General features: G+C 40.1%; 1 protein-coding gene and 1 long non-coding RNA gene across 4 annotated transcripts; one reads left to right on the forward strand and one right to left on the reverse strand.

The window, feature by feature from the left end:
• The first annotated feature begins 25070 nt into the window (after positions 1 to 25070).
• Positions 25071 to 65488, forward strand: LOC129515901 (phosphatidylcholine transfer protein-like). Of its 3 annotated transcripts, XM_055335099.1 has the most exons (7): positions 25071 to 27543; positions 28096 to 28563; positions 55264 to 55381; positions 58855 to 58934; positions 62020 to 62191; positions 63071 to 63138; positions 64248 to 65488. In XM_055335099.1, the coding sequence occupies exons 2-7, from the start codon at positions 28546 to 28548 to the stop codon at positions 64311 to 64313; spliced, it is 522 nt and encodes a 173-aa protein (XP_055191074.1). In that variant the 5' UTR covers positions 25071 to 27543; positions 28096 to 28545; the 3' UTR covers positions 64314 to 65488. The 3 variants fall into 3 exon arrangements, with proteins under 3 accessions (XP_055191074.1, XP_055191081.1, XP_055191065.1); XM_055335106.1 differs by lacking the exons at positions 25071 to 27543; positions 28096 to 28563 and adding an exon at positions 37300 to 37319; XM_055335090.1 differs by lacking the exons at positions 25071 to 27543; positions 28096 to 28563 and adding an exon at positions 40184 to 40327.
• Positions 65489 to 74884: 9396 nt separating this feature from the next.
• Positions 74885 to 80671, reverse strand: LOC129503863 (uncharacterized). The gene is made up of 2 exons (XR_008663253.1): positions 80307 to 80671; positions 74885 to 75795 (listed from the first exon to the last, which is right to left on the reverse strand). It is a non-coding gene; the product is annotated as an uncharacterized LOC129503863 (long non-coding RNA).
• Between the last annotated feature and the right edge of the window lie 63508 nt (positions 80672 to 144179).

Raw genomic sequence — 144179 nt, forward strand, 5'->3', positions numbered from 1 at the left:
TCTTCCCATCCTATTCTGTTCCCCTAATTTACAGAACAGCCAGAGACCCGCTTGAGGACTAGCGGATCGACCAGATGTTTCCTGAGCACAGACAGAGTCCATTTCCCCTTGCACATCATCTTGTGAGAGGGGAGGGCCAGCAGGGCGCTCACCCCTGCTGACATCATTGGGTGAGGTGGCCTGGGGGAGAATTTCAAAGCAGGGCAGCTTGGCCAGGGAAGAGCTCAGCTGGTGGCCCTGGGCTGGGATTAACTGACCCAGATGCCTAGGGAGAAGGAGTTAGCAATTTAAGTGTGTTGGTTCTCTGGGAGGAAGTAGCCCCTCCATTCCCTGCACATCCCTGGGCTATGGATGAACTTCCCTGGTGGCTCCACATACACAGTCAGGATCACCTTCACTTCCAACCAAATCCCTGTGGTTCCCTGACTTTTGCTTGAGGTTGTGATGAGACAAGCTCAATTGATTGCAGTGAATGATGACAAAATCATAATAAATGATAATGATAATAATAAATAAGTGAGCCTTCTTCCCCAAATGCTAACAGATCTATCATTTTGCATCACTTCCTTTAGATCACTAGCTTGTCAGATTCAGGGTGGTAGAAACCAATAAAACTTTTTAATATAGAGAATAACTGACATGGATTTAATTGCCAGCTTCCCCTTAGGAAGTTCATTAAAAGTAGATCAAACCAAGTAAATGAATAGACTGCCATTTACTATCATTCCAGTATTATAAAAGAAAGGTTAGTTTAACCTCTTCTGCTCAAATCCTTCCAAGGAATTGTCTTCACTGCTCCTAATCAAATCCAAACTATCAGGACCTGGGGATCCCTGGGTGGCCCAGTGGTTTGGCGCCTGCCTTTGGCCCAGGGCGCGATCCTGGAGTCCCAGGATCGAGTCCCACATCAGGCTCCCTGCATGGAGCCTGCTTCTCCCTCCTCCTGTGTCTCTGCCTCTCTCTCTCTCTCTCTCTCTCTTTCTCTCTCTCTCTGTCTATCATAAATAAATGAATAAATCTTAAAAAAAAAAAACAAAAAACCTGAACAGTTCCATGTGACCCAGGATCGGGCCCCTGCCTACTTTTCAAGCTCCACTTCCTATTCCTGATTTCTCCCCAGCCTCGTTTCTGTACCTCAAAATTGCTAGGGTCTTTGCATTGCTATTCCCAACATCTGGAATGCTGTACACCCCGCCCCAGATTTGTATACAGTGCTCTGCCAATGGTAGGCAGCTTTCTGACATGGCTCTCAGTGGCCCCCAACTCCTGATAGTAACAACTTTATGTAGTCCTCCCCCCTCCCCATATGTGAGCTGGACCTAATGACTAGCTTCTAAAGAATGGACTAGAAAGAAGAGGCTTTCTCTGAAGAGTAACAGCAGTGATGGGATGTCATATAGACATTAGGTTATAAAAGACTGTGACCTCATCCTTACTTAATTCTCTCTGGCGCTCCTGGCGTACTTGTTCCAATGAAGCAAGTTGCCATGTGTGAGCTGGCCTATGGTGAGACTGGTGTGACAAAGAACTGAAGGTGGACTCTTGGCCAACAGCCAGTCTGAACTGAGATAGTCATTCCAACAACCGAGGAGAAACTGAGTCCTGCCAACAACCATCTGAGTGAGACTGGAAGCCGATCCTTCCCTGTTGGGCTTTGCAATGACTGCAGTCCCAGAGGACATCCTGTTTGCAGCCTGGCAGGAGATGCTGAGCCAGGGACACTGGAACCAGCTGAACCCATGCACCGGTGCAGGCATCTGAAACATCGAGATAGCAAAGGTTTCATTTTAAGGCAGTTAGTTCTGGGGTAATTTGTTACATGCAACAGATAACTAATGCACTGCTTCACTTTATGTAGGCCTCTGCTCAAATGTCTCCTTAAAGTAGTCTCTCAGATGCAAAACAAAACAAGTGAAACAATATTAATCACACTTAATTCTTTGTCCCCTCATGCATTTGTATGTTTATTCATGGAAGTTATGACCACTTAACATTTATATTATGTATTTATTTGTTGGCTTTTCTGGTAGAATGAAAATTCAGACAATACCTGCCTTGTTCCTGTTTGAAGAAGATGGACATGTATTTGTCTTGATAGTGCTTACATTTATTCAACAAATATTTATTGTAGGCGACTATTTGCCAGGCCCAGTGATTATAGGTTATTTATTCCTATTCTCTGGAACAGGGCCAGTTAATTTTAGTCTGTTGGCTAACCATTTTTTTAAGCTAAGTTGCTCTGTTTTCATAAGGCATTTTTCTATGCCTTTAAGCATGTGAGAAAGATGCAATATATGACGGAGTCAAGATGAGAGCAGTGTGTGCTTTATTGAAGTTCATTGTTGGATTAACATACTTTTTTGAGAAGTTCTTATTTCACACTCTGCTGAAGTCCAACTTCCTGGTAGTTTCATCTACTGGCCTTAGCTTTCCTCCTGGAAATAATGAAGAGCTTATCTAGTCTTTCTCCATAAGCCAGTTCTAATTGCCCCATTAACTGTTTCTTGAGGTGTAAGTTTTATTTTTCATTTCATTTTATTTTTTTAAGATTTTATTTATTTATTCATGAGAGACACACAGAGGCAGAGACATAGACAGAGGGAGAGGCAGACTCCTCTCAGGGAGCTGGATGGGGGAGTCGATCCCCAGACCCAGGATCATGCCTTGAGCCGAAGGTTGACTCTCAACCACTGAGCCACCCAACCTTCCCATCAGGTGTTAAGTTTTATTTTATGAATTTATTGTCTCCTTTTATGCTCTAAACTTTTCGTGGATATTTAGTGTTTATTTTATGTTCCTCTTTGTAGTTGGGATTGCAAGTTCAGCTTTTGGCTTGCTGGAGAGGCAGTGTGTGATCCGTAACTATTGGCCCTCTCTCTACCCAGTTTCCAATGGGAGTAGCAAGACTTGTGGTGACATCACATGGTCTCCTGCAGCAGCAGTACCTGGGAGCTACATTATGTGTCTGTCTCAAGGTCCCACCATTGAATCTGGAGGCAGATTCCTCCGTTTCTAGGATGTGTATGTATACAGCGTGGGCGGGTAGATGGTGGTTAATCCGCCTGACTGCTCTCCTGCTGTCGTGAGAAATGTCAGAGGTAGATTACCTCTGAATGTGGGATATCCTGTTGTGTCCCTATCCTTGACATGCTTTCTTCCTGTGAGTCCTGATCTCCAGCTTTCTTTGCATTTTATCTCTTCTGTTTTCTCTTTGTTTTTGGACCATAACACATAATAATCCTTATGTTTGAATCCTTGTATTTTGATTCTGATGTTTGTATTTCTGCATGTATATTTTATGTATTTAAAAAGATAGGGGATCCCTGGGTGGCTCAGCGGTTTAGCACCTGCCTTCGGTCCAGGGTGTGATCCTGGAGTCCTGAGGTCGAGTCCCACATCCGGCTCCCTGCATGGAGCCTGCTTCTCCCTCTGTCTGTGTCTCTGCCTCTCTTTCTCTCCCTCTTGCTCTCTGTGTGTGTGTGTCTCTCGTGAATAAATGGGTGAAATCTTAAATAAAATAAAAATATAAGCTACGACTATGTATATTTTATATCCATAAATGTGTGAATATATGTAGTCAGTCAGCTTAGCTACCAGCTGAGACCATTAGCTCTACTTTTCTGTTGGCTCTGCTTGAAAATCATGATCATATTCTCCCTTATTCTGTCCTCCTTAGTCTAAACATCCCAAGTTCTTTTTTCCCTCAGCTTTTTGGGGAAACAACGGATATACATCTCCATACAAGTTAAGGTATACAGTGTGATGGCTCGATTTACATAGACTTCCAAATGACCACCACGACAGGCTCAGCCAACATCCATCATCTACGTAGGCACAATAAAAAGAAAAGAAAAGCATTTGTCCTTGGGATGGGAACTCCCAGGATCCACTCCTTTAACAACCCGCTATATGACATTACAGCGGTGTTAACTATGGATACCATGCTGTACTTTATATCCCCGATTCCTTTACTGATTCCATAATAATTTTCTGACCCCCTTCTCACCAAAACCACCGCCTCTGTTCCTGTAGACCTGTTGATTGAATGCACTCCTGTGGCTCCCAGTGTTGCGTAGAATATTCAGAGTAAAGTGAAACTATTACTTCTTGTATTCTGTGTTTCCTCCCATGCTGTCTAAGTCTGGGAGACCATTTTTTCTTGTACCACATATTTACACTATTGGCTCATAATAATCAGTTCCCTTTCCACCCTCCTTTCAAATTGTAATATATCAACTGTATCAAGCAGCAGTTGCCCCAGCCTCTACTTGTGTAATTGATCCTCCGCCAAAATGAAAGGCTTCACACTTCTCTCTCATGAGTTTTACCATTTTTAAGCTCCACATCCTGTTGCTCTGTGTGTTGGGAGACAGAAAACTAGCTTCAACTTATTCTTGCCTTTACCAAATGATACTCCTTTGACATATATATTGAAGCCCAGTGAATAGTGACTCCTTCCATCTATAGAACATTTTCTCCTCCATTATTCATTTATCCGAAAGCATTCTAAACTAGCTTCTTTAAATAAATAAACAAACAAACAAACAAACAAACAAGCTTCTTTAACTGAAGCCCGTTTTTTACTCACTGGGATTATGATATCCCTTTATTCAGTAAAGATTTATCAAGGGCCGGCTCTGTGGCAAGAGCCATGCTTTTTTATTCTGAGTTCAGTGAAGAAACATGGTTCTTGACCATGGTTTTATAATCATTTGTGCACTTATTATTATAATTGCCAGTTTATTATAATATTATAATAATATATTATTAATTGCCAGTATTATAATTCAAAGCCAGACTTTGACTTCTTTAAAAAAACGAATCTTGATAAAGCAAAAATGGTGTAGTGTTATTTGCAGAATCTAGGTGGTGGTCTGATAAGTGTTCACTTAGAACTTTTCTGTATGTTTGAAAATTTTCATGATAAATTGTTGAAGGAAAACTTGCCTATCCTTCACAAGCTCTATTTCTTTTATTGTCTTCAGCCATGGAATTGTACACAGCCCTTGTTAAAATTCTTTACATTGCTTTACTTTTTACATAATTCAGGACACCACAGCCCTTTCCCCCCAGGGCTCTTGGGAGAAGTTATCATGTAATAGAAAGAACACTTGCATTGTTGACGGACTAGGTAGGACTCAAACCGAATGCAGCACCTATTGACTTTGGGCCCCCAGCAAGTCTCTTAATGTCTCTGAGCCTTGATTTTTCTCATCCCTAAAATGGAGTTAATCATGTTCACACCCCCCCTTGCTGTTGTGAAAACGAACTAAAATTATGTCCATAAACACTCAGCATATTTAAGATGCATCCTGCCCCATTTCTACCACGTCTTTCACTTATCTACCTTGCACATTACCATAATTTCCTTCCTTACAATCTGAATTAAGTAGTTCATACACATCCATGCTTTTTTTCTTCCTTTGCCCTTTGGAAAATAAAATTTCTCATAACTCAAATCCATAATGCACTACTGGATGCTTTGGGTTAGCAAATATGGGATCAGAAGATTTGAATGTATGCATCACCTTCACTTTCCTTCTTGTTCAGGTGTGGGATTGATGTTAAGGAAGTGCCATTCATATCCTGACCAGGTGGCCTGAAATTGCTGCTGTTTTGTAAATGCTTTGTTGTCAATTCCTGTCTTGACTTAGTATGTTTATGTTACTGTCTGTGTGTCCTGATTGCTCTGTCTGCAGTATCTTCCCATTCAAACCTGTGAAAACCCTATACTTCCTTTAAGAACAAGTTCAGTACTGTGTCCTTTACTCTTGATGTTTCTATTGTATCATGTCATTTCTCAAACTATCTTAAAGAGCTTACTATTAATGGTTATGTAGCCAGAGAAACACAGCTCTTCCATCTTTCAGTTCCCTGCCTGTAAGACTGGGTGCACTCTTCAGGCGCATGTGAGAGATCATTCATGGGTGCCTACGTGGATGAATGACTAGAATTCATCATCCCTGGGTCTCAGTTTATTTCTATGCAATAAGAGAGATAGCCAGGTCACTTCAGAAGCCTGTTTGAGCCCTGAAATCCTATGATTCTTTGTCTTCATACGGTATACTTTCTTATTTCAGGTATTTGTCTTAATGCCAGTGCTTTCTGTATAGTCAGAAGCTTCTTAATTTTTAAGCACCTAGGATTTGGAGTCTTATACATCCCCTCTCTATGACACTTTACCCTTAATTGCACCAAGGGTATGCTGAATTGATATATCTAACCAGTCCCTGATTATCTCCCACCCCAAATAAACAAATATGCATCTCCCCATCCCTTTCACCCTTCCATCCCCTGCATCTCCCAGATTGCCCAGTTTAGACTATTCCTTCAGTCCTGTGATGTAGCTCTGAATAAGGTTGAGTAGACACATATTTCCTCAAGGAGTCTGCTGGATTTCTATGTAAATACTAAGATAATAGTGTTTCTTCGAGTCTCAGGTCTTTTATCCTCTAGCAGCTGCTGAGTTAGTTGCTTGGAAGATATATAAGTTCTAAATTCTAAGATATTGTGAGGCCCTTCTGATTATTCTAGAGTAATAATGCACCTATTGGCTTTGTGCCCCCACAAAGCCTGAGTATTCTGAGTAGCACTCTGGAAAGACAAGGAGGCATGTTAGGTATTCGGGAGACCACCACTCCAATGTATCCTCTTTCCTCACCCTTTAAATGCAGCACACTGGACATAGTTCATATTCTTACTTCTCCTCTCTCTCTACTGGACACACTCTTCAAATCCTTTCCATGCTCTCGACTGCTAAGCTTATTCATCCTCCACATCTCAGTGGACAGTACTACTTCCCACAGAAAGTGTTTCTTGAGTTGCCTATTACAACACTTGTCGCACTGTTTGGTGATTGTCTGATTATTTGTGTAATTTCTTTTTTTTTTATTTATGATAGTCACACACACACACACACACAGAGAGAGAGAGAGAGAGAGAGAGAGAGGCAGAGACACAGGGAGAGGGAGAAGCAGGCTCCATGCACCGGGAGCCCGACGTGGGATTCAATCCCAGGTCTCCAGGATCGTGCCCTGGGCCAAAGGCAGGCGCTAAACCGCTGCGCTACCCAGGGATCCCTATTTGTGTAATTTCTTAACTACATTTCATGTGGAAGGAAATACCATCTATCTTGTTCACTGTTGTATCCCTAGAGCTTATCACATTACTTGATGTAGAATAATTTTTTATTCTGTATCTATGAAGTAAGTTATGAACATAATAGTCCCTGTTCATGTATTTGAACTTAAATTTTAGTTATTTAATGTACAGTGCAATATTGGTTTCTGAAGTATAATTCAATCATTCATCACTTACATACAACACCAGTGCTCATCACAAATGCCCTTTTTAATACCCACCGCCCATCTAGCCCATCCTCTACCCATCTCCCTCCTTCAACCCTCAGTTTTTTCTCTATCATTAAGAGTCCCTTTTGACTTGTTTCCCTCTCCCCTTTTTTTCTTTAACCTCCTTCCCATATGTTTATCTGTTTTCTTAAGTTCCACATATGAGTGAGGCCATATGGTATTTATCTTTCTCTGACTGACTTGTTTCACTTAGCATAATACACTCTGTCTCCATCCATGGCATTACAAATGGCATGATTTCGTTCTTTTTGATGGCTGATAATATTCCATTCTGTATATATCCAACATCTTTTTTTTATCCATTCATCAGTCAGTGGTAATTTGGGCTTTCAGCATAGTTTGGCTATTGTTGATAATGCTGCTATAGACATTGCAGTGCAGGTACTCCTTCAAATTTGCATTTTTGTATTCTTTGAGTGAATACCTGGTAGTGCAATTGCTGGATCTTAGGGTGTATTTTTAGCTTTATGAGGAACCTCCAAACTGTTCTCCAGAGTGGCTGCAGCAGTTTGTATTCCCACCAACAGTGCAAGGAGGTTCCTCTTTATCCACATCCTTGTCAACACCTGTTGTTGCTTGTGTTGTTAATATTAGCCATTGTTACAAGTGATAGGTGGTATCACATTGTGGTTTTGGCTTCTATTTCCCTGGTGATTAGTGATATTGAACGTCTTTTCGTGTGTATGTAAGTCATTTGTATGTCTTCTTTGGAAAAGTGTCCACTCACGTTTTCTGCCATTTCTTAACTGGATTATTTTTTTGGCGGGGGAGGAGGGTGGCAGGGCAGTTGAGTTTGATAAGTTCTTTACAGATTTTGAATACTAACCCTTTTTCAGATATGTCATTTGCAGATGTCTTCACCCATTCCATAGGCTGCCTTTTAGTTTCGTTGATTGTTTCCTTTTCTGTGCAGAAGCTTTTTATCTTGATGAAATCCCAATAGTTCATTTTTGCTTTTGTTTCCCTTGTCTCTGAATGTATCTAATAAGAAGTTGCTAAGGCCAAGGACAAAGAGGTTTCTGCCTGTCCTCCTCTATGATTTTGATGGTTTCCTGTTTTACATTTAGGTCTTTCATTCATTTTGAATTTATTTTTGTGTATGGTATAACAGAGTGGTCTAGTTTTATTCTTCTGCATGTTGCTGTCTAGTTTTCCCAACACCATTTGTTGAAGAGACTGTATTTTTCCCATTGGATATTCCTTAGTGTTTGTCAAAGACGTGTGTGTGTGTGTGTGTGTACCATATCTTTATCCATTCATCTGTCAATGGACATCTCAGCTCTTTCCACAGTTTGGCTATTGTGGACATTGCTGCTATAAACATTGGGGTGCAGGTGCCTCTTTAGATCAATACATTTATATCTTTGGAGTAAATACCTAGTAGTGCAATTGCTGGATTATAGGGTAGCTCTATTTTTAACATCTTGAGGAACCTCCAACTGTTTTCCAGAGTGGCTGCACCAGTTTGCATTCCCACCAACAGTGTAAGAGGATTCACCTTTCTCTGCATCCTTGCCAACATTTGTTGTTTCCTGTTTTGTTAATTTTAGCCATTCTGACTGGTGTAAGGTGGTGTCTCATTGTGGCTTAGATTTGTATTTTCCTGATGACAAGTGCTGTGGAGCATTTTTTCATGTGTCTGTTGGAGTATGTCTTTTTTGGAGAAATGTCTGTTCATGTCTTCTGCCCATTTCTTGGCTGGATTCTTTGATCTTTGGGTGTTGAGTTTGATAAGTTCTTTATAGATTTTGGATACTATCCCTTTATCTGATGTGTTATTTGCAAATATCTTCTCTCATTTTTAGGTTGCCTTTTAGTTTTGTTGACTCTTTCCTTTGCTGTTCAGAAGCTTTTTATCTTGATAAAATCCCAAGATTTTTGCTTTTGTTTCCCTTGCCTTTGGAGACATGTCTAACAAGAAGTTGCTGTGGCCAAGGTGTTATCTTCTAGGATTTTGATGGATTTCTGTCTCACATCAAGGTTTTTCATCCATTTTGAATTTATTTTTGTATATGGTGTAAGAACATGGTCCAGTTTCATTCTTCTACACATGGCTGTCCCATTTTACCAGCACCATTTATTGAAGAGATCGTCTTTTTTCCATTGGCTATCCTTTCCTTTTTTGTCAAAAAGGAGTTTACCATAGAGCTGAGGGCCCATTTCTGGGTTCTCCATTCTGTTCCATTGATCTATGTGTCTGTTTTTGTGCCAGTACCATTCTGTCTTGAGGATTACAGCTTCGTAATATAGCTTGAAGTCTGGCTTTGTGATGCTACCAGCTTTGGTTTTCTTTTTCAATATTTCTCTGGCTATTTGAGGTCTTTTCTGGTTCCATAAAATTTTTAGGATTATTTGTTTCGGCTCTGTGAAAAATGTTGATGGTATTTTGATTGGATTGAATGTGTAGATTGCTTTAGGTAGCATAGACATTTTAACAGTATTTGTTCTTACAATCCATGAGCATGGAATAGCTTTCCATTTCTTTGTGTCTTCAATTTCCTTCATAAATATTCTGTAGTTTTTAGATTAGATTATTATTTAGATCCTTTATCCCTTTGATTATTAAGTTTATTCCTAGGTATCTTATGGTTTTGGTGCAATTGTAAATGGGATTGATCCCTAATTTCTCTATCTTCAGGCTCATTGTTAGTGTAAAGAAATGCAACTGATTTCTGTCCATTGATTTTGTATCCTGCCACACTGCTGAATTGCTGTATGAGTTCTAGCAATCTTGGGGTGGAGTCTTTTGGGTTTTCTATGTACAGTATCATGTCATTTGCAAAGAGGGAGAGTTTGACTTCTTCTTTGCCAATTTGAATGCCTTTTATTTTATTTATTTATTTATTTATTTATTTATTTATTTATTTATTTATTTATTTATTTATTTTTTGTTGCCTGATTGCTGAGTCTAGGACTTCTAGTACTATGTTGAATAGCAGTGGTGAGAATGGACATCCCTGTCATGTTCCTGATCTTAGGAGAAAATCCGTCAGTTTTTCCCCATTGAGAATGATATTCATTGTGGGCTTTTCATATATAGCTTTTATGACATTGAGGTATGTTCCCTCTATCACTACACCATGAAGAGTTTTAATCAAGAAAGGATGAAATATTTTGTCAAATGCTTTCTCTACCTCAATTGAAAGGATCATATGGTTCTTGTCCTTTCTTTTATTAATGTAATGTGTCGTGCTGATTGATTTGTGAATGTTGAACCACCTTGCAGCCCAGGAATAAATACCACTTGGTCATGGTGAATAATCCTTTTAATATAATGTTGGATCCTATTGGCTAGTGTCTTGGTAAGAATTTTTGCATCTATGTTCATCAGGGATATTGGTCTATAATTTTCCCTTTTGATGGGACTTTGGTTTTGGTATCAAGGTAATGCTGGCCTCATAGTGTTTGGAAGTTTTCCTTCCATTTTTTGAAAAAGCTTCGGAAGAATAGGTATTCATTCTTTAAATGTTTGGTAGAATTCCCCTGGGAAGCCATCTGGCCCTGGACTCTTATTTTTTGGGAAGTTTTTTATTACTGATTTAATTTCCTTCTTGGTTGTGGGTCTGTTCAGATTTTTTATTTCTTGTTTCAGTTTGGTAGTTTATAAGTTTCTAGGAATGCACCCATTTTTTTCCAGATTGCCTAATTTCTTGGCATATAGTTGCTCATAATATGTTCTTAAAATTGTTCAGATTTCCTTGGTGTTGGTTGTGGTCTCTTCTCTTTTATTCATGATTTTATCAATTTGGGCCTTTCTCTTTTATTTTTGATAAGTCTGACTAGGGATTTATCCATCTTTTTAATTCTTTTGAAGAACCAGCTTCTGGTTTTGTTGATCTGTTCTACTGGTTTCTGTTACATTGATTTCTGCTCTAGTCTTTATTATTTCTCTTCTCCTGCTTGGTTTAGGTTTTATCTGCTGTTTTTTCTCCAGCTCCTTTAGGTGTAGGGTTAGCTTGTGTATTTGAAATTTTTCTAAGTTTTTGAAAGAGGGCTGTTATGCAATGCACTCCCCCCTTAGGACCACCTTTGCCTTCTCACAAAGGTTTTGAATACTTGTATTTTCATTTTCATTAATTTCCATGAATATTCAAATTTATTCTTTGAATTCGTGGTTGACCCATTCATTCTTTAGTAGGATTTTCTTTAACCTCCAGGTATTTGAGTTCTTTCTAAATTTCCTCTTGTGATTGAGGTCCTGTTTCAAAGCACTGTGGTAGAAAATATGCAGGGAGTGATCCCAATCTTATGATACTGGTTGAGACCTGATTTGTGACCCAGCATGTGATTTATTCTGAAGAATGTTCCATGTGCGCTTGAGAAGAATGCATATTCTGTTGCTTTAATATGGAATGCTCTGTATATATCTGTGAAGTCCATCTGGTCCAATATATCATTCAAAGCCCTGTTTCCTTGTTGATCTTCTGCTTAGATGATTTGTCCATTGCAGTGAGTGGGGGTGTTAAAGTCCCTTATTATTATATTATTATCGATGTGTTTCTTTAATTTGGTTAGTACTTGATTGATATAATTGGCTGCTCCAAAGATAGGGGAATAAATATTTATAGAAGTTGGATAGACCCTTTATTTTTTATTTTTTTTTTTTTTTAGAATTTATTTTTTTTTAATTTTTAATTTTATTTATGATAGTCACAGAGAGAAAGAGAAGCAGAGACACAGGCAGAGGGAGAAGCAGGCTTCATGCACCGGAAGCCTGATGTGGGATTCGATCCCGGGTCTCCAGGATCGCGCCCTGGGCCAAAGGCAGGCGCCAAACCGCTGCGCCACCCAGGGATCCCTGGATAGACCCTTTGAATAAGATATAGCATCCCTCTTCATCTCTCTCTTTTTTTTTTCTCTTCATCTCTTACTACAGTCTATGGTCTAAAATCAATTTGTCTGATATGAATATTACTATGCTAGCTTTCTTTTGAGGTCAATTAGCATGATAAATGTTTTCCACTCCCTCACTTTCAGTCTGGAGATATCTTTGTGTCTAAAATGAGTCTCTTGTAGACAACATATGGATGGGTCTTGCTTTTTTATCCAATCTGATACCCTGTGTCTTTTGATCAGAGCATTTTAGCTCATTTACATTCATAGTAAGTACTGAACAATATGAACTTAGTGCCGTTGTATATCTGTAAAGTCGCTGTTTCTTTCTGGTTTATGTTGCTCTTGGGTTCTCTCTTTGCTTACAGGATTGCCTTTAATATTTCTTGCAGGGCTGGTTTGGGGGTCACATATTCTTTCGGTTTCTTTCTGTCCTGGAAGTTCTTTATCTCTCCTTCCATTCTGAATGACAGCCCTGCTGGATAAAGTATTCTTGCCTGCTTGTTTTTCTCATTTAGTACCCTGTGTATATCATGACAGCCCTTTCTGGCTTGCCAACTCTCTATGGGTAGGTCTGATGCCAGTCTAATGTTCCTACCCCTGCATATTAGAAATCTCTTGTCTCTAGCTGTTTCATGATTTTTTCTTTCTCTCTGAAATTTGCAAACTTCACTATTATATGTCTGGGTGTTGATCTATTTTTATTGATCTTGGGAGGGGTTCTATCTCTTGTACATGAATACCTGTTTCCTTCCCCAGATTAGGGAAATTCTTAGTTATGATTTCCTGAAATATACCTTCTGACCCCCCCTTTCTTTCTCCTCAAGTACTCCAATAATTTTGATATTGTTGTGGGTTTTATGGCATCACTGATTTCTCAAAACTTCCCGTCATGGTCCATTTGTTGTTTTTCTCTCTTTTCCTCAGCTTCCTTCCTTTCCATTAACTTGTCTTTTATGTCAGTTACTCACTCTTCTGCCTCATTTACCCTAACTGTTAGAGCATACAATTTAGACTGTATCTCAGAGCATTTTTAATTTCGGCCTGATTAGATCTCATTTCTGCACTAAAGAGATTCTCTAGTGTCTTTTATGCTTTTTTCAAGCCCAACTAGTAACTTTATAATTGTTATCCTGAATGCCATCTCTAACATTTTACTTATATCCATATTGATCATATCTGTGACAGAAAGTATTACTTCTGGTTCTTCTTTGTTGTAAATTCTTCCTTTTAGTTATTTTGCCCAGAGAAGAATGAATGAGCCAGTGAGCACTATCAAAAGTATCAACCACAACCCAAGCAAAATACACACTAGACAAATCCAAAGAGGTCAGAAACCAGAAAAAAGAGAGAGAGAGAGAGAGAGAGAGAGAGAAAGAGAATGAAAAAGAAGAAAACAAAATGGGGAAAGAGGAAAAAGAGTGGGGAGGAAGAGAGAATATAATCTCATAGGATGGACAAAACAGTGTGATCCACTTGATCCTGAGTGTATTTTGATCTCTGTGTTAGAAGACACTAAATCTCAAAATTGTAGAGAAAGCAAATTTATATATATGCAAAAATAAAATTGAATAGAGTGAAAGGAAGCCAAAAATGTAGAATATATCTATAAAATGTAAATGTAAAAAATGAATTTTTTTTAAAAAAAGAAAGAGTTGATAAAGTAAGAAACTAGTTGAAAAAGGAAAAAAGAAAAAAAATGGAAAATTTTAAACTAAAAGATAAACTGTGAGAAAAAAAACCCCTCAAATACTATATACTATTTTCCCCTAGCACTGGAGTTTTACAGTTCTGTGTGGTCTGTAAACTTGCTGTTCAACTGTTCTTCCTGTTTGTCTTTTGGGGGAGGCGTCTGCTGCTCAGATTCTCAGGAGTTTTTGCCTGGGCAGAGTTGCACCACCCCTTGCCATGGGCCAGGCTCAGAGTAAGCTGTTTTTGGTTGCTCTGTGTGGCTTTTATTCCCTGAAGGCTTTTTACACCTCTTTAGAGAGTCAAAATAAAAAAGGCTGCACCTGATCTCCAGCCCCAGAGCTGAAGTACTGTGATCCCCTCTCTTCAGTAAACCCTCAGGGATAAGCAGTCTTCACTTTTGTGTGTGCCAAACTCTGTAGACTCTTGCAGTGCGTGCCTGCACTGATCTTCCCTGGGGGAAGGCAGAGGGTCCCCTGTTTCTGCACTTTGCAGGGCCCCAGCAGGAGAGTGGTCGCTGGATTGTGCGCACACCTGCTCTGCCCCTCCCAGGGGAAGGTGGAGGGTCCCCACCTGGAGAACGGTCACCCAATCAGGCCGTGGCCTGAGGTTTATGGTGAACCAAGCTGAGAACCCCCTCCTGGGCTCGCTGAAAGTAACCAGTTTCCCTGCTCCAATGCTTGGGAACTCTTAGCAGCTCAGGCAACCACATTCTTTCTGTGACTCCAGGTATCCTGAGACCACACTGTCCTAACTCATATTTACCCGATTATATTGGGTAATTTTATCCATATAAGAATATAATATATAAAATCCTATATATTAGGTATATTTACCCTAACTCATATTGCCCCGATTTACAACCTGAGCATCTTTCAGGCAAGACTGCCTTTCACTGGCACAGATTCTATGGGTTATGATTTTGCGCTCTGGGGCTATATCACTTTCTGGTGCCAGCTTTTGGAGGCTCCCTCCCCTTTACTGTTTATATTCTAATGTATCACTTTAGATTCACTTCACCGCACCTCCTACCTTGCAGAATGTGTGTGGTTGCTTTTCTAACTTGAAGAGTTCCAGCAATTCTTTTCTTACACCTCAGGTTGAATTAAAGAGCATTCAAATGATTTGATAGTTATCTAGCTAAATTCAAGGGATCAGATAGCAAGAGGTACCCTACTTTTCTGCCATCTTGGCCCTTCCCCCTTCTGTCATTATGGTTCTTATCCCTCCTTTTATTAATGTGGTATATCATGTTGATTGATTTGTGAATGTTGAACCATTGCTGCAGCCCAGGAATAAATTCTACTTGACTGTGGTGAATAATTATTTTATTGTACTGTTTAATTCAATTGGCTAGCATTTTATTGAGAAGTTTTGTGTCCATGTTCATCAGGGATATTGGCCTGTAATTCTTTTTAGAGGGGTCTTTGGTTTTGGAATCAAGTTAATGCTGGCTTTGTAGAATAAGTTCAGAAGTTTTCCTTGCATTTCTATTTTTTGGAACAGTTTGAGGAGAATAGAATAATTAACTCTTTGAATGTCTGGTAGAGTTCTCCTGGGAATCCATCCAATCCTGGACTTTGGTTTGTTAGGAGATTTTTGATTACTGATTCAATTTCTTTGGTGGTTATAGATCTGTTCCAATTTTCTCTTTCTTCCTCTTTTAGTTTTGGTAGTTTATATGTCTGTAGGAATGCATCTATTTCTTCCAGATTGCCTAATTTGTTGGCATATATTTTTTCATAGTATTTTCTTATAGTTGTATTTCTGTTGTGTTGGTTGTGATCTATGCTCTTTATGGTTTTATCTATTTGGGGCATTTTTCTTTTGTTTTTGATAAGTCTGGCTAGGAGTTTATCAGTTTTATTAATTTTTTCAAAGAATCAGCTCTTAGTTTGATTAATCCATTCTATTGGGGTTTTTTGTTTCTGTATCATTTATTTCTACCCTAATCTTTATTGTTTCCCTTTTGCTGGCTTTAGGTTTTATTTGGTGTTCCTTTTCTAGTCCCTTTAGGTATAAGGTTAGGTTGTGTATTTGAGACTTTTCTTGCTTTTGAGGTAGGCCTGTATTGCTCTTATGACTGCCTTTACTGCATTACAAAGGTTTTAGACAGTCAAATTTTCATTTCCATTTGCTTCCATGTATTTTTAAAATTTCTTTTTTAATTTCCTGGTTAATCCATTCATTATTTAGTGGGATATTCTTTAACCTCCATGTATTTGTGGTTTTTCCAAAAATTTTCTAGTGCTTGACTTAAAGTTTCATAGCATTGTGATCTGAAAATATGAATGGTATGATCTCAATCTTTTTGTACTGGGTGAGGCCTGAATTGTACCCAGTATGTGATCTATTCTGGATAGTATTCCATGTGTGCATTCTGCTGCTTTAGGATGAAATGCTCTGAATATGTGTATTAAGTTCATCTGATCCAATGTATCATTCAAAGCCACTGTTTCCTTGTTGATTTTCTGCTTAGCTGATCTGTCCATTGTCAAAGTGGTGTGATAAAGTCCTCTACTACTACTGTATTATTATCAGTGAGTTTCCTTATGTTTATTATTATTAGTTGATTTACATGTTTGAGTGCTCCCAAATTGGGTGCATAAATATTTACAATTGTTAGATCTTCTTGATGGATAGACCCCTTAATTATGATATAATGCCTTTCTTCATCTCTTGTTACAGTCTTTGTTTTAAAATCTAGTTTGTCTGATATAAGTATGGCTATTCCAGCTTTCTTTAGATGTCCATTAGCATGATAGATGTTTCTCCCTCTCTTCACTTTCAATTTGTAGGTGTCTTGAGATAAAAAATGAGTCTCTTGTAACAACATATCAATGAGTCTTCTTTTTTTTTTTTTTTTTTCCATTCTGGTACCCTGCCCTGTGTCTTTTGATTGGAGCATTTAGTTAATTTACATTCAGAGTGGTTATTGAAAGATCTGAATTTAGTGCCATTGTGTTACCTGCAGAGTAGTGTTTCTGGTGATATTATCTGATCCTTTCCAGTCTTTGTTGCTTTTAGTCTTTTTTTTTTTTTTCCACTCAAAGAGTCCACCTTAAAATTTCTTGCAGGGCTGCTTTAGTAGTCACAAACTCCCTTAGTTTTTGTTTGTCTGGGAAACATTTTATCTTTCCTTCCATTTCTAATGACAGCCTTAATGGATAAAGAATTCTTGGCTGCATATTTTTCCCATTCAGCACGTTGAATATTTCCTTCTACTTCTTCTTAGCCTGCCAAGTTTCTGTGGACAGATCTATGAACCTGATCTGTCTTCCCTTGTAGGTTAAGGACATTTTTCCCTTCCTAGTTTCAATATTCTTTCATTATCTTGTGTTTTTTGAATTTGACTGTGATATGCTTTACCAATGGTTGGCTTTTGTTGAAATTAAAGGGAATTCTCCAGGCTTCTTGGATTTTGATATCTGTATCCTTCCCCAGATTAAGGAATTTTTCAGTTATAATTTGTTCAAATAAACCTTCCACCCCTTTTTCTCTGAGTTCATCTTCTGGGACTCCTATAATAGGAATGTCATTACATTTTAATAAGTGACTAGTTCCCTAAGAATAGACATTATTTAAACAGTATTATAACTAGGATGAAAGAAATTGACATTCTATTTTAGTTTTTATACTTCTTGCTAATCTTACCCCATATAGCTACCATTTTTATTTGACTGTAATGGTAGAAGAGAGTGTTTCTCCATGTTGTCCCATATTTCTTAAAAACAGTTATCAGAAGCTAACTCAGTGTGTGCAGGACAAAAGCCTATTTTCCTGTCTTCTTTTCATTGATATCCTGGTATTTTAATCTCCATTCCAGAGTATGAGTGGATTCACAACTTTTCTAGGGGGTGAAGGCCTGAAAATCGAGGGAAATGTTAAGTTGTTTGCCCTGCCATGTAGTTATGGGTCCCATTAATAGTAAAACAGCTGTTAGGTAGGAGAAGAGGGGAGAAGGGGAAAAGGGTCAAAACCATTCATTAAAGTGAGTTTTTATTCTAGTTATTTTCAAGTTAGGAAATCTGAAAGCAAAGAAATGCACTAATGAGCTGACAAACAGCTCTGTGGAAGCTTGGCGGTGGCCCAGCAACTGCTCACGGGGGAGGACAGCTCTGGCGATGCCAGCAGCCATGCCAAGGCTGGGTGAGGCCAGGGGGAGAGAAATGCCTTGCATACCTTTGGACCTGTTCAGTCCATTGACTCAGGAAATAGGCCTGTGTCACTCGGCTGGTAGCATCATTACTTTGGGGTGGGAGGCCAAGGGTTCAAGTCCCACATGAGAAACTTGGCAACTTCCCAAAGCCAATGCTTGTGTTGTCATGGAAGGAGGCTGGTGGCCTGCACTGGAAAAGAGAGCTCTCTCTCCTTGGTTCTTCCAGAGAAATGGGGACCCGAAGAGCAAGGGTGGCAACACACCACGCAGCTGAGTTTGCCCCACAAGCTTTGAAGAACTCCAGCACGGAACTGACTGGACCATTACCCAGTTGCAGGCCCTTCCCAGAGGAGAGGAAAGAATGAGTTCTCTGCCCGTGGTGTACCATCTCTTGAACTCCACCCTCAGCCCAGTCTTTGTTCCAGCTACAAGAAAGGTAGAGACCAAGAACAGCAAGAAATGGTGACAGGTTTTTATTGTCAGAGTGAGGAAGCAGCGGTCCCTGGTTAGTGAGGAACCCAAATGTGGAATGCACTTCCACACCCCTGTAGAAAAATCTCTTGATGAACGTTTCTTTAAAGTACTCACATGCCATGTTGCTTGGCAGTTTAATGTGACCTATGAAAGCAATTTGTCATTTAGAATATTTCAATTAGTTTAAAAAGGATCACCTTTAAAAATGCTTGGAATTATGTATGTCAAATATATCTGACCGATTTGCTTTTTAGTAAATATTGAAAATCAGGGGAATAAACAAACAAAGAAAAAATGGTGGCAGAGAGGGGCCAGCCACTTCAGTGAAGGTGAAGGTGGTGATGGCTCTTTTTCAATACAGTAAGCTTATTCCAATAAAAGGTAAATCATGTAGCGTGAAATATACTTTCTTCTTCTGTCTGAAGAACTTCCATGATCGCTTGCATGGCCTAGAAAATAGGTTTGTTCATCTGTTCACGGAGCAATATTTTAGCTTACAAGTCACTACAGGACTAGTTCTGGTTGATCTACTTTGTGCACAGCCCTGATGCCAGAGCCCTTTGCCCCAGGAACATGGGAAGCTAAATGGGGTTGGGGATAGTGCTCTTCTGGAGGTTGTCTTTAGAATGGAGAGGCCTCAAGTAACAGGAGCTACCTCTCAGCCTGACATAAAATCACCCTTCTCTCTTTTCCCCTTTAAATAAAATATCTTGCTTGTGATCAGCTGTGAGGGAGGTAGTGAGTTGCATAGGGACTCCACTGAGAGGCCCAAGACTGATATTTCTGTGGCCAGGACATCTTTTGCTGTGCTCTCATGGGTTTCATTTCTTTTTTTTTCTTAATATATTTTTTAATTTATTCATGAGAGACAGAGAGAGAGAGAGAGACAGAGAGGCAGAGACACAGGCAGAGGGAGAAGCAGACTTCCATGCAGGGAGCCCAACGTGGGAAGTGGGACTCGATTCCAGGTCTCCAGGATCACACCCTGGGCTTAAGGTGGCGCTAAACCACTGAGCCACCCGAACTGCCCCATGGGTTTCATTTCTGTTCAGTTATCAGAAGCTCTCTTCTCCTCTAAAGCCTTCTCTCCTGAACCTAAACATGCACCAAGAGAGATTGTGATGGTCCCTGGAAAAGGAAAATCCTCCAAAGGTGGAAGAAAGTAAGCAGTTGTGGATCTTCCCTAGCATTCTGTGGCACCTGTCTTTATTTTCTAACTGGTATTAATGTCTGTCTTCTTTTTGTGAGGGCAAGTGTTGTTTGTTTGTTTTATTGTAACAGCTTTAAAGGTATCATTCAAATAATTTGCCCATTTAAAGTGTACAGTTCACAGGTTTTTAGTATATTCCCAGATATGGGCAAGCCTAGCCACAATTAACTTTTTCAGTACCTCTAGAAAGAAACCCCACATCCTTTAAGCCAGCTTTCCCCAAGGCTCCTTCCTTCCAGCTCTAGGAAACCAGGAGTATACTTTTTCCCTCTCTTGAGTTTGCCTATCCAGGACATTACATATAAATGGAATCAAAGATCTAGTTAAGCATCCTGCTGTTCTTCCACAGAGGCTGGCAAAGACCTTCTACCTAGTAGGACTTTGAGTAAGGATAAATTGTTACTTATATTAGGTATATTAGATTACCTGGTCCTAGGACCAGTATAACCCATGAAGTAAGAAACTGGATAGTCCTGGATGAAAAGCCTCAAATGTCATTACCCAGAGTGTGCTGATGGTCTGGATATTATCAGAACAGAAGGACAACCTATGATTCATAGCTTCCCCTAGGTCAGATTGCACAGACATGGTCTCCTGTACTCCCAGTCTGTTCAACGATATGACTCGGACACCATAAACTCAACAATTCAGAAATCGATTCCTTAGAAGACTGGAGTTCTCTCATGAGTTGGCACACCACACTGTGTGTTAACAGGCAATAACACTAAAATGCAGTAAAGACCATGTAATTTTTTCCCAATATACTGTTATCTGTTATTCTTTTTAACTCATTAGCTTTGAGGAAAGAATATTTGCTAAATGTTGTCTTATTTCCAAAGCTTGGGGTAAAGATCATATACACCCAATGGCAGAGAGATAATTGGCCACTTTACAGTTTCAACCTCAAATTAACTCCCCTGTCTGAGTAAATTTCCTGGTAGAAGATCCCATTTTAATAGAATGTGAAAGCTGCAAGAAGGATGGAGCTTACAGATCGCAGTATGATCTGTTAGATAAATGACCAGGGGTAATCTATCTTAAAACCATGTTTTCTTTAACATTTAACAGAAAGCCCTCCTGAAAATACCCAGTACTTCAGAATTCTTGTCTAAATGAAAATAATGTGTATCTTCAACCCATGATGTGCCAGGGTTTGAGGGGAAATTGTTAAATATTAAGACCAAGAACGTGTTGGGAGCTGTTTGGCATTGTCATCTTGGGCCTGACCTCACAGCTTTCTCTTAGAGAAGAAAGCAAAAGGTGACACATTAAAGCTTTGCTCTCAGAGTTGCCACAGAGAGCCCTCCAAAACACCTTGTAGCTGGCATCTTTTCCCTGAGCTGACTTGAGTCAGAAATAAAATTCTCATTTTTATTTAGAAGCTAAAGAAATGGATGGCTTGTACCATTTAATCTCAAAGTCATCTCTGGCTCTGACAGTGGATCCCTACGTGTTAAGAACATGAGGGTGATCTTTTTTGTATTTAAAGTGAGAATCTTCATTTCCTCCTCTATTATCCTCTTTCCTGAGGTCTGTCTCTTGGTGATCCGGTGACTGTGAGTTGTATTTTGCAGAGTGCGAAGGTGGTTTTACTGTTTTAGGTTCAAATTTCATAGGCCTGAACCTCTTGTTTTAAGAATCAGATTCTCCATAATAGAAGAGAACAAAAAGTCCCAAATATTCATTTATTTGGGTTGGTTTACTGAGAGATGCTTTAAACCTTCTACAAGAGATGGCATCTGTTTATAGGGGCTCATCCTTAAGATTCAGTTAGTTATTTGAAAAAACATAGGGCCAGGAACTCTCCTGGGAGACAGAAGAGAACTAACCATGGCCCCACCTTGAAGGTGCTCATGGTTTACTGGTAATTTGTTGAGGGGGAGAGAGCAAAAGGTGGTGAGTCTATAGCAAAGGTATGTATGGAATATAACAAAACACAGTCTGGTGTGGATCAGAAGGAGTTCCCAGGGAAAGTGATTCTTGTATTAGGTCTTGAAATAGGAATAGAAATTAGTCAGGCATCTAAAAGTTGGCAGTTGAGTAGAAGAGAGTGTTTTTGAGGCAGAGATAAAAGCATATGGAAGGTACAGCAGTAGAGATAGCATGATGTGGTTCAGCATGTCTTGGATGAGTGGGCATATGTTTTTGCAAGATACTGGACAAGTTGGCACACAGGAGCAACAGAAGCCTTGTATTTGGAATGAGGTGTACCACTTTCCTAGTTCCTAGCTATTCCAAAATGGCAACTAATGCCCTGAGTTTTGTCTTAGCCATTACAACTAGATGCATGTTCCTCTCTTTTGCTCCACCCAGACAGAAATGTCATCAAATTCTGGCTCTGCCACTTACTATGTATGTAACCTCAGACAAATTGGCCGGCCACATGGAGCCTCAGCTTTCTGTTCTGTAAAATGGGACTAAAGTAAAAACAACATGATGGAGTTATTATTAATATTAGGATCAAACGAGCTCAATACTTGGCATTAAAAAGTTCTCATGATATATTCATGGAATCAAACTGGTATGGAGTAAAAAGGAAATTCTACTGCCTGGAAAATAGCCTTTAGCTTTCCAAATACCATTGGCTGTCAAAGTAGTCTAGGACACCTGTAATGAGGCAGACAGGGATCTGAACCCTGAAGAAGAGTGACAGGAAGCCAGTCCCCTAGAATCAGAACGCAGTGGGCCAGCAAAGCAGGCCAAAGTGGAAGGGAAGCAACTTGTGCCAGAACAACAAGGGCACCAATCTAGGTCAGGAGTGCAGACAGGAGGGAGAAGGTGGCAGATGCTTGCTCATAGAGCACTTCGGGGAATGGATGCACAGCAGCCCATGGTTTCCGCTTCCCTGATGTCATCCTGGTGTCCTACCAGGCTCTGGAAAGAAATCATAAAAGGGAAAGAAGAGAGGAAAAAAGGGAAAGGAGAGAACAGCTGCATTTTTGTGTAATAACAATAACAACTTTTATGATAAAAACATTCAAGAAACTAGAATAGGAGACTTCCTCAACCTGAAAGAGAGTATCCGTGAACAACCCACAGTGAACATTATTCTTAATGATGAAGGGCTAAAAGCTTTTCCTCTAAGATCCAGCCTAAGACAAGGTTGTCTGCTCTTGCTGCCTCCATTGAGAAATTGTACTGGAGGTTCTGGTCAGGGCAGTTAGGTAAGAAAAAGAAATAGAGGGCATCCAGTTTGGAAAGGAAGACATAAAACTCTCTTTATTTGCAGGTGATGTGATCTTATTTATGGAAAAACAATCTTGAAACAGAAGGAAAAGTTTGGAAGATTCATAGTTTCTGATTTCAAAACTTACTACAAATCAACATTGATCAAGACAGTGTGTTACTGGCATGAGGATAAACATGTAGATCAGTGGATTAGTATCAATAATCAGAAATGAAAAAACAAAAAATAAAAATAATAACAATTAAAAAAAAAGAATCAGAAATGAAAGTTCTCATTTATAATCAACTTATTTTCCACAGGCAGTACCAAAAATTCAGTGCGGAAGCTAACCTCATCAACAAATGGTGCTGGGAAAACTGGCTATCCACATACAAAAGAATGAAGTTGGACTATTCCAGTGTCACAACATATATAAAAATTATTTCAAAATAGATCTAAGACTAAATGTAGGAGTTAAAACTATAAAATGCTTAGAAGACTTTATATGGAAAATCTTCATAATGTTGGATATGACATGAGAAGCATAAGCAACAAAAGGAAAAATAGATAAACTAGACTTCATCAAAACAATAAATTTTCTGCTACAAAGGATACCATCAAGAAAGTGAAAAGATGACCATAAAGTTCAGGGTCCATTTCTGGATTCTCTATTCTGTTCCATTGGTCTATGTGTCTGTTTTTGTGCCAGTACCACACTGTCTTGATGACCACAGCTTTGTAGTACAACCTGAAATCTGGCATTGTGATGCCCCCAGCTATGGTTTTCTTTTTTAAAATTCCCCTGGCTATTCGGGGTCTTTTCTGATTCCACACAAATCTTAAAATAATTTGTTCTAAGTCTCTGAAAAAAGTCCAGAACTTTATGGTCAACTAATATTCGACAAAGGAGGAAAGACGATCCACTGGAAGAAAGACAGTCTCTTCAATAAATGGTGCTGGGAAAATTGGTCATCCACATGCAGAAGAATGAAACTAGACCACTCTCTTGCACCATACACAAAGATAAACTCAAAATGGATGAAAGATTTAAATGTGAGACAAGACTCCATCAAAATCCTAGAGGAGAACACAGGCAACACCCTTTTTGAACTTGGCCACAGTAACTTCTTGCAAGATACATCCACGAAAACAAAAGAAACAAAAGCAAAAATGAACTATTGGGACTTCATCAAGATAAGAAGCTTTTGCACAGCAAAGGATACAGTCAACAAAACTCAAAGACAACCTACAGAATGGGAGAAGATATTTGCAAATAACATATCAGATAAAGGGCTAGTTTCCAAAATCTATAAAGAACTTCTTAAACTCAACACCAAAGAAACAAACAATCCAATCATGAAATGGGCAAAAGACATGAAGAGAAATCTCACAGAGGAAGACATAGACATGGCCAACATGCACATGAGAAAATGCTCTGCATCACTTGCCATCAGGGAAATACAAGTCAAAACCACAATGAGATACCACCTCACACCAGTGAGAATGGGGAAAATTAACAAGGCAGGAAACAACAAATGTTGGAGAGGATGTGGAGAAAAGGGAACCCTCTTACACTGTTGGTGGGAATGTGAACTGGTGCAGCCACTCTGGAAAACTGTGTGGAGGTTCCTCAAAGAATTAAAAATAGACCTGCCCTACGACCCAGCAATTGCACTGTTAGGGATTTACCCCGAAGATTCAGATGCAATGAAACGCCGGGGCACCTGCACCCCGATGTTTCTAGCAGCCATGTCCACAATAGCCAAACTGTGGAAGGAGCCTCGGTGCCCATCGAAAGATGAATGGATAAAGAAGATGTGGTTTATGTATACAATGGAATATTACTCAGCCATTAGAAACAACAAATACCCACCATTTGCTTCAACGTGGATGGAACTGGAGGGTATTATGCTGAGTGAAGTAAGTCAATCGGAGAAGGACAAACAGTGTATGTTCTCACTCATTTGGGGAATATGAATAATAGTGAAGGGGAATATAAGGGAAGGGAGAAGAAATGTGTGGGAGATATCAGAAAGGGACACAGAACATAAAGACTTCTAACTCTGGGAAATGAACTAGGGGTGGTGGAAGGGGAGGAGGGCGGGGGGTGGGGGTGAATGGGTGACGGGCACGGAGGGGGACACTTGACGGGATGAGCACTGGGTGTTATTCTGTATGTTGGTAAATTGAACACCAATAAAAATTAATTTATAAAAAAAAAAAGAAAGTGAAAAGATACCCACAGAATGGGGAGGACTGTTTACAAATCATATATCTGATAAGAGGCTTATATCTGAAATATATAAATATTGCCAACTCAGTAATAAAGAGACAAAAAAGCAATTAAAATAAAAATGGATCTGAATAGACGTTTACCCAAAGAAGACATACAAATGTCCAATAAGCACATAAAAGAAGCTGAACATCATTAGCCATTGCGAAAATAAAAATCGAACCCACAGTGAAATACCACTTCATGCCCACTAGAATGGCTATAATGAAAAAGACAAACATAAGTATTGGTAGATTGGAAAGAAATCAGATCCTCATTTGCTATCAAACGAACTTTAAAATGGTGCATTCGCTTTGGAGACATCTGCAGTTCCTTAAGAGGTTAAACATGGAGGTAACGTCACCATAAGATCTCCCCAAGAGGTATGAAGTTTCACACATAACTTGTACATGAATGTTGATAGCAGCATTATTCATAATAACCAAATAAAGGAAATAATCCACATTTTTGATAAGTGATGAATGAATGAATAATTAAAATGTGGTATATCGACACAATGGAATAATAATATTAAACAATAAAAAGAGATGAAGAGATCCACACAGTGGCATCATAGCATATATTCAACAATAAAGTGAAATGAACTATAGGTGCTACAGCATGGACGAACCTGGAAAACATTATGTTAAGTAACAGAAGTCAGTCACAAAGGATAATGTATTATATCATTCCATTTGTATGAAAGGTCCAGAACAGGAAAATCCACAGGGAAAAGAAGAGATGAGGGGTTGCCTAGGTTTAGGGGGAACTGTGAATGACTTCTAATGGAATGGAGTTTACTTTTGTGGTGATAAAACGTTCTAACGTTGACTTTGGTGATGTCATGTAACTTTGTGAATATATGAAAAGTTATTGAAGTGTATACTTTCAATGCATAAATTGTGTAGTATGTGAATTCTATCTCAAAAAATTATTATAAAAATAAAAAATGACAAAACAAATAGCTGTCACTGAGTACTTTCCAATGCCAGGCACTGTGCTAATAAGCTTTATAATCTTACCTGTTATAACAAATATGCAAGGGAAGTTTCATAATCTTAATTTACAGCAGGAAAACACGAGTTCAGAGATATTAGGGAACTTGCCCAAGGACACAAAAGTAGTAAGTGTTTTATTAGGAGTTAGGACTTTGACCCATTTTGACTTTGTCTTACTTTGAGATTCAGGGCCATATGAAAAGGTCTTAGGTGGATCTTGCAGGCTTTCTTGTGTTCCAAGTCCAGTGTTCGCCATATGACCACCACCAAACAGCAGGAGTTAGTGAAATCTCTGCTTCTGCGTTTCTCTCCGTGAACTGTGGTAAGACGTTGGCCCCGGGTGCTACTGAATATGGGTTGGAGAGAATCTATCCTTAGTTGTGTTCTCTGTCCTTCCAAGGGTACATTTGTCCTAGAGACTCCCTTAGTTCCCCCTCAGAGGTGTCACAGCTGTAATTCTGGGAGTGAGACTCTTGACCCTCCACCGCCAGCACCTGATTTTATAGATTGTGTCTTGTGTTTGAAATGGAGCCCCGTTGCCCTTGGCTCTGTCTGCTTCCTAGTTCCAAGAAATAAAACGTGAGAAGGAAGGTGTTAGGCCCACGAAGACAAAGACATCTAATAGGCTTACTAAGGAAAATTTGGATGAGTTTTGGGAAAATGACTCTGAAGTAGATGGATTACATTTTCTGTTTGGGCTCAGTAATTAAGGGAGAAGGGGGACCAAAGCCAGATGTCCTTGGGAATCTTGTCAAATTCCAAATGTTGGAACACATTTCAGGATATTTGACTGAGTTTGGCAGACTCTACACCTCGACTGTGCCCTTTCTTCTTGGACAAAAGTGACTGAAAAACTTGCAAGGATCCAAGTCCAAAAGAAGCCACGGGCATGATTACCCTTTTATGGGAAGTAGCACAATGGCACCCCTTGTCAATGGAAATATTTCCTGAGGGTATTAACCATGAGCATGGCTATGCTAGCAGGTTTTTTAGAAAGAGAGTGAAAATCACTGAGGTAACAACTCGGGTCCTAAAGGGAAACAGCATATCCTCTCATTCTGCTGTTTGTGATCAAGAGCAGAAGCTGGAAGGGGAAATGTGCCCTGTGACCGTTCACAGCCCCTAGTCCTGTGCATTCTGAAGTATTCCCAGGAATATTGTGGCCTCACTCTCACCTTTTGACTTTTCCACTGGATTCTTTAGAGTCAGAGGAGAGCCATGTGGAATGAGCACAATCAGAGAGCACTTCTTTGGTTGTTGGTAAACCCAACCTGATAGGTTGGAAGGAAGAGGAAGGTGCAGATGAAGTCCTGGGAACAGCTGAGCCCTTGTTGAAACACCGAAATGGGGATAAGGCTGTGGATAAGCAAATGTAATGTTTCCATAGTAGTTTTTCTCATAGTCCCTGAAATAATTTGTTGATTCACAATATTTACTACTTACTCTATGCACTAGAAAGACAGTAGTAAATAAAGCAGATGAAATTCCCTGCTCTCCTGGATTTCACATCCTAATGGATAAGATACCATAGTATTTGTGAAATATAATGTTAAATTACCAAAGTTTAAAAGTCAGTTGCAGAGTTGGACAGAGAGGGATAGAATTTAATTTTCCTTCCCATAAATAGCTATGATACCCCACTGGATATTTTACCCTAGTACTACAAATATTTATTCCGTTTTCATCATAAATTTTAACATTGATTTTCAGTATTATCTCAGATAGAAAATGTTGTCTTTACATTAACGTGATGAATTATGCCCAATGTTAAATTTTGTAAAAGGAAGAAGTAACAAAACTCATCCTTTAAAATGCCCCTCCCCACCAAGTGACTAAAACATAGAGACTGGGAAATTTGTACAATATGGAGCTAAGGCTTTCTGCATTAATCCTGCTTTTTTTCTGCTTGCCTTCTAATCACCAGATATTTTTTATTCACTGAGGAAGCAAAATTTGAAAGTAAAAATATAAATGAGCTCATGAGAGAAGTCACCGGTAGCCTTGGATTTTTGCTTCAAGACAAAAGGATGGTTTCCAGTCTCCCCTTCCTTCCATTTCTGCACTTCACTGTCATATTTTAATTCGTTGTGGTAAGAATTGCTATTTTTTTAGTGGATTCCAATCCTGGCAGTTATCAAGGGAGCTCCTGTATGGTAGCCGTTGTGGACCTGTTGATCCAGCTGGTCACAGCTGGTTCTGCTGATGCTCCCCAACCTCAAGCTCAGCTCCCTGATGGAAATGGATAATACAGCATGACTCCCCTCCCAGGCTGGTATTATGTTATGCTCAGACTGAAGATTCAATGACTCCAGGTGACCGAGGGGCTCCCACACTGCTCTTTACTAATTACATCTGAGATCTACTGGCAATATTAATGGCCACAAGGAATCAGGTAAGTCTGGAGTATAGTCCCCTTCACTAACTTATTTCTCTATATTCATTCACTCAGTCCACATACTAGAACTACAGTTCTGATGCCCTTTCCTTAGTCCAGTTGGTTTAGTTGTGTAGTTCACGAGTCCAGATTCTGGAGACCCTAGCTCTAGTGACCCCATTATTTAGATCTGCTTCTCTTGCTTTGAATAAGACCCTAGAGAGTGTGCCCACTGACATTTAGACCTGTCAGTATCCACCAGTCTACTTCTGGCCTTTGCTGACTAGATGCAACTTGCTGGTACAGCCATTTTGAAAATGAAGATGGAGGCAAGTATAGCCCCATGGACACTGGGCATGATGTGACCTCCAGTAGCTCTGGAGCTATCCCTTGTCTCATCTCAGTGTGCATGTCTCAGGCTAGCTCCTGCTCCATTCCCAGCTCACCTGACAGTCCTATAAAGCATCAGTACAAGTTCCTAAGGTCCAAGTTTCAAGCTGCAATAATCTATACTTCATGGTAGAGAGGGAAGCTTTTGGTGTCAACATTTATGAGCTGTTAGACATTCTCAATGTCATTTGGTCCCTGATTGTAGAGATAGGCAGATCTGAATTTTGTCTTTATGCCAGTTCCCTGAAGAAAGTCAAGGTGTTGGAGCTAGGAATGCTGTGAAAATTCTCAGACTAACTCAAGGCCCCATTAAATTCCCTCTGGGGTTCATCCTGACATCTGCTGCTCCAGATTCCTTGTTGTACTGAAAGTAATACTTGATTTCCTATTATTGCCAGCTCATTATCAGTATTTCTACATTTTCTTTTATTCCTCTCTAATGCTTCCTTGGGAAAAAAAAAAATCTCACTTTGGGTGTACAATTGAATTTAGAAGTGGGAGGGCAGGGCGGCATTCACAGTGAAAGTGAAAAATAATTGAACAAGAATTTGTTTAGAGAACCAGATGGTGGTTACCTTAAGAAAGTGGTCTACAATCTCACAAGTGCGTACAGTTTTTTAGTGTCCCCCCTTTTTATATTGGTTTAAGAAAAAGATAAAAAAGGTCCATGTTGATGACTCTTAGTCAAGTACAGAGAGTATTAGATACTTACCTTTTTATCCATTCCGAGGGCAGGGTTAAATGTGAGCTCTCAGAGCCCAGCATGAAGCCTGTTGTTTGTAAGTTGAAGAATGGCCATTCCTTTCTTTGACAAATTGTGCAATTCTCCAAGTCAGTGCAAATAAGAGTGAGTCAAACTTAAGGCTGCTTTTATTTTGTGTTGAGTAAATGTGTGCTTGATACAGAGAAGCAAAAGGAAGACTCATAGGTGAATGGTTTGCTAAGGTCATAAAAGTGAATGTTAGATATTATTTTCATCTAGTGATGATTTAACACCTGGCTGCCAAGGGAAGGCAAAGACTCATATTTGTGCTGCAAAGACAGTGTCATTGCCTTATAGCCTAACATAACCTGGCAGTCTCTGGGATGGAGGTAACATCTGGGTAAGTTACTGAATTACCACATGAAGGTAAAAAAAATATTTAAATCTACTCTTTAAATACTCGTATTGAATCCTAAACCTCTGTGCCTACAGTATTTCTGCTTTTGTTTATGAAACTTCCTTGGAACAATGTAATTGGGCTTTAAAAAATATATGACACCACCTTCCCTAACACATATTCACACAATCTCAGAGACCACATTTTATTCCACCTCTCCCTGTGTTTGTCCACAAGCCTTGTCTCTTCACAGAGCATCACTTAAAATTGCTGGCCTAGTTCTTATCTCTTTGCTGCACTCATAGGGTACCAGGACGGGGGTGAGGAAGGAAGAAGAGAAATACCATAATTGATTCCCTACCTTGTACGAGGTGTTTTACCGTCGTGGTGGCCCTCACTATAACCCCGTAAGGTGGGATCATGGCAGTGTGAAAGAGGAGGAAACTGAGCTTCAGAAAGGTGAGGCAACTGGCCAGAGATCACACAGTTGGCCGCGCACAGCAGAGGTGGAATTTGAACCCAGTGTGTCTGGTCTCATAGTCTGAGGAGCTTTTTGTGGCTTGGTAAGCACAGAGAGAACAGTGTCAATGGGGTCACTGGATGTGGAGTAGGTGGAAGGTGCCCTCTCTGCTCAAGAGGGGAATGAGTCCAAGGATAGCTTCACAAGGCCTCCTGTGGCACATGGACAGATGCCAAGAAAGACAGATGTACGTGAGTGTAAAGGGTTGGCAGTTGTTGATGCATAAATAAGCCCATACCTAGAGCAGATCTTCCAGAAACAGTGACTCTGGGAGACTTATTTCATTTCCTTCCACTCCCCCATCTTAAAAAGTTGAATGTCTCATGAAGATGAAGGTAACCAACCATCTACAGAGGATTAAAATGGCAAGAAAAACAAAGGTGATCTAAGCATAGCATTAGCCATCTGTTTGGCATATAGAGGGCGAACACTGATTTTGCTGGACAGGATATAGCATAGGACTTAAGTGACACTAGGTAGATGTTTGTTAAACTGCAGATCTTATAGGACCACTCTGATGCTATCTAGAGAGCTAAGCACAATGGGGTCGTTCTTCATAGAGGCTGACTTTTATGCCAGGAAATTTGAGGATGGAAGTGAGTATGCACTCTTTTATTTACTTCTCACTTGGAAATTTTGAAGGCAGGAGACCTTTTGGAGCAGGCTGTGATAGTAGGCGGTCACAGAAAATTAGTGTATTATACAATTGGTGTATTAGATTTTTTATACAACTGATCAGGGAGACAGACAGGTAGGAGTTTCCTATGGAAGAAAGGAACTGGTAGCTGGACTTGGACCATTTTGCTAGTACAGAATCTGTGTTAGAGTCCTAGAGCTGCTGTAACAATTTACCACAAACTAGATGGCCTAAAACAATAGAAATTTATTGTGTCATACTTCTGGATCTAGCCATCCAAAACCGAGATGTCAGAAAAGCAGCTATGCTCCCCGTGAAATTTCTAGGGAAGGATCCTTCCTTGCCCGTCCCAGCTTTTGGTAGCCCAACATGTTCTTTAGCTTGTGGCAGCATGTCTCCCAGCTCGGATTCTCATCTTCACATGGCCATCTTCCTTCTGTGTCTTCATATGGTGGTCTCTCTTAGTGTCTGTTTCCAAATTCCCCTTCTAAGGTCACCAGTCATTGGATTAGGACCCACTCTAATGACTTCCTTGTGACTTGATTACATTTGCAAACACTTTATTTCCAAATAAGGTTACATTCTTGATCAGGGCTTAGGACTTTGGGGTGGGGGGTACACAATTCAGCCCCAAACAATATTTAAAAGGGTTGGCAGCTGGGCGGGGGAACCCAGTGTAAGAACTGATTTATGCCAAGTGTAGGGGCTGACATAGGGAGTGGGAAAGGGTCACACTGCAGGTCAGAGCCTCTTAAAGCATGCACAAATGCACTGTAATGAAACCAGCATGTGGACTTTTACTTCACAATGGGCATAACTGCCCACAGTGGGGAGCACATGGCCCCAGTCAAGTAAAAGACTCCTTACCACCTTCCCTGAATCTTTCTCCCCAGTCCCTGTATATTGGAGTATAAGAGACACAGGAAGAGGAGGATGTATCCCCAGAATGAAGGAGCAGGCCACAGCCCAACTCTCCGCTAAGGAAACTAGAGCCATTGGAAAGAGCTATACTGGAGGGAAGGGAGGAGAAAGGCAGGGCCAAATTTACTCGAAGTTTCACTGCATCAGACTGAACCAGGCTTTGTGAACCTGAGTGGACATAGGGGTCTGAGATTTGCCCACGATATGATCAAGGGGTGGGGAAAGGGGCTTTAATGGCCAATAAGTGAGGGAAAGTATTATATGCTTATATTTTTCCTGCTAAGTCAGTTCAGCATAGGAGACGTAAGAATTCAAGTCTAAACTGTGTGACCTGGAGCAAATCTTATACCACCTCTGAGTTTCGGATGCCCCATCTATATATATTGGTTCATAATTTAACACACACACACACACACACACACACACACACACACACACACAGCCTCTGCAAGACTACAGAAGAACTCTCTACGTTTTAGGGTACGGTTGTTATAGAGGCCCGAAACCACATTTGGCATTCAGTTTTCCATGTCTTGATTGTATCGTATCAGACAGAGCACTCAGCTTTTCTGAGCTTCAGCTTTTTCTACAAAACAGGGTCGTGAGTCATGGGGTAAATGAGCAGATGAAATGAGTTGTAAAATTACTTTTTATTTTGTAAAGTGGATTATACTTGTAAAGTATTTCAGGCATGTCTCCTACTGTCTCTGTGTTTATAATACCAAATAGATGTAATGTGTTGGATTAGGTGCAAGTATTGACATCACTTGAACTGTTATGATGATAATTTGTGATCAGCAACTTGCCCTGGACATTGGATACTTCTGGAAAGCTTTAAAAATACTTATTTTTAAGTCCCTCCCCCCAGAGGTCCTGATTTAATTGACATGGTCTTCAGCCTGGGCATCAGGGGTTTTCAAAGCTCCCAGTGTTTCGTTGGTGTGGTGCTGTGGATGTTGGATTGCAAGCCATAGGGTGAAGAACAACTGCAGAGTTAGGCTATTAAAATTCAGAGTGGATATATGTATGTATGTATAATATGTAATATATACATATGTATATTTTAAAGATTTTATTTATTTATTTATGAGAGACACAGAGAGAGAGCGAGGCAGAGACACAGGCAGAGGGTGAAGCAGGTTCCATGCAGGGAGCCCGACGTGGGACTCAATCCTAGGACTCAAGGATCACGCCCTGGGCTGAAGGCAGGCGCTCAACCACTGAGCCACCCAGGCATCCTTATATATATATATATTTTTTTTTTTTGTAGTCTAGCAGTATGTATTTTTTTTCTTTACCATTTTCTGTTATTGAAGTATAGTTGACACACAACGTTAAATTAGTTTTAAGTTGTACAGCATAGTGATTTTCCAAGGCATTATTACATTATGGTCTATTCAGCACGGGTGTAGCTACTGACCACCTGTCACCATATAGCACCTCCAATACTATTTTTAAAAGATTGATATATTTATTTCAAGGGAGAGAGTGCAGGAAGAGAGTGAGCAGGGAGAGGGGCAGAGGGAGAGACTCTTGAAGCAGACCCTCCACTGAGAGGGGAGCCTCAATCTGGGCTAGATCCCAAGGCCTATGAATTCATGACCTAAGTGGAAACCAAGAGGCAGACATTTAAGTGGGCTGAGTCACCCAGGTGCCTTTCCAATACTGTTTTTTAAACTGTCTGTTATTTTTCACATGCTAAGTTTCAGTATGCATATGGATTTGATTCTACAGGGAAAATTGCTTCATCATTTATTTATTGTTCCTAGATCTGAGTCAGTATCACAATATTTTCTTTATTTCTTTTTAAATATTTATTTCTTTTGAGAGAGAGAGAGAGAGCTCATGACCAAGGCAGGTGGAGAAGGGCAGAGGGAGAGGGAGAGAAAGAGAGAGTATATCAAGCAGACTCCCCACTGAAAGTAGAACCATTCATAGGGCTCAATCTCAGGACCCTGAGATCATGGCTTGAGCTGAAAGCAAGAGTCAGATGCCCAACTGACTGAGTCACCCAGGCACTCCACAGTATTTTTTTTTTAATTTTGGATCCTAATATCTAATAAGGCACAACTTAAAAATTTGCCTTCCTGCTTTTTCGAATTGCTTGATTCCTAAACCTTTCCTGTGAAGTTTAGAATTGGTATGTTCAACCCTTGAACACTCAATGGATTTTTGTTTAAATTTCATTGATTATAGTTTGAATCGATAGAAATGGTTCTTTAAAATATAAAATATCCTAATCTGTGAATAAGATCTCACATAAGAGTATGGACAGAAAACAGGAATCCTTCTCCAGGTGTTTTAAGCAGAAAGTAATTTGATGCAGGGCCTTAATTGCTGGCTAGGTTCCTAAAATAGGTATGTATTTGTTTTGTTTGTTTAGTTTTCAAATATATGGGGGCAGGGACTGGCTATGTTTTCTTTTTTTCTTCCTTTAGATTTTGCAGTGTCAACAGAGAATGATATATATTTTGGGTTTTTTGTGTTTTTTTTTTTTTTTTTTTTTTTTTAAAGAGACTACCCGTCCTGGCATGATGAGAGGGGGGAGGGGCAGAAGAGAAACTCAAGCCCACTCTGTGCTGGGTGATTCTGGGACCTGATCTCATGACCCTAAGATCATGACTTGAGCCAAAACCAAGAGTCAGATACTTAACTAAGTGAGCCACTGAGGCACCCCAAGAATGATACATATTCTTAAGTGTTTGTTGAAATATCCTCTATTCTTTGCAGGTCATCAATTTTGGCGAATAGTTAATAAGAGTTTCACAAATAATATGTGTGTTCTGTTTATTGGGTATGGGGTTCTATAAATGTCATTTAGATCAAGCATATGAGTTGTATGCCAGTCTTCCATCTCTTTGCCAGTTTTTTGTCTGCTTCATTAATCAATTACCTAGAAAAGAACCTTAAAATATTCTACTGTGATTGTGAATTTCATTTCTTCTTGTACTAATGCCACTTTTTGCTTTACATGTTTGAGATTGTGTTATGAAATGAATATAAATTTAAGCACTCAGAATTCCTGAAGAGTTCTGTCCTTTATCATTAATTCATGAACTCCTATTAATTTTTTTCTTGCCTTAAACTCAATTTTGTCTGATATTTTAGGGCCCCACAAGCTCCCTTTTGTTTAGGTTTACTACTGTATGTTTTCCATACTTTTACCTCTACCTTTTCTGTGTAATTATATTGTAGTTATTTCTCCTATAAACATATGTAGCTGGGTTTTCTCAGAATTTCCATTTTGAATAATTTTAAATGTGCAGAAAAGTTGAGGGAATAAAACAAAAAAAAATGCTTCCCTTTCCCCTAAATTCATCATTGTTTATACTTTGTCACTTTGGCTTCTCTATCAATTACACAATTTTATAATATTATGAATATTACACAATTATTTTTACTGAACTCTTTATATGTAAATTGTATGTATCATGTTACTATACTCTTAAATATTTATGGTAAATTGCATGCATTCTGTTTTATATATATAATATGTATGTATATGCATACAACTCATATACACATTTTAATAATTTAACATTTTATTGCTGAGTGATTCATTGATGGATATGTCAGAAGGTATTTTTCAATTCACTCATATAGGACATCGAGTTTTTTCCAGTTTTTGGCTATTACATATTAAAATGCAATGAACATTTGTGTGTGAGGCTATCTATGAATAGCTTTTTCTTTCAGTACACCTAGGAATGGAATGGCAGATTGTATGGTAGATGTATGTTTAACTTTTATTTATTTATTTTTAAAGATTTATTTATTTATTTATTTTAGAGAGAGAGAAAGAGAGGATTGGAGGGAGGGAGGAGCAGAGGGAGAGGGAGTGAGGGAATCTCAGGCAGACTCCCTACCCACTTTGGCGCCCATTGAAGGACTCAGTCTCACAATCCTGAGATCATGACATGAGCCTAAAATAAGAGTCAGGTACTTAACTGACTGTGCCACCCAGGTGCCCTGTAACTTTTAAAGAAACTCAGTTTTCGAAATTGCTTGTATAATTTCTATTCCTCCAGCAATGTATGAGAGTTCTATTTCTCCCACATTCTTGCCAATGCTTGCTTTGATCCATCTCTTGCATTTTAGTCATTCTGATAGGTGCATACTAGTACCTCATTGTGATTTAATTAAATTAATTAATTTATTTAAAGTTTTAATTTAAGTAATCTCTATATCCAACTTGGGGATCGAACTCACAAACCAGAGATCAGGAGTCATATGCTACTTGGACTGAGCCAACCAGGTGCCCCCACGTTTTCCGTTTCTTTCTATCTCCATGTTGCTTTCTAGAGCATTATGTCATAGTCACCTTCTTATCCTTTTATTTCTCTTGAACAATTTTACCTCTCTTTTAATATTCTAATTTTAGCGACTATTGTATTTTTCATTTGCAGAAGGTTCTTTTTAAAATTCGTTTTTTTCTTAGTGTTCCATCTCTAGACATTCTTTGCTTTCATTAAATGTCAGAAATGCATATTGAAAATTACTCATATTGGCCTGTTGTTAACTGTAGTTCCTTGGTTCTGATAGTCCTGTTTGCACATCTGCTAAGTCTCTCACGTGGAGGGTTGTTTGCTCAGATCTTCGTAACTCACTTATTGTATATGCATCTTCTGTGGGTGTTATCTCCTAGGTAATTCCATGTGTCCTAGTTGTGAAAGTGTCCCTAACTCTGATTCCAGCAGGATCTCAGAGGTTTCAATGGTCCTGAATCAGATTTGGCGTTAATTGATCTCTTTGTGGCTCCCATACAGTAACAGGTAACATGAATTTAGGTCCCATCTCTGGCATATGTTTGGGATTTTGTTTCTCCCAGTTGTCTTTTTATTTCTTTTTACTTAAGACTTCAGGGAGCATGAGCTTCCTTGAGGGCTCTGTGGTGTACAGGCTGGGGACTTTCTGGTTTCCTGGGAATGGAAGGAGCAGATCTTCAGGGATACAAGCTTTATTTTTCATTTTCTTTAGAGGAAGCGAGGGAGAAGGGGAGAGACAGAAGGAGAGGGAGTGAGAGAATCTCAAGGAGACTCCACACCCTGAGCCTGTGGAGCCCGACTCAGAGCCTGATCTCAGGACCCTGACATCATGACCTGAACAGAAACAAAGAATTGGACACTTAACCGACTGAGCTGCTCAGCCGCCCCAGGCTTTAGGAGGGTTCCCACCTGTGGCTGAGTGCCACATCTTCAGTCCCTGTGTGAGTATCAGAACCCCAGATCCTGCCGCTGGAGCCTCTGTCTGTTTGGAACTTAGGAAGCTCCAAATATATTAGTCCTCTCTTCCCCACCTGTGTTCTGAGTCCATTTAGACAGATGTGGAAGTCTGACCACAGAAATGAGTATTTCACCTTTATTGTAATGAAGCAGTTTATAGAAACAGAGGCAACAGAAGAATTAAAACACTCTGCCTGTAACCAAACTTGCTCTCCAGACACAGCATGGGAAAGTCTCATTTCTAGGAGCACAGCCTTCACTCTACAGTACAATATAACCTAGGGCAGTTGAGAATACACATTTTCTACAATAGAGAGGTGCTAGAACGGAGAGGCCAGAAGGGGTTGATCCAGACATGCCTAGTAGTTCCTTTTCTCAAACTGATCAGCCATTTAAATCACCCCTCTTCTCATGAGAAGGAGGGAGTCCATGATTGAGGCCAAGAGTATTACTCTAAAGGAAGGAAGTTTCCCCATAAGAAACAAGGCTTCAGGGAGGCAGGTGGAGGGTATTCAATCCCTTCTAAAGATATCCAGTGTGCTTGGGTCTCTGGCTTTCATTCTCTCTCCTTTCTGAAATCTGGTATCTACTCTTTATTTTCAGCTGAACTATATATTTAAGACTATTTTTGGTATATTTTGCCCAGGCTTTCCATGTTTGAGGCCAGGAGCATCAGCTGTCATGTTTGTTGAAGTTCCTCTAGAGAGCGTTTTCACAAAGGCAGTGGGATGGTCTATTAAAATAGACAAGTGCTAAAGGAGAACAGGCCGATCTAGCCCTCTCTCCGAGTCTTTTCTAGTCTCTGAGGTTGCACAAAATAAAAGCTATTTGCTGGCAGCATTCTTTCCTTCATTAACTATAATAAAGTAAACATGGGTATAGATCTCAACCTACCCAAATATATGTGTATTGACTTTCTGAGTTTAGTAGGTAAACACACTTACAAACATATATATTTCATGTGCAATTTGAATTTCTGGCCTATATCTCATATATTGCACAGTGTCATTTACACTCTCCTGTTGTTTTCATTAATCTATTGTTATGTAGTGATACAGGTTCAGCTTCATCAAAGCACACCTTTATAATGGGATTCCTTAAAGCTATTTGAAAATAGTTTTTAACCAGTGAAATTGCTTTTTTAAAGAAATTGAATTTTATTTATTTTTTTAAAGATTTTATTTATTCATGAGAGAGAGAGAGAGAGAGAGAGAGAGAGAGAGAGAGAGAGAGAGAGGCAGAGACACAGGCAGAGGGAGATGCAGATTCCATGCAGGGAGCCTGACATGGGACTCTCTAGATGCCAGGTCTCCAGGATCAGGCCCTGGGCTGAAGGCGGAGCTATACCACTGAGCCACCCAGGCTGCCCCCAAGCAATTGAATTTGAAACATAATACAGTTTGTATAAAGAAGAGAGGACTTAAAGGGCATTATAAAAACAGTAGTAAAGTATGTCTCTGATCTCTTGTGCATTAGACTAGGAAAATACCACATCCCTCTTCCCGTCCTCATAAAACAGAACAGAACCAGCATTGAATTGAATTAAACAGTAACTTATCTGTACTGCCATATCTGATCTTATTTGTCTTCTTGGAAACTGGCATGAACCTAGAGTTTGCCATCCATTTCAAGTCTCTAAGTTTAGAAGGAGAAACATTTCAATATAGTAATGTAAAATAAGTGGAAATTTCTTATTGAACATTTATTTACTTTGATAGGCATTGCCTAAACATGTGCAAACATGTTCTGTTTATTTTATGTAGTCACTTCCTCAATTCCAGCTGGTTGCACGATGTTTAGCCCATTTTACAGACTAGGAAATACAAGATTTCGTAATTTATTGGCACCCATGTAGTGTAGCATTGTTTAAACTACCTACTTTATTCAAAACCAAAGATAGTGTGCTGGTAGGACAGAAAGTAATACCCAAAGGACCTGCGGGAACAAGATGATCTTCGAGTTGCTCAGAGATCTAAATTATGCAAAATGCAGAAATCCTGGGTAGAAATCGTGACCCATTCAGTTCATCCTTCACCCTCCAGTTACCTTATAGATGCATCATGGATTAGGTTATTTAATCCTTTTTGTGCCATGGACCCCTTCTTGCAATAATTTTTTTAAAAGATCTTATTTATTCATTCATGAGAGACACACACAAAGAGGCAAAGACAAAGGCAGAGGGAAAAGCTCCCTGCAGGGAACCTGACGTGGGACTATCCCAGGACCCTGGGATCACAACCTAAGCTGAATGCAGATGTTCAACCACTGAACCACCCAGGGACCTCTTGGAACAATATTTTTAAACTCATAAGAGAATAGAAATGGCACTGGAATAGCTTTCACTTCTAGTATCTGACTCCTGAGATTATGAAGCTTACCTGTGCTGTCCATCTCTCCTCCCAAGAGGACCCCTGGCCTCAGAGTTTTCTCCATCATTCTGTAGAGATGGTAAAGGAGGGACACCCAAGCAGATTTGGAAGATATGGGGGTGGGGAGGAGTATGAGATGGGCTACAGAGAGGTTTCTGAGATGACATTGGTTTATTCCATTTTCCTTCTGTGTATAGAAGCCTCCTCACTTTCCCAGCCCCTCCATCTTCCCCCAGATCAAGTCCAGTTTTTTTTCTGGTTTTATTTATTTCTATCCCTGCCTTCTCTTGCTCAGCCCCGCCTATGTCTCTGGGCCCGCCCACCCCCCCACCCCCCGTAGCCACGCCTTCCATTAGTCCTTCAGGGCCCTATCACTCCTCAGTTCCCTGCCAATCACGCTGGACACCCTCTAGGCCCGCCCCCAAACCCAAGGAGCGGGCTGCCTCCTCCCCAGGCAGAAGTGTGGTGGCTGTGGAAGGATGGAGGGTGCGGCTGGTGGTAGCTTCTCCGATGACCAGTTCTGGGAGGTCTGCATGGAGCTGCAGCGGTTCCAGCTGGTCGGGGCCAACTGGGAGCTGATGGTGGAGACCCAAGGCATCTGCGTCTACAGGCGCCTGGATGAGGTAGCAGCTGTATGGCTGGAAGACCTGGGGCTGTTACTCAACAGGGCCAAACTCCCTAGGGGAGTGCTGGGCTGTGGCCTTGGTAGTTGGGTCAGAGTTGGCCTTGTGGAGCTGGGAGAAGCAAGACAGGAGCAGTGCCTGACTTAGCTGACTTAGCCCATGCTTTGAGAAGCAATTGGAATTCAGCTTCAGGTCTGGGGCCCCTAGTGGCAGTGGTTTGTTGGCAGTTAAGAATAGGGTTAAAACTTGGGTAGGCTGTCTTGGCCCTATGCACTTGCCTGCAAGGGAGGTGGATCCCCCTCCCGGTGGGTGCCACTTGTATGTGTGTGTGTGTTGGTGGGGTGGGAAGAACCTTAGGATTTGCATACAAGTGGAAAGGAGACTGGACTTTTCAGAGACTGGGGGTGCAGGATGATAGCGTGAGTGTGGAGTGGTGAGCCTGAGGAGGGAGCTACTATCATCTCAGGCTCGGGCTTCTTTTCCAGGATGCCCCCTTTGTAAGGTGCACTTACTAATTTAGTCCAAAGCTTTAGGCAGAAAGATAACCAACTCCATTCCTCCTCCCCCTTTCTAAGTTATTACCAAGTCTCCAGGTGCTCCTGGAACCAGGTAGCTACCCAAGTGGACAGATAGCGTTGCCCCTGAGGTCTGTCACTGTGTGATAGCAGCTGCATGGCACACAGGTTAAAAGGTCACCGTTAGGCACAGTAAGTGAAATCAGGGTTTCCTGTCAGAGGACCAGAGTATTATACAGTAGGGTAGGGAGGCACTCAGAACCTGTGTGTAGCAGGGCCCTTGGGTGTGACAAGATGAACAGGAAGCTCACAGCCCAGAAGAGGCAGAAATAATTTCTGAGTGAGGTTTCAAATGTTGTCTCCGTGAAAGAATGGACATTATTTCAGACAAAATCCTTTATTCTTCTCTCTGACCATTCCATTTTTCCTTACCAGCCACATGCAGGCATTTGCCAAGTTTTGTTAGTTGGTTGTTACTTTGGGTGGCACCTCTCACCTAGAATTGCAGTGACATCTTTAACTGGCCTCCTGGCCTTCCACCTCTCTGAGCCCTTCCTTACTACATATTACAGTCTGATCAAACACCTGAACGGGAGGCTCTGGTCTTATCCCTCTCCTTTCAGTGGCACTGTCGGTTGCAGATTAATGTTAAAAATAACTAGTGTCATAGCGCACACACTGCATGCCTTATATGCCAGGCACTGTTCAAGTGCTTCACAGGCGCTGATTTACTCAACCCTCATGCCAGTCTTGTTTTTTATATTTTATTTTATTTAAATTCAAGAATGAATGAATGAATAAGTAAATAAATAAATTCAAGTTGGTACACATAGCGTAGTATTGGTTTCAGGAGTAGTGATTCATCACTCATACAGCACCCAGTATACACACACACACACACACACACATACACCACATCTTTTTTGTCCATTCATCAGTCAATGGACATTTGGACTCTTTCCATATTTTGGCTATTGTGGATAATGCTGCTAGGAATATGGGGCTGCATGTGCCCCTTCCACTCAGCACTTTTTTATCCTTGCGCTCAGAATGGTTTCATCAGCCGACAGTTGGGCAAAATCATCTAACACTAAGTGCGTTTAATACTAACGTGTTGAACATCATGTAATTTATTGGGTGGTGTACTAAAAATGAAAAAGAGAATGATCATTTGGGTGCAGAATAGTAATAAGTGTATCAGTTATTTGCCCTGTGGCTCCCTGCCCTGCCCAGCATCAGGGGAATGTACTGTACCATGTATCACTAGCCTAGGGAAAGATCAAAATTCAAAGTACAGTTTCTACTGAATGCCTGTTGATTTTGTGCCTTTGTAAAGTTGAAAAATTATAAGTTGTATTGTCATAAGTTGTTTATCCTGTGTGCTGAACTGGTTTGGTCCCAACTTCCAATTCTAGCTTTATCTCCCACGACTCCTCTGCATACCCCCTGTCCTGTCCTCTAGCCAAGCCCGACCACTCTACCCTGTACCTCTCCAGTGGGCCTGTGCTTTTGTGCTCTATGCCTGTGAGCTGAGACAGTGACTGGCTTTGTACTGAGTATTGTTTCCATCGTGTAGTGTTATGTAGCAGGCCCATTTCCCTCTGCTGGGGAGGACATGAGTGGTCTTCAGAATAGTTTCCACCCGTACTAACCACACTATTGTCTTATCTCAACCTGTCATAGGGAGGAAGGCAGTCATGGTACACTGATGTAAATTACAGGTGCTCCCAGATAACCTCTCTAAGTTTAAAGGGCCATGGGATTCCAGTAGGTGTACGCTTGAGCCTCAGCAGCTAGGATGCAGGACCATCCAAGCCCCTTTGATGTTCATCTGTATTAAAATGTCAAGAGGCCCTATTGGGTCAGGGTCTGAGCCCTTTCCTAGGAACTCTTACTGGGTTTTAGCTTTTCCCAGTATTATTTCCAGCATTATTTGTTGAAGCCTCATTTTCTTTCCAGGTTGACTCCCATGTTTTACCTTCCTCCTGGAAGGGAAGTCCCTCGAATTTCTAGTTAGTAAATCTTTTCATCTGAATACCACACCTTATCAAAAGTGAACTCATCTTGTCCCACTCTCTGTGTAGACCTGCACCTATCTGCCCCAAAGCCCTTGATCTGTTTTGTGGGCCAGTGGTGTTCAATTCACCCTGCATGTGACCGTTATGTATCTTTTCTTCCACCCACCCAAACCCTTTACCCATGAGTGCATATGGCCTTGGGTCCCCAGGTCCCCAACTGAGGGTCAGACCAGAAGACAATGGCCCCTCTGAAAATGTTCATCTTGATAATCCACCTGACCATTGCTGCAGGTGAGTGTAGGTGAGGTGTCTTTTTGCAGTCTTTGCTTTCTGGCTTTTGAAACTCCAACAACTGGTGTAATCAGAGTGGACCCTTTCCTGTTGAAGGGCCACTGGGAGGTCCCATTGATCCACGTAACTTTCAAAGGTGCTGCATTAAGGCTTTTGCCTTAAGCCTATCAACATCTGCTTCATTCATCCTATTTCTTAATACCATGTAAAGATTTCCTCTCTATTGAGATGAGTCCCCACCTCTGTCTGATTTTTCTTGGCATCTGTAAGACCCACAAGGGAAACTGAGACAGGTTATTTGGTAAGTCTTCTTGGATTGCTTGAACTTTGCAGCAGTAAGTTTACATGTGGTGCCCCTGTGAAAGGGACCCTCTTTTTTTTTTTTTTTGAAAAGATTTTATTTATTTATTCATGACAGACACAGAGAGGCAGAGACATAGGTAGAAGGAGAAGGAGGCTCCCTGCGGGGAGCCCAATGCAGGACTCAATCTCAGGACCCCCGGGATCATGACCTGAGCCAAAGGCAAATGCTCAGCCACTGAGCCACTCAGGTATCCTGAAAGGGAACCTCTATCAGAGTGTTTACCATGACTTGGGTAAGGAGCATATTTTCTAGGTGAATATCCCTATCATGATAAAGCCAGTCCAAGATCAGGATTGATTGATTGATTGATTTAAAAGATTTTATTTATTTTTTCATGAGAGACATAGAGAGAGAGAGAGAGAGAGAGAGAGAGAGAGAGAGAGAGACAGAGACACAGGCAGAGGGAGAGGCAGTTCCACGGAGCCCGACATGGGACTCAATCCCGGGTGCCTGGGCTGAAGGTGGTGTTAAACCACTGAGCCACCGGGGCTGCCCCAACAACTGGATTTATATAGTCATTTATGTTGGTCCATCATGAGCTCTGATGATGATCTATTATTGCATGTTTTGAATAGGTTGAAGTAAGTATAGAGGCATTTGAGTTCTCCACTGTAACAAATTACATTTTAAAATTTGAAAAATATTGTCAACATTTTTTTTAGTAGATAAATAATCCTGAATCATGTTTTTGGACAGATTGCCACTTTTAATATACAGTATTTTGATACTTTTTAATTTCCTTTTTCCTATTAAATCACAGAATTTTTGGCCTTTGAAAGTGTCTCTGAAACCATTCTGGCCAATACCATCATCTTTTCTGTTCACTTCTTTTTACTCCCTTTGCCTGCTCTGTTTCCATTCTTTCTTCTCTTTTTCCTCTGAAGGTAGTAATGTTAATAACTTACCTTTACATGGTGATTTAACTTACAAAATGCTGTCCAATATCAGTTTCTTTTATGCCTGTAAACCAGTTCTGGAAGATGGGTAGGGACAAGATTATTTTCCTATTTTTCAGATGAAAATATGACCCAGACTTGTGCAGTGAGCCACACAAAACCTCATAACTAGTAACTAGACATGAACCAGCTTTGATAAGCTCAGCACCAAATATACAGCTTGCTTCAAGGCAAGAACTACTTTCTCTTTCTGGAGAGTAAGGAAAACTAGCCCAGAGCTGCCACTGGTATTATGGCAAGAACTTGGGTTTTGGAGGCACATAGTCCTGGGTTAAAATCTCCATTCTGTCCACTGTCATTCATTTTTTCATCCAGGGAATATTCATCAAATGCCTCCCATGTGCTGTCGCCCTCACAGGCACTCAGGATAAGCCGTGAACAGGAAGATGCACCCACTGTTTCAAAAGTGAATGAGTTCTTGAAGAATGAATGACATTCCCTGATGAGAATAAATCCATAGTATATAATGAGATGTTGGGTGAAAAATGCTCTGAAGAAAGTAAAGTGGGATGAAGGGATAGAGAAAGGGTATGGCAGTGGTGGCCAGGGGTGATGTGGTATGTTTTAGATAAGGGAAGCTGGAGAGCCCCTCTGCAGAGGTAACATTTGAGCAGGGATAGAAATGAAGTGCGAGGTGGCATCGTGCAAGTTTCTGGAGGAGGAATGTACCAGAGAGGGTTTTCAAAGCCCAAGTTCATTAGGGTCATTGGGGAACTATCCTCATTTAGACTAGGTAAATAGTAGTCTGAGATGATCTGGTTTGCCTTGACTCATAACATTTTAAAATGAATGTCTGGCACTGTGAGAAAGGACTGCCTGTATTGTGCCTTTGTCTTGTAATAGGGTCTTGTAATCATTGAGCTTGGTGAGGAGCAGGCAGTTCTTCTTAGGGACTGTTCTTTTCAATGCTGTGCACCTACTGAAATACAAAAGTCTCGCACTTGTGAGAAATTGCACTTTTGCCAGGTTGAGGAAAGAGGAAGTTTTGTTTTAGGAGGGAGACAGAGATTTAACTCACACAAAAACAGATGTACCTCAGTGGATGAATAGTTCCAGTAGCAATCCCACAGGTGAGATCATAATCCGATTTGCATCATCAGTGTCTTCACTTCAGATACAGGACTGTTCTGCCCCCTTCTCTCATCCTTCTGCCTCTCTGCTGAGGGAGGGGTACTTACCAACATGAGTGATAGAACAATTATTGAACCTGGGGCACTTATCAAGCCATGTTTTACTAGTGGTCAGGGCCACTATATCTGAATCCTGAGCACCCATGTATGGCACTCTTCTACCTACTACAGACGGAGGCCAGCTCTTATGCTGTCTAGCTCATGCTCTCTGTTGCTCCTTTTCCATCTTCCTGAGCACACAACTGGATGGATACATTAGAGCCTCAGGTCTTCTCCTCCTCTCTTCTCTCTCAGGATATGCATGTGTTGTGAGGCTGGATGGAATGTTGGTTCCAAGAATTAAGTTGGGGGGAATGAGGAGAGAGGGGTGAGTAGGAGTCTCCACTTCTGTCTCTAGGTATAAGCCATGCTTGCTTCATGCCTTCACTCTGTCTCTACTAAATTCCTACATGGGGATCACGGGAGGTGACTATTAATAAAGCAAAACCCCAATTTTCATTGGGCTAGGGGGCCCTTTGAGAGGCTAAATGACTTGTCAGCAAGGATTGGGCATTTGAGATTCTTGGATACAATACCATAACAGTACCAGGGTGAGCCAGGGGCTGCACTTGGAACAATGCTGAGTGGAATATGGGTCCTGCGTGGCATTCCAACCTGCTGTTGACATCAGTGCCTACCACCTTTGTGTGGAAAGAGAATTCTAGTGGGCCCTCCAATGGGAATAGTGTGTTACTTCCCAAGCTCACTGTCTCCTGACATTATTTTGTGAGGCTGTTTCATCCTTCAAATGAATATATTCTTGTAAGAAAAGGAGAATCTGTGCAACTATGAATCTTTGAATGTTAGCCCGTGGCTTTTAATGTGCGTTTAAGACCCAGAAAAGCTTAGAGATAGACCTAACAACCTCATCTTGCCATTTACTTTAGGAAAGACACCTTTCTATAGCTACCTTTGGGTTAATGGAAAGAAAACTGCAAAATATTTGTTCATGTACTCATTCAAGCAGTCTGTAGGACTTATTGTGTGCCTGTCACTACATAAGCCCTGGTGATACCTAATGAATAAGACAGAGTTCATACCTTTGAGAAGCTTTAAGACAATAAAACAGCCCTTTTAATGTTATGTAGATCTGGGTTCCTGACCTATATCATTTTTTTCTCTGTTTGAACATCTTTTAACATTTCTTCCAGAGCTTAGGTCTCTGCTGATGAATTTCTTCAGTTTTTATTTGCCTGAAAAACTATTATTTCTCCTTCCCTTTTGAAGGATAGTTTCACTGGATATGGAATTCCTGGTTGGTGGCTTTTTTCTTTCAACATATTATATATTTTACTCCACTCTCTCTTCATATGAATTGTTTCTAATGAGATGCCTGGTGTAATCCACATTTATGTTACTCTAGAGGTCGATTTTCTCTTTTTCTTTTCTGAGTTTGAATAGGATATATTTAAGGCTTTTGATATTTATCTGGTATGGTGTGCTTCAGATTGGCAGATTTACTTTGAAGGGTGGTCTGAAGGGCCCCTGGATGGCTTAGTGATTGAGTGTCTGCCTTTTGCTCAGGTCGTGATCCCAGGGCTTTGGGATCAAGTCCCGCATCAGGCTTCCTGCAGGAACCTGCTTCTCCCTCTGCCTATGTTTCTGTTTCTCTCTCTGTGTGTCTCTCATAAATAAATAAATAAAATCTTTAAAAACAAAATGAAGGGTGAGCTGAGCCTATATGGTAAACACCATGTGACTGAAGAAGGGATATAAATATGAATCCCATTATACAAAGCTTCCTCTCTCATGTGTCATTGCAATAAGTCTCTGTAGCAATTCAGAATTGCCCTAACTGGTATGTTTTGGAAGTCGTGGTGGCAGTGGTCTCAAGCAGGAATCACCAGACTGTTTCTCTAAAGGGTCAATAGTAAATATTTGACGCTTTGTGGGCCAAGTTTCAAAATGGAAGATACTATGTGGTGCTTCTAAAACCACTTAGAAAAGTAAAAGCAATCCTTAGCCTATGGACTGTTCAATGATAACCAGCATGACAAATTTGGCGACTCCCAGTCTAAAGTGTCTTTTTGATGCCTAGCTGCTCTGTGATTTTAGGACTTTTGAGCCTGAGACCCCAGCTGGGTTTTCTATTTCCTCATCTACAAACTGGAGATAATTCCTGTCCTGACAAATTTGCACAAGGATCCAATGAGAGGATACATTTTGAAGCACTCAGTAAAGAAAATGGTTTTTGTTGTGAGCCATAGTTGAGTATATATATCCCATCCAGTATACCCATGAGGGGCCTGGTTTCTACCTGTTGTCCTGGTGAAAATTCTTATCACATCCCTTTCACTCTCAAAAGTATTCTGGCTGGAATGATAAATTATATGCTTACCCTCACTATAACTATATGCACTTCAACAGGTTTTTATTTATCTAATGATGTTTGGAGAGGTCAGTGACATTTTGGAGGCAGGCCACAGATTACTGGCTTCAAGGCCAGGTTCTGTGATCATGAGCTACATGACTTTAGGTGAGTTTCACAGCTTATTTTTTTATTTTAACTGCTTTATTGAGGTAGCATTTGTATAGCATAATATTTGCATATCATAAGTGTACCGTTCATAAATTTTATAAATTTATGGAGTTATGCAGTCTAGTTTTGGAACATTGGTGATACACTCAGAAGAAACTTCTTGGCTATTTACAGTTTTTCCCTTTTTCTACTCTCAGTCCCAAACATCCACAAATCTTCTTCGTGTCTCAGTTGACTTGCCTTTTCCAGAAATTCCTCAGAACTCCTTTGTCTGTTTCCTTGTCTGAAAAATGGGTTCACTGATGCTCTATATGTCTTATTATCATTGTGTGGATTATGTGGTGTAATCTAATATTAGCCCAGTGTCTGGTATTCAGTAAGCACTCAGCAAGTATTAACTATCGTCATTATTTTATCTAACTATCTGTAATCATTAGGCATTAAACCTGCTATTTTCTGAGAGTGATATAAAATATTATTCAACTGCCTTTTGTCATACCATCTTGGTAACCATTCCCAGTGGCAGCTGTAGCTTTGATTCCTGTCATTAGAGTTGATGCCTTTGGGTTAAAGATGCTTACATTTCATACCATTGGAGTCTGTCACTTGCCATAGAAAGGCTGGAGTTGGTCAGCTTCCACAGTCATAGATTCAGGAGGCTTCCTGTCCCCACTGAGGAATAGGAATAAGCTGTTATGTGAGAGGCTGAGAAAATTCAGCACACACTCAAAGGTGCATTGCAGGAGTAGACAAATATGATTCATCAAGGCTGTTATAGTTAGTGATGTCAGTGCAGATGACATCATCAATTGCAGAGACTGAGTGATGCCTTTCTTCAAATCCTGCCAGGGACAGTTATAGGATGTCTCCCAGGGACAGGTAAAGGATTAGTCTTCTGGGGGTGCTGCAACTGTCAAATGCAAACATGATGACATGTTGACATTTCTTATATATAAACACATGAGCTCTTACAGAATTTATCTTATATAGGACCAGTAGGTGTTCTATTGGCAGTAGTGTTTCTCAAAATATGTTAGCCCTGTGAGTGCAATTGAAAATACCATGTCTTTTGTACATTTGAAACAACTTTGCTGAGAAATATAACAATCTGATGTTTAGACAAGTGAGCCAGTACAATAGAACATCTTGAAAATTAGTGGTATCAGTAGGAAATTGCCCAATCATGCCTCCACCCTCCATTTCTTCATTTATAAAAAAGTAGAGATAATGATATGCTAACTTCACAGGATTATTGCAAGTTATTAATCACTAAGCATAGTCCCCCGTTTACGTCAGGTACTCCATAGATGTTAGTTTCTCTTAAAAAATGTATGTTATGTTACAGTTCTGATCCTCAGTTTTTTATCTGGAAAAAGGGGATCATCATACCTACCTTATTAATGAAAGTGATATCTAATATCTGATTGGCACCATGGTGGATGATCTCATTTATTCCTCACAATCATCCCCTTAAGTACACACTCTTATTCAACCCACTTCGCAGCTGTGGAAAGCAAGGCTAGCAGGTAGAAGAGCTTAGACCCTACTGGGTTGTGACTTTGAGCCCATGCTGTAACCTCCAGGGGGTATTTTCTGGTTTGTGAGATGATTCTTTGGAATACTGTATGGAAAGACAGCAAAGCACTAATCATTGGAAGTTGTATTATTCATCCTTTTCCATTTCTGCCTTTCCTCTGGTCTGGATCTGAATCCCTATAGAAGTGGCCTCTAAAACATACCTCCTCTGGTTAGTTGGAGGCCTGTTGGACAAACACACCATGCTTAAGACCTCAGAGGAGCATCTGAGTGGAAGGTCCATCCTGATGATGCAGGATAGGGGCACTGGCTTGGGGACCAGAAGAAACAGGTTCCTATCCAGGCTTTGCCACCAACAGTGTCATCAGTGGGGCTCTTGGCAAGTCACTGATATCTTTTACATAAAGGTCTAAGGCCCCTTCTGGCCCTAGGATCCTATGTGTTGGGTCTTCTTACCTTAGTCATTTGATTATGGTTTAGAACAGTGGTGTGGGGAAAATCTGCAAAGGTAGAGCTAAAAGGAGACATTGTGGGAAGTAGAAGGGCCCATGTCACCCTCTTTCTGGCTATGGGACTCAGGCAAGTAATTTAGCCTGTGTGAGCATCATTTCTTCCCATAAAGATGGAGGTAAAACTAACATCCCCATCTCTAACACAGGGCTGTGTTAACAAGATTACGTGAGGTAATGAATATAAAACTGGAAGCTTAACAATTACTAGTATTAATAAAATAATTTATAGCAGGTCAAAGTGATTGGAAAATTTCAAGTACCAAATACACAGCTGTGCAGCGACCACTGCCAGATCACCAAGGGAAGCCTGTTTTAAGCTCAAAAGTCAAGAATATGTCTACACCCGATTTCTTCTGAAAGCCAAGGATACAGTGGGTCCTAGCAAGTTTATAAGTTTTTGTAATACAATTTATGATAATTTTTGGTAATTATAATTTTTTTTCTGACTTGGGGAAGGAGGTAGCACTTTCTGTAATAGAATACATGGAGTTGTATTGCAAAATTAAAATTTAATTGCAAAATTAAATATACTTCTATTTAATGTGGCTATTATCTCTTACCTCTCTTCCCGGACAGTGCATTTTAGCAATGCTTCTGTACTTCTCTACTGGTTTAATGCATTTACTTGCTCCGAAGTCTTACCAGCACTCTTCTGGCAGTCTGCTATTCTACTTTTGAGTAAGATTGCCAAATAAAAACAAGTCTGGACTTAGTAAGGAGAGACTTTTATTCAAAAGGAATATTGCAGAGTGAGGGGGGAGATTATTGTGATAAGGAGAACACTTGGACCATAAGATCTGTGAGTGTCTCAGGAATTAGGCAAAAAAGAGTTTTTCTTTTTTAGAGACAAGTAAACAAGGTGAGAGACAGTATGGGCAATTGAGATGAAAGGTGGCATGACTGGATAGTAGGTCAGAGAATATTTTACCCTGAGGCCAGTCTGTTTTCAGGAGGGGCTGGATGGTGGCTCAGGCCAACGGTGGGCCAACTTTTAGGGGCCTGGAAGTAGGAGAGAATCTTAACCAGTTTGGTTTACAAGCATTTTGTTCCAATTGATCTGTGGGACAAGTCGTTCAGCTGATCATTTATGAGGCACTGAAAGGGAAATTCGGAGGGTCTGTGTCTTTGTCGCAGGTAAACAAGGGCAGCATTTGTGAGTCTTAACTCTAAGTCACGTGGGGAATGGTGGTTCTTTGCAAGAATCTCTTTTCTAGAGCACAAAGGAGAAGGGAGTTTTTGAATTTTCACTGTTTTTCCAGATCATAGGACTCAAGTAAAATCACTGTTGGGAATGATTAAGTATCAATTAAGATTGCTTTTAGGGGCAAGTAATAGGAAACTGTAATAACAGTGACTCAAAGACAAGTTTATTTTTCTCACTTAACAAGTAGGGCAGAGGTCAGTAGTTGCTGGCAGAGGTATAGCAGATAATGAATGATGCCGGTAAAAGGCTTGGGTCCTTTTACTCTTTCTCCTCATGTTTGTCACAAAATAGCTGCTGCAGCTCCAAACATCCCTATTCAAACTGCCTAGGAGACCAGCAAAGTTCGCTGTGTACATTGCTACAGAGGTTCTCTTAGCAAGAAAAAAGGTACTGTATGCTATACCAAATCCTTGTTTCTACTGGTCATTGTATTCTATACAAGATATTTACTCATTCTCTACTACTGATAATTTTTTACTTTATTTTCAAGTGGAGCTTTAGAAAAGTACACACCATGTTTTACAGCATATAAAGAAATGAAGACATTGTTAGAAATAGTTTTCTGGAGGAGCTTTAGGGAGCCAATCCCCTCTTGAGCCAGTCACCACCTATTTAGAATCATCTATTGAAGTACTAGTAATTTTAGAAACATATATACAGAGAGTTTATATTTCTGATTTTAAAGAGATCTTACACATCAGTAATAAAAAATTCTCCCCAATCAAGTTAAGTTTCATGCTTTTTCCTATCAAATAGTTTCTAGAAACAATGATACCTAATATTGATTAGCTGCTCCTGTGCTACTGGCAAGAGTATAAATTTGTGTTAACTTCTTAAAGTCTTATAAAAAAGCATAAAGAATCTTAAAATGGTAATACCCTGTACCCTAAAATTTATCTCTAAGGAAGCTTTCATAATGAAAGAATGAGAATTATGGACCAACTTGGTCCATATGAAATAATAGATTATTCCAGCAATATTTATATTTTTAAAATATTGGAAATGTGTAACTTATGATAAGAATTAAACTAGGTGTGACCTCTTTATATCTTGTTAAAAATAAGAATACAAGTTGTTTAAGCCATCCTATTCCCATTTTGTAACATATAGAAGTATTTATGTACTTAAATATATCAAATATTAAAATAGGTCCTTGTGGATTATGGAGTTTTGTGCCATTTTTATTTATCTTAATCTTTTTTTGACATTTTCCATTTGTCCTATTATGAATATTGTTTCTACAATTATAAATAAATTAACTTTATTTTTAAAAAGACTAAAATATGTTTGTTGAGATTCTTTTTAGAGAGAAATAATGCAAAGAAATAATGGGTATAAAAGTGCCTTGATCCCCAGAATTTGGGCAGGCTGTTGATTACTTGAACATTTTATTGATAGAAGAGGGATATGTTACCAAGCATTTTGTTCCCCTGGAGTCTTGGCATTTCTCAGTTCTGCTATGAAGGGAGTGTTTGAAGGAAGTTGTAACAATAGTTCATTCTTCTGTATTCACGTAAATCACATCATTCTATTTTTCTCTTCCTAAGGGGGCTTTCTGTTTTTCTTTTCTGTGATATGTATAGGCCTGAGGTCATTAAGGGCAGTAACTGAATTCAGAAGGGAAAGGGAACCAGTTTAAGGAAACAGTTTGTCTTAATTTATCCAGATAACCAAAGTTACATCATGTAAGCTGAATCATTATCTCAGTGCATAATTATCCCTCTTGCTCAGTCAGTGTTTACAGAAAATGGGGCCCCAATATGTTTGAATAAGGAACTAACAGTCTCTCTTCCACAGTTGATTAGTAAATAAATGGGTATGTATAAACCCTCACTATCTTCCCATATGCGTGAGGGGAGGGAATACAAGGTAGATGTTTCTCCTGACAGTCTGCCCTTCCTTTGGGGTATCCACGGCACAGCTCGAGACGGGTTCAGATCTACTAGTTTGTCATTTGCTAGTTGGAAACTCTTGGTATAAAGTCACATACTTTTTAGCCCTGGAAGAACTTTATGAATTCAGTTTCAGTTCATCTTCCATTTCTTACCAGGTGCTTTAACATACATATGAGATTCTTAAACTAAGATGCGTTTTTCTCTGGGTTATGCTCTCTGAACCAGGAATCTAGGTCTTGCAGCCTCAAGGTCTCTAGAAAGTATCACCATGTTTACTTCTTGACTTCACATAAGTCCTTGGCATGGGGTTTAAAAGGATGACTTTGTTCATGTTCGATTAGCCAGTAACATTGCTTTAGCACATGGAATAATGTGTCAATCTGAAGGCATTGTTTTGTTTTGTTTGTTCACTCTTGCAGGAAATTAAGCTAAAAGCCTTTGGTTTAAATTTTTTTATTTAAAAACTATTTTTTTAGAGATTTTATTTATTTATTTGTGAGAAAGAGAGCGCATGCACAAGTGAGGAAGGGAGAGGAAGAAGCAGGTTCCCTATTGAGCAGGGAGCCTGACCTGGGACAGGATCCTAGAACCTAGTGATCATGACCAGAACCTAAGGCAGATGCCCAATTGCCAGAGAACCCAGGTGACCCACGTTTGGTTTAATCTTAATAGTAGAGCCTTTAGTAAGGGAAGGGAATTTTTAGTTGCCATTATACAGAAAATAAAATGTGTAGCATCGCCAACTCCAACCCAGAACCCTCACAAAAACAAGGATATGGACTCATGTGGGGAAAAGGAAAAAAGAGGGAAATCTCTTGTTCTTCGGAATCTGGAAATGGTCTTTTTTTATGAATAATGGGGACTAATGTGATTTGAAGGTGTTGTTTCTTCCCTTACATACTGGATCTTAAGTTAAAAGAAGTAGTTGTTGAAAAATTCTGTCTTGGAATTGATAAAACAGTGTGTTGGATTTCATTATCCCCTGTGGGTATCTAAAATAGCAACCTGTCCCCTGAATTCTCCCACTTGGATGTGTATAAGCATCTCAAACTCAAAAGGAGAACTCCTAACTTTCCTACAACCCACAAATCACCTCTCCCCAACATTCCTCTGTCTTAAAGTATGAAGCTCTCATTTACCTAGTTGTTCAAGCAGAGGTTCTAAGAGGCAATTCTTTGGTTTCTCTTTACCCACAGGCAATCTGTCAGCACTTCCTGTTGACATTACTGCTAAATATATCCTTAAATCACTGGACTTCTCTCCATCACTACTGTCACCTCCTTGTTCAAATTTCTGTCATCTCTTATCTGGACTACTGCATTGGTTTTCAAGTCCATCTCCTTGTTCCCTTATGAACTACTCTCTATCAAGCAGCAAGAATCATCATTTTATTTATTATTTCCTTATTTAAAGTCACTCTTGGGTTTTCCATAGTAGTCAAAATTCTTATCCCTTTCCCTGGTTTATAAAGCCCTTTGGAATTTGGCCCCCACTACCTCTCTGATTTCAGCCCATACCACTCTCCCCAACCACAGTTCTCTGGACCCATGACAATCTGTTCTTTGAGCATGCCAGTTCATCACCCTGAGGGTCTTTCCTTTACCAGGAATGAGTTTTCCTTATCTTCTCATGATCAGCTCATTCTGATCTTTAGAATAGGATGTTCTGATAAAGGTTATCCCTCATACAGGCCTTTTCTGACCACCTGATTATATAGGAACCCCTCTCCTTCAAACTAGGCACTACTAATTATAAAACTTTCCTTATATATATTATTCAGATTACCTAGGTAGCATTTATAGCCATTATCACCACCAATGTCTATAAGTGAATATAAGACTCATGAGAGCAAGGGCCTCATCTGTTTTTTCATCATTGTGTTAATATGGTAGTGAATAATGGTGTTGCATGAATAGCTGTTTTTCATAAGCTGTGTGATCCAGCTGTCCCTCAATTTGACAATCAATAGGTTGTTTCTGCCTGTTCTGTTTTTATAGCAAACTGGACTTTATGAGTATAAGGTCTATGGTGTTCTGGGCAATTGTCTGCCGGATGTACTTGCAGATGTCTATATGGACGTAGACTACAGAAAACAATGGGATGAATATATTGAAGGTGAGTGACAGATATTATTAATCACCTTTTAATCATCTCTAGAAAATAATACATATTCTTATTTATCTAATGCATAGAAAACAGGTTTAATCTCTACTATATTATGTTTTATTTTTAATTTTGTTTGGAAGTCATAAGTGCTGGGCTGAAACATGCCCTTGTGGTTCTCTGCATGCTTTTAGATTCCACTCTCCAATTTGCTCCAGGGGCTACTTTGTTCTCACTGTAAGTTTGTCATCATCCCATATATCTATCATAGAGGGTTTCCTGGAGGACATATCTGACCTGGAACCAGCACTGGCTTCAGAGCAGAATTAAACGGAGGCCTTACCTGTACCAGAAATCCCAGCATTATGAAATCTGTCTGGGAACTGGCTGTCTTATAACTGGAGGGACCTCGGATTTCTTTGAGTTCCTTTACCCTCTGTCTTCTCGTGGAATCAGAGTTGAAGAGTGCCCATGGGGTATTCTCATCAAAAGTTCAATCACTTATGTGCCAACAAATTTAAATATCACTGGTTACCTTCCAATACCCTGCTACATTCAAAAAAATTTGTATTCACCTTTGTGCAAAAAGGGATAAAAAATAAAAGTAGTACAGTTGGGGCAACAGCCCAAGAGCCAGTGGGGCAGAAAAAGTCAACATCTCCTCAAATGGAAAATGTGGGCACTCATCCACAAGTGTCTTTGGGGCAGGAATTAACCTATAAATTCTGGATAGTGAGGCAACCTTGTTGGTCCTTGGCATGGTGGCTGTCTGAGGATTGCGATGCATGGTAGAAGCTGGACAGGTGCCCATGGACATCATCTTTTAACAGTTCATAAACTTTTAAATCTTGTTCTGATCCAAATTGTGTCTTGGAAGTTGAATCAAGTTTTATAAACAACAAGATTGGAAAACACAAAAATACATAAGAATGCATATGGGTGAGAGAGTGGGAGGGTGAGGGGGTGAGTTGTTTGAGGCCATCTGAGGCCCAGGAAACAGCATGAGTAAAGCAAGGAAGGCATGAAACAGCATGGCATGTTCAAAAACTGAGTGATTTCGTTTTATTGGCTTGTCAGTGTAGCAGAATCTAGAGCTAGGGAGGGGGGTATGTCCAGATCCCTACAGCCCAGCCTAGCCACCAGGCTACAGTGCTTAGATTTTACCCTAAAAACAGCGGACAGCTATGAAAGGCATGAAATAGGTGATCCTCCTGTCACTTAGAACTGGGAGTGGCCTCTGCCACTCAGTCACAATGCACTAGAACTGCAGAGCTAGCCAAGGCGCATGTAAACTCTGAAAGACTTTTGCTAGAGTCGGGACTCTTGGCTGCATACAGTAAGAAGTTAACAAACGCCAGTGTGAAGAAAAGGAAAAAGAGTTCATTGGTTCATGGCATTGAAAAGTCCAGGGGTTTCTGACTTCCAGGACAGCTGCATCTAATGCTTACTTTGTCCATCCTGACTCAGTTTTCTTCTGAGTTGACCTAAATCTGAGGCAGAATCTTATGTCATGACAAAGACGGCCACGAGAAGATCCAGGCTTCTAGTCTAGCCATGTAAATAACCCCACAGGAACAGGAATGAGCATTCTACTTTCCTAGTCATGGCAGCAGGAGTCCCACAGTTTGCTGTCATGGCACCCTATGGATGTTTGTCATGGTTTGGTCTCTCAGTGTTTTTCTTTCTTTTTTTTTTTTTTATGTATGCTAGTCACACACACACACAGAGAGAGAGAGGCAGAGACACAGCCAGAGGGAGAAGCAGGCTCCGTGCACCGGGAGCCCGACGTGGGACTCGATCCCGGGTCTCCAGGATCGCGCCCTGGGCCAAAGGCAGGCGCTAAACCGCTGCGCCACCCAGGGATCCCTCTCAGTGTTTTTAAATGCCCTTCCTATCTAGGGTGAATTATGATGCTCACCCATGCAAGGGAGAAGGTTCTCTGCCTCAGTCTCTTTAGCAGCCATAGTTCAGTGATGCAATATAGACATTGCCAGTAAGACAACGTACAGCTTCACTTTGAGAGAGAACACCATGAGCAAGCAGGCAGCATGCACAATAGGTTTTCTGGTGATGATAGGGCTAAGGTATCTGACTATGGGAGAGACAGTTGCAGAACCTCTGATGTTTGGCACGTGGCATCAGCCATTCGCACTATAGTGTCTAGTCCAGTAGCAGCAATAGTTTGGCTTCTCTGGAACAATTCTGAGGTTCTAAGTCTAAATCTGGTGTTTCTAGATACTCTTTTTTTTTAGGATTTTAATTTAATTTTAGTGAGAGAGCGAGAGTGTGCACAATTGGGAGAGGATTAGGGAGGGAGGGAAAAGGAAGGGGAGAGAATGTCAAGCAGGTTCTGCACTGAGTGTGGATCCTAACATGGGGCTTGGTCCCCGACTCCAAGATCAAGATGAAATCAAGAATCAGATGCCCAAATGAGCTACACAGGTGCCCTGGTCCTTCTAGATATTCTGTGATATATCTGATATACCTGAGAGTCTTTACTCCACCATTTTTGGCCTGAATGTGTTAGAGTGACAGGTAAGACCCTGTCCAGATGAATCATCCCTGAAAAAATCACTAAGGCCATGTCTTGCTCATTTTTGCCAGCTCTGAAATCAATGCGGAGTCAGTCGTGCTTAAACCACATAGTCAAGGAGCAGGGGAAGGATGATACCCTGAAGGAGAATTGAGATTGTTGGTCCAGGAAGGGGGAGGTGATGTTGGACATGAAAAGGTAACATGTCCACTTCTTCCCTTACTTTCAAGGGCTATCTTTAGCCTCTCATGGCACCATGTGTTGGCAAGCACTTTAATCCATAGTCTGCTTTTAATAGATTTTGTTTCCAAAGCTGAATTAAATAATACATTTTCCCCATAAGCATCTCCTCAAGGGGCTCTCGTGGTTACATCAGCAGCCTTGGCATGGCTCCTTCTCTAAATGGTTAGTACGGAGGGTACTGCGTAGCTCAGTGTCACAAGGTGTACATGTCATTGAATTCCTTTGCTTTATCCAGCCAGAGTATATGAATATTAAGAATGATGGAATAGAATTCATTTCCCAGTTGAACACACTAGACTGGGTGATTGAGTCCCGGGCAAGCTGTAATAGGTCAAGAAATCCAGAGAGGTCTCAAAACATTTGATACTCTAGTGACATCTGGTGGTTGCCCTGATTTAAAAACCTGAACATTTATTTTTGGAACCTGATTTTGTTTCATTGTGTTCTACTTGAGAATCTTGTTTGTGCTACACAATCCACATGTTTTGTTGAGTTAGTTTATATTTCACCATGTTTTTATGTCTACCAGAGTGTGTCCTGGGGAACAAGCTTTCAACATTAATAAATCTGTATGATTTTTTTTTTTTTTTGAATCTTTGCCTTATGAGCTAGTGGTTTATCATGTCCTTAGAGGTCATCAGACTGAGGCTGCTTGTCAATTGGTGGCCAGGAAGCTTCCAGATACTTTAACTTCTTTTGTTCTCTCTAGAACTCTACGAATTGGAATACAATGGAGATACCGTGGTCTACTGGCAAGTGAAGTACCCTTTTCCCATGTACAACCGAGACGTATCCTTTCTACTTGGTTTTCTTAGCGTTTCTGTGCCCCTTGGCCATCACCCAATGGTGGTATGCCCAGCCTGTGTGGACAGTTGTCCTTGATTCTTGTGGAAGAATTTGCTAAAACTGTTGCTTCTTTTTTTTTTTTTAAGATTATTTATTCATGAGAGACAGAGAGAGAGAGAGAGAAAGAGAGGCAGTGACCCAGGCAGAAGGAGAAGCAGGCTCCATGCAGGGAGCCCAATGTGGGACTCGATCCTGGGTCTCCAGGATCAAGAAGCCTGGTGCTTCTTGTGTGGCTTTTGGAGACCTCAGAGTGTGATGTCTGCACCTGACCATGTGGAGCCTTGTGATTGTGGTCATTGGAGGGCAGCTCAGTTTCCTGAGAAGTTTTCTAAGGCTTGAAATTATTGGGCCATAGGATAGGGAACTTGGAAAGAACTTTTTATAAAGAGTGTTTGATACTTTCCCTCAGTCTAGAATGGAAGTGGGCTCTAAGAGGTAAAATGATGAAGCAGATGATTAGAGGCAGACTGGGGACTGGAATTCAGGCCCCCACTTTCCTCCTCTCCCCATATCCCTTCCCATTTTATTGACCCCATAGTGATCCCTCCTTGACTGTTGTCTGTGAATGTGGGTGCATGTTTCTTCACCTCATTTGCCTCCTTTATCATTAAAGCAGTTGAATGGGATGTGGGGCAGGGGGAGTTAGCTGTGCCTCAAAGGTTCTAAGAAGCCCTGTTAGGACTATCCTAGGAAGGGGCATAGAAATTTGAGGACAGGCAGGATGGGGGCAGGATGATTGACAGGTGAGATTTCCACCTCTTCACTGTCCTCTTCAATCACAGTACCTGAGTGTGTTACACACCGAATTTCCATAGAAGATACTGTCAACCAATGGTCTTGTCAATTTAAAAAAATTTTTTGGGGAACCACTGAATTGAATGGTCACCGGGATCTTTCCTATCTTTAGCATTGTATAAATCTGTATGTTCCTAAATAATTATTCTCTAGAAAATGAAGGACATGTGGCTGTATTTTATGTATATTGTTTGTGTGTGTTTTTGTGTCTATGTGCTTTCTTTGGCCTCAGATAATTGTAAACTCCATAAGGGTTTATTTCTTGCTCACATACTGCTAGGTAGTTTGTACACATATGGTATGTGCTTCAACAAATTGTGGATTACATAATCGCTTAGATTTTATATGGTTTTTCCCGATCCTTCCAGCAGCTGTGCAACGTAAGTACCATCATCCTCATTTCACAGTCAAGGAAACTGAGGCAAAGAGGAGTCCAGAACTTTGTTCTGGTTCACACACTAGTGGCTGGTAGGGGCATTTTCAGGACCCAGGTCCATCTGTTTCCAGAGATGTTGACCTTGACCAGGGCATGATTCCATCTCTCTGACCTCACTGTGACATTGTGGGATAGGTCCTAGGAATAGACACTTGGGGTACTTGAAGTTCTATTTAATTGGTTTTCCAAAACCATGCAATCCCATAATGAGTTCCTTAATCTTTCTATATGCATGTCGCTCCACTAGGGGTTAAATTTTAGAGAACAGAGAATAGTGTAGTGGAAAAGACCATTCATTTGGAGCCAGAGATCCCAGATTGAATGTGAGCTCATACTCTCATTTATTGTGTGTCTTTGGAAAAGTCCCTTCACTTCTCTGGGCCTCAGTGAACTAGTGGTTCTCTGATCATAGGCTCTATGGCACACTGGACCTTCCAACCCTTTGAAGACCTCTGCCAAGTTTTAATCAACGTATCAGGTTGATTTTTCCTCAATGGAATGTCAGGTGATATCTATCACATGAGATGAGCAAGTTTTAGGAGACAGTGGGACAATTTCTGCTGTGAGGAAGAAGTAAAAGGCTTGGGGGAGGAAAGCCGAGCCAAAGCAACATCATTTCTCCACCAAAACATTTAAGAACTTTACTTGTCGTTCCATAGAGCATGGGACAATAGCCCATCCTGCCTGAATGATGTCTGGGACCCTTGTGGGTGCTGCAGAAATTCTGAGGTGGCATGGGGCTATGGTTGTTGCTGTTACAATGAGTATATTACCTTATACTTAGAGATTTTTTTGTTTGTTTAGGCTTTGAATTACTTCAGTGTGAAACCTAAAATTCTGTTGATGCCTGAGCAGCTATGAAAGTCTAATTAGGTTTTGGAGGCAGATCTGGGTTTGCAGTCAGGTTCCAGTTGAGCTATGGGATCTTTGGCAAGTTCCTTTACTTCTGAATCTCAAAATTGTCATCTGTAGGCTGGGGATAATGACACCAAACTCACAGGGACCTTTTCAGGATCAAAAGTGATGCTATATGTAAGGCTCATGGGAAGGGCTTAAAAATTGGTAACTTTCACTGTTTATTAGGATTACATTATCTTCCCTAGAATAGTACCTTAGACATAGTGAGTGTTCTGTGAGTGTTTACAGAGATGAAATGGCTTTGTTATTCTTGGTGGTTAACTAGTGTTAACCCAGAGTGAGGACATCCGGGTACTAAATATTCAGGTATTCATTACTCTTCCTCTGACCACTAGGTATAAGTAACATTGCTTGAAGATCCTACGTGCATAGGCGTCACTAACTAGCGCTTTGGGGGAGGACAGGACAGAGTGGAATGACCCCAGTGTTTATGGAGTACTTATTCTGCCCCAGTCTCTCTCCAGTGCTCTGAGCAAACCTGCCTGCTGGGCAACGTGATTCCCTTTTCCTACAGAGGGAAACCTAGCTTCAGAAAGTTTGAGTAACTAATGCAGAATCACACCGCTGATGAGCGATCCAAGCTCTATCTCATTGTGCCTTCTCAGAGAAGGGAAGAGTCCTTTCTTTGTATAATTGAAAACATCAGGGAATCATTCATAAGTAGGTAATGCGTGCTGTCAAATGAGAATGTCAAGTAGTATCAGGCACAATCTTGGTATGCACCCAGGGAGACAGGACAGGGAAGTGAAGGAACAGTATAAGGGGGCAAATGCCAGGGGGTGAGAAATAGAATCATCTCACATTGCTTCTGGCTTGCGAGGTTTCATTCCACCCATCTGAAATGCTGGCGTTGATATCATGCCTTGACTGGCCGTATAGTACGTGTATATCCGACAGCGGCGAGACCTGGACTTGGACGGGTGGAAGATCCACGTGATCCTGGCCCAGAGCACCTCTGTGCCTCAGATTGCTGAGAGGTCTGGTGTGATCCGGGTGAATCAGTACAAGCAGAGCCTGGCAATCGAGAGTGATGGCAAGAAGGGGAGCAAAGGTAAAGGCAGGGTCCATGATGGCATACTGGGCAAGGCCACTCTGTGAAGGCCATGCTGATTGTGTGGCTTGTAAAATACATGATGCTTATTACCTGAGGTCAGATAATGGGCATGGGTATAAAACAAACAAGAGAGCAAAACCTGAGGAGAGACTCAGTTAACCCCCCAAACCTTACTTGAATGCATGATGGGTATTGAAATCTGACTCAACCCATTCTTGGCTCTTGCATTGTCCAGAGGAAATCAAACCAGAAGGTTTAGAAATCCAGTACAGGCTAGTACTTGAGATACATACATAGGGCCTTGGGCATAGGGGTGGGCAAGAGGGCTGGCAGGACTGACTCTGAGGATGAAGTTCCTGCCTGCCTTGAGTTCCAGCCCGCACAGAGAAAAGCTGTGGCCAGAGTGGTGGCACACAGCCACTTGCTGTACTGGAATCAGTGTGGCCTTAACTTGCATGTGAGGCAAAATCTGAACCATAATTCTGATGCTTTTCATATCTGTCACCTTGGACATGCCACCTAACTGCTCTGAGTCTCCATGTTGTCATTTATAAGTGGGGCTTTAATTTTACCAAATCCTTTGGACTGTTAAGATAATTAATGAAAAATAATTAAATGAGAATTTATATCCAATGTCTAGCACTTGCCGGGCATTGAATAAGTAGTAGCAAAATGTGCCTGTGGCTATGTTTTCATAAATATTTATATATAAACATTTATATTCTGGAAGGGAAGACACAAGAATCCTCTGGAATCCTGTGTTTCCTCCCTCCTTGCTTTCGGCCTGACGAAGGAGGGGCCGGGACGTTTGCAGAGTTTGTAGTTGTTTTTCTAACATTTTTCCTTCTCTTGAATTGTCCTTTCTTTCCCCTCTAGTTTTCATGTATTACTTCGATAACCCGGGTGGCCTAATTCCGTCCTGGCTCATTAACTGGGTCGCCAAGGTGAGATCCCAGGAGGCAGATGGGGGTAGTGTGTTTGACAAATGTTGACTTAGCCCACAGGGCTGTCAGGCTGAGGAGATGCCATGTCTCAGGCCTAATGAGGCTCTTTTATGAAGCAGCTTGGTTGAGTGACTACAGTTAGGACTGAAGTTGCCAACACCCAGGATGTGGGGGCTGGGACAAAAGAAGAATCCTTAGCTGGAATGTCAGACACTGCTTGGTAGTGAGACCCTGACAGGATCAGTCTCTGGATCCTCCAGACAATAGCCTGATCCTTGTAGGAAAAATGGTGCCTTTGAGCCCTGGGTCTGCTTATAGAGTAGGACGGGCCAGCCTGGCTCGAGAGACCACCAGACATGTCCAAGCCTGAAGCCTCTAGTTTTGTTACTGTTGTTTCTCTGTAAGGAGAGAGAACTACAGAGGTTGCCTGATGGTTAGAGACTGTCCTGCCGGAGAACCTGGCTCTATGAGAATCATTCAGTGCTTTGTAGGAGTCCCGTATACTGGTGGGAGGTCTCGGCACATTCCCTGGGAGAGTGCAGGGCACACAGGCTTTGAGTCAAACACATGTGACTTTGAATCCTGGCCTTGCGTCTGTCTGTATATTTTAGGGAAGCCGTTGATTTCTTCCTTTCTCTAAATGAGAGTATTACTGACCCTGTAGAGTAGTGGTAAATAATGCAGTGTCTGGGGAAAGCCTTGCACAGTGCTCAGCACTAAGGAATAACTAGTCTGTTCTTTGCTCCACATCCTCACTGTTTCCTAATTCTGTAAAAGAAGTCCTTTCTCTGATATCTGGGTTAGAATCCCACAACCCAACCCAATCCCATTTCCTGTGTTTTTTCTTTTAAAAAAATAATGTCTCAGAAGCATCTTTGGTTTTTTACTAGCAAAGCCAAGATATACAACAGCATCCACTGCTATCTAGTCTCACCTGTGCCTTCGACCTTTTGACATTGTCTGTGGCCATTTCTGTAGAAATTGGACAGGGGCCCTATTGTCATATTTATAATTCTCAAAACCTTCTTTGTTTACCTCTGCCCTATCCCAAGGAATCAAGAGTAATGTCTATGAGGACATAGAAGTAACAGTTCTCCTTTGCTTTGCAGGGTAGTGTTCCTGTCTTCTTGAATGACATGGCCAATGCCTGTCAGATGTACAAGAGGAGAACCTAAGAATGGGGATTGTATGTTCATGGAATGATTTCTCTGGAAGTGCTAAAGCCACCTGAAGCTCTGCTTTCCTTTTACTTTCCATTTTCAGAGACCTGCAAGCTATCCAGTATTTCCTCCCTGAGTGTGTTTGCCTGACACCGGGCTTCCTGTCCCAGTCTCCCCACCCCGGGACTGGCTGCCTTCTTCCACTGTTGAATATGGGTCAGATTAGGGAAACTCTTGCTTGTTTATTTTTAAAAAGGGAAGTCCTCAGTAGAGAACACAATCATTCCATTGTGCCATTTCAGCGGGATGGGTGGGTGGAGGAACGACAACAATGCAGGAGCAACTGATCCCAGGGAGCTGGCTCCTTCCCAGAATGTGACTTCTTGCAGCTCAGGAGGGACTGCTGGGAGCCCCATCCCCTTCAGAGTGGAGTCTCAGGGCAACAAGACTAGATGATATGGACTGAAGTCCATTTGCCTTATGCTTTAGTGTATTGATTTGGCTGCAGCATGAGGTGATAATGCAGTAAGTCTCTCTCCCATTCCTACTTGTGGAAGATCATGACCTGTTTTGATTTCAAACCATTCTGAAAAACAGTACAGGCCTAAGCACTTAATGTGATAACCACTTTTTTCTCATCATCCAGATTTCTGTTTCCCACATGCCCCAGGGGAGAGGCTGTGCATACCTTGCTTATTCTGCATTTTATTGGAAACTGAGGCATCACGATGGCTCTGGAAGTTAGCAAAAGGCAAGATGCTCTGCACACAGTACTGTGATAAAGTGTCTTTCTAGGCAATAAAATGAATTACCTTCTAGAATGTTTAGAGATATTGAACAGATATAGTTCACAGCCAAGGAAATATTAATTAGTGGATTGATCGACTCTCCACCTTTTCCTCAGGAATACAACCTAAGTTGCCTGCCTCTTCAACCACCAAAAGACTTCCAATTTCTTGTTTTCTCCTGAATTTTGGTAAGCCAGGATGTTCCGTGGCTAAAGGCACAGCCTTCATGATCTCAGGGAAACATTTTAACCACAGTGTTATGGTACTGAACCTTGATTAGAGGTCATAGAAATTCAGGATGTGAAAACAGAAGCAGAGGATTTATTAAAATGGGAGATCTCAGACTGTATGTTTGCTCTCTGGGAAAATAGATTGATACCAATAAATACCGAGTGACTTACATTTGTCTTGTTTGCAGTTTTCTTCCTACCATGTTCCTTTTGTGAGGTTGAATCAGGTGTCAACATTTGCAAGGCACATCCAACCTGACTAATGACCTAGAGTATAAAAAAGGATTTTAGGTGCATTTATATGCAAGACCAGGTATAGAGTGGCCTCACGTTAGGGTTGATACATGTGCTCAAACTGACATTAGAATTTGAGTATATTCTTTTTCAGGTTATCTTTGATGCTGGGCTGTGTCTGGTGACGGGATTACGGCTGACAGCAAAAGGTAGACCTATACCTTTCCAGACTCATGCTGAGTCAAATAAGACAGCATTTCTTTCCAGTAGATCCTATAACCATCCTATGACTTTCTCTCAATGATGTGTCAGTCCCTTCCTCAGTCATTGTGGTCCTTTGGATAGACTTAGGCAAATAAGTGAATGCCTCATAAATTTACCATTAAAATATCATTATTTGTAATATAGCTGGCATTTAATTTTAGATAAATGAAATCTAAATGTGTCTTGTAATAGAAGATCAAGTTGAAAATTTATGTATAGAGTCACTGAAACACAAGCACTACAATTATAGTTTTTGAGTAGAGAATCAAATTCAGTTGGTGTCATGCAACCCATATCTTTCAACAGCCTTTGATAATTTGCTAAGAACTCTGAAATCACTACTTTTGCAGAGTTTCTAGGCAAAATAGTTACAGAAAAAGTCAGAAAGTTTGCAATAATTAGTAGAGTTTTGACTCTTTGGCATTTCTGTGTGCTAATTTGGAGAAGACAGTCTACACAGCATTAAAATACAAGGTTATGTGGGAAACAAAACCCGTGAGCCAATTGGTAAATGTCAGAGGTGCAGAATATGTAGAACTGGTGCTTTAGAGGGTGCACCTGATGCCTCAGTGTATGCCTCTCCACAAGGGCTAGGGGTGTCATTTGGAATTTGATAGTTGTAAACATCCTTCCTGTAGCACTTTGGTTAACACTTATTTTTTTCCATTTCTGTCTCTTCACATACTAAGATCTCTGGGGATTGGAAGAGTTATTTCCCTTTGATTACTGGGGGACTATATAGTAGGTACTCAAAGGAATGTACTCAATAGTAGGTACTCAATAATTTAGAGAAGATGGGCCAAATGACACCAGAAGGTAAAACCCATCCTGGTATGGAGGTTTAATTTGATTCCATTAAATGATAACTAGTACTATTTAGTAATTTAATTCAGGCCAAATTATTTCCCAAATCGTCATTTTTTGGGGGAAGAAGGGTTCTAGATTTGCCTGGTTCTCATTAGTCCTCTGTTTGTTAAGGGATGGCATATCTGGTGTATTTCTGGGTTATGTTTTAATGTTATAGAAATGGCATAGTTTGGACTGAGTTCAGTTGAGATTAGTCAGGATTTCAATATTTTATTTTATTTTTTAGTATTCTTCCTCCCCCCACCCCCCAGAGAAGGCATGTGAGCAGGAGGGAGGGGCAAAGGGAGGAGAGAGAGAATCTTAAGTAGGCTCCACGCCCAGTGCAGAGCCTGATACAGGGCTCCATCTTAGGACCCTGAGATTATGACCTGAGCCAAAATCAATAGTTGAGCACTTAACCAACTGAGCTACCTAGGCGCCCCAGGATTTCAGGATTTTAATGAAAAAAGTAGCACTACTATTGGAGTTACATTTTTTCCACAGGTGAGTTATTCACACTGCATAACAATGAAAAGTTATTGACCATATTGGAATTGAAGGATTCCAGCAAAGAGTTGCTTCCCTTGAAAATGTTCCTATTTCACACTAAGAGTCCTGGCCTACCACTGGCACCCTGGCTGAAATTCCTCACCCAGAGTCCCCATCTACAATGCTGCCCTTCAAACCTCTTGCTTCCCATATGGATCTGGAAGAGACAAAACCAAAAGAACCCATTCAGTTCTCATGTTTCTGGTAGCATCAACCAGTCAGCTGAGGGAATTATCCTTAAAAGCTTTGAGACATGCATTCACTAATGGATATATCTTGGGTCTGTTGTCCACCTGGCAAGGGGACAGACCGCAATGAATGATATTCCTGCAATGAATGACATAGATTTAGTGTCAGCTTATGGTCTAGTGAAGAAGCAGCGGGCAGGCTGTTGAAAGACTGAGTTTTGACAAAGGGCAAGAAAAGGGTGCCAGATATAAAAATGGGGGCACTAACCAAGTTTGAGGGGTCAGGGAAGCACATGTTGTAGTTGGCTGCGAGAAGGTTGGAGAAGAAAACTGTTCTGCATGGAAGGAACCATTTGCATTAAGCTCCTCCAGCAGGAGAACCAGTCACCTGTGAGGAACTACCAAAGCCAGTATGGCTGAAGCAATGGGCTGGAAGGAGAAACATCTCACATGTGGCTGAAGAAGTAGGCAGTCAGGCCACGGGGGATTGTGAGAGCTATGATTTTAGACTTTATACTCAGATCACCAATAAGCTTTGTAGGATATTAGGCTGACCTAAAATCAGCAGTGACTTGATGAGTTTATTCCTTCTCACCAGCTGCTCATTTTCCCCTCATGGTTCTTCCTTCACCATCTCTAACAGTCCCTCCAACACCATGATGGGTTCTCTCCATGGTGAATGAAGAGTACCTCCACGGGGTCCAGCCTTGTCAGTTGGAATCCTCTTCACCATTAGGTAACTGGCAGAGTAGCCCACACTCCAATCTAGTTTCCAAATGGAGCATCAACCTTTGAAGTCTAAACAGAAAAAAAGCAAGGAATATGCATGCACATCGCCTGCTGGTGTACAACATACCCTCCAATGGGCTGCGTCATGCAGCCCACAGGAGCAGAACCATTTCAGGATCCAGAAGTGGGAGAGAAAAAGGAAAGGCCCAAAAAATGTAAGCAGGTCTGCTTTCCCAAAGTTGCTTTTTCCACATTCTTCCCCAACTACAAAGAAACTTATTTTTGTTTTGAGAAGACGGAAATATTGTTTAGGTTCTTAGAATTTAGAACTAACAAGAACGAAGGGCTTCAGAAAAATTATTTATATTGCATATTTTCGTAGGTGTCAGCATGGATACACATTGTATGTAGTCCATTTCATGGGATATAATGACGGAACAACTAAGTGGCATTAACAGAAGTCAGGTTCAGTGCTAGGCAGCAGAGTTCACAAAGGTAGAACAGTTGCTTCCACTAGGGAATTAGTCCAGAGAGGGCATCTCATACTCTCATACATGCACAGTTCACGGTAAGTGGACGATGTGATCACCAGTGTAGGAAAGGAAAATCTGTAGTATTTCAGGAGCTTTTTGGCAAATCGCTGTTAAAACAAAACATCCCAATGGAATTGCTAATGCTCAACCCCACTCACAAAAAAAAAAAAAAAAAAAAAAAAAAAAAAAATTGACTTAATCACACACTTCTGGGAAATGAACTTAAACCTCTCCAGCCAGGAATCACCCGATCAGCACATGATACCTCACTTGCCTGATAAACGCCTGCCATCCCTAAAGCAGAGTGACCTTGCAATAACCAACCCGGTTTGTTGTCCAGTCACTGCCAATGTCTTTGATATTGCACAGCTCCTCAGAGCTCCCTTCTACCTGTTGGATTGGATGCTGCCCAAGTTGAATCGAGTTTTGTTCAAGCGAGTTCTCAAATGCTTTAATATGCCTCAGTGTATCTCGTGAGAGTCTAGGTGTCCCAAGAGGAAAGGAAGGGAGAGCCTCCGCAGCCGCCAGGGGCAGGGGGCCACCAGGGCACCGACCTGGGGTGCACAGTCCTGGGGCGCCCCCTGAGCCCGCAGCTTTCCTGCTGCCTCTGGGTTGAGAGTCGCGCTGGGATCCTGGCTCTGCAGCTTCGTGGGAGGCGCTTTCAGACTCGACTCGAGCATTTCTCTGTCCAGATGGAGTCCAGATGCCGGCCGGAGTCAGCCTGGGCCTGACCTAGAAACTAGCAGGGACGGCAGGGAGGTCGGGCCGAGAAGGCGGCCGGCGTAGGGGCGGAGCGGGCGAGCGCTGGCCTCTGTCCCTCTTGGAACAGGAACGGTTCTGGGTCCGCCTCGGAAACCAGCCGGGGCTGGAGCCTGGGGTCTGGCCTAGAAGCCCGACCAGGTGCTGGTGGGGCGACCGGGTGCAGTTTACTAACCGAGGACGGACAAGACCGGGGCCAGGGTGAGGCCTGCGGTGAGTACGATGTGCGAGGCCGACCAAGCAGGCTGCCTTCCCACAGGCCAGGCTGAGCTGCTGCGGCCTCCCCGGAGAGCTCGTCACCCTCCGAAGCTCATCCACTTACCCGGAGCCCTGGGCCAAGCACTCACCATAAAGGGTCGAGGGAAACGACTTTTCCTCCATGTAAGACTCCTGGTGGGCAGCATGAGACCCGCTGGGACACCCCACTCACCCCAGAGCCTGCCGATGGCTCCTGCGAGAACTAGCACAAGCCTCTGGAAGCTAACAATTCTTACCAAAGGTAGGGCTCCCATTTTCCTGTGTGTGTGTGGTGCCTGGGTGAGAGAAAAGGTCAGGATTTCATGTTACCCCACTTTTCTAGATTCAGATGAGTAGGCAAAGAAAATGTTTGTAAGGATAGGGTCTTTGAATTGGGACTGGTGAAGGTGCCCTTGGGTGCTCCTGGGTGGTCGATCCCTTCCCCTCCCAGGGATGGCTTTGGCCTTCTTGGTTGTCTCATTCTGTGTCCTGAGAACGTGGCTTGGCAGCAGCTGGGTTGGCTCCTACAATATCGCTGCGCAGAAACAGGTGGTTCTCCGTTTCTGCCTGGCATCCTAGCCACTGTTTCCAAGTCAGGGAAGTTGCAAATGTCTTTCTTTTGGGAGTGGATCTTGGGGAGTGGGGTAGTATCTTTGCCTCTTGTCCCTATGGGGTTGCTCATTACTGCTGGGAATATTTACTGCCGGGATCCCTGGGTGGCGCAGCGGTTTGGCGCCTGCCTTTGGCCCGGGACCCGATCCTGGAGACCCGGGATCGAATCCCACGTCGGGCTCCCGGTGCATGGAGCCTGCTTCTCCCTCTGCCTGTGTCTCTGCCTCTCTCTCTCTGTGTGACTATCATAAAAAAAAAAAAAAAATTTACTGCCTGTCTGAGGCTGAAACTTGACAAGATACTCAAAAGGATTTCTTTTTTCTTTTTTTTTTTCCTTTTCTTTTTCTTAAGGAGAAGCAGGCTCCCTACTGGGAGCCTGTTGTGGGACTTGATCCTGGGTCTCCAGGATCACGCCCTGAGCCCAAGGCAGGTGCTAAACTGCTGAGCCACCCAGGGATCCCAAAAGGATTTCTTTTTTACTTATCTTCTTTCTTAAGAAGTTCTATGGTCAGACCTTGGCCAAAGTGGAAGCTGATATTCAGCGCCTGACAGGAAATTTGTCCTAGGCTTTCTCCCTAAGCTAAATGATACTATGGACCCAAAAAAGAGAGACAAACATTCTGGAACTTTTGTGGAAGGATTTACTAAAACATTCCAAAGACACACAGCTCTGAATCTAGAACAGGGGAATATTTTGACTTTCACCTTAGTGAAGGTCCTTTCCCTGCTATGAAGATGCAAACAGGATAAGGTAGTTGGATGGGAGGTATGGTCTCCATATCTTTTGGGGTTGCAGCTCAATTCTTTGAGGAATTAGAAGCAGTTGTGCATACCTTATAAATCGAATCTTTAAAAGAACAGAAATGTGGTCTGAAAACTATTCAAAGTCCTTTCATGTGGTTTATCAGTCCCCAAACCTCCTCTATTCATCTGGAAGGCTTGCAGAGGGTATCTAAGATCTGGACTGAGGGAACAGGAGTTCTTCTCCATGGAGCTTGGATTTGTCTCTGTGCCTATTGTGATGTAAGTATTTTAGGTAGCCTTTCCCAGGACCCAAGGTAATTCTTAAAAGGAGAGGAAAAAAGAAAAGGATATTTTGCACACTGGGTCTATGAAAAATCTTTATTTTATTTTTTTTAAATTTATTTATTTATGATAGTCACAGAGAGAGAGAGAGAGAGAGAGAGGCAGAGACATAGGCAGAGGGAGAAGCAGGCTCCATGCACCGGGAGCCCGATATGGGATTCGATCCCGGGTCTCCAGGATCGCGCCCTGAGCCAAAGGCAGGCGCCAAACCGCTGCGCCACCCAGGGATCCCTATGAAAAATCTTTAAAGTCTCTTTCACAAACCTTAAAAGGTATCTGAGTAGGTAAATTTATTCCATCTACCAGTAAACACATTGGATCCTGGGACTCCAGGTTCATGACTGAGCAGAGAGCACAACCATCGGAGCCACCCAGGCCACCCCTCATGACTAAAATTTTTAAATGAAAGCTGTGAGATCTGTTCAAACTGTTTGTATATTTAGGTATAGTAATATATGTATGCTCTAGATGCATTGCGTTTTTTTTCCCCTACCTTTGACTGGTATTGCCAAATTTAGTTTTCTTGAAATTTTTATTTAAATTCCTACTAATATGCAGTGAAATATTAGTTTCAGGTATACGGTACAGTGATCCAACACTTCCACAGGACACCCAGTGCTCATCACAACCAGTGTGCTCCTCCATCCCCATCACCTAGTTCCCCATCACCCCACATCCCTCCTCATCTGGTAACCATTAGTTTGTCCTCTATAGCTGAGTCTGTTTTTTAGCTTGCCTCTCTTTTTCTTCCCTCTGCTCAATTTGTTCTTAAATTCCACAGATGAGTGAAATACTTATCTTTCTATGATTTATTTTGCTTAGCATGATACTCTGTAGCCCTATCCATGTCATTGCAAATGGGAAAATTTCATTCTTTTTTATGGCTGAGTAGTATTCCATTTAAAATATAGACATCACATCTTCTTTATCCATTCATTAGTCGGGGACACTTGGGCTATTTCCATAATTTGGTGATTGTAGATAACAGTGCTACAAACATCAGGGTGCATGTATCCCTTTGGGTAATTACCTAGTAGTGTAATTGCTGGATTGCAGGGTGGTTGTATTTTTAACTTGACAAGTTAATTGATGAAGTGTTCTATATATTGGCTAAAAGACAAATAAGCATTATATAAATAATACTCTGAGAAAAACAGAAACTAACCCATATATTTGGCAAGTTCACATGATCTAGGATAGTCCTCAGTAAATAAAAGCTAATTTAGGTTTATTGGTTTAATTGAAACAGGGAGATCTTGAGAGTTCCCAGTATTAAATATAATACTTTTATTCTTCCTCAGTTTACTAAAAGTCAAATAAGCCTATGTTACATTCACATCAAATTCTGTGACAGAATTTGTCAGAAGGCAATTTTAGATGGCCAGCTATTTATGTCTCTAGAAGTTTTCTGAGTAATCTAAATATAATGGTTATGGCCAAGTAAATTAAGTAGATTTATGTAAGACAAAAGTTTATAAATGAGCTTTTCCGCAATAACTGTATTTTATGATAGGTCTACTTTAAAGTAGTCTCTCAAATGTTCTTGGGACATCTCAGCCTATATAATCCTGTGAGCCAGTTTCTTATGGTAAATCTTGAATTTGGACAGAAATTAGGAAGGATTGTCTTCACAGACAGACGGGATATTCTGAGGCAAAGCACATGCTGGAGAGAGAAACAGATAGATGGGGCAATTGGGGGTAATAACCAAGAATAGCCAGCATTTGTCGGCCACTTATGAAATGTCAGGCACAAGCTTAGCATTTTGCACACATCAGGTCATCTCCTCGTTGTTCATGTATGAAGACTGAGAGAGCATGGAACCTTGTCTTGTTCCTAACTATATTCTCCATATATAGAACACAAAAACTATTAAAACTATCTGCTGAAGGAACAGATAACTCCATGGTGGAGCGACAATCCTAAAGCCCCATGATCTCAGTTTGAGCGCTATGTCAGAAAGATGGGCACCAAAGAAGGGTACGCTCAATCCTGTGTTCCACCTGATTCTCACCGAAGAGTGGACTTTGGGAACAAATGAAGTTTTAGAAATGTTTTAAAGCTATAATTATTTGTCTTTCAGGATTTTTTGGTTTTTCCTTTGTACTTAGAATTAAAAAAAAAAATTCCTTTTTTGCTATGCATTTTGATTCGACTCTCTTGAAGACTTATACCGACTATCTGAAAACCCAGACGGGAAAGGTCTTATTGATTTAACTGGGGGAGGGGAGAGAGGCAGCAGGCAAAGGAGAAGGAGAAGAGAAGAGCTTTTCATTTGCAGGCCAGAATCCCGAAGGTTCAGAAAACCTGTATTCCCCCAGGGACAGGTAGGGAGGTCGGTGGGGGAGAGGGCAGCACACCAAGTCCATTTTCTCCTATCTATCTTACCTGATTTGTCTCTAGTGGTTCATAAACCGAGAAAAAGCCAGTGGACACCAAGCAGGACAAAAAGGGTACTTAGAGCTCAGGGAGGACATACAGCAAGTTTTGTTTTATGTCAAACAGCTAACGAGGGGCTGGATCTGTTTTTACGTGGTCATGGATTCTGCTTACCAGTGAATGTGGTGTTTCATTTTCCACGGGAGAGAGAGTAATAGTCCTCATCAGGAGCCTGCCCTTCAGGCCTGGTACTGAATAATTCCTGGACTGCTGGAAGCTTCCAAGTAGAAGCTCACCCTCCACTCTACCGCTTGGCTCCTGTTCCCATTCCAGCTACTTTAAGCTCTTGTAAACAGCCTTTGTTTTCCATTACAAGCTGGGAAATGTGACCATGTGGCAGTGGTGCCGGGTCCCTGGAGAGGGCCTGCCAGGGAGGCCGTTTCCTCACATCTCCTTTCAGCTTGTAACTTGCTGTCGAGGTTGGCTAATCACTGAAGCTCCATGTCTTCCCATCCTATTCTGTTCCCCTAATTTACAGAACAGCCAGAGACCCGCTTGAGGACTAGCGGATCGACCAGATGTTTCCTGAGCACAGACAGTGTCCATTTCCCCTTGCACATCATCTTGTGAGAGGGGAGGGCCGGCAGGGCGCTCACCCCTGCTGACATCATTGGGCGAGGTGGCCTGGGGGAGAATTTCAAAGCAGGGCAGCTTGGCCAGGGAAGAGCTCAGCTGGTGGCCCTGGGCTGGGATTAACTGACCCAGATGCCTAGGGAGAAGGAGTTAGCAATTTAAGTGTGTTGGTTCTCTGGGAGGAAGTAGCCCCTCCATTCCCTGCACATCCCTGGGCTATGGATGAACTTTCCTGGTGGCTCCACATACACAGTCAGGATTACCTTCACTTCCATCCAAATCCCTGTGGTTCCCTGACTTTTGCTTGAGGTTGTGATGAGACAAGCTCATTTGATTGCAGTGAATGATGACAAAATCATAATAAATGATAATGATAGTAATAATAAATTAGTGAGCCTTCTTCCCCAAATGCAACATAGGGGACCCACATGCTAACAGATCTATCATTTTGCATCACTTCCTTATAGATCACTAGCTTGTCAGATTCAGGGTGGTAGGAACCAATCAAACTTTTTAATATAGAGAACAACTGACATGGATTTAATTGCCAGCTTCCCCTTAGGAAGGTCATTAAAAGTAGATCAAACCAAGTAAGTGAATAGACTGTGCCATTTACTATCATTCCAGTTTCATAAAAGAAAGGTTAGTTTAGCCTCTTCTGCTCAAATCCTTCCAAGGAATTGTCTTCACTGCTCCTAATCAAATCCAAACAACCAAGACCTGAACAGTTCCAAGTGACCCAGGATCGGGCTCCTGCCTACTTTTCAAGCTCCACTTCCTTTTCCTGATTTCATTCCAGCCCCATTTCTGTACCTCAAAATTGCTATGGTCTTTGCATTTCTATTCCCAACATCTGGAATGCTGTCCCCCCAGATTTATATACAGTGCTCTCCCAATGGTAGGCAGCTTTCTGACATGGCTCTCAGTGGCCCCCAACTCCTGATAGTAACACCTTTATATAGTCCTCCCCCCTCCCCATATGTGAGCTGGACCTAATGACTAGCTTCTAAAGAATGGACTAGAATAGAAGAGGCTTTCTCTGAAGAGTAACAGCAGTGATGGGATGTCATATAGACATTAGGTTATAAAAGACTGTGACCTCATCCTTACTTAATTCTCTCTGGCGCTCCTGGCGTACTTGTTCCAATGAAGCAAGTTGCCATGTGTGAGCTGGCCTATGGTGAGACTGGTGTGACAAAGAACTGAAGGTGGACTCTTGGCCAACAGCCAGTCTGAACTGAGATAGTCATTCCAACAACCGAGGAGAAACTGAGTCCTGCCAACAACCATCTGAGTGAGACTGGAAGCCGATCCTTCCCTGTTGGGCTTTGCAATGACTGCAGTCCCAGAGGACATCCTGTTTGCAGCCTGGCAGGAGATGCGAGCCAGGGACACTGGAACCAGCTGAACCCATGCACCGGTGCAGGCATCTGAAACATCAAGATAGCAAAGGTTTCATTTTAAGGCAGTTAGTTCTGGGGTAATTTGTTACATGCAACAGATAACTAATGCACTGCTTCACTTTATGTAGGCCTCTGCTCAAATGTCTCCTTAAAGTAGTCTCTCAGATGCAAAACAAAACAAGTGAAACAATATTAATCACACTTAATTCTTTGTCCCCTCATGCATTTGTATGTTTATTCATGGAAGTTATGACCACTTAACATTTATATTATGTATTTATTTGTTGACTTTTCTGGTAGAATGAAAATTCAGACAATACCCGCCTTGTTCCTGTTTGAAGAAGATGGACATGTATTTGTCTTGAAAGTGCTTACATTTATTCAACAAATATTTATTGTAGGCGACTATTTGCCAGGCCTAGTGATTATAGGTTATTTATTCCTGTTCTCTGGAATCGGGGCCAGTTAATTTTAGTCTCTTGGCTAACCATTTTTTTCAGCTAAGTTGCTCTGTTTTCATAAGGCATTTTTCTATGCCTTTAAGCATGTGAGAAAGATGCAATATATGACGGAGTCAAGATGAGAGCAGTGTGTGCTTTATTGAAGTCATTGTTGGATTAACATACTTTTTTGAGAAGTTCTTATTTCACAATCTGCTGAAGTCCAACTTCCTGGTAGTTTCATCTACTGGCCTTAGCTTTCCTCCTGGAAATAATGAAGAACTTATCTAGTCTTTCTCCATAAGCCAGTTCTAATTTCCCCCATTAACTCTGTTCTTGAGGTGTAAGTTTTATTTTTCATTTTATTTTATTTTTTTAAGATTTTATTTATTTATTCAAGAGAGACACAGAGAGAGAGGCAGAGACATAGACAGAGGGAGAGGCAGACTCCTCTCAGGGAGCTGGATGGGGGAGTCGATCCCCAGACCCAGGATCATGCCTTGAGCCAAAGGTTGACTTTCAACCACTGAGCCATCCAGGCATCCCATCAGGTGTAAGTTTTATTTTATGAATTTATTGCCCCCTTTTATGCTCTAAACTTTTCATGGATATTTAGTGTTTCTTTATTTTATGTTCCTCTTTGTAGTTGAGATTGCAAATTCAGCTTTCTGCTTGCTGGAGAGGCAGTGCGTGATCCGTAACTATTGGCCCTCTCTCTATCCAGTTTCCAATGAGAGTGGTAAGACCTGTGATGACATCACATGGTCTCCTGCAGCAGCAGTACCTGGGAGCTATGTTGTGTGTCTGTCTCAAGCTCCCACCATTGAATCTGGAGGCAGATTCCTCCGTTTCTGGGGTGTGTGTGTATAGAGGGTGGTGGGGAGTAGATGGTGGTTAATCCTCCTGGCTGCTCTCCTGTTGTCATAGGAAATATCAGAGGCAGATTACCTCTGAATGTGGGACATCCTTTTGTGTCCCTATCCTTGACATGCCTTCTTCCTGTGAGTCCTGATCTCCAGCTTTCTTTGCATTTTATCTCTTCTGTTTTCTCTTTGCTTTTGGACCATGAAACAATAATCCGTATGTTTGAATCCTTATGTTTTAATTCTGATGTTTTTATTTCTGCATGTATATTTTATGTATTTAAAAAGATAGGGGATCCCTGGGTGGCTCAGCGGTTTACCACCTGCCTTCGGTCCAAGGTGTGATCATGGAGTCCCCAGATCGAGTCCCACATTTGGCTCCCTGCATGGAGCCTGCTTCTCCCTCTGCCTGTTTTTCAGCCTCTCTCTCTCTCTCTCTCTTTCTCTCCCTCTCTCTCTCTGTGTGTGTGTGTATGTGTGTGTGTGTCTCTTGCGAATAAATGGGTGAAATCTTAAATAAAATAAAATATAAACTATAACTATGTATATTTTATACCCATAAATGTGTGAATATATGTAGTCAGTCAGCTTAGCTGCCAGCTGAGACCATTAGCTCTACTTCCTTTTTGTTGGCTCTGCTTGAAGATCATGATCATATACTCCCTTATTCTGTCCTCCTTAGTCTAAACATCCCAAGTTCTTTTTTCCCTCAGCTTTTTGGGGAAACAATGGATATACATCACCATACAAGTTTAAGGTATACAGTGTGATGGCTCGATTTACATAGACTTCCAAATGACCACCACGACAGGCTCAGCCAACATCCATCATCTACGTAGGCACAATAGAAAGAAAAGAAAAGCATTTGTCCTTGGGATGGGAACTCCCAGGATCCACTCCTTTAACAACCCGCTATATGACATTACAGCGGTGTTAACTATGGATACCATGCTGTACTTTATATCCCCGATTCCTTTACTGATTCCATAATAATTTTCTGACCCCCTTCTCACCAAAACCACCGCCTCTATTCCTGTAGACCTGTTGATTGAATGCACTCCTGTGGCTCCCAGTGTTGAGTAGAATATTCGGAGTAAAGTGGAACTATTACTTCTTGTATTCTGTGCTTCCTCCCATGCCATCTAAGTCTGGGAGACCTTTTTCTCTTGTACCACATATTTACACTATTGGCTCATAATAATCAGTTCCCTTTCCACCCTCCTTTCAAATTGTAATATATCAACTGTATCAAGCAGCAGTTGCCCCAGCCTCTACTTGTGTAATTGATCCTCCGCCAAAATGAAAGGCTTCACACTTCTCTCTCATGAGTTTTACCATGTTAGTTTTAAGCTCCACATCCTGTTGCAGTGTGTGTTGGGAGACACAGAAAACTAGCTTCAATTTATTCTCACCTTTACCAAATGATACTCCTTTGATATATTGAAGCCCAGTGAATAGTGACTCCTTCCATCTATAGAACATTTTCTCCTCCATTATTCATTTATCTTAGAGCATGCTAAACTAGCTTCTTTAACTGAAGCCCGTTTTTACTCACTGGGATTATGATATCCCTTTATTCAGTAAAGATTTATCTAGGGCCAGCTCTGTGCCAAGAGCTAAGCTTTGTTATTCTGAGTTCAGTGAAGAAACATGGTTCTTGACCATGGTTTTATAATCATTTGTAGACTTATTATTATAATTGCCAGTGATTATATAGCCAGACTTTGACTTCTTTAAAAAAACGAATCTTGATAAAGCAAAAATGGTGTAGTGTTATTTGCAGAATCTAGGTGGTGGTCTGATGAGTGTTCACTTAGAACTTTTCTGTATGTTTGAAAATTTTCATGATAAATTGTTGAAGGAAAACTTGCCTATCCTTCACAAGCTCTATTTCTTTTATTGTCTTCAGCCATGGAATTGTACACAGCCCTTGTTAAAATTCTTTACATTGCTTTACTTTTTACATAATTCAGGACACCACAGCCCTTTCCCCCCAGGGCTCTTGGGAGAAGTTATCATGTAATGGAAAGAACACTTGCATTGTTGATGGACTAGGTAGGACTCAAACCGAATGCAGCACCTATTGACTTTGGGCCCCCAGCAAGTCTCTTAATGTCTCTGAGCCTTGATTTTTCTCATCCCTAAAATGGAGTTAATCATGTTCACACCCCCCTTGCTGTTGTGAAAACGAACTAAAATTATGTCCATAAACACTCAGCATATTTAAGATGCATCCTGCCCCATTTCTACCACGTCTTTCACTTATCTACCTTGCACATTACCATAATTTCCTTCCTTACAATCTGAATTAAGTAGTTCATACACATCCATGCTTTTTTTCTTCCTTTGCCCTTTGGAAAATAAAATTTCTCATAACTCAAATCCATAATGCACTACTGGATGCTTTGGGTTAGCAAATATGGGATCAGAAGATTTGAATGTATGCATCACCTTCACTTTCCTTCTTGTTCAGGTGTGGGATTGATGTTAAGGAAGTGCCATTCATATCCTGACCAGGTGGCCTGAAATTGCTGCTGTTTTGTAAATGCTTTGTTGTCAATTCCTGTCTTGACTTAGTATGTTTATGTTACTGTCTGTGTGTCCTGATTGCTCTGTCTGCAGTATCTTCCCATTCAAACCTGTGAAAACCCTATACTTCCTTTAAGAACAAGTTCAGTACTGTGTCCTTTACTCTTGTTGTTTCTACTGTATCATGTCATTTCTCAAACTATCTTAAAGAGCTTACTATTAATGGTTATGTAGCCAGAGAAACACAGCTCTTCCATCTTTCAGTTCCCTGCCTGTAAGACTGGGTGCACTCTTCAGGCGCATGTGAGAGATCATTCATGGGTGCCTACGTGGATGAATGACTAGAATTCATCATCCCTGGGTCTCAGTTTATTTCTATGCAATAAGAGAGATAGCCAGGTCACTTCAGAAGCCTGTTTGAGCCCTGAAATCCTATGATTCTTTGTCTTCATACGGTATACTTTCTTATTTCAGGTATTTGTCTTAATGCCAGTGCTTTCTGTATAGTCAGAAGCTTCTTAATTTTTAAGCACCTAGGATTTGGAGTCTTATACATCCCCTCTCTATGACACTTTACCCTTAATTGCACCAAGGGTATGCTGAATTGATATATCTAACCAGTCCCTGATTATCTCCCACCCCAAATAAATAAACATTCATTTCCCCATCCCTTTCACCCTACCATCCCCTGCATCTCCCAGATTACCTATACTTAGAATATTTCTTCAGTCCTGTGATGTCGCTTTGAAGAAGGTTGATTAGATTCATGTCTTCTGGAGGAGTCTGCCTGGTTTCTGGGTAAGTACTGAGATTATGCTGGTTCTTTTGAGTCTCAGATCCTGTATCCTCTAGCAGCTGCCGAGTTACTTGCTTTTGAAGATATTTAAATTCTAAATTCAAAAATATTGTTTGTCCTCACTGAGTATTCTGGAGAGTGAGGAGCACTCCCAGAAGGCAAGGAGGCATGTCAGGTGTGTGTGAGACTGCATCTCATATATATTCCTCTCTTCTCACCCTTTAAGTGCCATCTTGCGGAACATAGCTCATGTTCTCACTTCTCTGCCCTCTCTACTGGACACACTCTTCAGATCCTCTCCACCCTTTCTGACTGGTGAGTTTAGTCATCCTCCAGATATCAGTTGACAATACTACTTCCTGCAGAAGGAGTTTCTTGAATCACCTATCATAACATTTGTTGCACTGTCTGGTGATTGTCTGATTATTTGTGTGATTTCTTAACTACATTTCATGGGAGGAGATACCGTCTTTCTTGTTCATTGTATTCCTAGAGCTTAGCACAGTGTTTGACACACAATAGTTTCTCATTGTGTATGCATTATGTGAACCAATGGACATAGTGGTCTCAGTTCTTATTGGAGTTGACATAGATGCACACAATTAGCACACAATGTCTCTTGTTGTATATTAATAAAATATGCAGTGTATAGTATATTAATGCCTCTTATTTTGCAACTCCTAGAGATTCCTGTGGGCATAATATTGTTTTTCTCATTGTGCAGAAAGGGAAATTTAGGCTTAGAAGTTATATGATTTCCCAAGATTACACTACCACTAGAAAGTAGCATAATTGATTTAAACCTCTGCTATCAAATTAAGTATACTATCCTTAATGCTGCAAAGTGTGCAGCAAATGTCACAAATTTGGTACAAAATCCTACTGCATTGCAGAAATGGTAGAATTAACTCCTAGATAAGTTGATACTTGAGCTTAGATTTGAAAGACAACTAATTTTTTTAAAAAAATATGTTATTATCAAAACCAAACCAAGGAATAACCCTTATGCATTTTAAAGATTTTTTTAAATTTATTTATTCATGAGAGACAGAGAGAGAGAGAGAGAGAGAGAGAGGCAGAGACACAGGCAGAGGGAGAAGCAAGCTCCATGCAGGGAGCCCCATGCGGGACTCAATCCCGGGTCTCCAGGACCACGCCCTGGGTTGAAGGCAGGTGTTCACTGAGCCACCCAGGGATCCCCACATTTTAATTAATTCAACTAATATAGATATATTTAACGTAAGAAGCAAAAATTCACCCTTTCTTACTCTAATTAACATTCCCAAGACGTAACCATCATAAACCATATCACTCTGTGTGTGTGTGTGTATATATATATATATATATATAAAATGGTGGTTTTATTTGTTTGAAAGCAATCACACTGTAAACAGTAAACACTGTTATTCATACTCCTTTCTTTTTTTTTTTAACTTCAGTACAACTTGGGCAACCTGGTATCCAGTACATTTATATTCACTTCCTGCATTTGTAACTGCTGCATTTCATTCTTTTGTAGGAATGTTTCATAGTTTTTTTTAACCAATCTTCTTCTATTGGCACTTACTTAGATGACTTTCCATATCCTCCCCTGTAAACAGTTCTGCAATAATCTTTCTTGAGTCCTCATTAAAGATTTTCTGTCCATCAATTGCTTAAAATGGGATCTCTTGTGTCATAGGTTATCTGCAGTTTAAATTGTGAGAGAAACTGACAGCAATGCATAGAATGTGTAAAAGCTAGATTTGGAGGGCAAAAAACATTCAAGGTGGGGAAAGTCACACAAATAAAGGTACCAAAAGACATAAGTCACATTTCTTTATTGTTCTGGAGATGTTTCAGCATTTTGACCCATTGTCTGAGCTCTGATGACAAATTCTAGCTCCTGCCAAGAGACCAGAAGCTATTTGTCAGTATGTCTCTTTATCCTCCCTCCTGTCCCTTTAATGATAAAGTCCCTCGAGGTTAAACACTCTCATTATTAATCTTACCACAAGAATCCCTGAAAACCAATGTTTGCTGCCCTTTGGTTCTTTACTTTAATGACTCCTCACCACACACAGACCCCTTATTGTGCTATTCACAACTTTCCAGATGAAACCAAAGGCTTGGATTCAGCTGTAGTCAAAACGAATTCTCTACAATTCCACACACATACATGCACTAAACCTCCTCTTTCCACCAGTGACTAAAACTTCAAATTGAATGAACGTAACATGAGATATTTCTAAAGAGCTATCCCCTCACAATCAGCTTTATTAGAGGCACAAATGTGCAGTCGCATTTAATGGTGTTTATTTTAAAACATATGATGTTTACCCTTGAAAGCCTATTATGCATCTCTCACCTTACAGTGAACAAAAGGGCATTGTAACTTCATGTAGTCTGACTGCTTGCTTAAATTTAGGTCTCCACTCAAATGAGAAAAATACTTGAGTATCAGTCATCTTGGAATCCAAGGGACTTATTCATAGAGCATGTGGGGCTCTATTCATAAATGATTTATGTCTTTGCATAAAGGGGAGTGGGGGTTGTGTGTGTTGCTCAGAGAACCATCGACTGCCTCTCCTGAGTAATTTATACAAGATCAATATTTATCAAAGTGAGCCAAGAATTGTGCCATAACTCTGAGAGCCAAATACTTCGTTTATAGTTCCCTCATCCATGGAAGGGAGCATGACAGATTAAAATGTTTGCATAAAAGCTACTTAAAGTGGTTCTCACTTGGTTCCTGTTGCTTTAGATACAGTGTGATGCTTTGGCAGATTTCTGTCATGGTTGTTGCTCAATGACTAACACATAATAGATGTTTTTAAAAATGTATTTGTTTAATTAATGACTAAAGGGAAATAATCAAACTTTCCAAAAAGAAATGGAGGTTGCCTACTGTATTTATTCTTTTAACATTTATTAATTAAGCACCTGCTAAGCCTTATACATTGAGTGAGGGCATAGTTATTGCTTGGAATGACCTCCCAGACATATGTGTAAACAAAAGCATATTAACGAAAAGTGCTGTGTGCTCTGTTAAAGATTTTTAAAAAGCATTTTGGAGATCCAGAGGAAGGAGGAACTAATTCTGCCCAGAGAAGTTTAAGAAAGGATAAGAATAAGTAGGAGTTAAACAAGCAGATGGTAAGTAGGAGAGGGAATTTTAGAAAGAAGTAATAGCATGAACAAAGAAAACAGGAGAGACTTTCAGAATGTAAGAATAGGGTAGATGTGTTACCATGAAAGATTAGAATACTTGTGTCAATAAGGGGAAATAAGTATGAAATTTTCCATTAGAATTGGATTATACACTCAACCAGTGAGCTATTACTTTACTTTGTAAGCAAGAGGAGACTTCTATAGATTTTTAAACATGGAAGTGAAATACTTAGATTTCTCTTAGCAGTTTATCTGGTGGCACAATTTATACTATCTGTATGTCATCTGGTAGAGAAGGATAGAAATGAGATGACATGAGTTTCAATTTACTTATCAATTCTATGAAATTTATATACATCTATAAGAAAACAAAGTATATCAGAACATGTGAAAAATAGCTATGAGGGGGATAGTGATTTTGATGGTGGCAGTCTCCTCTTGATTTCCAGAGTTTTCCTTTGATGTAGGAGTTAGGCCGTAATGGAGTCTACAAAAATGAGTGCTGAACAATAGTGTAATCCTAAAGTGATAAAATCATGCTGATGGGTTATGGTGATTTTTTATCATCAGCATCACCACCATGGTTGCTACTTAGAAACCACCAAGTTTAACAGCAGCTGTTAATTGTCCATCAATGCCTAAACACTCAGAAATATTTATAGAACTAATACAATTCACAGATTTCTATTGGCAGGAACTGGTCATCAGCATTTTGGGTGTCTTAGCTTCTATGCTTTTTCACATGGGGCTTGGCAAGAGTGATATGTATCAGAAACATATGGACAATTTTGGTTGGAGATGGGCTGTCTTCTTCCCCTCCCATCTCCTCTGGCCATGGAAAGTATCCTTGGATCCTTATTGTTTTTCTCCCTAATCATACATTTAAGAAAACCTCCTTTTTTAAATGAAATGCCCTATAGGAAATTTAACTGAACCTGTTAAAACTTCCACATGAAGCTAACAGTGAACTGAAGAATAGATATTACTGACCTTTATAAATGCAAATATGATGGCCTGGAGAGATTCGTGAAATGTATTTGTTTTTTCATTTTAAATCTTTCAGCATTGTTAAGAATTAAGACTCTGGCTAAGACTAGAACCAGGGGGCACCTGGGTGGCTCAGTGGTTGAGTGTCTGCCTTTGGCTTGGGTCATGATCCTGGGTCCTGGGATCGAGTCCCACATCAAGCTCCCCACAGGGAGCCTGCCTCTCCCTCTGCCTATGTCTCTGCCTCCTCTCTGTGTCTCTCATGAATAAATAAATAAAAATCTTAAAAAAAAAAAAAGACTAGAATCAAGACAGTTAAGTGCACAGCAATTACCTTGCATTTAATTTACTATATTTGAAAATTATATTTTTTCAGTTTCCTCAGGTTTAAAATAAATTCTAACACTTTTAACTTGCTTCTAGTTTTATTTGTACAAGATATTTTTACAACTACTATTTTATATCCTCCTAAAATGCTAAGAGTAAGTAGATATTAGTGATAATGATAATTCTAGTATTGGTAAGAATAATGTTTTTGATGATGATGAAGATGATGATGGTAACTATAATTTATTAGAATTTCCTATGTTCTAGTATGAGGTAAAGAACTAAAAATCTAGTTGTGAAGTGAGTTGTTTAAGGTTACACAGCCAGTAAGTGTTAGAACACATTTTGGAATTTAAGTCTTTTGTCTTCTGGTGCAAGCTCTTTCACCTAGGTATTGCCAAATCTCACACATAAAATGCCCTTCCTACTCCTTAGCTGATGCATCTCACTTCTATGGGAATTTGGATTAACTTCACCTCTGAGAAGCACTCCCTACCACTTCCCAGCCATGTGGTTTTAAGCAAATTATTTAACATGAGTTTACTCATCCTAAAAAAAAAGGAGGTAACAGCATGTGTCTTAGGCATTGTTGCAAAAATCAAGTGGCTTAACCTTGAAGGCCTAGAAAAGTCTGATGAGAAACAGGCACTCACTGGGTTGTGGTTCAGTTTTCTGCACTGGCCACTAGACTCCTTATGCCCTATCCTAATTATGAGGAGTACAAATGACAGAGAATCGTGTTAACCCAAGACTCAAAGACTTTGGATATCAGCACATTACTCCAAATCACTCATGTTAGCCAGTAAATTGCAATCTTTTCTCTCTGTCCAAAGCTTTCATCAGCATTGCACTGGACCTTAGTTCTGCCACCAGTAATGGGGAATAAAATGTCCCCTTTAAAGGAGATGTCTGAAGAGAAGGAATAAACAAAGAACCTGATAGGTCAGTCTTAGAAGGAGCCAAAACTTACACTTCATCAGAGAGAACAAAGGAGTGCACATTTTCCTCTGGCACATTTAATATATAGTTTCTAAGAAGTCAGCTAGAAGTAATGGACTTCAGCCAATTCAACAATATCAGGCAACTGCTCCAACATATTTCCCTTCAGTACCTGATGAGCAGCAGTGTCTAAGAAACATCTAGGTGATACAAAAGGAGCAGAACCCCAGCCAACTCTGAATGCTGCATCACTATTCTCCTTTAATCTTGGGTTAAAAACACTACAAAATAATATTCTACCTTCTTTCCTTTTCTATCTTTAAATAAGAAAATAGAATTCTGACATGAAAAAAAATAACAGTAGAATTCTCTTTTAGTCCTCAAAACAGTGGCTATCCTTTTCATGTTTTCCCCCTCCTCCTCCCATAAAATTATTTTTTCTTTTACCTTAAACAAACAAAACTGAACTTTTTATAAATTGAGACTGAGTTCAGTCTTATTTTTCCTTTATTTGAAAAGATTCTTTAGGTATTATTTTATATCTGTTACCTCTTGGTACTCTGATTCTCCTTAGGGTAAACAAGACTAGTCTTATAATCTCTATTTGGTAGATGTGGAAAGAAGTTTAGAAAATTGTGTAATATACCCCGATGTCTTAGCTAGCAGGCTGTGCAGCCAGAGCTAGAACCTACCACTTTTGAGTTCATGCTATTTTTTAAAACCAGAGAACTTCAGAGTGTTTTTGGTTTTGGTTTTATTGTTCTTGTAGTGTGTGTGTGTGTGTGTGTGTTTTCCCCATATACACCAAGTGCAGAGTTTAGCTTTCTAGAAACATAAAACAAAAACCAGTGAGACTGTTGCTACCTAGAAATTTACCTTCCAGTTAGCAAAGAGAAGACACTACCCAAAGTGGAAAGCAAAGTCGTAGTTAAGTGCTGGAACCACTGTACAAACCAATGGTAGAACTTACCTGAGAGCTATCAGGAAAGAGCTCTGGGAATATGTGACAATCTACTCATCTGTGAAATCCAGAGCTCTGGTTTCACATCCACTGTCACAACAGGGGGTAGTGGGCTGTAGAGGGTGAGGGAGGGGTAGGGGGGCAATATTGAATGATCTGTGCTTCTAGGAAGTTCCTTCATTGAGTATGACTCTAACAAACTTTTATTACCTTCTACTAACTTGATTGCAGGAGTGGGTTTGATCTACTTATTGTCCCTCAAGCATGACAGCTTACCCACAATCTGCTTATGAGAGGGGCTTCTTGTGGATATAATATTTGGATTCCAGACACATGGAGCCACCTGCAAGAATTATTCCCTGAGTCTGCTAGAGGAAACCATAGTCAGGAGGGAAATTGGAGTAAAAAACTTAATGACCAAACCATGTTTTGCCCTAACAGTCAACACCAGGTTACAACAGTAGATAGGCTATGGCAGTTAGTAGCTGAGAAGTCAGGAGAGTGAAAGCAAGGGTTGATGCATGAAGTGGGTGAAATCAAGTTTAAACAAACTGAAAACTGTGGATCTTTCCTTTTTGTGGGTGGAGTTACAACCAAGCTGCCAGAGTTCTTTGAAGACATCAGGGAAAGCTGGACAGTTTTTATGAAGCTATTTGCCCTTCATATAATGCTCTTTCCCTCCTGTCCATGACTTTGATCCATAAATTTCCCGCAAGGCTCAGCTCTAAGCTTTTCTCCAACACAGAATTATTCCCAGCCACCCAGACAATAGGGATCTTGTTCAGTTTATCATATATTCAGACAGCTCCGTATTATCATTTCATTTGTCATATACAAAGTCTTTTCTACAAAAAAAAAATATAAGCTTATGAAGCAGAGGTGAGAATGTGATGCCTTTGGAAAGGCCCAAATGCTTTAGTTCAATAATCATTATCATTATAGCAAATACATGTCCGTCACTTAAACTATGTACGATGCTCCCTTTTAAGCATTTTTCACACATCTTATTCAGTCCTGTTATCTTATTTTACACATGAGGAAACTGAGTCCTAGAGAGTTTAACTGATATTTCCAAAGTTACCTTGGTTGAACCATTAAGATGTTGACCTCTGAAACCTTCCCAGAACAATTCTCATAGGCACTTTTTCTTGCCCAGCTGCCAAAGAAGTAGATGTTATATGGAATCTGAACACAGCACCTGGCTGGAGAGGGTTGCTTTTCTGATGATTCACACTTTTAAATAAAAATAATAAAGTCCTTGGCTGGACAGCTTCACTTCCCCAGTCCAGCTGGGATGTGGTCACTGTGGTTCCAAAACACACTTGGGTGATATTCCAGCTTGAATAGCATAATTTGCACATTCAGTTGTCAAAGTTCTGCACGGTGGTCTTGTGATCACACTCCTTGTCCAGTGCCTGCCAAAAGTTTGCTAATGCTTTGGCTCCCTGTCCTGCTCTTTGCTGGAAGCGGCATTGAGGAGAGTGGGATGCCTTCTTTAGTTGCAAACCTAAGCTAAAAAGGGCTAAGCAGGGTAAGTGACCTAAACCTAAGTCCTGATTCAGCCATTATTTACTGGGCACTTAGTATGCATCACAATATTTCCTGTATCTTATTACATTGGATCTTCCCAGTAGCCCCGTGGGGGTGAGTGTCACTATCTGAATTTACAGATGTGGCAGCAGATTCAGATGTGCAAAGTAACTTGTCAAAGGTCATTACTCATTGAGTAGAATGGAAGAGATCTATTTTCTGTGGATCTCCAGTGTCTGTGCTCTTGCTGCTACATTGAGGTACTTCTAGCTCACTTTGAGGTGAATAAAGTGAAGAATGGAGGGTGAGTATAATGAAGATGATACTAATAGCCATCACTACTAACATTTATTGAGTTCTCACTGTGGGGTAGGCACCATGGGAACACTTTACAAGCACCATTTCATTTCATCCTCATGACAATCCTATGAAGTAGACACCAGTATTTCCCCCACGTTATAGAGAAGGAGGAAGATGCTCAAGGATGTTAAATCATTAGTCCAGATTAAAAAATGATAGCACTAAGATTTGAGCCTAGGCATTTGTCTCTATAGCTTGTTATAATAGCTACACATAAATGTACAACATAGGAATAGTGGGTTGGATTCTGCCCCTGCCCAGGATTTTCATGAGAAAGTATGAGATGAGCACTTAAAAAAAAAAAAAAAGTAGGGGCAGCCTGGGTGGCTCAGCAGTTTAGTGCTGCCTTCAGCCCAGGGCCTGATCCTGGAGACCAGGATCGAGTCCCATGTTGGGCTCCCTGGATGGAGCCTGCTTCTCCCTCTGCCTCTCTCTCTATCTCTCTCTCTCTCTCTCTCACAAATAAATAAATAATGTCTTTTAAAAAAAATAGGTCAGACTGACAACATTGCCAATGGACTCCATTCAACCAAAGTTGCAATTAACAACTCTTACCTCCATGTTTTAAAGGCGGTTTAGGAAAATTGCAGACAGACCACGAGGCAAACAATGGAGATAATGAGGTGCGATCTTACCTGGCCTGCAGTTTCAGACGCCCAAGCCAGTTACCTGTGTCAGTAAGTTCTCACTCCACATTATTAGGAGTAAACTGGGAATGAGATGTAGATGCCTTGCCAAGGCTTTTGGGATCCACACCTCTGTCACTGAGATATGAAATGGACCTTTGGTTAGTAAGAGCTCTCAGACATCTCTTCTGGAAGAGAGTCAGTCATGTGTCCTTTGCAGCCACGGGAGTTATCACTTTGCATGAGAGGAATAGGTAGCCACTGAATCTGGGAGCAGCAACTACTACCAGAGTGATTGAAAACAGTTATGCCTGGCAAGGGAGAAAGGGATTGAAAGAAGAGAAATGGCAGATTGAGGATTAGTTTTATATCCAGTTATTAATACACCAGACTAAAGGAGCAAGGTTACTTCGTGTGTCTGCATTACTTGTTATGCTGTTTTCTTTTCCCCTTCATTAAAAATAAAAGACATGGGACACCAGGGTGGCACAATTGGTTAAATGTTCAACTCTTGATCTCAGCTCAGGTCTTGAACTCAGGGTTGTGAGTTCAAGCCCTGCTTGGGCTCCATGCTGGCCAAGGAGACTGCTTAAAAATAAATTAAACAAATAAATAATAAATACACATTATCTAAACAATAATAAAACAACAGAAGAATATTGATATTCTGCTTTATGTCTTTCTATTCCTTGTTAGTCTTTCCACATATATTGTCCATTTTTATGTGACTGTAATGGTAGAAGAGAGTGTTTCTCCAAGTAGTCCCATATTTCTTAAAAACAGTTATCAGAAGCTAACTCAGTGTGTGCAGGACAAAAGCCTATTTTCCTGTCTTCTTTTCATTGATATCCTGATATTTTTATTTCCATTCTAGAGTGTGAGCGGATTCACAACTTTTCTAGGGGATGAAGGCCTGAAAATCAAGGGAAATGTTAAGTTGTTTGCCCTGCCATGTAGTTATGGGTCCCATTAAAAGTAAAACAGCTGTTAGGAGAAGAGGGGAGAAGGGAAAAAGGGTCAAAACCATTCATTAAAGTGAGTTTTTATTCTAGTTATTTTCAAGTTAGGAAATCTGAAAGCAAAGAAATGCACTAATGAGCTGACAAACAGCTCTGTGGAAGCTTGGCGGTGGCCCAGCAACTGCTCACAGGGGAGGACAGCTCTGGCGATGCCAGCAGCCATGCCAAGGCTGGGTGAGGCCAGGGGGAGAGAAATGCCTTGCATACCTTTGGACCTGTTCAGTCCATTGACTCAGGAAATAGGCCTGTGTCACTCGGCTGGTAGCATCATTACTTTGGGGTGGGAGGCCAAGGGTTCAAGTCCCACATGAGAAACTTGGCAACTTCCCAAAGCCAATGCTTGTGTTGTCATGGAAGGAGGCTGGTGGCCTGCACTGGAAAAGAGAGCTCTCTCTCCTTGGTTCTTCCAGGGAAATGGGGACCCGAAGAGCAAGGGTGGCAACACACCACACAGCTGAGTTTGCCCCACAAGCTTTGAAGAACTCCAGCACGGAACTGACTGGACCATTACCCAGTTGCAGGCCCTTCCCAGAGGAGAGGAAAGAATGAGTTCTCTGCCCGTGGTGTACCATCTCTTGAACTCCACCCTCAGCCCAGTCTTTGTTCCAGCTACAAGAAAGGTAGAGACCAAGAACAGCAAGAAATGGTGACAGGTTTTTATTGTCAGAGTGAGGAAGCAGCGGTCCCTGGTTAGTGAGGAACCCAAATGTGGAATGCACGTCCACACCCCTGTAGAAAAATCTCTTGATGAACGTTTCTTTAAAGTACTCACATGCCATGTTGCTTGGCAGTTTAATGTGACCTATGAAAGCAATTTGTCATTTAGAATATTTCAATTAGTTTAAAAAGGATCACCTTTAAAAATGCTTGGAATTATGTATGTCAAATATATCTGACCGATTTGCTTTTTAGTAAATATTGAAAATCAGGGGAATAAACAAACAAAGAAAAAATGGTGGCAGAGAGGGGCCAGCCACTTCAGTGAAGGTGAAGGTGGTGATGGCTCTTTTTCAATACAGTAAGCTTATTCCAATAAAAGGTAAATCATGTAGCGTGAAATATACTTTCTTCTTCTGTCTGAAGAACTTCCATGATCGCTTGCATGGCCTAGAAAATAGGTTTGTTCATCTGTTCACGGAGCAATATTTTAGCTTACAAGTCACTACAGGACTAGTTCTGGTTGATCTACTTTGTGCACAGCCCTGATGCCAGAGCCCTTTGCCCCAGGAACATGGGAAGCTAAATGGGGTTGGGGATAGTGCTCTTCTGGAGGTTGTCTTTAGAATGGAGAGGCCTCAAGTAACAGGAGCTACCTCTCAGCCTGACATAAAATCACCCTTCTCTCTTTTCCCCTTTAAATAAAATACCTTGCTTGTGATCAGCTGTGAGGGAGGTAGTGAGTTGCATAGGGACTCCACTGAGAGGCCCAAGACTGATGTTTCTGTGGCCAGGACATCTTTTGCTGTGCTCTCATGGGTTTCATTTCTGTTCAGTTATCAGAAGGTCTCTTCTCCTCTAAGGCCTTCTCTCCTACCCCCTGAATCTAACATGCACCAAGAGAGATTGTGATGGTCCCTGGAAAAGGAAAATCCTCCAAAGGTGGAAGAAAGTAAGCAGTTGTGGATCTTCCTTAGCATTCTGTGGCACCTGTCTTTAGTTTCCTAACTGGTATTGATGTCTTTCTTCTTTTTGCGAGGGCAAGTGTTGTTTGTTTGTTTGTTTGTTTTATTGTAACAGCTTTAAAGGTATCATTCAAATACCATACAATTTGCCCATTTAAAGTGTACAGTTCACAGGTTTTTAGTATATTCCCAGATTTGGGCAACCCTTGCCACAATTAATTTTTTCAGTACCTCTAGAAAGAAACCCCAACATCCTTTAAGCCAGCTTTCCCCAAGGCCCCTTCCTCCCAGCTCTGGGAAACCAGAAGTGTACTTTTTGCCTCTCTTGAGTTTGCCTATCCAGGACATTACATATAAATGGAATCAAAGATCTAGTTAAGCATCCTGCTGTTCTTCCACAGAGGCTGGCAAAGACCTTCTACCTAGTAGGAGTTTGAGTAAAGTTAAATTGTTACTTATATTAGGAATATTAGATTACCTGGTCCTAGGATCAGTATAACCCATGAAGTAGGAAACTGGATAGTCCTGGATGAAAAGCCTCAAATGTCATTACCCAGAGTGTGCTGATGGTCTGGATATTATCAGAACGGAAGGACAACCTATGATTCATAGCTTCCCCTAGGTCAGATTGCACAGACATGGTCTCCTGTACTCCCAGTCTGTTCAACGATATGACTCGGACACCATAAACTCAACAATTCAGAAATCGATTCCTTAGAAGACTGGAGTTCTCTCATGAGTTGGCACACCACACTGTGTGTTAACAGGCAATAACACTAAAATGCACTAAAGACCATGTAATTTATTCCCAACATGCTGTTATTCTTTCCAAAACATTAGCTTTGGAGCAGAACGTTTGCTAAATGTTGTCTTTATTTCCAAAGCTTGGGGTAAAGATCGTATGCACCCAATGGCGGAGAGATAATTGGCCACTTTACAGTTTCAACCTCAAATGAACTCCCCTGTCTAAGTAAATTTCCTGGTAAAAGATCCCATTTTAATAGAATGTGAAAGGTGCAAGAAGGATGGAGCTTACAGATCGCAGTATGGTCTGTTAGATAAATGACCAGGGGTAATATATCTTAAAACCACATTTTGTAGACAGTTAACAGAAAGCCCAGAAAAAAAAATACCCCATGCTTCAGCATTCATGCCTAAATGAAAATAACATGTGTGCCTTTAGCCCAAGATGTGCCAGGGCTTGAGGGGAATTTGGCAAGGAATAATATCAAGAGCCTTTTGGGAGCTCTTTGGCATTGTCATCTTGGGCCTGACCTCACAGTTTTCTCTTAGAGGAGAAAGTAAAAGGTGGCACATTAAAGCTTTGCTCTCAGAGTTGCCACAGAGAGCCCCCCAAAACACCTTGTAGCTGGCATCTTTTCCCTGAGCTGACTTGAGTCAGAAATAAAATTCTCATTTTGTTTAGAAGCTGAAGAAATGGATGGCTTGTACCATTTAATCTGAAAGTGATCTCTGGCTCTGACAGTGGATCCCTAGGTATTGAGAAGTGCCTAAGAACATGAGAGTGATCTTGTTCTGTTCTTAAAGTGAGAACCTTTATGTCCTCCTCTATTATCCTCTTTTCTGAGGTCTTCCTCTTCGTGATCTGGTGACTGTGAGTTGTATTTTGCAAAGTGGGAAGGTGATTTTACTGTTTTAGGTTCAAATTTCATAGGCCTGAACCCTTGTTTTAAGAATCAGATTCTCCATAATAGAAGAGAACAAAAAGTCCCAAATATTCATTTATTTGGGTTGGTTTATTGAGAGATACTTTAAACCTTCTATCAGAGATGGCATCTGTTTATAGGGGCTCATCCTTAAGATTCAGTTAGTTATTTGAAAAAACATAGGGCCAGGAACTCTCCTGGGAGACAGAAGAGAACTAACCATGGCCCCACCTTGAAGGTGCTCATGGTTTACTGGTAATTTGTTGAGGGGGAGAGAGCAAAAGGTGGTGCAAAGCAAAGGTATGTATGGGATATAACAAAACACAGTCTGGTGTGGATCAGAAGGAGTTCCCAGGGAAAGTGATTTTTGTATCGGGTCTTGAAGTATGAATAGAAATTAGTCAGGCATCTAAAAGTTGGCAGTTGAGTAGAAGAGAGTGTTTTTGAGGCAGAGATAATAGCATATGCAGCAGTAGAGATAGCATGATGTGGTTCAGCGTGTCTTGAATGGGTGGACATATGTTTTTGCAAGATAAGTCTGGACACGTTGGCACACAGGAGCAACAGAAGCCTCGTATTTGGAATGAGGTGTACCACTTTCCTAGTTCCTAGCTATTCCAAAATGGCAACTAATGCCCTGAGTTTTGTCTTAGCCATTACAACTAGATGCATGTTCCTCTCTTTTGCTCCATCCAGACAGAAATGTCATCAAATTCTGGCTCTGCCACTTACTATGTATGTAACCTCAGACAAATTGGCCGACCACATGGAGCTTCAGCTTTCTGTTCTGTAAAATGGGACCAAAGTAAAAACAACATGATGGAGTTATTATTAATATTAGGATCAAACGAGCTCAATACTTGGCATTAAAAAGTTCTCATGATATATTCATGGAATCGAACTGGTATGGAATAAAAAGGAAATTCTACTGCCTGGAAAACAGCCTTTAGCTTTCCAAATACCATTGGCTGCCAAAGTAGTCTAGGACACCTGTAATGAGGTAGACAGGGATCTGAACCCTGAAGAAGAGTGACAGGAAGCCAGTCCCCTAGAATCAGAACGCAGTGGGCCAAAGCAGGCCAAAGTGGAAGGGAAGCAACTTGTGCCAGAACAACAAGGGCACCTATCTAGGTCAGGAGTGCAGACAGGAGGGAGGAGGTGTCAGATGCTTGCTCATAGAGCACTTTGGGGGAATGGATGCACAGCAGCCTATGGTTTCCGCTTCCCTGATGTCATCCTGGTGTCCTACCAGGCTCTGGAAAGAAATCAAAAGAGGGAAAGAAGAGAGGAAAAAAGGGAAAGGAGAGAACAGCTGCATTTTTGTGTAATAACAATAACAACATTTATGATAAAAACATTCAAGAAACTAGAATAGGAGACTTCCTCAACCTGAAAGAGAGCATCCGTGAACAACCCACAGTGAACATTATTCTTAATGATGAAGGGCTAAAAGCTTTTCCTCTAAGATCCAGCCTAAGACAAGGTTGTCTGCTCTTGCTGCCTCTATTGAGAAATTGTACTGGAGGTTCTGGTCAGGGCAGTTAGGTAAGAAAAAGAAATAGAGGGCATCCAGTTTGGAAAGGAAGACATAAAACTCTCTTTATTTGCAGGTGATATGATCTTATTTATGGAAAAACAATCTTGAGACAGTAGGAAAAGGTTGGAAGATTCATAGTTTCTGATTTCAAAACTTACTACAAATCAACATTGATCAAGACAGTGTGGTACTGGCATGAGATTAACATGTAGATCAGTGGATTAGTATCAAGAATCAGAAATAAAACTTCTCATTTATGATCAACTTATTTTCCACAAGCAGTACCAAAAAAATTCAATGGGGGAGGTATGACCTTATCAAAAAACGGTGCTGGAACAACTGGCTATCCACATACAAAAGAATGAAGTTGGACTACTCCAGTGTCACAACATATATAAAAATGATTTCAAAATAGATCCAAAACTTAAATGTAGGAGCTAAAACTATAAAATGCTTAGAAGACAATATAGGGAAAATCTTCATAACGTTGGATTTGACATCAGAAGCATAAGCAAGAAAAGGAAAAATAGATAAACTAGACTTCATCAAAACAATACATTTTCTGCTTCAAAGGACACCATCAAGAAAGTGAAAAGATAACCCATAGAATGGGAAGGAGTCTTTGCAAGTCATATATATGATAGGAGATTATATCTAAAAAATATAAAGAATATCTCCAACTCAATAATAAAGATACATAAAAACCAATTAAAAATAGAAATTGATGTGAATAGACATTTACCCAGAGAAGATATACAAATATCCAATTAGCACATAAAAGAAGCTGAACATCATTAGCCATTGGGAAAATGCAAATTGAAACCACAGTGAAGTACCACCTGATGACCACTAGAATGGCTATAATGAAAAAGACAATTACAAGTATTGGTAGGATGGAAAGAAATCAGATCTTCATATCCTGTCAAAGGGACTTTAAAATGGTGCATCCATTTTGGGAACATCTGTAGTTCCTCAAAAGGTTAAACATGGAGTTAACATTACCATAAGATCTCCCCAAGAGATATGAAGGTTCACACATATCTTGTACATGAATGTTGATGGCAGCATTATTCATGATAACCAAATAAAGGAAACATACACATTTTTGATAAGTGATGAATGAATAATTAAAATATGGTATATCGACACAATGGAATAATAATATTAAACAATAAAAAGAGATGAAGAGATCCACACAGTGGCATCATAGCATATATTCAACAATAAAGTGAAGTGAACTATAGGTGCTACAGCATGGACGAACCTGGAAAACATTATGTTAAGTAACAGAAGTCAGTCACAAAGGATAATGTATTATATCATTCCATTTGTATGAAAAGTCCAGAACAGGAAAATCCACAGGGAAAAGAAGAGATGAGTGGTTGCCTAGGTTTAGGGGGAACTGTGAATGACTTCTAATGGAATGGAGTTTACTTTTGTGGTGATAAAACATTCTAACGTTGACTTTGGTGATGGTCGTGTAACTTTGTGAATATATGAAAAGTTATTGAAGTGTATACTTTCAATGCATAAATTGTGTGGTATGTGAATTCTATCTCAATAAAATTATTATAAAAATGAAAAATAACAAAACAAATAGCTGTCCTGAGTACTTTCCAATGCCAGGCACTGTGATAAGCTTTATAAATTTACCTAAGTGTTATAATAAAAATGCAAGGAAGGTTTTATAATCTTTATTTACAGCAGGAAAACACGAGTTCAGAGATATTAGGGAACTTTCCCAAGGACACAAAAGTAGTAAGTGTTTTATTAGGAGTTAGGACTTTGACCCATTTTTGTCTTACTTTGAGATTCAGGGCCATATGAAAAGGTCTTAGGTGGATCTTGCAGGCTTTCTTGTGTTCCAAGTCCAGTGTTCGCCATATGACCACCACCAAACAGCAGGAGTTAGTGAAATCTCTGCTTCTGCGTTTCTCTCCGTGAACTGTGGTAAGGCGTTGGCCCCGGGTGCTACTGAATATGGGTTGGAGAGAATCTATCCTTAGTTGTGTTCTCTGTCCTTCCAAGGGTACATTTGTCCTAGAGACTCCCTTAGTTCCCCCTCAGAGGTGTCACAGCTGTAATTCTGGGAGTGAGACTCTTGACCCTCCACCGCCAGCACCTGATTTTATAGATTGTGTCTTGTGTTTGAAATGGAGCCCCGTTGCCCTTGGCTCTGTCTGCTTCCTAGTTCCAAGAAATAAAACGTGAGAAGGAAGGTGTTAGGCCCACGAAGACAAAGACATCTAATAGGCTTACTAAGGAAAATTTGGATGAGTTTTGGGAAAATGACTCTGAAGTAGATGGATTACATTTTCTGTTTGGGCTCAGTAATTAAGGGAGAAGGGGGACCAAAGCCAGATGTCCTTGGGAATCTTGTCAAATTCCAAATGTTGGAACACATTTCAGGATATTTGACTGAGTTTGGCAGACTCTACACCTCGACTGTGCCCTTTCTTCTTGGACAAAAGTGACTGAAAAACTTGCAAGGATCCAAGTCCAAAAGAAGCCACGGGCATGATTACCCTTTTATGGGAAGTAGCACAATGGCACCCCTTGTCAATGGAAATATTTCCTGAGGGTATTAACCATGAGCATGGCTATGCTAGCAGGTTTTTTAGAAAGAGAGTGAAAATCACTGAGGTAACAACTCGGGTCCTAAAGGGAAACAGCATATCCTCTCATTCTGCTGTTTGTGATCAAGAGCAGAAGCTGGAAGGGGAAATGTGCCCTGTGACCGTTCACAGCCCCTAGTCCTGTGCATTCTGAAGTATTCCCAGGAATATTGTGGCCTCACTCTCACCTTTTGACTTTTCCACTGGATTCTTTAGAGTCAGAGGAGAGCCATGTGGAATGAGCACAATCAGAGAGCACTTCTTTGGTTGTTGGTAAACCCAACCTGATAGGTTGGAAGGAAGAGGAAGGTGCAGATGAAGTCCTGGGAACAGCTGAGCCCTTGTTGAAACACCGAAATGGGGATAAGGCTGTGGATAAGCAAATGTAATGTTTCCATAGTAGTTTTTCTCATAGTCCCTGAAATAATTTGTTGATTCACAATATTTACTACTTACTCTATGCACTAGAAAGACAGTAGTAAATAAAGCAGATGAAATTCCCTGCTCTCCTGGATTTCACATCCTAATGGATAAGATACCATAGTATTTGTGAAATATAATGTTAAATTACCAAAGTTTATTTTTTTTAAAAGATTTTATTTATTTATTCATGAGAATACACACAGAGAGGAGAGAGAGAGAGGCAGAGACACAGGCAGAGGGAGAAGCAGGCTCCATGCAGGGAGCCCGATATGGGACTCGATCCCAGTTCCCCAGGATCACGGCCTGAGCTGCAGGCGGCGCTAAACCGCTGAGCCACTGGGGCTGCCCAAATTACCAAAGTTTAAAAGTCAGTTGCAGAGTTGGACAGAGAGGGATAGAATTTAATTTTCCTTCCCATAAATAGCTATGATACCCCACTGGATATTTTACCCTAGTACTACAAATATTTATTCCGTTTTCATCATAAATTTTAACATTGATTTTCAGTATTATCTCAGATAGAAAATGTTGTCTTTACATTAACGTGATGAATTATGCCCAATGTTAAATTTTGTAAAAGGAAGAAGTAACAAAACTCATCCTTTAAAATGCCCCTCCCCACCAAGTGACTAAAACATAGAGACTGGGAAATTTGTACAATATGGAGCTAAGGCTTTCTGCATTAATACTGCTTTTTTTCTGCTTGCCTTCTAATCACCAGATATTTTTTATTCACTGAGGAAGCAAAATTTGAAAGTAAAAATATAAATGAGCTCATGAGAGAAGTCACCGGTAGCCTTGGATTTTTGCTTCAAGACAAAAGGATGGTTTCCAGTCTCCCCTTCCTTCCATTTCTGCACTTCACTGTCATATTTTAATTCGTTGTGGTAAGAATTGCTATTTTTTTAGTGGATTCCAATCCTGGCAGTTATCAAGGGAGCTCCTGTATGGTAGCCGTTGTGGACCTGTTGATCCAGCTGGTCACAGCTGGTTCTGCTGATGCTCCCCAACCTCAAGCTCAGCTCCCTGATGGAAATGGATAATACAGCATGACTCCCCTCCCAGGCTGGTATTATGTTATGCTCAGACTGAAGATTCAATGACTCCAGGTGACCGAGGGGCTCCCACACTGCTCTTTACTAATTACATCTGAGATCTACTGGCAATATTAATGGCCACAAGGAATCAGGTAAGTCTGGAGTATAGTCCCCTTCACTAACTTATTTCTCTATATTCATTCACTCAGTCCACATACTAGAACTACAGTTCTGATGCCCTTTCCTTAGTCCAGTTGGTTTAGTTGTGTAGTTCACGAGTCCAGATTCTGGAGACCCTAGCTCTAGTGACCCCATTATTTAGATCTGCTTCTCTTGCTTTGAATAAGACCCTAGAGAGTGTGCCCACTGACATTTAGACCTGTCAGTATCCACCAGTCTACTTCTGGCCTTTGCTGACTAGATGCAACTTGCTGGTACAGCCATTTTGAAAATGAAGATGGAGGCAAGTATAGCCCCATGGACACTGGGCATGATGTGACCTCCAGTAGCTCTGGAGCTATCCCTTGTCTCATCTCAGTGTGCATGTCTCAGGCTAGCTCCTGCTCCATTCCCAGCTCACCTGACAGTCCTATAAAGCATCAGTACAAGTTCCTAAGGTCCAAGTTTCAAGCTGCAATAATCTATACTTCATGGTAGAGAGGGAAGCTTTTGGTGTCAACATTTATGAGCTGTTAGACATTCTCAATGTCATTTGGTCCCTGATTGTAGAGATAGGCAGATCTGAATTTTGTCTTTATGCCAGTTCCCTGAAGAAAGTCAAGGTGTTGGAGCTAGGAATGCTGTGAAAATTCTCAGACTAACTCAAGGCCTCATTAAATTCCCTCTGGGGTTCATCCTGACATCTGCTGCTCCAGATTCCTTGTTGTATTGAAAGTAATACTTGATTTCCTATTATTGCCAGCCCATTATCAGTATTTCTACATTGTCTTTCATTCCTCTCTAATGCTTCCTTGGGAAAAAAAATCTCACTTTGGGTGTACAATTGAATTTGGAAGTGAGAGGAGAGAGGCATCTGGGAGAGAAAGTGCAAAACAATTGAACAAGATGCTTGCTTAGAGAACAAGATGGTGTTTACCTCAGGAAAGTGGGCTACATTCTCACAAGTGCATACATTCTTTAGTGTCCCCCTTTTTTTTTTCTTGTTTAAGAAAAAGTAAAATTGGTCCAAGTTGATGACTCTTAGTCAAGTACAGAGAGTATTAGATACTTACCTTTTCATCCATGTGGAGGGCAGGGTTAAATGTGAGCTCTCAGTGTCCAGTGAGAATCCTGTTGCCTGTAACTTGCGGAATGACCATTCACTTCTTTGACAAATTCTCTGGTTTTCTTAAATCATTGCAAAATAAGGATGAGCCAAGCTTAAGGCTGCTTTTATTTCCTGCTGAGAATATGAGCGCTAGAGATAGAAAAGGAAGAGGAAAAACAAGGTGAAATGGTTTGATGAGGTCATAGAGAATTAAGTGTTAGATGTTACTGCCATCTAGTGATGATTTAACACCTGGCTGCCAGGGGAAGGTGAAGATTTCTCTTTCTGCTATAAAGACAGTGGCATTACCTTGTAGCCTAATACAACCTCACAGGTTCTGGGACTGAGGTAACATGGCAAGCTGGTATAGTAAGTGGTGTAGTAAAATAAATAAATAAATAATAAATAAATAAATAAATAAATAAATAAATAAATAAAATTTAAATCTACTCTTTACAAACTGTGAAAACAATGCATTTCTTCTTATTAAATCCTAAAACTTCGTGCCTACAATATTTCTGCTTTTGTTTATGAAACTTCTTTGAAAACATGAAAATGGGCTTTAAAAAATATATGACACCACCTTCTCTAACACATGTTCACACAATCTCAGAGATCACGTTTTATTCCACCTCTCCCTGTTTTTGTCCACAAGCCTTGTCTCTTCACAGAGCATCACTTAAAATTCCCGGCCTAGTTCTTATCTCTCTGCTGCACTCATAGGGTACCAGGACGGTGGTGAGGAAGGAAGAAGAGAAATACCATAATTGATTCCCTACCTGTACGAGGTGCTTTACAGCCATGGTGGCCCTCACTATAACCCCATAAGGTGGGATCATGGCAGTGTGAAAGAGGAGGAAACTGAGCTTCAGAAAGTTGAGGCAACTGGCCAGAGATCACACAGTTGGCCGCGCACAGCAGAGGTGGAATTTGAACCCAGTGTGTCTGGTCTCATAGTCTGAGGAGCTTTTTGTGGCTTGGTAAGCACAGAGAGAACAGTGTCAATGGGGTCACTGGATGTGGAGTAGGTGGAAGGTGCTCTCTCTGTTCAAGAGGGGAATGAGTCCAAGGATAGCTTCACAAGGCCTCCTGTGGCACATGGACAGATGCCAAGAAAGACAGATGTACGTGAGTGTAAAGGGTTGGCAGTTGTTGATGCATAAATAAGCCCATACCTAGAGCAGATCTTCCAGAAACAGTGACTCTGGGAGACTTATTTCATTTCCTTCCACTCCCCCATCTTAAAAAGTTGAATGTCTCATGAAGATGAAGGTAACCAACCATCTACAGAGGATTAAAATGGCAAGAAAAACAAAGGTGATCTAAGCATAGCATTAGCCATCTGTTTGGCATATAGAGGGCGAACACTGATTTTGCTGGACAGGATATAGCATAGGACTTAAGTGACACTAGGTAGATGTTTGTTAAACTGCAGATCTTATAGGACCACTCTGATGCTATCTAGAGAGCTAAGCACAATGGGGTCGTTCTTCATAGAGGCTGACTTTTATGCCAGGAAATTTGAGGATGGAAGTGAGTATGCACTCTTTTATTTACTTCTCACTTGGAAAATTTTGAAGGCAGGAGACCTTTTGGAGCAGGCTGTGATAGTAGGCGGTCACAGAAAATTAGTGTATTATACAATTGGTGTATTAGATTTTTTATACAACTGATCAGGGAGACAGACAGGTAGGAGTTTCCTATGGAAGAAAGGAACTGGTAGCTGGACTTGGACCATTTTGCTAGTACAGAGTCTGTGTTAGAGTCCTAGAGCTGCTGTAACAATTTACCACAAACTAGATGGCCTAAAACAATAGAAATTTATTGTGTCATACTTCTGGATCTAGCCATCCAAAACCGAGATGTCAGAAAAGCAGCTATGCTCCCCGTGAAATTTCTAGGGAAGGATCCTTCCTTGCCCGTCCCAGCTTTTGGTAGCCCAACATGTTCTTTAGCTTGTGGCAGCATGTCTCCCAGCTCGGATTCTCATCTTCACATGGCCATCTTCCTTCTTGTCTTCATATGGTGGTCTCTATTAGTGTCTGTTTCCAGATTCCCCTTCTAAGGTCACCAGTCATTGGATTAGGACCCACTCTAATGACTTCCTTGTGACTTGATTACATTTGCAAACACTTTATTTCCAAATAAGGTTACATTCTTGATCAGGGCTTAGGACTTTGGGGTGGGGGGCACACAATTCAGCCCCAAACAATATTTAAAAGGGTTGGCAGCTGGGCGGGGGAACCCAGTGTAAGAACTGATTTATGCCAAGTGTAGGGGCTGACATAGGGAGTGGGAAAGGGTCACACTGCAGGTCAGAGCCTCTTAAAGCATGCACAAATGCACTGTAATGAAACCAGTGTGGACTTTTACTTCACAATGGGCATAACTGCCCACAGTGGGGAGCACATGGCCCCAGTCAAGTAAAAGACTCCTTACCACCTTCCCTGAATCTTTCTCCCCAGTCCCTGTATATTGGAGTATAAGAGACACAGGAAGAGGAGGATGTATCCCCAGAATGAAGGAGCAGGCCACAGCCCAACTCCCCGCTAAGGAACCTAGAGCCATTGGAAAGAGCTATACTGGAGGGAAGGGAGGAGAAAGGCAGGGCCAAATTTATTCAAAGCTTTACTGCATCAGACTGAACCAGGCTTTGTGAACCTGAGTGGACATAGGGGTCTGAGATTTGCCCACGATATGATCAAGGGGTGGGGAAAGGGGCTTTAATGGCCAATAAGTGAGGGAAAGTATTATATGCTTATATTTTTCCTGCTAAGTCAGTTCAGCATAGGAGACGTAAGAATTCAAGTCTAAACTGTGTGACCTGGAGCAAATCTTACACCACCTCTGAGTTTCAGATGCCCCATCTACATATTTTGGCTCATAATTTAACACACACACAGCCTCTGCAAGACTACAAAAGAACTCTCTACATTTTGGGGTACGGTTGTTACAGAGGCCCGAAACCACATTTGGCATTCAGTTTTCCATGTCTTGATTGTATCGTATCAGACAGAGCACTCAGCTTTCTGAGCTTCAGCTTTTTCTACAAAACAGGGTCGTGAGTCATGGGGTAAATGAGCAGATGAAATGAGATGTAAAATTACTTTTTATTTTGTAAAGTGTCTTATACTTGTAAAATACTTCAAGCATGTCTCCTACTGTCTGTGTGTTTATAATACCAAATAGATGTAACGTGTTGGATTAGGTGCAAGTATTGACATCACTTGAACTGTTATGATGATAATTTGTGATCAGCAACTTGCCCTGGACATTGGATACTTCTGGAAAGCTTTAATAATACTGATGTCTAGGTCCCATCCCCAGAGGTCCTGATTTAACTGACATGGTCCTCAGCCTGGGCATCACAGGTTTTCAAAGCTCCCAGGGATTCTTTGGTGTGGTGCAGTGGATGTTGGGTTGAGAGCCATTGGGTGGAAAGCCCAGCTGTGGAGCCTGAATGACTGACCACTTCCATGTTACATCTTTCCTTTTCTGTTTGCCTCTGACAGTTGTTACCTGCAGTGCAATTTTTGTTGGTGGACTAGAAACATGTAGATTTGGGTTTGATTTTCTGGCTAGTCAGTGTGTGTGTGTGTGTTTTACTTTTCTTTTTGTCTGTTTGATCAGTAATTTATCATTTTCAGCTTACACATAAAATTGCACCTGTCATCTTGAAAAAAAAAAAAAAAAAAGAAAGTTGGTTGATGAGAACCCGCACTCTAATGAGAAAAATAACATCATGATTTGAATCTGAACAAGGGCTCCCACTCCTCCAGTGAAAGAATAGCTTTCATATTTTAATATACTAAGATATCTCAGGAAGGCCACAATTGCACTATAGGATAGCACATGGTATTATTAAAGCAGAATAAATGAAGCCCGGCAAAATATTTGCAAGTACTGAGCAGAGAAAGACCAAGAACATCAGTAATTCAGGGCAGGGGAAGGGTAGCATGTAGACAGAGGTTGCCAGTGATGAAATGTTTCTGGAAGAGGATTTAAACATGCATAGGACGGATGAGCCTGTTCAGGGCTGGCAGCTGTTGAGGGGGCAGTGGAAATGCCCTGCAGGAGAAAAGTCAGACTTTGGGAAGGAGTGCCTAAAAGTTTGAGGTCGAAACTGAAGGTACAAAGGCAGATGTGTTCTTAACAGAAAAACGTTCTTGTGGGATGTGTGCCTTCTCTTCCAGCCCAGTTTGTAGGGGCAGCAGTCTTCTGCTCTTCAGCCAAAACAGGAGAGGAGTGCATTTAAATGTACAAAAGGCTGTCCGAAGAGTGTTGAGACTGAACGACTTTCTTCTCTGCCTTCTATCCAGAAGAAGCAAGGATGAAACACCAGATTTAAAAAGCAACTCAGTTACTGACAGTTCTTGTAATACTCTCATCTTAGATGCTTTCTTAACTCCAGGGTGTAATTATCCTTGTACTTAATTGGAGGTTCAGGAGAGCTAATTAGTTTGCTCTATTGTTGCATAATTCAGGCATTCAGTTCAAGCTTCCTTCAGAGCCTTTTCTTTGCTTTTCATCCCAAAGGACCATTTTCCAAAAGGCCCATTTTGGCAGGAACTTTCTGGGATGGAGAGAAGGGCTGCAGAGAGTGGTGCAAGCAGCAAAGCTAGGGAACTGGGAACAGGGAGACCTGGCCCCATCCTTGCTCAGCTGCTAATTCATTTGCAATGTCAGCCAAGTAGTCAGCTTCTCTGGGCATCAGTTTCCTTCCTCATCAATGAGAAGGCAGAACTGGGTCAGCCTTTCCAAAAGCATGTTCCCTGGAACACTGTCTCTCAAGATGCTTCTTACGAAAACGGCTTTGTGGCCTTATGTAACTTCAGGAGATGCTGTGCACCAGGCCTGCCTCACTCAGCACCTGTTCCCACAGAATCTAGTTTACACTATATTTTCCAAACCCCTTTGCACTAGAGTTCCAGATGTGACTTAGGCTCCAAGTAAAAATGCCTTTGTACAAGATGTGAATCTGGAACTGAGGGAAGTGGGCAGGGAGGCATCCATTTAATTGGCATGGTATGGTTCCTATGACAACTTCCTGAATGCCTGGCTTCCTCTTTGTGGTTAGGCTCCCTTAGCAAGCCAGTTCTCTGCTGTGGTTCTGAAAGTGATTCCTGCAAGCCCAGCATGGAGCTTGACTTGCTAGCCTTCCAGCAGTTCTGTAAGCTCCCAACTACTTGTTTCAAATCCCTTGCTAATTAAAATGACAAAAGAATGATTTTGTTATCTGCAGCCAAATTTGACTGATACACAGCCTCTTGGGTATTCACAATACATACAAACCTGTTAAATGTTCTAAGATTTCTGGTAATAAAAAAAAAAAACTTGTTTTACCTAGTATGCTTCAAATTTAGTAATTTTAACTGCATACCGGTTTTTTTTTGTTTTGTTTTGTTTTTAAGATTTTACTTATTTATTATTCATGAGAGACACATAGAGGCAGAGACATAGGCAGAGGGAGAAGCAGGCTCCCTAGGGGGAGCCCTGTGAGGGATTTGATCCCAGGACCCCCAGGATCATGCCCTGAGCTGAAGGAAGACACTCCACCACTGAACCACCTATACCGGGGTTTATATCGTATGTTGGCTATTTCTGTACAGTTCATATTTCAAACACTCATGCTTTTAAAATTCAGAATGGAAAGTAGTATGTTTTTCTTTGTAGTCTAGCAGTGTGTATTTTTTTCTTTATTATCTTTGAGAGGGTAAAAAAGAGGAAAATCTTTATCCTTTAAAAAAATCACAAATTCTGATTCCAACCTTTGCATCCAACCTTCTTGATACAGATTGTGCAGTTAAGGGGTTGATGGAGATAGATTTTCATGTTCCTTCTGCTCCCCCTTCTGCCTTTCACATCTTTGTAAGGATTCATTCTCCTAGACGTTTTGATTCTTTGGATGGAAGGAGAGGCTCAAGACTGTAAATTATTGGCAGATACTCCAGGTGATTCTAGTACAGCTGATATGCCATCATCTCTCAGAGTGACTGCAGAGCCTTGGAATGAAACATCCAGTGCATGCTCAGGGCAGTCTTCCTAGAAACCCTTCTCCAGTGACCTGGAACTTCATGCTGAGACCAGCTACCTCAGCAGTCCCTCTGTCTCCAGGATGACCGTAGTTACAAAAGGAGTATTTTAACCCTTTTTAATCAGACATTTTGCTATCGAATCAGTAATACCCCAGTGGGATTGGGTTGCTCTCTCTCCTGCCTCACACCCTGAAGTGAGTTCTGTTCTTATACTATTGGAGTTATAGTTTTAAATGTGTCTCTCAAATGACAGTATGAGATCCTTGAGGGCAAGGATTGTGTCTTAATCATCTGTGATTCCTTTGTGTTTAGGATACTACCCAGCACAAGAACACTATTGCTATTAATTTTAAAAAGTTTTTTTTTTTAACATCCAGATTCATTCCTCTTCTAAAGTGATTACCACCTCAGTACATTTGAAGAGGAAAAGAGGAACAGAAACTTCTAATCCAGGAAGACTTGGAATGAAGAACACAAATAGCAAATTGTTCTCTCAGCCCCAAACCCGGTTCTTAAGTCTCTTGCCTGCAAGTACATATGCTTTGTCTCTTTGCCTACAGTTCTTCCAAAGGCGAGACCACCTGGCTGAATGACTATGGACTCAATCTGAGTGTGTTTCTAAATTTATAAATGCATTATGCTCTAGGCCTTTGAGGACTGCTGTGTATAATTACTAAGACTATGGGTTATTCATGCTTGTATCAAATTGTGTCTTGTCTGAGCTATCTGGGCACAGGGAAATATTCTGTTGATTGATATGTTTGGTGGACAAAATTTTGCTAGATATCAATTATTGCTGTGTTCTGATTGGCCTGGGCCACTGGAATATGATTTATAAGAGCTCACATGTTTTGACCAGGACTGACTGATAAGTTGAATACTCTGGGGGCTTTAAATGGCTGTAACAGCGTTATCACATGCAGTATAAGTGGTTCAGGAGTTGGAAGAGACCAGTTGTTCCCCTCTGGGAATATTTCCTCTTGTTCTACTTTTCTGTCATGTGCTCCCCAGGGATCACTGCACAGTACTGGATGCTTCATGCTGATTGCCATTCTGCCCCACAGCAGGGTGGAAGCTGAGGCAGTTAGAGATGGTTTTGAATATATTCTCTTAGGAAAAATCACTCATGAGAGTTTCAGGAACAAAAGCTAAGCAAAATAATGGGTCTGAGGATGTTAGAGCCCAGAGAGACCCAGGAGATAAAAATAATACAGCACCTTTACTTGATTGGTAAGAAACTTGAAACCCAAAGATAAACATTTAAACTTGGAAACCAGTACTCTTTTTTTGAATACTATAAGGAGCCTCTGGGATTTTTCTTTCTATAGGAACAATAAGAGAAGAAACTTAAATTGTGCCCTCTACGTACCTCCTCTAAATTTTTCCAAATGGTCTTTAAAAAATAAACAATTGATCTCTCGTGCTGATACACATAGGGAAGTATCTTTCTTTGAGTTGCCTAAAGACCCCCCACTCTGATACACCACCTGGCACTGTTTCCTTAAGTAATGCCAGACTTCAAAATTAGTAGTTCTCAAAGTGTGGTCCCTTGACCAGCAGCATCAACATCACCTGGGATAGTGTTAGAAAAGCAAATTCTTGCACCCCACCCCAGACCGACCAAATCATAACTTGGAGGTGGTCCCAGCTCTCTGTAGGTTTACAAGCCTTCCAGGTCACTCTAATGTACACTCAAGTTTGAGAACCACTGAGCAATTTTGGCCTCTCCTTATACAATTTGATTTTAAGAGCAATGAGAATATCCTCCATCCTTCAAAAGGCCCTGCGTTTTGCCTGCTGTTGCCTGGAGCTTCTACTCTTTAGATTTATATCTGTGGATTAAGACTTCTAGGTATAGCTTATCCTGGAGTATAAAACATTTTGAATCTTCAGATCCTTCACATATCAGTATGAACAACCCTATCAAAAAGTTCCTTAAGATTAGATTTTGATAAAGTGTATCTACTATGTACTTATAGCATATTTATGATGGAAACCCATTGAAATAAGTGGTTTTAAAAAAAGAGGAGAATTTAGGAAGAAGAATGGAAGAAGAATGTCTCATGGAATACAAAGACAGAGAGGAAGCAGATCTCAGGAGCTGACTTGAAGCAGGCACTGGAATGTCCACAGCAGCCTGTTTACCCCTTGTCTCTGCTCTGCTTCAGGAGCCTGTTTTATTCTCTCTTCTCGCTCAACAGGCTTTCTTCACTTCTTGGTCTGTATAGGTAAAAACGGCTACAGTTTGCAGCTCTCAAATGGAATGAGTCCAGTCACCAGGAAAGAGCCTGGTCTCAATCTCTCTCCTGGGCTCAATTCCAAGTTTCATAATGGGGATTTCAGCCCAGATAGGATCAGCTCTTGACCTGAAGTCAATCACCTATGTGTTAGGGGTGTGGGAACATGGCATTTGGAAGCCCCTCTCATGGTATGGATAGTAGATGGATAGTTTTCTGAGAAGAGGGATGGATTAGGAAGTTACCCTAATAGAGTTTGAGGACCCTGTCTTGGAAGGACATCAGAAGGAGTTCTTTTGAAGGGTAGAGGGGGCATGGAAAACAGAAATGAAATAGGAGGATACAGTATCAGTTTCCCAAATTATAATTCTAAGGGTCAATATTTGCTATGGGTTGAATTACCCTTCCAAAAGGTATGTGGAAGTCCCAATTTCTGTGACTCCTTATTTGGGAATGAGATCATTTCAGATGTCTTAGGTTGAGGTAAAATGAGATTATACAGGGGTAGCGTCAGTCCTTAAGCCAATATGACTGGCATCCTTATAAGAGGGGATTTTGGACATAGAGACACTGAGGGAAGACAACCACATGAAGTTGGAAGCAGAGATCCTAGTTATGCTGCCATAAGCCAAGGAACATTGGGAGCTCTCAGAAACTGGAAGAGACAAGTCTTCCCTAGAGACTTCAGAGGAAGCATGGCCTTGCTGACACCTTAATTTCAGACTTCTAGCCTCCAGAAACCTGAGACATTATATTTCTATTGTTTTAAGCCACCTAGTGTGCAGTACCTTGTTATGGCAGCTCTAAGAAATTAACAGAGCATTCTGTAGCCCTTTCATGCCTATTGAACTGCCACCTGCCCCACGCTCCAAGTGCCACTAAAGGCTAATCTTTTATGACTTTAGACATGATACTACAAGCAGTGGGTGGTAATAGCAAGACTTTAAACAAATAACAAGCCAAATAGATTTTCATTAGTAAAGGCTATTCTGGTTTCAGTGTGCGTAATGGATTGTGGAGAGGCAAAAATGATGCAGAATACTCAAGAGTGTATTCATGTGGCTCTGTTTCATAAGACAGCGCCTACCCTTGTCTGGCATCTATAATGGTATTTGTCTTTGGTAAAATTTGCTCCTTGGATATCTTAGAGGCTTATAATTCAGTATGTCTAAAAACTCTCTCACGATGCTCTTAACCTCCTTCAACACAACCACAAACCTGAGTTGCATGTCTTGGCAAATAGCACCAAAATCCATTTGATTTTGCAATCCAGAATGTATGAATTTTTTTCTCTCTCTTTCTTTCCCTTCCATCCTATTTCAAATTCTTCACTAAAGATGCTTATTTTACTGCTGAACTTTCCCTCCAATTTGTCATATCTCTCCATCTCTGTCACCATCATCTCCCCAAGCCACCATCACCTCTTGCCAGGAGTACTACTGCCTCTCCTCCCATCTGCTTGCCTTTACTCTGCCATTCCCCTCCAATCTGATCTTCACACCCTAGTGATCTTTGCAAAATGCAGATTTGATCATATCACCTTCATGCTTAGCATATCTTAATAGCTTTCTTTGCTTTAAAGATCCAGACAGAATTGTTAACATGGTCTCCAGTCCCTTCAATGTCTGGTCTTTCCTCAGCTTCATTCCTCTCCACTTGTCACAGGGAATTATCTGAGTCTACTGACTGCATCAAATTCCCTCCTGCCCTGGGGATTTGTTCCTGCTTTCTCTTCTGCTTGGAATACTCTGTCCTATTGCCCTCACTTAGTTAATTTATATTTCTGCTTTATCTCCTTCTTCAAGGGTCACTTCCTCAGGGAGCCTCTTCTGACTTCTCTGGCCAGGTCAATCCTCCTGTCATATCTTATAGCTCCTTATTAGTGTTTGTCACAGTTGCAGTTTTGCATTTGTCTCAGTTCATTATTTTGTCTTTATCTCATTAGATTACAAGCTCCATGAGGGGAGGCTTAGCACTGGCGTTTTGCTCATCATTGTAGCCCAAAGTCTCACAGACCCTCAGTGATATTTGAATGAAAAGTGACTAACTAAACACATATTAAATGAGTTGTTTTTGTGGAGTAGCTAGTGTGGACTGGGCACTTTACACACATTTTTCCAGACTTTATCACAATCTGGAAAACAAGTAGTGATTTTTATTTTACTTTAAAAATAGGGAAAACATCAGCCTAGAGAAGTAAGTTTACTAGAGATTAGAAAGCTTATAAATGGCATGTATCCAAGATTAAAATCCAGGTCTATATGTTTCTGCAGGTTGTGTTCTTTCAATTATAGAATGTGGAATGTTAAGGCTGGAGGGAATCTGGAAAACATTTTATCTAACACTATCATCCTGCTGGGAAGGAAGCTAGGGCTCAAGGTAAGAAAAATTAAAACATGTAAATTCACATATAGCATCTATAACAGCACATATAGAAACTAAATCTCTATTGATTGTATTTGTTCTCTCATCATATGTCATTTTAACCCTTTAAATAAAGAATGGAAGCAGTGACTTAACGAACATTTTATTTTGCACCATCACCAGTTGCACATGTGGCCATCCAGATCAGGGTCATAGCTAAATTATACTTGTAACAAGGAATTCTGGCAAACTTCTGTGTATAGGGACTGCAAAGGGAAGGACGGGGAGCATGACTGAATGGTAAATAAAACCAGTTTTCTTGATGCTGATTTTCTTGCCACTTACTATAAAGCCATAATCATTACCATAGCAACACAATGTGTGTTGCTATATATCTACACAACATGAATATGTAGATTCCCTAGGGGGAAAATGGAATAAACTGCACCTTTGTGCACCTTTACTTGAAAAAGAAAAGAAAGCTTGTGTAACTCTAGCCCACAGTTGCATAAGTAGGGCTCTGCATCCATGTAGATAATTATTCCAAATGAATCCATAACCACCAGAAGTGAATGATGTACTCACTGAGGCACCATAAAAAGATAATCCATGAATGGTGTGTGTGTGTGTGTGTGTGTGTGTGTGTGTGTAAGACAGAGACAGAGAAATCACAGTATATGGAGATTTCTAGAGAGAAATCCACTTAAATAGTGGTCTCCTTTCAGTATTAAAGCTTCCAAAGAAAAAAAATAAAAAAAAGCTTCCAAAGTACACTGATTATTAAAACTCTATGTTGTATGTTGTAGATTATTACTCAGGGAATGAAGAAGAGCATTGTGGTTCTAGAATTTACATAGAGGAGAGGCGTAGGGTAGCCATCTGATAAGAAGATTGGGATGAGGCTGAATAACCATGGAGACATCCCAGAATATTTGAAGTCTCATCGTGGGTTTCACTTAGATTATATTTCTACTAGATTAGTCTTAGAGTTGGGGGTGTGATTAAACTCCCCTAAAAGACCTCTTTGTATCGCCACTGAGAAGAGCCCTCCAGTTTTCTATTTTACCCCTCCAAGTAAGACTGGTGATGAGATCTGTGGTTTTGGTTGTTGCTCTAAGGATAGATGGTTTGCAAAGTCAGCCTGATATCTCAAGTGAGGAGGGGGACATATACTTTGGATGAAGTCTAAATAATGAGCACAAGAGACCAACTTGGCTTTCGTGGAAGAATCCCAATTCCAAACCTTTCTGTGATTCTAAAAATAATTGTTAGATTGGATATGCTTATTATTTGTACAGAAATCATTGTTTCTAGAAGCATACACATGGTGATTCTCACTCTGCTGTTTTTAATGTTTTCTATTTCTCAATATACCCATATAAACACAAATGTATCTCTGCCTACCACCTGTCCACCTTCCTATCTACCTGTGTCTTCATTTCTGTTTATCCATCTAGCAAATTCTCTTTATTGAAATATAGATGTGAGTATACATTTATACATCTTTTAAACATCTCCTATATACACATAAACATATGGGAGGACATACAATAAGCAATAACTAAAATAGAAAACTTACAACAAAAAGGTACATAAGAATTAGGGTGGAGCAAGTGAAATGGGTAGGTGGGATAGGTTGTAATTTTTAAATAAGATAATCAGGAAAATCCTCAGTGAAGTGACACTTACATAGTATAAGTGTATATTATCCAGGAGTGGCTCCTAAATCTCTGAGCAAATGTGAACTGTCTGGTTTAAGTTACATGTCTTTTCCATTGCCTGCTTTTCACTGAGATGTTGGAAGTCTAAGGAAACCCTGCATTGTTAGATCATTTCTTGAATGGATGGAAGTTTGACTGAGTAAAGCCAGATCCTAAGTTAATCAGAAAGAGACTGTAAAGAACCAGGCTTCAGTTTAAAAAGTGAAGATCCAGACTGGAAAGATCAAGACCAGATTCTGATGGCAGGTTGGCGTCAGCTTGGAGGCATGAAGAAATTGGACAATTTATGGTCAACTAGTGAGGTTGCATCACAATTTCTGGTCTGCACAAGAGCCGCAGGGAAAGAACAAATAAGTTTTCCACTTCTATTTTCAGTTTATGTTGCTTTCCTTTTTATGAATTTCAGACTCTTCAAAGATACGCTTTAGTGGTTTTTCTTTCCAAACAAAATCCAGAGAATGATACTGGAATTTTGTAGATAGAACGGGTGGAAGAGGGCTCACCTGGTCTACAATTCTGAGAAGAATCGTTCCAATTATAGACCAGCTCACTGCAAAGAGGGGGAAACAGTGTAAATAAGAAGGGCCCAGGAAAGCACATGTAGGGTGACCACATCCTTCCAGAGTGGGGGAGATACAAGAGAGGTAAAATTATTTGCTTTTTTGTAGGACAGTGTTGTAAATCCAACAAGCTGATTCATAGATGCTATCATCACCCTGTAAACACATTAAAAATCAAGTACGAAAAAAAAAATCAAGTACGGATTCTATTACATGTACCACTCAACAATGATAAAACCTCGAGTTGTCAACAGCCTAAAAAAATTCTGATTACTCATTATATTAATTCTCATTGTCCTCCTTATTATCATTGCTATTTTAGTCTTAGTCACGTTTCTTTCAGGTCTTGGACACTGAGGTCTTTTAAATGTTTTCTGATTGACACTGAGGTCTTTTAAATGTTTTCTGATTTTATTTAAGGATGATTGCATTGTATGAAATCCTTCAAAGGCATCCAAATTCCTTTAGGATCAAATTTTAAATAAATGGCATATAAGATACAATGAAGTCCTTTTGATCTGTTTCCTGCCTACCTCTCCAACTTATCTTCTGTTGCTCTCCCACAGGCATCCTCCTGGCCAGCTGTCAGAACAATTTTATGCAATTTCCTGAATAAATCACACGTTCTGTGTAGCAATATCTTGGCTCACTACAATTTTTTCTGCCTAGAACATCCTTCCCACTCTCACCAACGTGGCTTGATTTGTCACTTCCCCTTGAGTTTCCTCAGCCTTTCTTTATCCTTCAACTAAATTGGGTTGCGAGACTCAGCACCTCAGGCATACCTCTGCCATGGCCCTTACCAGTTTGGAATGTAAGAGTTGCCCATTTTGTTTTCTTTTACAACAGACTAAGAGTTGGAGAGCAAGTTGCAATGAACTCTTACCTCAGCTTCTAGAATAGGACTATACCCAGCGTTCACAGTGGGTCAATATATGTGCGTATGTGTGTGAAATTGAAGTATTGAAGGTCTTAAATATTGCAATATCCATAAGGCAAGGAATGGAAACCTGGCAACTTCCTGCAGTCATTAAACTAGTGTTAGTGACAGAGGTGGGGCTCAATAAGTCATTATTATTATTATTAGAAGAAGAAATTTCCAAGTTCAGCAGTTCACTATGAGAAGTTAATAGGTACTACTGACTTCTCCATAACCCTGCAGGGGACAGTTAAATTTGAGTGGGGAGGGTTAAATGGCTTTCCAATTTCATTCACTTAACTAGTTTTTAAACACTCCATCCCTACTGTCTTCAGATTAATTCTAACCAGAATGAATATTGTTCCATAAATAGAATTGATCTCATTGGAACACGGTAGAATATTTTACTCTTGATCTAAGTTGGACCAGCTAATGACTCCATGCAAGGTCACTCTGTGGCCAGATCAAGAAGCAAGTGGAGGGCAGCCCAGGTGACTCAGCATTCTAGCGCCACTTTCAGCCCAGGGCCTGATCCTGGAGTCCCAGGATGGAGTCCCACATCAGGCTCCCTGCATGGAGCCTGCTTCTCCCTCTGCCTGTGTCTCTGCCTCTCTCTCTCTCTCTCTCTCTCTCTCTCTCTCTCTCATGAATAAATAAATAAAATCTTTTTTTTTTTAAAAGAAGCAAGTGGAGTCTGTGATTATAGGACACACAGCTGGACCTGACTCTTCTCTCTAGGCTTCCATCCCACAGCTGATTTTCCCAGGCTCTGGGATTCCCCCTAACTACACCGTGGGCCAAATGGATCTCTATCTCTACACCACTGTTGACCAGAAGCTCCCTGCCTTGTGTCTCCTCTCAGGGCTTTTAACTGACTTGCTAATCTTTTTTCAACGAATTCTTGTTAAGCTGTCAAATCCATAGCTTCATAGGGCTTTGAGTTTTAACCCTTGGAAGTGATCTAACACAGTCCCTTCATTGTGCAGAGGAGAAATCGAAAGTATAGAGGCAGGAGGTAACCAGTTCCAAATCACAGAGCTGACAGAGGCAGAAACATCATCTGGATTCTCCCTGACGTGACAGCATATTCCACAGACCTCGCCTCACATGCCTGCCGAGCCATTTACTGATCACAGAGTTATGGAAAAGTTACTCCGTCTTGTTCTATGTAAAATCCAGAAAATGGGAGCTTCCACCTGACTGACAGCACGGTTACGAGGACTAAATAAGAAAATACACATAATGAACTGAGCATAGCCCCTGACTTGTCGCAAACACTTAGCACAGGCTGGACAGCTTTACCCCCACGGTGCCAGGCTGAGAATCTCAGGGCAGGATCCCAGCAGGTATTTGGAGTAGGTTCCCTTTTCTTAGATCTGCCAGTGGGTATCCCTGATTTTGACCATTTACTGTGCCCTTTGCACGTAGGTCTTTCAAGATTAATCGAACATTCCTAACAATTAATGCTTTGGGTTTTTTGCACTTGGCCCACTTGTGAAAGAGGAGCCCCTTTAGCCTCTTCCCTCTCATTTGCGCTTCTAAATCATAACTTTCTCTATCTGTGTCCCTGGCTCTGTGGACAATTTCTTCCGACGTTTGCTATAGTTGGAGCCAGCTCTGTGGAGGGTTTCTGCAGAATGCTCAAGGGGGCAGTGTGGTAATGCCAAAGAAAGCAGCCTCGCCTCGAGGAAAGCCTTGGCCAGTTTTACATGAAAGTGTTTACTCTGGAAATTAAATTATATTTGGGATTTTTGGTTTCCCCTCCCCCACCCCCGCCGTGGGAGGTTTCGGAAAGTTACTGTGGTGACCATTGCAATCAGAGGGCTGTCAGCATTTCAGCTCTGTGCAGGCAGGCTCGGCAGGCTCCTTCAGCACCCGGGCCCCCAGGGACCCTATGCACGTGTGGGGGGCCCTGTGCCCAGGGCGGAGTGGATCCTGGGCATGTGGGGGGCTGGGCCCCCCACACCACTGGTTCTGCACTCCCCTCCCCACACATACCTTCTCCCATCTCCAGCCACTTTTGGATCAACAGCTGAGCATGAATTTCAAACTCGAGTTGGATAGTTTGAGAGGGTTATTTTTGTTTGTTTGTGTGTGTGTTTTCCAAAATATTTCTGAAAGTAGCTCTTAAAAATGCCCCCTGTGTATCCATAGATTCATGCATATTCATAGCTTGTTCCTCTAGGTTTGGTTCAAGGTTTTTTTTCTCTGTGAAATGAGGCATTAGATAAGTTCCCAGCTCTGGCATTCCAGAGTTCTAGGTATTTAAGAATATAGAGAAATCTATGAACAGATCCAACCCTTGGGACATTCCTCCTTTCTTTGTGGCTTCTCCCAACAAAATCAGTCAACACTCCTGATAACTTGAAGGTGAACAATTTGTGTTCTCCAGATATCCTACTCTGCTAACTCATTTTCACCACCAAATAAACATTTATTACACACCTTATCATGTGTCAGGGACTGAGTTAGGTCCTTTGTATAAAATGGTGAAGAACACAGACACAGTCCCTACTCTCATGAAGATTGCAGACTATTGGAGATATGGACGCTAAACAAATAATCACATATATAGAGAGAGGGTAATTACAAATTGAGATGAGTACCATGCAGGAAAAGCAAATGGTAAGGAAGATAAAGTATACATTTAGAATTTATACTAATTTAGATTTAGGGCCCAGGGAATGAGGAGGTGATTTGTTAGCTGAGACATAGGATATACATAGAAGTGGCACACTATGTATAAGAACTTAAGGTTCAAACCAAATTATTGACGTAAAATGGCTGATCATAAATGGGAACCATGATCCTATCTTTTGATATCCAAGGAAGAAATGAACTCATTCTCATTGTCAGTGAATGCTAGTAGCAAATTCCACGATAATGATTGGACATAACTTAAATTGTTAAAAATTCATAACATCCAATAGTGAGAAGAAACTTGACAGGTCATCTGATTCAGCTCTCTTCTTTAGGAATTGCCTCAGAAATATGCTGAATAATCTTCAAGATCCTGCCAGGGGATTCAGCCACTTAATTCAGTCACTCTTCCCACTTTTGACAATTCAACTTTCTCCTCTCACTGACTTCTTTGATTTCCCCTTACTTAGATTTCTCTTGCTAGATGGTACATTCTGTGAGGGCAGAAATTTTGTCTTCTTTGTTCATCGATAGATCTTAAGTGTCAAGAACAGTGCCTGCCATAGTAGCTTCTCAAAGCACATTTGTTGAATAAATTAATTGAGATTAATTTAGGCCTCTGTAAATTTTTGCTTACTGGCCCAAGTTGATTCTCCAGAAAAACAAAGAATAAATCTAATATCTCATACAAGGACAATCTTAAAATCATTTCTCATTTTCTAGTTCTTCTCTCGGTTAAACACCCTCATAGATGTGGCTTTGAAACTGTCAGTTTTGATCAACAATTAGGATCCAACTGGGCATGGTAATTAGACCAAATATGAATCTTCTTTCTTCTATTGTCATCTATCACTTATCTGTGTTTTTAACTAGGTGTGTTTCTTCCTTTAACCCTACATCTTTCGTGCACTAATAATTTACTCAAAATGATTCTCTCCAAAAGTCACCCCCTCTCCCCCCCAGTTTTAACTACTGTAAAAGTGACAGTGAAGGTGAAGGCAGGGCAAAAAAATAGAAAGAACTTGTATAGTCTCACACATTTTTCTGAACTTTAAAACAGTTCAATCCCAAGGTGATACTGTAGTCAAACCCCCGTCTGGCTTTAGGATCAAACATTGATAAGAGACTAACCCTTAATCAGCAGGTTGTATAGCAGCAGAGCTGGAAGTTGGGAATTGAGCTAACAAGAAATGTGTTCAGTTTCTAACTGCTGGGGATCAATTCCAGATCAGCTTATCCCGTGGTAAAAGGTAAACAATCACTTTCTCAACTTTTAACTGTCACACATAGGAAAGAGTTCACATTCTCCAGGATAAACCAAACAAAATAGGACTATAATTCAATCTGCACTGTGATTCTCTGTGCTATGCAATTTTATACAATAGAATAGTATGAGGCATGTAAAGAAGCTAGATAATGACATCCATCATCAAAAATTTGGAAGGAAACTGATGTACAGATGAACCAGCTTTTGTTAGTTTGTATTAAAGATTTTATTTATTTATTTATTTGAGAGGAAGAAAGAGAGTGAGCACACAGTGGGATGGAGTGGCAGAGGGAGAGGCAGAAGCAGACTCCCTTTTGAGCAAGAAGCCTGATGTGGAGCTTGATTCTAGGTCCTGGAGATCTTGATCTGGTCTGAAGGCAAATGCTTAACCAACTAATTGAGGTACCCCTCAATTTAGCTTTTTAAAAATTTTATTGTATTGTGGTAAGAACACTTCATCTGAGATCTACCCCCTAAACAGTTTTTAAGTGTACCATACAGTATTGTATTGTTAAGGGATAAGATGTTTTACAACAAATCTCTAGAATTTGTTCATCTTGCTTAGCTGAAACTTCATGCCCATTGATTATTAACTACCCATTTGCCCCTCCCTCATTCCCTGGCAACCACTCGTCCCCTCTTTGATTCTATGAATTTGACTATTTTAGTTTTCATAGGTGGACTCATGTAGTGTTTGTCTTTCTGTGACCATCTTATTTCAGTATAATGTCCTTAAGGTTCATGCATGTTGTAGTATATTACAGAATTTTCCTTAAAAACTGAATAGTATATTCCATTATATATATAAATATATATCATATTTTTATTTTATTTTACCATATAAATAAATATATATATCACACGTACTTTATCAATTTATCTCTTGATGGACATTAAGATTTTTTTCATATCTTGATTACTGTGAATATGCCACATTCTGTAAATTCCCATTGGCATCGACTCTGTAGATCACTTTGAGCAGTATGGACATTTTAACAATATTAAGTTTTCTAGTCCATAAACATGGGATCTTTTCATTTGTTTGTGCCTCTTTCTTTGCATCAAAATATTTTGTATTGTTTATTTTTTTTGTATTGTTTAGTATACAAATCTTTCACCTTTTAACTTACTTTATTCTTAAGTAGTTTATTTTTTTTGTATTTTTTTAAATTTTTATTTATTTACGATAGTCAGAGAGAGAGAGAGAGAGAGAGAGAGGCAGAGACACAGGCAGAGGGAGAAGCAGGCTCCATGCACCGGGAGCCCGACGTGGGACTCGATCCCGGGTCTCCAGGATTGTGCCCTGAGCCAAAGGCAGGCGCCAAACCGCTGCGCCACCCAGGGATCCCCTGTATTTTTTTTTATTGGAGTTCAATTTACCAACATATAGCATAACACCCAGTGCTCATCCCATCAAGTGCCCCCCTCAGTGCCCATCACCCAGTCACCCCATCCCCCTGCCTACCTCCCCTTCCCCTACCCCTTGTTCGTTTCCCAGAGTTAGGGGTCTCCAATGTTCTGTCACCCTCACTGATATTTTCACTCATTTTCTCTCCTTTCCCCTTTAATCCCTTTCACTATTTTTTATATTCCCCAAATGAATGAGACCATATAATGTTTGTCCTTCTCCGATTGACTTACTTCACTAAGCATAATACCCTCCAGTTCCATCCATGTCAAAGCAAATGGTGGGTGTTTGTCGTTTCTAATGGCTGAGTAATATTCCATTGTATACATAGACCACAGCTTCTTTATCCATTCATCTTTCGATGGACACCGAGGCTCCTTCCACAGTTTGGCTATTGTGGACATGGCTGCTAGAAACATCGGGGTGCAGGTGTCCTGCCCTTTCACTGCATCTGTATCTTTGGGGTAAATCCCCAGCAGTGCAATTGCTGGGTCATAGGGCGGCTCTCTTTTTAACTCTTTGAGGAACCTACATACAGTTTTCCAGAGTGGCTGTACCAATTCACATTCCCACCAACAGTGCAGGAGGGTTCCCCTTTCTCCACATCTTCTCCAACATTTGTTGTTTCCTGTCTTGTTAATTTTCCCCATTCTCACTGGTGTGAGGTGGTATCTCATTGTGGTTTTGATTTGTATTTCCCTGATGGCCAGTGATGTGGAGCATTTTCTCATGTGCTTGTTGGCCATGTGTATGTCTTCTCTGGTGAAATTTCTGTTCATGTCTTTTGCCCATTTCATGATTGGATTGTTTGTTTCTTTGCTATTGAGTTTAATAAGTTCTTTATAGATTTTGGAAACTAGCCCTTTATCCGATATGTCATTTGCAAATATCTTCTCCCATTCTGTAGGTTGTCTTTTAGTTTTGTTGACTGTTTCTTTGCTGTGCAAAGCCTTTTATCTTGATTAAGTCCCAATAGTTCATTTTTGCTTTTGTTTCCCTTGCCTTCATAGATGTATCTTGCAAGAAGTTGCTATGGCCAAGTTCAAAAAGGGTGTTGCCTGTGTTCTCCTCCAGGATTTAGATGGAATCTTGTCTCACATTTAGATATTTTATGCATTTTGAGTTTATCTTTGTGTAAGGTGTAAGAAATGGTCTAGTTTCATTCTTCTGCATGTGGTTGTCCAATTTTCCCAGCACCATTTATTGAAGAGACTGTCCTTTTTCCAGTGGATAGTCTTTCTTGCTTTGTTGAATATTAGTTGACCATATAGTTGAGGGCCCATTTCTGGGTTCTCTATTCTGTTCCATTGATCTATGTGTCTTTATTTGTGCCAGTACCACACTGTCTTGATGATCATAGCTTTGTAGGACAACCTGAAATCCGGCATTGTGATGCCCCTGGCTCTGGTTTTCTTTTTCAATATTTCCCTGGCTATTTGGGGTCTTTTCTGATTCCACACAAATCTTAAGATGATTTGTTCCAACTCTCTGAAGAAAGTCCATGTTTTTTTTTTTTTAAAGATTTTATTTATTTATTCATGAGAGACAGAGAGAGAAAGAAACAGAGAGACAGAGAGGCAGAGACACAGACAGAGGAAGAAGCAGGCTCCATGCAGGGAGCCCAACGTGGGACTCTACCCCAGGTCCCCAGGATCACACCCTGGGCTGAAGGCGGCACTAAACTGCTGAGCCAACCTGGGCTGCCCAGTCCATGGTATTTTGTTAGGGATTGCATTAAATGTGTAAATTGCCCTGGGTAGCATTGACATTTTCACAATATGAATTCTTCCAATCCATGAGCATGGAATATTTTTCCATCTCTTTGTGTCTTCCTCAATTTCTTTCAGAAGTGTTCTGTAGTTTTTAGGGTATAGATCCTTTACCTCTTTGGTTAGGTTTATTCCTAGGTATCTCATGCTTTTGGGTGCAATTATAAATGGGATTGATTCCTTAATTTCTCTTTCTTCAGTCTCATTGTTAGTGTATAGAAATGCCACTGATTTCTGGGCATTGATTTTGTATCCTGCCACAATGCCAAATTGCTGTATGAGTTCTAGCAATCTTGGGGTGGAGTCTTTGGGTTTTTTATGTACAGTATCATGTCATCTGCAAAGAGGGAGAGTTTGACTTCTTCTTTGCCAGTTTGAATGCCTTTTATTTCTTTTTGTTGCCTGATTGCTGCGGCTAGGACTTCTAGTACTATGTTGGATAGCAGTGGTGAGAGTGGACATCCCTGTCGTGTTCCTGATCTTAGGAGAAAGGCTCCCAGTGCTTCCCCATTGAGAATGATATTTGCTGTGGGCTTTTCATAGATGGCTTTTAAGATGCTGAGGAATGTTCCCTCTATCCCTACACTCTGAAGAGTTTTGATCAGGAATGGATACTGTATTTTGTCAAATGCTTCCTCTGTGTCTATTGAGAGGATTATATGGTTCTTGTTTTTTCTCTCGTTGATATGATCTATCACATTGATTGTTTCATGAGTGTTGAAACAACCTTGCATCCTGGGGATAAATCCCACTTGGTCATGGTGAATAGCCTTCTTAATGTACTAATGGATCCTGTTGGCTAGTATCTTGTTGAGAACTTTTGCATCTGTGTTCATCAGGGATATTGGTCTATAATTCTCCTTTTTGGTGGGGTCTTTGTCTCGTTTTGTAATTAAGGTGATGGTGGCCTCATAAAATGAGTTTGGAAGTATTCTGTCCCTTCTATCTTTTGGAGCAGCTTTAGTAGAAGGCATTGTTTCTTCTTTAAACGTTTGATAGAATTCCCCTGGGAAGCCATCTGGCCCTGGACTTTTGTGTCTTGGGAGGTTTTTGATGACTGCTTCAATTTCTTCCCTGGTTATCAGCCTGTTCAAGCTTTCTATTTCTTCCTGTTCCAGTTTTGGTAATTTATGGTATTCCAGAAATGCATCCATTTCTCCTAGATTGTCTAATTTATTGGCATATAGCTGCTCATAATACGTTTTTAAAATCATTTGTATTTGCTTGATATTGGTTGTGATTGCTCCTTTTTCATTCGTGATTTTATTAATTTGAGTCTTTTCTCTTTTGTTTTTAATAAGGTGGCTAATGGTTTATCTGTCTTATTAATTCTTTCCAAGAACCAACTTCTGGTTTTGTTGATCTGTTCTACAGTTCTTCTGGTCTATATTTCATGGAGTTCTGCTTGAATCTTTATTAACTCTTCTTCTGCTGGGTGTAGGTTTTATTTGCTGTTCTTTCTCCAGTTCCTTTAGGTGCGAGGTTAGCTTGTGTATTTGAGTTCTTTCCAATTTTTTGAGGGATGCTTGTATTGTGATGTATTTTCCTATTTGGACTGCTTTTGCTGTATCCCAAAGATTTTGAACGGTTGTATCTTCATTTTCATTAGTTTCCATGAGACTTTTTAATTCTTCTCTAATTTACTGGTTGACCCATTTATCTTTAAGCAGTATGCTCTTTAACTTCCATGTGTTTGAGTTTCTTCCAAATTTCTTCTTGTGATTGAGTTCTAGTTTCAAAATATTACGGTCTGAAAATATGCAGGGGAAAATCTCAATCTTTTGTATCAGTTGAGACCTGATTTGTGACCCAGTATGTTGTCTGTTCTGGAGAAAGTTCCATGTGCATTTTAGGAGAATGTGTATTCAGTTGTGTTTGGATGCAAAGTTTTGTGTATATCTGTGAAATCCATCTGGTCCAGTGTATCACTTAAAGCTCTTGTTTCTTTGGTGATTTTGTGATTAGAAGATCTGTCATTTGCAGAAAGTGCTGTGTTGAAGTCTCCCAGTATTAGTGTATTATTATCTAAGTATGTCTTTACTTTGGTTATTAATTGATTAACATGCTTGGCAACTCCCACATTAGGGGCATACATATTCATGATTGTTAGGTCTTCTTGTTGGATAGACCCTTTAAGTATGATATAGTGTCCTTCTTCATCTCTTACTACAGTCTTTGAGATAAACTTATCTGCTCTGAGGATTGCTACCTGAGCTTTCTTTTGAGGACCATTTGAATGGTAAATGGTTCTCCAACCTTTAATTTTCGAGCTGGAGGTGTCCTTAGGTCTTAAATGAGTCTCTTGTAGACAACAAATAGATGGGTCTTGCTTTTTTATCCAGTCTGAAACCCTACATCTTTTGATGGGATCATTAAGGCCATTCACATTCAGAGTTACTATTGAAAGATATGAATTTAGTGTCATCATAATACGTATTCAGTCTCTCTTTTTGTGGATTATTTCTTGGGCTTCCTCTTCTTTTACAGGGTCCCCCTTAATATTTCTTGCAGAGCTGGTTTGGTGGTCACATATTCTTTCAGTTTCTGCCTATCTTGGAAGCTCTTTATCTCTCTTTCTATTCTGAATGAGAGCCTTGCTGGAAAAAGTATTCTTGGCTACATGTTCTTCTCATTTAGGACCCTGAATATATCCTGCCAGCCCTTTCTGGCCTGCCAGGTCTCTGTGGAAAGGTCTGCGGTTAATCTAATAGTTCTCCCCATATAAGTTAGAGATCTCTTGTCTCTTGCTGCTTTAGGGATTTTCTCTTTATCTTTGGAATTTGCAAGTTTCACTGTTAAATGTAGAGGTGTTGAATGGGTTTTATTGATTTTGGGAGGAATATCTCTCTATCTCCTGGATCTGAATGCCTGTTTCTCTCCCCAAATTAGGGAAATTTTCAGCTATGATTTGTTCAGATATACTTTCTGGCCCTCTGTCTCTCTCGGCACTCTATGGAACCCCAATTATATGTAGATTTTTTCCTTCTGAGGCTATCGTTTATTTCCCTTAGCCTTTCCTCATGGTTTTTAAATTGTTTTTCTCTTTTTTCCTCAGCTTCCTTTCTTGCCACCAACTTGTCTTCTATGTCACTCACTGTTTCTTCTACCTCATTAACCCCCATCGTTAGGACCTCCAGTTTGGATTGCATCTCATTTAATTGATTTTTAATTTTGGCCTGATTAAATCTAAATTCTGCAGTCATGAAATCTCTTAAATATTTTATGCTTTTTTCCAGAGCCACCAGTAGCTTTATTTATTAATTGTCCTTCTGAATTGGCTTTTTGACATCAAATTGTAATCCAAATTCTGTAACTCTGTGGCAGAGAGTACTGTTTCTGATTCTTTCTTTTGTGGTGAGTTTTTCCTCCTAGTCATTTTGCTCAGTGCAGAGTGGCTGTATGAGTGGGCTGAATCAAGAATATCAACCACGACCTAAGTAAATTTCACCCTCGGTGATTCTGACGAGGTCAGAAAACAGATATTGAAAACAAAGATCAGAACAAAATAAAACAAAAGGACCACTAAAGTGAAAAACAAATTTTAAAACAAAATAGTAATAAATAAAAGGCCAAGAATCCCAAAGAAGAAGAAAAAAAGGGGGAAGGGGAAGGGAAAAAAAGAAAAGAAAAATGCAAAAGAGGAAAAAAGAAAAAAGAAACAAACAGAAGAAAAAAGGGGGTACTGGAAGATGGTGGTGGTGATGAAGTTATAGTGGAGGGAGAATGTAATCTACCTGAGGGGTTCTAGAGGGTGATCCTCTTGGTTTGGAGTATATTAAGTTTTGTATGTTAGAAGATGCTCATTCCCAAATTTATATAAACCAGAAATACTTGTAGAGGGCCGCAACACCTGACCACCAAAACATAAATGGGATAAAAGTGGGGAGCACAATGGGAAAGAAGAATCTCACAGAATGAACCAGCACGGTATAACACTTGGTTCTGGGTGCATGCTAGTCATGTTTTAGAAGGTATTAACTCCTGCCATTGTAAAACAAAATGAGGCAGAGAAAACAAAAAACGCAAAACAAAACAAAAACACGTTTTGTGTATCCCCCAAAATTAAATTGAGTATGTTGAAGGGAATCTAGAAGTGGAAAATATATCTAAGACCTATAATTATAGAAATATGAAAGTCAAAAAGGAAGAAACTTAAAAATGAAGAGGTGGTAAAATATTGTAGTTAAGGTGGGAAAAGAGAAAAAAATTGGAAATTTATAGCTTGATATAAAAATGAGTTGTCATGGAAAAAGGAAGAAAAAAAATAGGAGGGTTACCCTCTAGTTCTATATACTGTAAATCCCTTGACTTCCCCTGGAGCTTTCCAGCACTGCTTGGTCAAGAACTTGCTTTTCCCCTGTTCTTCCAGCTGGTCTTCTGGGGAAGGGGCACTGATTCTCAGGTGTGTGCACCTGGGGGAGATTGCCTGCCCCTTGCTAGGTGCCGGGCTCATTGGGGGCTGTTTACCCCGTGAGGCCCCTGTTCCCTGGCGGCTCCACCCCTCCCAGGCATAGGGTGAATGAAATGAGGAACAACACTGGCAGTGGCCAGGTCTCCAGCTCTGGAGTCAGCTCCCCGAAATAACTACCACAGTCTCCCAGTCTGCACTTGCCTAGGTGCTCCCGGGGCAGCGGGGGGTGCTGATCTGCACAGCTTGGGGGCGCCCCCCGGCAGGAGAGTCCTCGCTGTCCTGCGCACTCCCCACCTCCGCCCTTTCTGGGGGGAGTGCAGGATCCTGGGCTGTGTCTGCCTGGTGCCCTGGGATCCAGGGCCTGTGCTGCTGGTATCGCGCTCCTGGGGCCGTGGCTCCCGAAGGCAGCAGGGCGCAGACCCCTCCATCCAGAGCCCCCGCCTGACCGACTGGCTTATACCCAACGCCCTGCGGAGCGCATGCCCCAGCCCTTTGAGATGGCCCCTGGTGTGTGGCGCCCTCTCCCCCAGGTTGCACTTCCTCTATTAGTGTCTCTGGGAGACTGGAGGCTCCACCGCCCCTTCTGCAATCCTGCCCGAGTTCCCTGCTAAGCGCCTTTCTGCCTTTCTGTCCGGGAAGAACCTGGTGCGGATTTTTAGAGTTCCCACTTTTCTGGGGCTGGGCTTTCCTGTCCAGGAGGCTCTCCATAGGCCTTAACCCGGCTCCTCGGGGGCCCCTCCTCCACTTGATTCTTTTTTATTTTATTTTTTTTTTCCGCCTTCCTACCTTGTTAGAAGCAAAAACCCTTCTCTCTGTAGCGTTCCAGCTGTTCTCTCTTTAAATCTCAGGTCGAGTTCGTAGATTTTCAGGATGATTTGAAAGTTATTTACAGGGACACCTGGGTGGCTCAGAGGTTAAGTGTCTGCCTTCGGCTCAGCTCAGGGCGTGATCCTGGAGTCCCAGGATCAAGTCCCACATTGGGCTCCCTGCAAGGAGCCTGCTTCTCCCTCTGCCTAGGTCTCTGCCTCTCTCTCTTTCTCTGTCTCTCATGAATAAATAAATAAAATCTTAAAAAAAAATGAAAGTTATCTACATAATTTGGTAGGGCCAGGTGAGGTGAGGACCCTACTCCTCCGCCAGCTTGCCCTGCCTCCCATCAAGTATTTTTTTTTTTTTGGTACTATTATAAATGGGACTGTTTTCTGGATTTTTTTCAGATAATTTTTTGTTAGTGTATAGGATAAACAAATTTCAATATTAATAATATGAGACAAAAATTTAAAACAATAGCATTTATAATAGCTATGAACAAACAAAATATTTACATGTTATGCTAAAAACTATAAAATGCTAAATGAAGAACTAAAATAAAATCTAAATAAATGGAGAGACATGTTGTGTTTATGGATAGAAAAAACAGCATGGGTATCAGTTCTCTCTAAGTTTATCTTCAATTCCTGTAAAAAGTCTGGTAAGATATTTGGAGACTTAGAGAAGCTGATTCTAAAATGTATATAGTATATGGGGCACCTGAGTGACTCAGTTGGTTAAGATTAAACTCTTGGTTTCAGCTCAGGTTGTGATCTCATGGGTCATGAAATTGAGCTCTGCCTTGGGTTCTATACTCAGTAGAGAGTCCACTTTAGGATTCTCTCCCTCTGGCCCTCCCCCAATTTGTTATCTCTCTCTCTCTCAAATTAATAAATAAATAAATCCTTAAAATGAATATGATATAGCAAAGGAACTAAATTGCTAAAACAATTTTGACAAAGAAGAATAAAGTTGGAGAAATCACACTATTTGATTTTAAGATTTACTGTATAGTTATAGTAATCAAGACAATACAGTTTTGGTGGCGGGAGAGACACATAGATCAATAGAACAGAATAGAGTTCAGAAACAGACTCACACAAATATGGCCTGCTGATTCTTTTATAAAGTTGCAAGAGTAATTCAGAGGGGTATTCAGATGTGTTGAAACAATCGTACATAGTAAAGAAACAAGAACTGTGACAGTAACTTCTATCCTCTACAGAAATTACCTCAAAAAGATCATAACTCAAAACATAAAATGTTAAACTATAAAATATATTGGATGGGGTAAGCATCAGAGTGAATGCTACAGAAGAAAGGATCAGTGAACTTGATGACAACTCAGTTAAAAAAAGATGTCCAAAATGGAGTACAGAGGGAAATACTTGAAGTGGAATAGGACATCTTTACTCCATGAGAAAATACCAAACTCAATAATATGCATATAATCACAGCCCCAGAAAAAATGAGGCAGAATAATATCTAAACAAACTAGCATATTAATTTATTATAGAATAACCTTTCCTAACCATAGCAAAATGATAATGAAGAATAGCAAACCATAAATATTAAAAATTAGAAAATTCCAAGCAGGATAAATATATTGCAAACCACACTTATGCACAAATATTTAAACTACTGAATAATAAACAGGAAAACCCTTAAAGAAAAATAAAGAGAAAATTATAAATGATTTGGAGGTGGGAGGGTGGGGGATGCTGGAGAATTATTACATATGGGTGAACATAAGATTAATAGCCAATTCTTCTCAGAAACAATGCAAGCCAGAATATAATGGAGTGACATCTTCAAAATGCTACAAGAAAAAGAAAAACAACTGTCAGTTTAGAATTCAATAATAAATGGAAGTATATTTCAAAGATGAAAGTAAAATAAAGACATTTTATGAGAGAAGTTTAGTGTCAACAGATATGTACTCTCAAAAGCTGAGAGAATTTAGTTTCAACAGATATGTACTATCAGACATGCCAAAGAAAGTTTTTTAGGAAGAGGTAAAAAGAAACAAGTTGGAAACCTGGATCTAAAGGAGGGATTCAAAAGTATAAAAAATGGTAAATAAGTGAATAAGTATAGAATACTACTATTTATTTTTGTTGTTTCTTTAAAATAGATTTGACTGTCTAAAATGATAACTATAATGAGGCTTGGGGCACCTGGGTGGCTCAGTAGGTTAAGCAGTTGGCTCTTTATTTCAGTTCAAGTCATGATCTCAGGGGCCTGGGACTGATTACCATGTACGGCTCCAGGCTCAGTGAAGAGTCTGCTTGAGGATTTTTTCACTCCCTTTGCCCCTCCCCCTGCTTATGCTTACATTCTACCCCCCTCTGAAATAAATCTTTTTTTTAAATAAATCTTTAAAAAAACACAGTAACTATATGAGGCTTATACCATAATTAGGCTAATATTTTGATTTGATATTCTTTACTACTATTTTGCTGAGAATCATGTCCATGTTGATGAGGACTAATGATCTCTAACACAAGTTCTTTTCTTGTGTCTTTGTCTGATTTGGGTATCAGGGTAATTCTGGCCTCATTAAATGAATTTTGGAGTATTCTCTTCTGTTTTTGGAAGATATTTTATAAAAGTTGTATGATTTCTTCCTTACATATTTGATAGAATGAGTCTGTGATATTGTATGGGGGTAGAGCTTTCTTCATTGGAGGGTTTTTAACTATAAATTAAATTTTCCTGATAGATGGCTATACAAGTTAAATTAAATTTTCCTGATAGATGACTATACAAGTTATCTCTGTCTTCTTGAGTGTTTTTTTTTTAAGGTTTTATTTATTTATTCATGAGAGGCAGAGACACAGGCAGAGGGAGAAGCAGGCTCCGTGCAGGGGCCCAATGCAGGACTCGATCCCTGGACCCTGGGATCATGACTCAAGCCAAAGGCAAGATGCTCAACCACTGAGCCACCCAGGCATCCCTTCTTGAATGATTTTTAATAGTTTGGGTATTTCATGGAACTGGTCTACTTCATAATGCACGTTGTTGGATTTATGGGCATAGATTTATATGTTGTAGTCTTTTATTATTTTAATTTCTATAATTTTTTTAGACTTTATTTATGTACTCATGAGAGACTCAGAGAGAGAGGCAGAGACATAGGCAGAGAGAGAAGCAGGCTCCTGGCGGGGAGCCCAGTGCAGTACTCAATTCCAGGACTCCAGGATCACACCCCGAACCAAAGGCAGACACTCAACCACTGAGCCACCCAGGTGCCCCCATTTGTGCTTTAATATAAATATACAAAGTTTGCATGAGAATCCCTGAAAGAAAGATTTAAAAACTGCAGTTATATTTTGCATACAAATTCCCATTCTAGCATGTATGCAAAGACCTAGCAGATATGTAAGTCCTGTGGGCTTATGTGATCCTGTCATATATCATTTGTGGGACATAAGCCCAAGGCACTTTTCCAGTGGGAGTAATGAATTATACTCACATGCTTTCCCTTCATACTTAGTCCATTTTTCTCCTGCATATAAAAAGCATTTATTGGCAGAAAAGCTTTTAGGATACAATTTGTTACCATTGATCAGAGGTTTTTCTCTGTATGAAATTCATTGACCATAGTGAATCAAAAACATAAGCTAGTCTGATTAGCATCATATTCTAATTTAGTCATTCTACAACCTGGTTAGAAAAGTGAAGTGTTTTGTTTTTTTAATGCGTGCTGTTTTTAATGCAGGGTCTCTGACCCTGCTGATTCAGAATTACATAAAGAAGTTATTTTGAAAAGCTTTCCAGGTGATTCTAGTGATTGACCAGGGTGGGAAACCAATATCTCCTCAACTATCCAAAGTTTTACTGTTGATGTAAAAAAACTTTGCTACCTTATGAAAATGACCTGGAGTTTGGGAAAGGAGCTCCAAACATCCTATACTAAATGAGCTCTTGACCCTATTTTTTACTTTTTCTTAAAAATCTGATTATGGAGTAATAAATATTTGTTTGGCATAAGATCTTGTTAACTAAGCTGTAGACATCTTTGAGAATCTTATCAGTGCTATGGATGAATCCTTTCTCCCGGATATTCAGAACATTTCTCATATGACTTCAAAGTTAAGTAAAGATCTTTTAGAATTTTTCTAAAACAATTTTCAGGCTGGTTTAAATGGATCACAGAGGTCATCTGTGAGATGACCCACTCAAGCTCTTAGCTGGTTACATTGGATCCTGATATGGGAAGTTCATTCACACTGAAATGTTTATCTCATTGCAATCTGCTGCCTTATTATTATTTTTTAACATGGTGACATAACATATATATCCAAATTTCTGTTACTTATCTTACCAATGATATTGGAGACCTCTCTCCTCAAAGAATGACAGAAAATAAAATACTAGTTGTGAGAAAACTATATATTTCCATGGTTCTCAGTTTCCTTCATGATGAAATGAAGGGGAATGTTGGATCAAAGAAATAGATTTCTTAAGTTTTTAATTGCAAAATATCTGAAGCATACAAAAGGGTATAATGAACCCACAATATTTGCCATCTGCATCAACAAACTTGAACATTTTGTCATATCAATTTATGATTTTTTAAAATAAGTAACATTTATAACAATGTTATAAAATAAGTAACATTTTTTTAAAATAAGTAACATTATAGTAAACTATAATTGAAAATTCCTTTAGACACTACCCTGATTTCATTTCCCTCCCTTCCAAAAGTAACCACAATCAGAAGCTGATGTCTGTCTTTCTGTTATTGTTTTATGCTTTGTTACATATGATCAGTGAACAAAATATATTATCTATCCATTTAGGAATTTGAGTTGAACTGTATCAAACCCTACATATTATTTTGTAATTTTTTAAAAGATTTTTATTTATTTATTTATTCATGATAGACATAGAGAGAGAGAGAGAGGCAGAGACACAGGCAGAGGGAGAAGCAGGATCCATGCCGGGAGCCTGACGCCGAACTCGATCCCAGGACTCCAGGATCGTGCACCCTGGGCCAGAATGTGTGCTCTTCTCCCCAGTACCCTTCCAGCCTTATTTCCTTGAATGTGGCCCTTATAAAAGGTGACTACTAACTGGGAAAATTTCAGTACTCTGAGTACTCTTCTGGAATTCCTCTCCAAACACGGGCATGGAATCACTCTCATTGATATTTAAACTGGATTAGACAACCCCACCATGCATTACCAAACTGGACAGTGGATCTTAGAAACTGCAAGACCTCATAACTTAGCTTCTCATTTTACCTGGCTGTATGTTTGGACTCCATTTATTGTGTTATAGGGGGATCTTACTATACCACAGTCAACTTACCAGGTTTCTCATACTGATAAATTTTTGGTTGTTTCCAATAACTCATTCCTGGTGTATTTAACATAATTTTATGTTTTCTTTTATTCATGCCTGAGTATTTCTCTAGAGTATTCATCTAAGAATAGAACTGCTGGATGAATAAACAGGTCTGTACATTTTCAAATTTGCTAGATGTTGCTAAATTGCTTTTCTAAGCAGTTGTATCAGTTTATTCTTCAACCAGCTGTTATGGGCTGAGCATTTATGGCAGCTTATGAAACTCTTCATTGTTCCATGTCTTCATTTAGCATTCACTTGGCATTATCAGATTGTTGCCAATCTGATGACTATAAAAGGATATCTGATATTGTATTAATTTACATTTCCTTGATAACCAGGAGATTGAATATTTTTTAACACGTTTTTGGCCCTTTCTTTTACCTTCTGTGAATTAGCTGTTTACATATTTGACATGTTTTTAGAAGAGTTGTTGTTTTCATTGGTTTTTATGAATTCTTCATATGTTGTGGATATTAAACTGTGGTCAATAATATGTATTAATATTATCTCTCAGTTCAGAGTCTATCTTTTAACTTTGTTTGTGGTTGGTTTGGATTTTTTTTTGTCCTTTATAGGTATTTACCTTTCAAAAAAACTTGTTGAGACATAGTCTATATTTTGCTCTCTCTCAGTCATGCCCTTCCCTGAAAGGTAACTACTATTCACACTTCTAACACTTTTAATTAGTTGTTTCTATTTTCTGATATTCATATAAATGGAATAATGCAGAATGTGTTCTTTTCCTTTGGCTTCTTTTGCTCAATATCATGCTAGCAAAATGTAGCTGTAATTTTGCTTGAGGCAATATTTAGTTCCTTCTCACAGCCATGTTTTATTATTTGACTATTCCACAGGTTATTTATCTTTACTATTATTAATGAACACTTTTTTTTTTTAGTTTTTGGTTAATCCAGATAGTTTTCCTATGAATAGTTTTGTGCATGTTTTTGGAGAACATTTTATTTGACATATGTTTACAAGTAAAATTACTGGTCATAGCATATGTATATATCATACATATCATATATATCATACTTTACTAGATAGTGCTACACAGTTTTTCAAATTTTCTGTACCAATTTACACTCCTACTAGCAATGCATAAAAGTTCCCATTGCTCTACCACCTTTTGGTATTTGGTATTGGTATTGACCATTGTTTTCATTTTAGCCATTCCAGTGTATGTGTGTAGTAGACTCTCATGGTGGTTTTGATATGTATTTTCCTGATGACTGTTTTATGTTTATTAAACATATTTATGTTTATGTTTATGTTAGTTTTATGTTTATTGGGATTTGAATTTCCTCTTTGTAAAGGGCCTATTCAAGTCTTTGCCCATTTGAGAAAGAGCTTGTCTGTATTTTCCTTTTGATTTGTGGAAATTATTTTAAGTATAAGTCCTTTAACACCTATATATATCTGATATATGTAAAATGTCTTCCCTCACTTGGTGCTTTTTGCCATTTTTAATCTGTAGTAGCATCTTTTTTTCTCTATATGACCTTTCTATGTTTTCTGCAAAATATATTTCTATATTCTACTTTTTCTATATATTTTGAACTTTATAAAATTACTTTTCAAAAATTAAGCATAACATATATGCAGAAAATCACATGTAAGTATACAACTCAAATTTGCACACACTTAACACATCCATTAATGAGTCCGCAGATGAGGAAACAGAACATTTTGTTAAGTCACAATCCTCTTTCCAATCATAGCATTCTAAAGCATAACCACTAACCTGACTTCTAAATCCAGGGAGTAGTTTTTATGTCTTGGAACTTAATATAAATGAAATTATACTTTTTCCTTTTCTCCCTTTTTGTGGGAGGAGGAAGGAAATCTGGCCCTCTTTGTTCAATCATAGGTATAGTTGCTTACAGCAATTATTTTATTGTTAAATAGAATTCTCTTATATGAATGTGCCATAATTTATGTATTAATCCTACTTTTGATTGTATTTTGATAATTACCATGTTGTTGCTATTACAGATAGTATGGCTATGAGCAATCTTCTATGTTTTTTGAGAACATATATATGCATTTCCTTCCAGTATATGCTTAAATGTGGAATTGTTAGTTCATAGAATATGCATGTGTTCAGCATTAGTAGATAATTCCAAATAGTTTTTTTCAATGTTCTTACCAACCTACATTTCCACCAGAAGTTTTTAGAGACATTTGAGGAAGATAGCCATGATAAGGACTACAAAGACCCACTTGCAGACTTGTAGGTTAAACAAATGATTATTGTTTGAGCCATTGAGTTTTAAGGTGTTTTGTCAAACAACATTGTCATTGCAAAATATTAACTGGTATACTCGTATTCTTAGAGTAAACATCCAGTTTGTAATCATATATTATCCTTTTATGTATCACTGAATTCAAATTGCTAATATTTAGATAAAAATTTTGCACCCTATATTCATTTAAAATGTTGGCCTTTGAAGTCTATTTTTTGTAATAATACCCTTGTCAAGTTAGGCTGGCTTCCTAAATTGAGATGAAAATTTTCCCACCCACTTCCACTCCCAAACATTTCCCCCTGAATCTTTGGAAAAGAGTGTGAGAAACCAATGTTACTTCTTCCTTAAACATTAGGAAGAATTCACTGGTAAAGACTTTTAGGTCTTGAGATCATACAATGGAATGGATTTAAATTTTATTTTATTTTATTTTTTTAGATTTTATTTATTTATTTGAGAAAGAGAGAGAGAGAGCATGAGAGTGGCAAAGGGAGAGGGAGAGGGAGAAGCAGGCTCCCCACTGAGCATGGAGCCCAATGTAGGGCCCAATCCCAGGACCCTGGGATCACGACCTGAACTGAAGGCAGATGTCCAACTAGCTGAGCCACCCCGGCGCTCCTGGATTTAAATTTTAGACTCAATTTATTTAATATATATGGAATTATTTATTTTTTATTTCTTCTTATTTCATTTTTGATAGGGGATTTCTAGAAATGTATCAATTTGAAGTTCTCAATTTTATTCACATGAAGTATCCTTTTATTATCTATTAATATTTGCAACATCTACAGTGATGTCTTCATTTTTATTTATTTATTTATTTTTTGATGTCTTTATTTTTAATGTTTGATATTAGATTTTTTTCTCATCTCCTCCTTTTTTGAGTCACTTTTCCTAGAAGTCTATTAATTTGATCAGTCTTCTCTAAAAACTGCTTTTTTATTTTTTATTTTTTGTATTAACAAATTTTTTTAAAAGAAGAAAGATTTTATGTATTTATTCATGAGAGACACAGAGAGAGAGAGAGAGGCAGAGACACAGGCAGAGGGAGAAGCAGGCTCCACGCAGGGAGCCTGATGCGGGACTCAATCCCAGGACTCCAGGATCATGCCTTAGGCCCAAGACAGGTGCTACATCTCTGAGCCACCCAGGGATCCCCCACAAATTTATTTTCCATTAATTTCTTTATATTGTGTTTTTCCATTTTCCTTTCCTTCATTTTGGGGTTCATTTTTTTTCTTCTGCTTCTGGGATTTGAATACTTAGGTAACTGATTTTCAGCCTATTATATTTTCTAATATATGCACTTTCAGGCAGTAAATTTCCACCTTAGTAGGGTTTTAGCTGCATTTCACACAGCTTGATGGCTGTACTTTCATCATTATTCAGTTCAAAATGCTTTCTAATATTCTTTGTTGTTTCTTCTTTGACATTCAGTTTATTTAGACATGTATTGCTTATTTTTCAAAGAGGGGGAATTTTCTAGTGATCTGTTTGTTTTTAATTTTTTGCTTCATTCCACTGTGGTCAGAAAATATGTTGTGAATGATTTATCTATCCTTGTTCTGTGTTCCAAGAAAGCAGACGACCAGTTCAGAGTATAAAACTACCATACCATCTTTGTTAGTTTTCAAACTGTGAGCTCTAGAGTCTTGTGATTTTCCGAGTTACCTGGGAGTCAGAAAGAGAAAAAACCAAGCTGAATTCTACGTTCCCTTTGCTCCCTAGAGCAGACCCATTTTGTCTGTTTTATTTATTAGGTTTTTTTGGAAAGATTTTATTTATTTATTCATGAAAGACTCAGAGAGAGGCAGAGACACAGGCAGAGGGAGAAGCAGGCTCCCTGTGGGGAGCCCACTGCGAGACTCAATCCCGGGACTCTTAGATCACACCCTGAGCCTAGGGCAGACGCTCAACCACTGAACCACCCAGGTGTCCCTCTAGGTTTTAATATAAAAATGTTTTGCTTAAAAAAGAATTCTTGCTGTTTTAAAACTACTGAATTACAGAATTCTGTTGTCCTTCCAACTTTAAAATACCATTATTCTCTATATCTATTATTAGCAAAACCCAAAATCTCCCTGCAAGGGCCAGAATGATCTTATCATGTTAACCCAGCACCCTAACCTTCATGCAGTTGCTTCATTAAATCAATCCTGTTACATTAATACCATATTAATTTACATATATGATCTATGTGTGAATGGCCAAGATTTTGTAAAAGCCAATGCAGTCAGTTATCAATTAACCTAGTAAAAGATGTTCAGTGCATCCTAGGAATCAAAGACAAGCAAGTTAAACCCATAGTGTTATATGACTTTATTTATCAGAATGGCAAAGATTAAGTATTTTCATATGCTGCTGGAGGCAATCTGTATCACAAATTATTTGTCTTCAGTTATTTTTTGTGTAAGGAAGGAACTAGTCTTAAATCAACTGTCATAAACTCAGATGCCTATTGAAGCCAAGAAGGGGAAATAAGATTGACAGTATTATTTTTCATGGAAGCATTCAATTGTAAAAGTCTTCCTCAGAGTTCTGAGGTTGTGACTAAGAATAATGAATAAAGCCAGGATGTATTTCACATATAAAGACAATTAGATATACTCAAACATGAAGCATTTTAGCATCCAACAGCCCTTCTTATCACAAACACACACATACAACTGGTAACAAAATCAGTTAATAAAAGCATGAAGCAAAAAAGTTAAATCTGAAAAGAAGGATTCATAATAAAAATATTAGTGTTATATACAGAGTCTTTTTCAGTCTAAGACTCACGAGCAATTATGCTTGTGAATTGCTTACGTGACAATATAATAAAAATAATGATAAAGATAATATGATTACTTTAAAAAGCAAAGAAACAGAAGAGGTAGAAGGTATGAGATTGTTCTTTGATACAGTCAATTAATAGGGTCAAAACTGAAATGTCTTAAAAAATCAAAGATATAATGACTCCAACCACTAAATAGTTTTCTTGGTACCTTTCATCAGCCTTACAGAGATATTTTGAGAAAATAAGAAAGTCATTTTTTACTTTTCCCTCTTCTCTTAAATAAAAATTAAAGTGAATTCTTTTATGCAAAAATATCACAGTATGATCCTGTTTTTATAAGGTTCAGAACTATTGTTTATTCTGTGTACATATAAAAAATGATATCTGAAATGGTATTCCCCTAATAATTATGGCTATTTCTTGGTGGAAGATTTAAAGTGACATAGGAACTTCCTTCTTTGTACTGTTCTCTAAGGCTAAAATGATTTACAATGATCATATGATAACTTTCCAAGAAGTTAAACCATTTTCCTTGTTCTTTAAAACTAAAATAAACTGATGATGAAACAAATACATAAATAAAATTGTGTGGCTCATTCCACAACTGTGACCCAAATGATTGCTCAGATTTCTGTAATTCTAAAATTGATGAGGCCAGTTCCACCTATCGAGAAGTGAGGAAACACAGGAGATGTCTGTCCTGTCCCTCAGGGGGCATCCCATTTACTTTCTATTCTGTTCCTGTGACTGGGGCTGTTCTCCTCTCCTCCCCCCTCAGCACCTCTCTTTCTTCCTTCTGTCTGTTCAGATTCTTCCACTGTCCTATGTGAATTGGAATTTAAATCCCACAACCACATTGTAGGACTAATGGATTGGAAGAGATCTTTCCTCCCTGCTTCCTTCTCCCTTGGAGGGAACTGTATTTATTGCTTTAATTAGAGCACGAAGCTGTAGGAGGAAATGCAAATCTTTAGGCTTTCTCCTGACACATTCAAATTGGGGGGGGGGGCAACTTGGAAACCCTCTGCTGCAAGAAGTGCCAGCTGGATAATTAGTACTGTGTGGTAATAGTTTTTTTAAAAATGTGGGAGGGGATGAGAACCAATGTAAGCATCTTTAACAAACTTCAGCACTCTCAGCCGGGTTTCCAAAACTGTTGCTTAATGAAATGTTTGGGAGATTTAAAAACAAAAGCAAAAATGTGTATTAATGTTAGCTTTGTGTGGAGGGAGGAGCAAGGTTAGACATTCATCTAATCTACAATAAAGGTCATTGAACTGCTGAGCTGGCTTTCTTTCTGTGTTGAAAGGAGAGAATGATTCCCTACAATTATTCCTCCAGAGAGCATTGAATTTGCCAAATGATTAAGACAAGACAAGACAAAGGTATTTTGGGAATTCAGCAAAGTCTGAATAAGGCCCAAGTGTTTAAGGTAATAACCTGCAGAGTGCTTTCCAAAACTGTTAATGACTGGAGAGGTATGGCCCAAACCAATCAGAATGGAAGGTAGGCATTATGCCATTCAGGTACATGATGCTTCAATATTAAGCCTAGTTGAGTCTTTTTTTTTTTTGAGTCTTTTATTCATATATGATATAGTTCTGCTTTTTGGGGAGGAGGGAAAAGAAATCTCTTTTGGTCTCCAGAAAAAGAAATTAAGTATAGGTAGGTTTAATGATTTTTTCATCAATTGTAACCATGATCATCCTGCATTCATTTATTCATGCAAGAGCCATAACACTGAAACTACTCTGTGCCACATATTGGGGCTACAGCAACAACAATAAAGACCATAGACCCTGCTCTCAGAATTTTACTTTCTTAAGTAGGAGTCAGCAAACATGTTTTAATAAAGGGCCTGATAATAAATATTTTCAACTTTGTAGGCTTTACAACTATCCAGTTGTTACAGCATGAAGGCAGCCATAGACAGTACATAAGCAAATGAGTATGGCTATATTCCAGTACAACTTTGTTTCTGGACACTGGATGCTGAATGTGATATACTTTTGGCATGTTACAAAATAGTCATTTTCTTTTTTTTTTTTTTTTCAAAATAGTCATTTTAAAAAAATTTATTTCCATTTGAAAATGGAAAAAACACTGTTAGCTAGTAGATAATACCAAAACAGGTGGCTGGCCAGATTTGGCATGTGGGCTATAGTTTGTAGGTCTCTGATCTAGAGGTTTAGTAGTGGAAATCAAATCAATTGGGATTAATTGGCTGGTGTTGAAAATGAAGTGACAAAATAAAACTGGCATAGACAGCTGTCTGCCAAAGGATTTGTGAATTATAGATTCTTTAGGAAGAAATCTCAGAGATCTTTGCAGTCTTGGATAACGTTCATAGAGTATTTGCTTCCTCATCAAGACATTCACAACCAGGTGGCATAGCCCCTATTTGAACACTTTCTGTGGCAGGACATTGACAACTTCCTAAGTCAGCCTGTTTTATTCCAGAGGCATTTTCATCAAATATAAATATACATTTATAAATCATAGAACTCTGCATCTCAGTAGAGCTCAACTAGTATCCCTAGTTTGCCCCCATTGGCAGGCTTCAGGGAATAAATATAAGTAATTTTTCCATAGGGCATAATTTACAGACAAGCCATACCATCACTTGTGAGTCTTCAGCTATTTTATATTGGTTTTATTATTTGCCTATGTTTGGTCCCAGAGTTTGGTTCTTCTAATTGGAAGGTGGAAAAGACATGGTTCTAGGTTTTCTATTCTGTCTGATTCATTCATATATTCAGTATTAGTTCATTTATTTCCAGCATGGAGAAAGTTAAAAAGAAGGCTAGAGAGAAGACAATTAGATTGTTTCCTTTTAAAGTGGTGATTCAAAACATTTGTGTAATAATAAACAATATGTGCCATATGTCCTATTATAATTAATTGGCTTACGTGATAAGGCTTTTGTAACGTGGAGCATAGCTTATTTTTACCTTGAGAAACAGTGCTAATCCCGAAGGAACATGATCTTCTTTGCAAAATAAATATTGTCAAAGCTAGCATTCTAACCTTTCCTGTGTTTTCTTATCTTTATTTAAATATAAGGCAGCTGGTTGAAATCAGCTTAAAAACAAGTTGCAGGGTGCCTGGGTGGCTCAGTCTGTTGGGTGTCTGACTCTTGATTTTGGCTCAGGTCAAGCCCCATGTTGAGCTCCATGCTCAGCACAGAGTTTGCTTGTCCCTCTTCCTCTGCTCCTACCCTGCTCACTTTCTCTCTCTCTCTCAAATAAATAAAACCTTAAAAAAAAAAAAGTTGCTTTCAAATGTGTCAAAGTCCTATGGAAAAGTTCATGCTGGGATATGTGTGTGTGTGTGTGTGTGTGTGTGTGTTTAATTGCACCTATAAATGATATCATAATTGCTGGACGTTGCATTGTATAATAAATATAGGAGATTTTGGAGTCACGCAGATTATAACAAAGAACAGCTTCATCACATAATATTTGGACAACTTTGGGCAAATTCTCAGAGCGTCTTTAAATCCTAATTTATTCATTTATAAATTGAGATTAATAATACATACTTTATAGCATCAAATGAAAAATGTTAACAAGCTGTTTAACAGAATGCCTGGTACTCAAATATTATTCTCTTCTCCTTCCTTTCAGCTCCCACCAAATTGCTTCTGAAGCTAATAATGGGCAAATTGGGATTGAGTGGCAAAAAAAAAGTTAGATGCTAGAGTATCTAATTGGAGAAAATTTCAAACTAGAGATACAGATACATTATCCAAGCAATTTGCTCTTTGGTTTCTTTATATAAAAACTTTTCCCTAGAGTAATTAAGATATGATCATAATATGATTAAATATTTAGTGTAAAAGGAAAATTTGTTTCTCATTTGGAGGTGATTACAAGGAAGCAGGCTGGTATGGTCCCCATTTAAAATATAAATGTTGCCTGAAGCATGTGAGATTATCCCAAAGTCTAATAAGAAGACAAGATCTATTATATTTGTGGAGGTTGGGAGTGTTAAGAACTTTGACTTTAGGCAACAAGATATTTGGATAAGAGGTGACATTTTTTTTAAGATTTTATTTATTCATGAGAGACATAGAGAGGCAGAGACACAGGCAGAGAAAGAAGCAAACTCCCTGTGAGGAGCCCGATGCGGGACTCCATCCCAGGACTCTGAGATCACGCCCTGAGCAAAGGCAAATGCTCAACCACTGAGCCACCCAGGTGCCCCAAGAGCTGACATTTTTGTAGCACTTTACTCTGTGCCTTTAGACTGTGCACGCTTTATGTGTATCAACTTCTTTAATCCTCACAACAAAGCACCAGGCACTATTATTATCTTCATTTACAGATGGAAACACTGAAGTACCTGGGACCCACAGTGAGTTATTGGCAGAGCCAGGATCCAAATCTAGGTCGGCTGGCTGGCTGTGGTTTACTTTGCCACTTTTAGGAACTTGAATGTACTTTTCCCCTCTCTACTGTTTCTCATCCTCTATCCCTATTTTGCTGGGGGGGGGGGGGGGAAGTGAGCAGTACTTTAAACATGATGAACAGGGGTCCTGAACCCATAAGCCTGTAGAGCTCAGCAGATGACATGAACAAGCAACGTGGTCCATCAAAGGAGTCCATAGACAGGATGCTATGTATAGGGAGCAGCCAGTATTCAACCCCAATTAAGTTTTGTTCAACATTTAACAAGTACTTGCTAGACCATTTCATAGATACTGGTACCAACATGGTTAACCCCCCCCCCCCAAAAGCTGTGTCTTGAATTGAATAGTGTCCCCTCAAAATTTCATGTCCACCCAGAATCTCAGAAGGTGAAACTTATTTGGATATAGGGTCTTTGCAGATGTAATTAAGGTAAGGATTGAGATGTGATCATAAAAGGCAAGGGTAAGCCCTAAATCCAATGAGTGTCCTTATAAGAGAAGAAAGAGACACACAGACACAAAGAAAAGAGGGCATAGTCAAAGTGGAGGCTGAATTTGAGTTGATGTGTCTATAAGCCAAGGAACACCAAAGATTACTGGCAACCACTATGGACCAGGTTTTCCCTCAGAGCCTTCAGAGGGAAGCAGCCTGCTGACACTTTGATTTCAGAATTCTGGCTTCCAGACTTATGAGAGGAAAAGATTTTGTTTTAACCACCAAGTTTGCGGTGATTTGTTATAGCAGTCCTAGCAAACTAATACACCCTTTTCTCATACTACTTGCATTTTAGTAGGGGAGACATAAAATAAATGACTATATAATATAATACAATCCTGAATGCGTATCATTGCTAAACCCAAACTGACTCACAAAGACTGCTAAACTACATCCCTAGCCTTGCCTTCCATGCATCTTGTCACAGGATTAAAACAATCTCAGTTTCAACATTGAAAATAATATTGAAACAAAAATGAATATTCATTAACTTTCCCTGATCTCCCTATTACCTCCTTAAGCCCAGTGTTTTCTGGAGAACAGTCTTCTTAAATTGTTCTCATGTTGAAGATTTTAATAAAGCCTTGAGCTCACAGTTTCAGTTGATTTTCTCCTTCCATATCTTAAAACGAAAGAGACCTTAGAAATCTACTTACTTTACCCCCTCATTGTAGAGCAGAGATGGTGTGAATGGAGGGGATAATGACCAGGTGACAATAAAATCACTAGTCTTGTTCTATCACATAAAAACTGCATGAACTTAAGTGAGTCACTCCACCAGTCTGACCCTTAGTTTCCTCATCTGTGAAATGGGGAAGAATGGGTATCAGTGAAATAAGATAAACCTTTTCTAGTTTTAAAGTTTTATGCCTTTATGGATACAGTGGCATAAGAACAAGAGCCAACCAATTGGTTGTCCTGTGGTTTAAAAATATTTAAAACTAAAGTAAAGATTAATCTGGCATTCTACTATTATCCAATATATTAAAGGTCATTCTATCACAAATTTTATAAGTTATCAAAAGTCTTATTTGTAGCTTGGCAAGGATGTGTTACTTTCTTCAGCCATGTGACAAAGAAGTTATTTATTCACAAGGTTATATTCATGCCCACTTTCATTACATAATTTAACCTCTTTTGTGAAATCTTGTCTCACCTCCCATATCCAAGACAATCTCCCTTTTCTGAAAACCTTTACGATTGATTGGGTACCACTAAGGGTCCCTGTGTATGATACTTAGATATTTCAGCTGGATTACGATTTCCTGAGTAGTGGGAATCTAGTGATCTCCCATTCCACATCTACATTTTTTCAAGAGAAGCCAGAGATCTATATTTATATGTAAAATCTTATTTTAAAATGTTGTCAGTGAAATCAAACATTTTCAAAACACCATGTGACCATATAACATATTAGTAAGACAGAATTAGCTCATGGGCTAAGAGAGTTTGAATCTTCAGAAAAAGAGAATCAAGGAAAATATGGAGATTATGTTTTGAGAAGTGAGAAAATAAGTTTCTGGAACCAATGTCCATTAGCAAACATACATGTCTGGAACTAAAAGATTATGAACTGGACCACTCTTTTTTTTTTTTTTTTTTTTTTTTAAAGTTGTTTTTTTTTTTAATTTTTTATTTATTTATGATAGTCACAGAGAGAGAGAGAGAGGCAGAGACACAGGCAGAGGGAGAAGCAAGCTCCATGCACCGGGAGCCCGACGTGGGATTCGATCCCGGGTCTCCAGGATCACGCCCTGGGCCAAAGGCAGGCGCCAAACCGCTGCGCCACCCAGGGATCCCTGGACCACTCTTTAATAGTTAACAAAACTTTCATTTAAAGTCTATTTGCCAAATATTATTCCTGCCCTCAAAAGCTGATAATCGTATTCAAGAGTATGGTATAACACATATATATCACATATAAATGATGTTCCCAAAATCCTAAATAAAATGTGAAAAGAACAGTACATTATGATTAAGTTGATTAACTGTGCTTTATCCCAGAGTTGCAAAGTTGACTCAGTGTCAGATAATCTATTCCCATACTTCATTACAAAAGCTGATTATTAAAATATGGTATTAATTCTTGTCAAAACTCTTAGTAAAATAAAAATAGAAACTTCCTATACAGGATAATGTCTCACTATAAGAAATAAACAAACTTTTTATTTAATGGCTTAATGCTGTAAGAATTCTCATTAAAGTCAGGAATAACACAGAAATACCTACATTCCCCACTATTATTCAACTTAATCAAAATTATAACACCCATAAACATAAATTTT

This window comes from Nyctereutes procyonoides, unplaced genomic scaffold (assembly GCF_905146905.1).
Source record: "Nyctereutes procyonoides isolate TBG_1078 unplaced genomic scaffold, NYPRO_anot_genome, whole genome shotgun sequence".
Classification (NCBI taxonomy): domain Eukaryota; kingdom Metazoa; phylum Chordata; class Mammalia; order Carnivora; family Canidae; genus Nyctereutes; species Nyctereutes procyonoides.

Excerpts from the sequence above, each read along its gene's own strand:
- LOC129515901 (XM_055335090.1), top strand. The coding sequence starts at position 40,184 with ATGGAGGGTGCGGCTGGTGGTAGCTTCTCCGATGACCAGTTCTGGGAG. Across the intron at positions 40,328-55,263 it reads TCTACAGGCGCCTGGATGAG|CAAACTGGACTTTATGAGTA; the intron begins GTAGCAGCTGTA and ends CTGTTTTTATAG. Across the intron at positions 62,192-63,070 it reads TGGCAAGAAGGGGAGCAAAG|TTTTCATGTATTACTTCGAT; the intron begins GTAAAGGCAGGG and ends TTTCCCCTCTAG.